This window comes from Lissotriton helveticus, chromosome 5_1 (genome assembly GCF_964261635.1).
Source record: "Lissotriton helveticus chromosome 5_1, aLisHel1.1, whole genome shotgun sequence".
Lineage (NCBI taxonomy): Eukaryota > Metazoa > Chordata > Amphibia > Caudata > Salamandridae > Lissotriton > Lissotriton helveticus.
Genome location: NC_136065.1, coordinates 1,912,828,326 through 1,912,972,504, shown reverse-complemented (window position 1 = coordinate 1,912,972,504; position 144,179 = coordinate 1,912,828,326). Strand labels below are relative to the sequence as shown.

At 45.1% G+C, this 144,179-nt stretch overlaps 1 protein-coding gene across 1 annotated transcript; it reads left to right on the top strand.

Annotated features, from left to right (window-relative positions):
- The first annotated feature begins 64,173 nt into the window (after positions 1-64,173).
- On the top strand, positions 64,174-143,914 carry LOC144756000 (uncharacterized). The gene is made up of 2 exons (XM_078645474.1): positions 64,174-64,674; positions 143,068-143,914. Exons 1-2 carry the CDS (start codon positions 64,252-64,254, stop codon positions 143,443-143,445), a joined length of 801 nt encoding a protein of 266 aa, XP_078501600.1. The 5' UTR covers positions 64,174-64,251; the 3' UTR covers positions 143,446-143,914.
- The last annotated feature ends 265 nt before the right edge of the window (positions 143,915-144,179 follow it).

The following is a 144,179-nucleotide window of genomic DNA, read 5'->3' as shown; positions in this document are numbered from 1 at the left end:
CTCCAACTCAATATTGGTACTGGATAGGCGAGTTTAGCAGGCCACTTCCCTTTGTGCGCGTAAGCACTTAGCTTCCCATGGCAATGCTTTAATGAAGATGGCAACGATCCGCTCTTGTAGATATCGCACACCAAGTTATGTGAGCCCTGGCAGTTCACTTACCACCAGGTATGCTGACTGCAAACCAATTCCATTAAATATTGGTACAGATTAGGCGATTGTACAACTCTGTTTACTGTCCAGCTGTGTAAATACGTAGTTCAGCAGACCACTGTCTTAGGCTTGTCGGGGGCAGATTTACAAGCCCCTTGCACCACTTTTGTGTCAAGCAAAAGTGGCGCAATGGGCTTGTAAATCTGCCCCGTAGTCTTTATTTGTCCATAGGCTGTCAGATGGAAAAGACACTGGTGGGGTAGAGATGCTTCTTTTTCTATTTTTATGTCTACTATCTATTTTTCCTTTTTGTTTCCATCAGTTTCACGTAGGTTCATTTTGTCTTCAATCTACCTTCTCTTCTTAGTTGTCCACAGTGTCTCTCTCACACAGCTTTTACAATTAAAATATTCCCTCTTAGTAAGCAGGATTCAGGTAGCCAGTTCACGTAAGTTAACAGGCTGTAGGTTTATTGAAGAGTTCACAGGTTATGTAGTAAAGTACCAGCAGCAGTATCCGCTTTGCTTAGCCCACTATCTCTAACTGCCAAGCAACCTCCAGTCACTCACCAACATTCCAAGACTTCACACACTGCTGAGCAAAGCAGAGAACAATGGAGGTGTGCGCAGAATGCATCCCAAGCATAGCACATTTTAACAAACAGGAAAGACCAACCTACTGAAGAAATTGAGGCATACCAATGTTAGGCAAACAAGACGTTCAGTCACAGCAACACAATTATTTGATGCTCAGAGAAGAGTCCCAGGTTTTGTTGTCTCTGTGTGGGTAAATCTAAATCACTTAAGTGAAGTCCCAGCTAGAAGGATAGTTCTAAAAATCTAAAGGATCTTAAAAGTCAGGAATTTCCTCAAAGGAAAACAGAACGGGCAGGAAATTAAAAAGGAAGGTGTCAGCATTTCAGAAGCTGGGTCAAGAGTCTTCTTGAGTCAGGGAAATAAGTGTTAGCCTAAGCCACACTCAGCAAAGAATCAAGGAAGCATCAAGGTCTCACTAAGAAAAGTTCTGAAGGGGCATATGAAGGGACTCTGAAAGGAATCTGCTCTCCAACGGTGTGATCACTAACACCTAGATTCATCATCGGCATGTTTTGCAAGTCTGTAATAGCGATTATTAAGGAATCGCTATTACAGACTCGTAAAACGGGATTCAAGTAGAAATCGCAATATTTATTGCGATTCCTACAGCTTCCTTATTTGCGATTAGCTAATTGCTAATCGCAAAAAAGGAATAACTCCCCATTCATTCCTATGGGCCTAAAGGCCCATAGGAATGAATGGGAACACATATCAATGTGCGAATCGCTATTAGCGATTCGCATTTTGAGTTTGCGATTTCAAGGGTGCAGGGGTGTCCAAAGGACACCCTGTTGCACCCCTGAAATGATAGTGGACGCTGGTGTTACGCACACACATGTCCCAAGGACATGTGTGTGTGTGTGACACACAACTTAGAAAAATGCACTTAAGCGCATTTTTCAAAGTTTCCGCTATTTACCACGAGGTTTGACTTCGTGGTAAATAGCGGCCCAAAATTGCGATTTCGCAATTTTTAAATGTTTCATGAATTGCATTTAAGGAATCTCAAATAGAGATTCCTTAAATGCAATTCCTCGCAAAATTGCGAAATCTATATTAGCGGTCCTTGTGTGAGGACGCAGCCCTATGATGAAACATGTCACCTTCGGGTGAGTGAGGGTTCTCGCCCTTAACAGCAAAACGCTCTTTCTGTATCCTACTAAACGTACAATTAGTGTGTTATATTGTTCTTGAGGGAGCAGTAAATTTTTGGGTAGAATAAAATGCTCCTTTTGAGACCCTCTGTGTGATAATAGCAGAACACAGAAACCAACATTTATGCAGCATAGAGTAAATCCTTAGGATAATCATGTTTAAGTATGGCTAAGAACTACATTTAAATGAAGTATATATGTGTAACATTAGTGCACACAATACATAAACTCTTTGTCATTTCTAGAGTAATCGCATCCTACGTATATGAGGATGGTTTCTATTCTGTTATCTAAACAGTAAACGTTATTCAATGTATTAAAGCACACATTATGAAAGTGAATTTCATCTTTATAGTGAATACATATCTACTATGTAAATCTGGTTTATTAATTTCTCGTTTACTTAAACACATTAAGCATCATTTATTAGGCCCTACCGGCACTCTTGCGCTTCCAGAATGTCACTTTTTTAAAGTTCTGGTGGCGCAATGTGCAAAGGCATATTTTCAAGGCCATGTAAAGCCACTTGACATGGCTTTTCATGGCTTGTAAATATGTTTCCCTTTCATGCAGAAAACTGCATTAAAGGGGCATTCAATGGGTTGTGCTGTGGGTGTTCCCAAGTAACACCCATGGAACCTGAAGCATTCCCAGATTTACGAGAAAGGGAAAAACCTGGGAATGCGTCAGAACCTAACACCACTCAAAAGGTGGTGTTAGGGAAACGCAACAAGGAGAAAAGTTTTAATTTCTCCTCATGCTTACCATTTTCTATGTGTGCTGCCCAAAGAGAAAGAAAATCACCTGAATGGATTGATTTTGTGCAGGAATGTGTCCCTTCCTGCACAAAATCAACCAGCCCCGCAGCGCAGGCTTCCGTGCACCGTGGTGCAAGGGTACCAATGTAGGCGGACAGCAGCCCATTGTGCGCCGGCGCTGAGGAAAAGGACAGGAATGCATCATAAATCAATTAGTCAGTTTTGAACTATATTACAGAGCTGATCAAAAACACTATAATATTTTCTTTCTAGCAAAAAAGGCAGTCCACAGAAAACTTGATATACGCACAGCACATCTCTACAGTAGGCAATGATTGTGAGTACAGATAGGCAGGGTGGCATTGTGTAAAAGTCAGTGGTTTGAAAAAAAGTCAAATGTAACGCGCCCTCAATTTACTATAAAATTTACATGGATAGTGCACAGCTGCGGAGCCAATTTATTAGATTTGTGGACCGATCGTTAATTTAAGGGCGGCTAATCAAACAATGGAACATATCCAATCTTAAGCTAGTCATATTAATCTATGCCTAGAATTTAAATACAGCTTTGAGGTAAGGTTGCATTTCATACGTGGTTAATATAATTTGATTTTTATAACAGTAGGCTTTGAAATTTCAGTGATCAATCTAAGGTTCTCAAGGTACACATTTTATTCATTTTTCAATACTTTTCTGCTAATAAATTCTAAGGATTTAGGCTTCTCAATGTAGTTAGGCCACCCAAGGTCACGAAAAAAACATTGGTTGTATGTCAGCTGTGGCATGCACAAAAGCAATTTGACTTGAAGCAATCCACAATGACGGATTGGTTTAGGCCAGTGTGTTCTGATATCCAGACTTTATGCCATAATAATATGGGTTGCATCATTGTTACATCCGTGAGAAATGAAACCCCCAGTTCCCTTGACAGACATATTTTTAGGGAAACTTTTAGGGGTGGCAGGTAGGTACCTCAAAAACCAGTTTCGTAAGGCCATACTTGTTTTTTGAAATAATAAATTCCTAGTGGAAATAGCACAATTCCATGAGCCTTCTTTATCAAATAACATGCCTAGAATTGAAAAACTATTTGTGAAGCCTATATTAGCCTATATTAGTGACCTTGAGTTTTATGTCTCGACAAGTAGTTGTTCTCTTCCAAGATTTCATTATATATGTTTTCGATTGGTTAACTAGCAAGCCAAGGGAGGCGCAGGTAAGATGCCGACTGTGGCGGACATGTGCTAAAGAGCTCCTCAACGGCACGCTAAGTATCCTCCTGTTTTCACTACCCCATGGCATCCTTGTGTGAACCGAGTAACCCCCTTTTCCAGCCCAACCTTTCTTTGCAGGACCAAGTGTGGCAGCGACCGGGAGATTTGATACTGGTGCATCTGGGCTGTCAGGCTAAGGGTCTGCACAGACGCTGCGGCCGGTCCTGACGGGTCCTCCATGACTCATTGCATGTGGGTGGCGGACCTTCATAGCCCACACCCGAGCCACCGAATTCATCGGCTCTGTAGGGCAACCCCTCGGAGCGGCAGGGACTCCCTGGAGAGGTACAGGAGCACCCCTGAAGTGGACTGGCCCTAGCACCCCGGCGAGGTGTGTAGTGAGGCTCTGAGGTAAATACGAGGCAGACACGGGGCTTGATTTAAGATATTTATTATCATCCACAAGAGCGCCGGGAACAACACTGGCTCCTGAGGTGGCTATGCTCTTCTACCTAAAATGGCCGGTCGCACTCCCAGCATTCCCTGCTGTGACGCGGCAGGAACATTAGAGCGCTACTCTACATATCTCCCCCCTTTAACAACACTACAATACAACCAACAACAATAACAATAATGTACTTTAGTCACAGATATTTCTTACTGGTAGGCAGTTATGTTTTCATGTTGAACTCTCGATACCTTTTAGGCAGTACCACGGTCATGCCTGTGCGGGTTTGTTTCAACGGGGTGCGTGACCTTGTGTCTCTGCTGCTACTGGGTGGGGCATCGTTTGTTGTCTCCCTTGTTTGTTCTCCCAAGTCTGAATACGTCGCTCCTTGGCCATCCTGCTGTACATGTCTACCAATGTCTTCTAGATTCTATACTGGTGGTGTTCGTCTCTTCTGTATTGGTGCTCCAGGTGCCGCTACTAGGTGCTTCTGTTTCCGTAGTGTTTTCTTCCTCCTCCAGGTTCCCGTTGTCATTCTTTTCTCATTGCGTTTCTCCTGTCTTGGCCCATTTCAACACTTTGTTGCACTTTGACATTCTGTCTTCGGACCATACTATTCCGTCGCTTAATAGAGCAGATCTTGTGGAGATTTCTGGTACTTGCAGGGGCGTTCTGTACTTGCTGTCGCCCTTCCTCCTCAACTGAGCCAGCTTCACTCTGACCCACTCCCCCTTTTCCAGTGACGATTCTTTGACATTGTGTTGCCTGTTGTAGTGGTCCGTGTAGATCTTTTGTGCTTTTTCCAAGTTGCAACGTTCTACCGGAGGCGACCATTTGTTCTGTACCGTTCGTTGTTTCCATGCCACATTGTCTCTGGTAAATGGGTCACGGCTCCTCAGTATTTTAAAAGGGCTGTATCCCATCTTGGTGGGAGTGATTCGGTAAGCCCATATTGTACACTTGAGTTCGGCCTCCCAATTCTTCCCGGCATTGATGGCTGCCTGTATTGATCCCATGATAACCCTGTTAAATCTTTCAGCTAAGCCGTTCCCGGCAGGATGATATACTGGGGTATGTTTAGTCTGTATCCCGTTCCGTTCCATGAATCCGTTCCATTTGTCGGATGTAAATTGGGGACCATTGTCACAGGTTATGACTCTTGGAATTCCTTCTCTCAGAAACGTGATGGTGAGGAATGCCAGTACGGTGTCCACAGTTTCACATATCTCAATTTCCGGCCACTTAGAATACCGGTCTACTAGCACGATGGCATACTTGGGTACACTGTGCGCATCTAAAATGGGGCCCAGGATATCCACTGACAACTCATCCCATGGATTGACTGGATTTGGTGAACTTCCCTAGTGGAGGTATCAGCGTGGTCTGCGTCTTGTCTGCATTGCGGCACTGTACACATTCTCTGACATGCCTCTCCACTTGGCTGTCTAGCACCAGCCACCAGTATGCTTGTTTGACTCTCTGTTTAGTCTTCACTATGCCTAGATGTTCTTCATGCAGTATCGAGAGCAAACGCTTTACTAGTTGGCCCAGAGGAACTACTTTGTCTCCTTGTAGTGCAAATACATTGTTGACCCCTACTAACAGCTCTTCTCGAACCTCATAGAATTTCCGGTGTTCTGCATCCAAGTGTTTCTTCTCAGGCCACCTGGTGACTATGAACCTTTTAATAGCTGTGAGACTTGCGTCGTTGTCGTATGCCAATCTCCATTCTTGTGCACTTATGACTGCCTCTTGGTCCTCCGTGAATGCAATGGTGTAATCATCTTCCTCCCTTTGCTTAGGCGCTTCCTCCATTGCCGCTGCCCTGCTGAGGTAGTCTGCGACTTTGTTCTTGGCCCCCGGGATATATTCAACATCATACACATAGTCCAGCAGTTGCAGCGTCATTTTTGCTATGCGAGGCGTGGCACTCGCATGTCCACTGGATGTGTGCACCTTCACTAACTGCTTGTGGTGCGTTCTGAGCAGGAATCTGGAGCCCCAGAGGAATTGGCGAAATCTTTCCATTGCCCAGATCGCCGTTAGCATCTTCTTTTCTATTACATTGAATTTTTCTTCATTCGGGGCTAGCGTTCAGGACGCGAAGCTTACTGTTGTCATTTTGCCTCCTGCTGACTTCTGCATAAGGACTGCCCCTAACCCTCTGTCACACACGTCTGTGGTGAGGATGTAAAAAGGCCTGCTGGTCAAATCTATGGAGGGGCACCGCCCTACAGATGCCCTCCTTAATTTGTCGAAATTCTTTCTGGGATGCCTCTGACCAAGTAAAGGCAGTCTTTTCCTTTAGTAGCTGACACAAATTGTACGTTTTGGTGGCAAAGTGAGGTACAAACTTGCTATAAAATTCCGCCATTCCTAAGAAAGAACGGACGTCGTCTTTGTTTCTAGGTGTGGGTGCATCCTTTATGGTCTTCGCATCCGCCTATTTAGGTGCGACTCCCTTGTCACTTATTTCGTGGCCCAGGTATGTGACTGATGTTACTCCGAACTTGCACTTGTCCTATTCCGCGGTGAGGCCGTTCTGCGTCAGAATGCACAGCACTTTGGTTAGCTTGGCGTCATGGTCCGCTTTGGTTCTCCCATGATCAGGATGTCATCCTGGAAATATTGTACCCCTTCTGTGTCTCTGAAAAGTTTATGCATCAACTTCTGGAACACTAGGCTGAATGACATCCGCCAGAACCGGTAGCACCCAAATGGCGTGATGAACGAAGTTACTTTCTTGCACGTAGGGTGTAGTGCGATTTTGTGGTATGCCGAGGTTAGGTCTATAGTGGAGAACCATTTGATGCCTTTCATCTTAGCTAACATTTAATTTATCCTGGACAAAGGGAACTTATCTATTATGATGTTTTTGTTAAGCTTCCGCAAGTCTATGCATAGGCGTACTTTCCCGTTTGGCTTCCTGGCTAAGACGAGAGGCGCCAGCCATTCCGCGCTCTCTATGGGCTCAATTACTCCATTGTCTTACAAGCGCTGCAATTCTTGCTGCACTGCGTCTCTGCAATTAAAAGGTATGCTTCGCACTCTGTCGCTCACTGGTTTGGCTCCGTCCTTCAGGCGTATTTTGTTAGTAAACTTTGTCAGCTTGCCGATGGTACCCTCGAAGACTGTCGGGAATCTTGACTTCCACGTGCTGGCGGCGTTTGTTTGTGCATGATCAGTCATCAGCACTTGCATCGTGCCACCCGGGTTTAATGTAATCCCTAATTCTCCTTGATCCACCCATCCTAGCACTGAGGGTCCCTTCTCTTCCACATAAAGCTTCCCTTCTGCAATGCGCCCTTTGAATTCAAATTGTAGTGGGCGATATCCCACCATGGGAATGAGTTCTCTTGTGAAGGTGACCGGATGGATGACTGGAGGAAGAAGATGTGTGCCTATGGTCTGCGCAAAATCTCTGTCCCAAATGCTGCATTGTTTGATGGTGTATGGGGATCCTGAGTTGGCGACCATGGATACTTGAATCCCCTCTATGGAAAGGTCACACAACCGTTTGCGTGTCCGGGAGCAGTCTATGCCTAAGACTTGGTCATCTATACACAGCATGCTGTCGTCGTCTTCCTCGCCCCCTCCTTCTTCTGTTTCTGAGTCTTGCGCCACATATTTGACTGACGTTTTCCAGGGTTTGCGTCTACAGACTTTTTTGAAGTGTCCCATTATCCCACAGTATATGCATTTGGCTCTGAAGGCTCGGCATTGTTTATCATTGGCTGCGAGTGCCCGGCTGCCGCACCTGTAGTAATTATTCTTGTCCTCCCCTTGGGGCTTCTGATTTGTGGCCGTTTTAGAGGTGTATTTCTTGGGCTGCCTAGAGCCTCCTGTGAAGGGCTGCTTCCGCTCCTGGAGACTAGCGTCTGTCACCTTGCTCACTGTGGCTTTGCTGGCACTGTCCTTTTTGGCGGCTTCCGCGCATCTCTTTGATAGTTCGCTTTTTTGACCATCGCTACTATCTCTTTGAGAGGGGCATCGCTACTGACCCACAGCTTCTCCTGTATGGATGTACTATTCACCGTGTGCATGACGATTTTGTCCCTTGTGAAGTCATTACGGAGTCCTCCAAATTTACAGGTGACCGCCAATCTCTTCAGTGCTGCCACGTAGTCATCCACTGACTCTCCCGTGATCTGTTTCCGTTGAAAGATGTTAAATCGGTCGATCGCAGTGCACACCACAGGCTGATAATGGCAGTCCAGGTATTCTATGGAGTGTTGGAACACATCGTCATCACCTTGAGGCCTAGTCTATTTGACCAGGTTCATGTACACCCTAAATTGTGTAGCAGGATCTTCTTTTTCCTCTTGCAAGGAAAGACTTCACCCCCTTCATCCTCTAGCACCAACAGATAGTTCAGGTAGTACTCTTTCCAATTTCGTGGCCGGTTCCCCTGGTTCCAGCAGGAAGGGGAAGGGTTTGTGAGGGAGAAGGTTTGGGAACACATGGTGGCCTGTCTTTTTGGTGGCTCTCCGTCCGCCCTGGGTGGAGGGCTCCCCGGTGCGCTTTGCTCCTGTGGGCCTGTTGCCCCTGCTTAGGACGTGAGGTCCTCTCCCACCCTCACACATCCTTGGTGCGCCAGGATCAGGTGTCCGGGGCAGCGTGGTGTGCCTTAAGCTGCTGGGTCGTGGGGTGTTTGGTGGGACTGCGTCTTGGGTTTCTGCTTGCCCTTGGCGTGCCTCTCTGGGTGTCTGCTGCTCGTCTGTGCCGCCTTATTAGCTTGTCTGCTTGGAGGTGGGTCGCCAGGTTTTGCCGACTTAGCTTGTGGCAGCCGGGAGTGGTGCAAGTAACTTGGCACTCTCCGCGCTCTCTTTCAACTGAGTGTTGCTCTGTTAGCACTCCTGTCATGGGGCATGGCACTGCTGGTCTCGCTGTACAGCTGCCTCCGGTTGCTGGGGTGGGGCTGGCTGGTTGGTGGTACGCGGGGATCGTGCCTCCTGTACTCCCCTTCTTACTCTTATTGTGTGGGCCGGTGCACCCCCCCAGATCAAACCCAGGCTGATAAATCTCTAATGAATACTTGCCAGTTTATTCTCACCGGTTCGATGACCTGTTCACGGCGAATTTGTATATTAAATCCACCCTGGGCCCCAAACTGGACTCCCTAAGCATAGAAGTGGGGCTCCTCCATGAAGACCACTAAAAGATTAAAGCCGGGTAGAACATTCTGAATCCACACTGGCAGTTCTTCGACCCATGGTTTCAACAACAGACCCTGAAGGAGGAGGCCAAGTATCTCTGAGAACCGGTTGAGGACGAGGAGCTGAGGTTGCAGAGAAACATTAGATTAGTGGGCCTCCCTGAAAAAACAGAGGGGCAAAGTATGAAGCTTTACCTCCAAAATGGGTTCGTTAATATAGTTTTTCAAGGCAAGCAGTCAACGTTTTTCAGCGTGGAACGAGCACACAAAGTTCCCAAAGGGTCCCCCCCCCCACGGACAGCCCACCAAGACTTGTGGTGGCACGTTTATTTAACTACAGCAAAAGGGACCATATCCTACAGGTGACGAGGGCATGGGGTCCAAGGCCTGTCAAGAACGCTCAAGTTTGCATCTACCCGGACTACACCTTAGAGGTCCAGGGACGTAGGTCCTCCTTTCTAGAGGTGAAGAGAATCCTGAGGGAACACAGTGTGAAGTATGTGCTACAATCCTTTGCCTTTAACTCTTGGAGTTCCACAAGGCTCCTCTCTCTCACCGACCCTTTTCCACCTTTTTATGGAACCTCTTACTGACCTTCTCAGCTTCACCAAGATCCACTTCCATATGTATGCACACAACACCCAAATTTATATCAAGATCCACTCACTCGATGACATCAAATCACTCAACTCCACTCTACAAAAACCCAAACTTGGCTGGCCGAAAATCCTCTGAAACTAAACTCATTCAAAATGGAATTCCTCCTAATCGCCTCCCCCTAACACAACTCCCACTATCCTCGATTGGCTGAAGCACCTAACAGCTCTCAAAGGTCAACCACTCATCGTCGATTCAGCTAAATCACTTGGGATAATTCTTGACAGTAATCTAAAGATGTAGAAGCACATCAGCGCCTCTACTAAAGGAGCCAACTTCAACTTGAAGACCCTGCGAAAACTGAAACTCTTTCTGCCAGCCTTTGATTTCAAACAAGCTGTTCAAGCATTAGTAATACTTAGAGTGGAATATGGTGCTGTAACCTTATGCGGCCTCCCAAGGTCATCAACAGCCCCATTAGGAGCCACTATCAACTCTGCAGCGAGTCTCATCACTGGCTCAAAGAGAAACTCACACATATCACCTGATCCCAGAGCCCTCAACTGGCTACCATTTGAAGCTATAATTCATCTTAAAATCGCTCGTATGACTCACAAAGCCCTTCACCACAATTCCCTGCTCTATCTAGCTCAGAAACTGGAGCTCTCTGCTGGCAGCAGAACCTCCAGGAGTGCCAAGACACTTCTACTTAAACCACAACGATTAGCCAAGAAAACCCGCCCCTGCCTCCTTCAAAAAAGAAGTGATAGCGATCCTCATGGCTCAATTCACATGATCTCGACAGTTCTGCTAGCTTTTGTTTTATTGAACCTATCTACGTATTTGTCCTCAATTAGCTGACACTTGTTCCTTCAAGATAACTGACTTTACATGTTTAAGTTTTGTACCATGGTTGCACCTATCTCTTGTTTGGCTACATTTTGGTTTCTTTCTTACATTTGCGCTCTGATACTCGTAAGAGTCTTGTTCACGCGATATAAAACCATCAAAATAAATAAAGTTCCCAGACACCCTAAGAGTGCAGCACAACAGTTGGCTAGACTGCCGACTTTGGTGCTGGAAACCAGGGTTCGAGCCTCGGGGTTGCGTCCACATCCTGTGATTCTGAGCAAATCACTTAATCTCCCCGTGCCTGAATGTGTAATGTAAATACGGTGCTCATGTAAAGCGCTCCAATACCTTCGGGTCGAGTTTGCGCTATATAAATATGCACAAAAAAAAAAGAAACAGCACCACCACTTTTTACGCCACTCCAGAGGAAGCCTGGTCCTAGATGGAACGCAGTGGTATCATGCCCTCTGGATGGAATGCGTCTGGACCTCATACATCATGGTAACCTCAGACGCTGCAGACTATGCACCGTCCACATGGCTCCACCAAAGAACAGGCAGCAAGAGAGAGGGCTCAGGCAGTGAGAAATGCAGAGACACACAATGTGTCATGCTCCCCTTTGGCCTCTGGATCAGAAGGGGAATATTTGTAGTATGATACGCTGTCGCTGACTGACTCATAGCTTGCGTTGGTATCAGGCTGGCGACCCTCCAATACCCTGCAAACATCCAAAGAACTGATATGAAGGCTACAACACACGTTTGGTGGGGAACTGTATGTTTACTCCTAGATGGGACTGGACAAAGGGATCATTAATGTTACTTACACAAGCTCATGGGTAACAGTCCAAACTAGGCGGGCCTTCCGAGGCTAGTACTATTGCTTCGCCCCCACCTACAACTACATTTATGTAGTAACACTGCCATAGACACTGTTTATACTTAGTTGGTTTGACTCGCAAATACGTGCTGATGGCTGACCGCCCATTGGCGCACTGGCCCGGGACTGGGAGTTGGGATGTGTTATTGTTTAGAGTTACTTATCTACTCTAAAAGGGAATATTCCCGAGGCATGTAGGGTGGGATCTTTTGCAAGCTAAGGAGGAGGATCGGTCCCGGTCAGGTAGTGGGATAATGCTGTATTTGGGGCAGGCTTCACTCACAATGTTAATACTATGACGACTGACTTACAAAGTGCATTCGTCTTGTTAATGATGTGGAATGTTCACAGCCTTGCAGGATATTCTAAATAGTCTACCAATACCTGCGGGGCGCAAGGTTACATTCGCACTCCTTCAAGAAACCCACCCGACCACTCAGATGCTTCACTCAATGCGCAAGTGCTGGAGTGGTACGCTGTTGGGGACCACCTACTCAGGGTATGCCAGAGGTGCCCTTATCTGGGTGGTCCCTGGGACTCCATTGGAAGTGTAAAGCACTCACATTGAAACAGAAGGTTGCTGCGTGGCAATGGAGGGATTATTAGATGGACTTCCAATCTCACTGGTCTGACTGAATGCACCTAATTCCAGTCAAGCCTGCTTCGTCCAATCTCTGTCACCGGCACTGCTCTTCAACCCACTGGCACCAGCCTACTGGGGCGGGGACTATAATTGCACCCCTGATTTCAGTATGGATTGTTCATGTACCCCGTTGTCAGGTGCCCACACCAGTTTACTCACACAACACCTACAGACATGAGCTACTAACCTTCACCTTTCAAGAAGCTTGGTGCAGTATGAACCCCACTGAAAGGGAATACTTGTACTACTCAGGACTATATGATCTCCACACTAGGATTGAACTGTTCTATTGCACTCGGGACAACATCGCTAAAGTGTCTCGCCTGGAATATCTTGGACGCACGCTGTCTGATCACTGCCCTCTACAGTTCCAACTAACAAATCCCTACATGGCGCCTACCTCTAGAAGGGCTCCAGGACGCTCCGCTACTATTGTCTCTTGTGAACTCCTTCACCTCGTACTTCCAGGACAACGAGGGCTCCGCATCAGATTATGGAATAGAATGATATGTGTTCATATAGTGCTGCGCAGACATATGATAAAAGAACTATATGGCGCCCGCAAGAACCTCTGTAGGGAATTTGGGGGCATATTAGCAAGGGCCATATCGCCGCTTTAGCTGGACTTTTTCCTGCGAAAGCGGCAATATTTTTATCTCCCTATTCACAAGCTGTCGCTAACAGCAGTCAGCAGTTAGCGACAGCTTATAGGCGATAGCTACAGGTTTGGGGCTTGCTTTGCATGTCAGAGATATTTATCACTAATGACAAGCAAAGTGGGCATACCCAACCTGTTAGTGACTGAAAGCAGTTGCTTACACAGCTATCGGATTATTAGCAAGCCAGGCAAAGCGATTAAAAGATTTGCGCTAAGCGTGAATATCGCCAGAACCTAACGCCTGCTCAGACCATGACTTAACCTGTATATCCAATGGGAGGTGGATATTCAAGTTAAGTCCCCATTAGCGTTAATGCCTGAATATCGCTGGATTTTCAGTGATATTCACGCATTGAGCCTCTATCGCAGGATATTTTATCGCTTTAGAGATAAACGTTGCTAATAGCACGTTATCTCTGCGATACTATCCGGCGATAGGCAGCGATAAAAGAAAATGAGCTAAGCGCATTTAGCGATAATTATCGCTATTTGTTGCTAATATGCCCCATGGTGACCTAGAGACTGAGATCCGATGACATGAACTGGTACACGCCTACATGCCGCAACGCACGCCCATACTGACCTAAGGTAGACTAAAGCATAAAGCAACACTGAACCGTCTAAGCGCCCATGATTATAAGGAAAATCTCACCAAAAAACACAGTGCAGGTGACAAGGCGGGTGGGCTGCTGGCATGGCTCCTTAAATCTGAGTCATGCAAAATACCTATTACTGCTATTTATAATGCAGAGGGACTTCTAGTAAACACACAGGACAAGATTAACTCTGCCTTTCGGTCATTTTATTCCTCTCTATACAAAGCCTCCCCCGGGGTCCAGGAACCAGCAGAGTTGAGGCTTTTTCTAGAACATGCATGCCTCCCCCGCATTCCACAATCACACTTTACAGCACTCAAATCCCCCATTACAGAGGTTGAGATAGCTGATGCATCCAACAACTGGGAAGAGGAAAGTCGCCAGGCACACACTCACACTCACACTGCTGCATGCCTCACAATGCTGCACGCATCACACTGCTGCACGCATCACACACCTGCACACTGCTGCATTACTCTCTCTGCTGCAGGACACACTACTGCACACCACACACTGCTGCACGCCACACACTGCTGCACGCCTCACACTGCTGCACGCCTCACACGGCTGGCTGGTCACAACAAAATTGAGTTGGGGAGCCGGGCAATGAGCCTATGTCAACACTCTGGAGATGGAGTGGCTGATCGGTGCCGAGACTGTGTTCCCGATCAAGGTGGATAATGTTTTAATGTCCACAGCCTATGCCGCTGACCGCGCGACCCGCAGGAGAGCATGGGCGGGGCAGCGCCTTAGTCCCACACGACTGGCGAGAGGAGCTTCCTGTTTGCGCCCCTCCCTGTGCCCACCTCCTTATCGCAAGCCAATGGGGAGGGCTCACCTGGGAGGAGGGGAGCCCTTCCGGTATTTAGCGCGGCAGCGCCATTGCTCGGCCTCTCTATCCCGGCGGGAATCTCCCTCGGCTCCTCCCTGAGTGTTGCAAAATTTGTTACCTTTACTTCGATTGGACCCGCTAGTGAAAGAACGAACGCTACTGGCGCAAGGTTTTGTGGATGGCTTTGGGATACCTTACAAAGGCCCCCTAGGTTCCAGGGACGCTTTGAACCTCAAATCAGCCAGGGACCTACCACAAGTTGACCTGGGGAGGGTGGCGGGCCTATTTTCTTCCCCCCACCCTGGAAATTTTTTTAGTTTCACCACTAGGAGTTGTGCCAAAAAAGCAGCCTGGGACTTACTGTCTGATTCACCACCTATCTTACCCTGAGGGCAACTCGGTCAACCATTGGCTCGAAGAAGGGGCGTGTTCAGTGTCCTATTGCTCACTGGACATGGCCATTGACATGATTAGGAGAACAGGTAAGGGGGCGTGGCTGGCCAAGGCCGACATTGAATCAGCATTCCGCCTCCTGCCTGTACATCTCGATAGTCAACATTTGTTAGGCTTCAAGTGGGAGGGCACATTCTTTTTTGATCGATGCATGCCTATGGGTTGCGCAGTTTCGTGTGCCTATTTTGAAGCATTCAGTTCCTTCCTCCAGTGGGCCCTCACCAGGCCCGGACTGGCCGTTGTGGGCACCGGGCAATCCCCCGGTCGGCTGCAAGGGTGGGGGCCGGTTTTGGGCCCTGGGGGCTGTTTTTGTTGCAGAGCCGGTTTTGCAGCATAGCTGCAAAATCGGCCCTGTAACAAAATCGTCTGAAAAGCGGCCCTGGCAAAGCGCTCGCCCCCCTCCCGCCCGGGGGGCGGGGGGGCCGGCCGAGCACTTTGCCAGGGCCGGTTTTGGTTCCCAGTCCGGCCCTGGCCCTCACCAGCAAGCATGGCATTTCCCAAGTCACACACTACCTGGACGATTTCCTTTTCTTTGGCAGGGAGGGTTCCCAAGAGTGCACAGAAGCCTTGCGAGCATTTGAAGAGCTGGCGGAACATCTGGGTATCCCTCTGGCCCCGGGAAAAACTGAGGGCCCTTCTCAAATACTTATCTTCCTGGGCATCGAACTGGACACCATTAAAGGGGAATCTAGGCTACCAGCTGACAAGGTTAGCGACCTAAGGCAGGACATTACCTAAGGCAGGACAAGCCAGACCAGCGATCAAGGCCCTCCACTGGCTTCCAATACGACAAAGGGTAGAATTCAAGGCCCTGTGCACCGCACACAAACTTCTCAACGGTCTCGGCCCTGCTATCCTGAGAGACCTGGTTACCCCCTACAAGGCCCCCAGGTCCCTACGCTCGGACAATGAGCGTCTGGCCAACGTCCCCAGATACAGGAAGGCACGCACCGGCGGTCGACGCTTTTCTGTAAAAGCATCCTCAGGATGGAACTCACTTCCTCGCCCCCTGAGGCTGGAACCCAGCCATCTCCTTTTCCGGAAAAAATTGAAAACGCTGCTGTTCCCAAAATGAAGTCCCCTCCCCCCTCTAGTCTCCACAAATGCTACAGCGCGGGGATGCCTCCGGGTCACCAGGCGCTCTATAAATCGCTAAATAAATAAATAAATTAGGTCACTGGTTGACAGGAGCAAGGCAACACTTGAGGTGGTTCAGAGTCTTCTGGGCAAATTGAACTTTGCAGCACGAGTGATACCAGCAGGAAAGGTGTTCTCCCGCAGGCTAGCAAAGGCTACGGCTAACGTTAGAAAGAAACATCACCTGGTGCGCCTGGGTCCTGGGTTGAAAGCAGACCTTCTGATCTGGGATGAATTTTTGAGGAATTTTAATGGCACAGTGATATGGAGAGCACCTTGGGAAAGCAGCCAGGAACTTCGCCTGTTTTCAGATGCGTCTGGTAGAGAAGGCTTCGGGGTAATCTTTGGTGATGAGTGGTGCGCCATGCGGTGGCCAAACGTGTGGCGCAAAAAAGTGGTGACCGCAAACATAACAGTGTTGGAGCTATTCCCCATAGTGGTGGCACTACATTTATGGCCAGAGGGACGGGGCAACAGGAAAGTGGTCTTTTGGTCGGATAACATGGCCGTGGTCCAGGCCATCAATGGGTTGTCAGCCAACTGCCCAATGGTACTGAGCCTGCTCAGGGAATTAGTCAGGGCAGGATTACGGAGTAACATTGAGTTTAGGGCAAGGCATATCGAAGGGGTGAGGAATGTGGCAGCTGACGCTCTCTCTCGCTTTCAGTGGCTCCGATTTCGAGAGCGTCAAGAGTAGAAACGTCCCAATTGAGAAATGGATATCAGAAAGTATATCCAAGTTAAGTATTGCTAATGAAGGTATCCAACTATAGACAGCATGCCCATAAGAATAGGCGGGAAAGGCAAAGATATCACAGGACACGGGGGACAAAAATTCGTGGTATATATCAGGCTAAACACAATATCTGGGGCATGTTTCAACACAGCATATTTCAGGCTATAAGCATGTTTAGGGCATATAGTAACATATGTCTGGTAAAATTCTTGTTTCAAAGAAATTTTTATTATCAAAAAATAATTCGCACAAACAATTATAATTCATGTACACACTTTAAAAAACAAATTAAAAAAACATGTTCAATTTGGACAATTATTATTCATGTTTAAAAAATGTTTGACTTTTATACAACATCATTAAAAAACGAAAAGAATCACAAGGTCGACGCGGCGTTTCGGTTTTTTTCTTTGAACACCTTCTTCAGGACTGATTCTAGACAGTTAAGAAACACAGAATTACCATCCATTGTCACATTACTGCATCATAGTACAACACTCGCTCAATTTGCAATATACATATAGTCATAGTTGCTTCTGCTTTTTATTTTCTTTACATCTTGCCCAGACATGTTGGCCCATCATTTTTTACATTCACAGAATGTTATTTAAATGGTATCCTATCCACATTCCCATTTGGGTAATTGCCATCAACTCCCTTCTCTTACATTACGACCCCCTTCAACTTTGTTTGCCTTTCCCTTGGAATGTAATATTCCACTGCTGTTCATTTACTTCTAAAAAAATCTTTTTTACACAAAGTCAGCCTACCTTGTTCCAGAAGAGTAAAAATGGCTCTGCTGGGGGGTACTGACAATCCAAGAAAGAAAGAGTCACCATCTGCCGTAATCAATTAACAGGTGTGATACATCTAGATAAAAGATATTTATTTTTAATTTTATTTTTGCTGTAGTTAAACCTGGTTATTCATGATTCCCAGATAGGTTATGTTATCGTTCCCTACCTCTTTCAGTTGGGTATTGGACCAATGTTCATAAAATAGCCATCTCTATTGATAGGCGGGCTTCAGTATTTGTAATTACATAGATTATTCTCCATCTGTTATTCAAGATGTTAGTGCAATTAGCCATATACCTGTTGGTCTGTTATACTCTTGTTGGATTTTGCTGCCAGGAGGAGCCACCGTAATGATTATCAATGGGGCGGTTCTTTACCTACAAGATTAAATTAGTCACTCACTTGTTCAGTGTTTGATGTGCACTACAATCAATTTTACTTTTATCACATCCTTTACCAGATAAGTAGGGATTCGAACACCGCTGTTATCTTGATCCTCTTCAATCTGACCGAAGACCAGCTTTCAACCTGTCACTTGATTTGAGAATGTTCACGTGACTGTATAGTTCTCTGTGAATATATAGTTCAAATGTTAGTGCTAAGGTCTTTTTATTATATCCCATTTATTGATCTAAGCTGTTGTGATTTTACCTTTGCGTTAATGACTTTGTATATCTCTGGGATGGTCTATTTATCTTACTCAGCCACCCTTAAGGACTTAGTGTATTGTCTATTTAATCACTGTTCTAGCCCCGTATAAATCCATCCTTTTGGTGAAGAGCCTCTTAAGGACATATTCCCTGAACTAGGTTAATTTTGTTGCTCTCCTTCTTACCTTTTAAGTTTCAGTCGGCCTCCCTGCTCCCTTCACCTGGCAGCCCGTCACTTCCGTCACTTGCGGTCGAATTACCGAAAAGCGAAATGAATGATTGCCGCCTACTTGCCTGGCTTAAATATCTGCCGAGTTCTAATTGGGCGCGCTTTTCGCTGTCCCCGATTGGCGGAATATTCAATTATACTAGATACTGTTGCCGGGAGTACCACGTCACTTTTCTTTATGCATTCCTTACCACCCATTGGTTAGAGTCGTTATATTTTATGAGTTCCATTGGTTAAAACGCTAGATGCGTTTCTATGGAGTTTTAAAATCCTCCGTGTGCCTGCGTATTACCTGTCTGCCGAGTACTAATAGGGCGCGCCTATCGCTGTCCCTGATTGACGGAATGGTTCGTTGTACTAGATACTGTTGCCGGGGATGCCGCGTCACTCTTATTTATACATTCTTCGCCCCCCATTGGTTAAAGTCGTTTACTTTGTGAATTACCATTGGTTAAAGTGCTGGATGCATTTCTATGGAGTTTTAACCTATTGCGTGTGCCTGCGTACTAATAATGGGCGGTATTCGTACTGTAAGCCCATTGGTTAAGGGGCTCCGTATGTTTCTGTGGAGATGTTTATATTTTATTTACTCTATGCGCCCGCAACAAGTTCAGGACCTTAGGGTTATCGCTTGTGAGAGTGAGAGCCCACGGGTTAAAAAGCTCCGCACATTTCTTTTGGGATGTTTATATTTTATTTACTTTAGTGTGCCCGCCAAAATTTCAGGACCTTATCATTGGTTGACACTATTGCCGTTCTCGATGTGTTCATAGCACGAAGCTTCCTCATATTTTCTACATTCCGCGCAAGTAGTTCAGATTATACTGGAAACGGGATACTACCACATCGAATTCACGAGTTGGTACATATGTCCTTCTCCTCTATCATGGCATAATGCTCACCAGGGTATAATCGATATGATGTATGTTCACGAGGCTATCTTATTTTAGTTTGATCGCCCTCATTGCATAAAGTATGGTGATCTCTTTATTCACGTGTATTTAGGCCATGCTGAATTTGATACATAGGGGATGTTCAATTATCCATCCATACTGGTATTATTTAGTCTGATTATACACACAATATATGTAGTTAAGTACCATGAGGTATCAGCGTGACATCGTTAAATAAAACAAACTACGATCCTCTCAGTCGGGGAATTCGTATTCCTCGCCTTCTGATTTACCGCGTCATGTGTTATTCGGAATTTATCATTATAACACAGTGGTAGTCTGTCAACACTCTCTATTTGTGTATTTTCTCTATCTCTTCATCTCCTGAATTTAACCTATTTATTTTAATATCATTTTAGATATTGGGCGCTGTACTTTCACAGAATCCCAAATACAGAGGTCTATGACAGAGCTTACCTCACAGTTTTACCTGATAATTTTTTCCCAATCTTCTCTTGAGTTGAGCCCACTTCTCACACTGTTAAGGGTAGACATGTAAAATTGTTCCCTTTTCTTCCTCTTGTCATTGCTGTTGCCTCCTCTTTTGCTCATAGTTACCCTCTCTAATCCACACCATTTCAGATCATCGACCCCATGGCCAGCTATCCTCCAATGTTCAGTGAGGGGCGCTCCAGGTTTCTTAGTTCTAAGAGCAGAACGATGTTCATTAAGGCGAAGCCTGATTTCCCTGGATGTCTCTCCCACATAGGATTTCTGGCAGGGGCATTGGATTAAGTAAATGACATTTTTGGTCCTGCAGTTAATGAAACTTTTTATATTTACAGATCTGTCATTTACTACGATTTTGCTGCCTTTGATGATACTTGCACAGTTTACACAACCACTGCAGGGATGTGTCCCTGTGGGTAAAGGGTTGCCATCAATAGTTGTTTGCAGGGTTTTTGGAATTTCTCTGTACGTGTGGACAAGGGAATTCCGGATGGTTTTGTTCCTCCTAAATGAGAACATAGGTTTAGGAATTGGTGTGACTGTTTTGTCAGCTATCAAGTGGCAATTTCTATTAATAATGTTCTTCACTTGGTGGCTAACTTGGGAGAAATTGGTGACAAACATAATAGGTTGTTGATTTTTTTGGGTGTGATCTTTTGGTTCAAAAAGGTTTTCTCTGTTGAAATATTTTGCCCGTTTGTAGGCATGTCGAACCATCCTTTTTGGATAGCCTCTCTCTATAAACTTCTCTTTCAAGAGTGTTGCATGTCTATCATAGTCTGTCATTGAGGTACAATTTCTTCTCAACCGGAGAAATTGTCCAAAGGGGATGTTGTTCTTTTGTGATGCTGGGTGATTGCTGTTAAAATGTAACATACTGTTCCTGTCGGTGGGCTTCGTGTATAATTCCACAGTTAAATAGCCCCCTGTTTCCTTGATTATGATGTCAAGAAATTCCACACAGTTTTTACTCACGTGTGAGGTAAATTTCAGATTTACATCACCACAGTTGAGCCAGATTAAAAAATCATTCAGAGGCTCCATATCACCGGTCCATATGAAGAATATGTCATCTATATACCGACCCCATTCAGAGATGTTTTCATAGAATGGGGCGGTTGTATTATAGATGTGCTTATCTTCAAATTTGGAGACGTATAGACAGGCCAGGCTCGGCGCACAGGTAGCCCCCATGCTGGTCCCCTTAATTTGTCTGAATAGTTCATCCTTATACATGAAGATATTGTTTTTAAGGATCAAAGTTATGCATTCTAAAATAAACGCTTGATGGTCACTCATATCATTTTGATCCCCACTCAGAATGTCCTCCATGATTTCTATGGTGTCATCCTGGGGAATATTAGTGTATAGCGCTTCGATGTCCAGAGTCACCAACACTTGGGTTTCTGGATTAAAACTCAAACCTTCGACCTTCTTGATCATGGAGGTCGTGTCTTTGATGTAAGCTTTTTGCTTCTGCACCAAAGGTTGTAAAAAGACTTCCACATATTTACTCAACGGTTCAGCAAGTGATCCTATACAGGATACTATGGGTCTCATGGGAGGGTCTCGAGAGTCTTTGTGGATCTTCGGGAGACCGTATAGTGCTGGAATTAGGGGGTCCGTATTCAACATGAAAGAAAATTCCTCCTCGCATAAGATATCCTCATCCTTTGCTAATGTAAGCATTTTTCGTATCTCATCCATCAGAGTATCCCATTCTTCCCTATTTGATTTTTGGTAATGTGCCCTATTGTTTAGAAGTTTGAACATTCTGCTATCGTAGTCTATGCTATCCATAATCACTACACTCCCTCCTTTGTCAGCTGGTTTTATTGTAAAAAGAACATTACGTTCAAGTGATTCTAGTGCTATTTTCTCTTCCCTGGTTAAATTAAAAGGTGTCCGGGTTTTTTGTTTAATCAGATTCTCCACACTTTTGTCAACTGATCTTTCAAAGGCTTCCACATCTTTGTGGACCGTATTAATTGCTGGAGTCCAAGTGGATTTATTTTTTAAACCCGATTTATTTTCTTTAGGGGGTTTATCTTTCCCATCGAAGAAGATTTGTAATCTCACTTTTCTGAAAAAGTTTTGTAAATCCCTTTCAAGGGCATATCTATCTACAGGTGAGCAAACAGCGTATCCTAGGCCTCTTTCAAACAGTTTCGTCTCTATGGGAGTCAACTGATGTTTTGAAAGGTTGACTACTGCTCCTTTCTGGGAATTCATTAGTCCCATTGTTTCTGACTTCTGGTTCGTGGACGTTGAGGGTGTGGGGCTTGTGCATATTGGGATTGATGGTTGTAGTTGTTTCGACCTCTCCCCCTCCCTCGTTGTTGCCCAAATGTCTGGTTCCGTTTTTCTAAAAAAGACAAACCTTCTTTCAGAATCGGTTGTGGTTGTTTACTGGTTTCCCCATTTTTACTTTTTTCATTTGTTAATTCACTTTCTGAGTCTGTACTTGTGTATGATGAATCAAAAAACCTAACCCTTTTTCTAGGTTGATTTCTGGGTTGGTTCTGCCACTGTCTCCGGGATTGGAATTGTTCCCTGGGTCGCTCATAAAAATCTTTCTGCAGATAGGGATATACAAATTCAGGGTTGTAGTTTTCTATATCCTTTTTCAGTTTATTACTCTTCTTCTTAATTAGGTATTCACTATACCCAGCTACATCGTTTTGGATCTCCTCTAGTTTTGCTCTAGCATCCTCTAGTGCTGTACTCTGTTGTAATTGGCTCTCTAAATCTTCTATTTCTTTCCTTTCAATTACTAGGAACTCATTAGCCGTTTCTATTATTAGTAGAATCCAGTTCCTACTACACCGGTTGGCTACCAATGTCCATTTTTCAATGAACTTCCTGTCTGTTATAAAAATACCGGGTTCATTTGTCACCTGCAGGCCCTTGGGTATGATCCCATTTTTACAATACTCTACTAAGAACTCCGCATGGAGTTCCGCCCTTACGGTTTTTTTCTTTAAGTTCCAGAGCTTCTCCCATTGTTCTTCATCAGATTTATCTAACCTAATAGTGGTGGTATTACGAGATTTACTATTTATTAGTTGGTTAAATTGATCTTCGGAAAAGCTGTATGTCTTAATTCCTTCCATTATTCTAACATACACTGAGGATTATGTTGTGGTATTGTAATTTTAATTTTTAAACCACTCTGCTGATTTGCAGTGTAATTGAAAGCCTCCTCAGCTGACAAGCTGAGTAAATCTATAAAAAAAAGAGAGGAGGACCCCACACAGATTTATAAGGGACTGGGGGGAAGAGATAGCGTCAAGAGTAGAAACGTCCCAATTGAGAAATGGATATCAGAAAGTATATCCAAGTTAAGTATTGCTAATGAAGGTATCCAACTATAGACAGCATGCCCATAAGAATAGGCGGGAAAGGCAAAGATATCACAGGACACGGGGGACAACAATTCGTGGTATATATCAGGCTAAACACAATATCTGGGGCATGTTTCAACACAGCATATTTCAGGCTATAAGCATGTTTAGGGCATATAGTAACATATGTCTGGTAAAATTCTTGTTTCAAAGAAATTTTTATTATCAAAAAATAATTCGCACAAACAATTATAATTCATGTACACACTTTAAAAAACAAATTAAAAAAACATGTTCAATTTGGACAATTATTATTCATGTTTAAAAAATGTTTGACTTTTATACAACATCATTAAAAAACGAAAAGAATCACAAGGTCGACGCGGCGTTTCAGTTTTTTTCTTTGAACACCTTCTTCAGGACTGATTCTAGACAGTTAAGAAACACAGAATTACCATCCATTGTCACATTACTGCATCATAGTACAACACTCGCTCAATTTGCAATATACATATAGTCATAGTTGCTTCTGCTTTTTATTTTCTTTACATCTTGCCCAGACATGTTGGCCCATCATTTTTTACATTCACAGAATGTTATTTAAATGGTATCCTATCCACATTCCCATTTGGGTAATTGCCATCAACTCCCTTCTCTTACATTACGACCCCCTTCAACTTTGTTTGCCTTTCCCTTGGAATGTAATATTCCACTGCTGTTCATTTACTTCTAAAAAAATCTTTTTTACACAAAGTCAGCCTACCTTGTTCCAGAAGAGTAAAAATGGCTCTGCTGGGGGGTACTGACTATCCAAGAAAGAAAGAGTCACCATCTGCCGTAATCAATTAACAGGTGTGATACATCTAGATAAAAGATATTTATTTTTAATTTTATTTTTGCTGTAGTTAAACCTGGTTATTCATGATTCCCAGATAGGTTATGTTATCGTTCCCTACCTCTTTCAGTTGGGTATTGGACCAATGTTCATAAAATAGCCATCTCTATTGATAGGCGGGCTTCAGGCCGTGTATCTGGACCTAGGAACAATAAATCTTCCCTCAGTATTTGTAATTACATAGATTATTCTCCATCTGTTATTCAAGATGTTAGTGCAATTAGCCATATACCTGTTGGTCTGTTATACTCTTGTTGGATTTTGCTGCCAGGAGGAGCAACCGTAATGATTATCAATGGGGCGGTTCTTTACCTACAAGATTAAATTAGTCACTCACTTGTTCAGTGTTTGATGTGCACTACAATCAATTTTACTTTTATCACATCCTTTACCAGATAAGTAGGGATTCGAACACCGCTGTTATCTTGATCCTCTTCAATCTGACCGAAGACCAGCTTTCAACCTGTCACTTGATTTGAGAATGTTCACGTGACTGTATAGTTCTCTGTGAATATATAGTTCAAATGTTAGTGCTAAGGTCTTTTTATTATATCCCATTTATTGATCTAAGCTGTTGTGATTTTACCTTTGCGTTAATGACTTTGTATATCTCTGGGATGGTCTATTTATCTTACTCAGCCACCCTTAAGGACTTAGTGTATTGTCTATTTAATCACTGTTCTAGCCCCGTATAAATCCATCCTTTTGGTGAAGAGCCTCTTAAGGACATATTCCCTGAACTAGGTTAATTTTGTTGCTCTCCTTCTTACCTTTTAAGTTTCAGTCGGCCTCCCTGCTCCCTTCACCTGGCAGCCCGTCACTTCCGTCACTTGCGGTCGAATTACCGAAAAGCGAAATGAATGATTGCCGCCTACTTGCCTGGCTTAAATATCTGCCGAGTTCTAATTGGGCGCGCTTTTCGCTGTCCCCGATTGGCGGAATATTCAATTATACTAGATACTGTTGCCGGGAGTACCACGTCACTTTTCTTTATGCATTCCTTACCACCCATTGGTTAGAGTCGTTATATTTTATGAGTTCCATTGGTTAAAACGCTAGATGCGTTTCTATGGAGTTTTAAAATACTCCGTGTGCCTGCGTATTACCTGTCTGCCGAGTACTAATAGGGCGCGCCTATCGCTGTCCCTGATTGACGGAATGGTTCGTTGTACTAGATACTGTTGCCGGGGATGCCGCGTCACTCTTATTTATACATTCTTCGCCCCCCATTGGTTAAAGTCGTTTACTTTGTGAATTACCATTGGTTAAAGTGCTGGATGCATTTCTATGGAGTTTTAACCTATTGCGTGTGCCTGCATACTAATAATGGGCGGTATCCGTACTGTGAGCCCATTGGTTAAGGGGCTCCGTATGTTTCTGTGGAGATGTTTATATTTTATTTACTCTATGCGCCCGCAACAAGTTCAGGACCTTAGGGTTATCGCTTGTGAGAGTGAGAGCCCACGGGTTAAAAAGCTCCGCACATTTCTTTTGGGATGTTTATATTTTATTTACTTTAGTGTACCCGCCAAAATTTCAGGACCTTATCATTGGTTGACACTATTGCCGTTCTCGATGTGTTCATAGCACGAAGCTTCCTCATATTTTCTACATTCCGCGCAAGTAGTTCAGATTATACTGGAAACGGGATACTACCACATCGAATTCACGAGTTGGTACATATGTCCTTCTCCTCTATCATGGCATAATGCTCACCAGGGTATAATCGATATGATGTATGTTCACGAAGCTATCTTATTTTAGTTTGATCGCCCTCATTGCATAAAGTATGGTGATCTCTTTATTCACGTGTATTTAGGCCATGCTGAATTTGATACATAGGGGATGTTCAATTATCCATCCATACTGGTATTATTTAGTCTGATTATACACACAATATATGTAGTTAAGTACCATGAGGTATCAGCGTGACATCGTTAAATAAAACAAACTACGATCCTCTCAGTCGGGGAATTCGTATTCCTCGCCTTCTGATTTACCGCGTCATGTGTTATTCGGAATTTATCATTATAACACAGTGGTAGTCTGTCAACACTCTCTATTTGTGTATTTTCTCTATCTCTTCATCTCCTGAATTTAACCTATTTATTTTAATATCATTTTAGATATTGGGCGCTGTACTTTCACAGAATCCCAAATACAGAGGTCTATGACAGAGCTTACCTCACAGTTTTACCTGATAATTGTTTCCCAATCTTCTCTTGAGTTGAGCCCACTTCTCACACTGTTAAGGGTAGACATGTAAAATTGTTCCCTTTTCTTCCTCTTGTCATTGCTGTTGCCTCCTCTTTTGCTCATAGTTACCCTCTCTAATCCACACCATTTCAGATCATCGACCCCATGGCCAGCTATCCTCCAATGTTCAGTGAGGGGCGCTCCAGGTTTCTTAGTTCTAAGAGCAGAACGATGTTCATTAAGGCGAAGCCTGATTTCCCTGGATGTCTCTCCCACATAGGATTTCTGGCAGGGGCATTGGATTAAGTAAATGACATTTTTGGTCCTGCAGTTAATGAAACTTTTTATATTTACAGATCTGTCATTTACTACGATTTTGCTGCCTTTGATGATACTTGCACAGTTTACACAACCACTGCAGGGATGTGTCCCTGTGGGTAAAGGGTTGCCATCAATAGTTGTTTGCAGGGTTTTTGGAATTTCTCTGTACGTGTGGACAAGGGAATTCCGGATGGTTTTGTTCCTCCTAAATGAGAACATAGGTTTAGGAATTGGTGTGACTGTTTTGTCAGCTATCAAGTGCCAATTTCTATTAATAATGTTCTTCACTTGGTGGCTAACTTGGGAGAAATTGGTGACAAACATAATAGGTTGTTGATTTTTTTGGGTGTGATCTTTTGGTTCAAAAAGGTTTTCTCTGTTGAAATATTTTGCCCGTTTGTAGGCATGTCGAACCATCCTTTTTGGATAGCCTCTCTCTATAAACTTCTCTTTCAAGAGTGTTGCATGTCTATCATAGTCTGTCATTGAGGTACAATTTCTTCTCAACCGGAGAAATTGTCCAAAGGGGATGTTGTTCTTTTGTGATGCTGGGTGATTGCTGTTAAAATGTAACATACTGTTCCTGTCGGTGGGCTTCGTGTATAATTCCACAGTTAAATAGCCCCCTGTTTCCTTGATTATGATGTCAAGAAATTCCACACAGTTTTTACTCACGTGTGAGGTAAATTTCAGATTTACATCACCACAGTTGAGCCAGATTAAAAAATCATTCAGAGGCTCCATATCACCGGTCCATATGAAGAATATGTCATCTATATACCGACCCCATTCAGAGATGTTTTCATAGAATGGGGCGGTTGTATTATAGATGTGCTTATCTTCAAATTTGGAGACGTATAGACAGGCCAGGCACGGCGCACAGGTAGCCCCCATGCTGGTCCCCTTAATTTGTCTGAATAGTTCATCCTTATACATGAAGATATTGTTTTTAAGGATCAAAGTTATGCATTCTAAAATAAACGCTTGATGGTCACTCATATCATTTTGATCCCCACTCAGAATGTCCTCCATGATTTCTATGGTGTCATCCTGGGGAATATTAGTGTATAGCGCTTCGATGTCCAGAGTCACCAACACTTGGGTTTCTGGATTAAAACTCAAACCTCGACCTTCTTGATCATGGAGGTCGTGTCTTTGATGTAAGCTTTTTGCTTCTGCACCAAAGGTTGTAAAAAGACTTCCACATATTTACTCAACGGTTCAGCAAGTGATCCTATACAGGATACTATGGGTCTCATGGGAGGGTCTCGAGAGTCTTTGTGGATCTTCGGGAGACCGTATAGTGCTGGAATTAGGGGGTCCGTATTCAACATGAAAGAAAATTCCTCCTCGCATAAGATATCCTCATCCTTTGCTAATGTAAGCATTTTTCGTATCTCATCCATCAGAGTATCCCATTCTTCCCTATTTGATTTTTGGTAATGTGCCCTATTGTTTAGAAGTTTGAACATTCTGCTATCGTAGTCTATGCTATCCATAATCACTACACTCCCTCCTTTGTCAGCTGGTTTTATTGTAAAAAGAACATTACGTTCAAGTGATTCTAGTGCTATTTTCTCTTCCCTGGTTAAATTAAAAGGTGTCCGGGTTTTTTGTTTAATCAGATTCTCCACACTTTTGTCAACTGATCTTTCAAAGGCTTCCACATCTTTGTGGACCGTATTAATTGCTGGAGTCCAAGTGGATTTATTTTTTAAACCCGATTTATTTTCTTTAGGGGGTTTATCTTTCCCATCGAAGAAGATTTGTAATCTCACTTTTCTGAAAAAGTTTTGTAAATCCCTTTCAAGGGCATATCTATCTACAGGTGAGCAAACAGCGTATCCTAGGCCTCTTTCAAACAGTTTCGTCTCTATGGGAGTCAACTGATGTTTTGAAAGGTTGACTACTGCTCCTTTCTGGGAATTCATTAGTCCCATTGTTTCTGACTTCTGGTTCGTGGACGTTGAGGGTGTGGGGCTTGTGCATATTGGGATTGATGGTTGTAGTTGTTTCGACCTCTCCCCCTCCCTCGTTGTTGCCCAAATGTCTGGTTCCGTTTTTCTAAAAAAGACAAACCTTCTTTCAGAATCGGTTGTGGTTGTTTACTGGTTTCCCCATTTTTACTTTTTTCATTTGTTAATTCACTTTCTGAGTCTGTACTTGTGTATGATGAATCAAAAAACCTAACCCTTTTTCTAGGTTGATTTCTGGGTTGGTTCTGCCACTGTCTCCGGGATTGGAATTGTTCCCTGGGTCGCTCATAAAAATCTTTCTGCAGATAGGGATATACAAATTCAGGGTTGTAGTTTTCTATATCCTTTTTCAGTTTATTACTCTTCTTCTTAATTAGGTATTCACTATACCCAGCTACATCGTTTTGGATCTCCTCTAGTTTTGCTCTAGCATCCTCTAGTGCTGTACTCTGTTGTAATTGGCTCTCTAAATCTTCTATTTCTTTCCTTTCAATTACTAGGAACTCATTAGCCATTTCTATTATTAGTAGAATCCAGTCCCTACTACACCGGTTGGCTACCAATGTCCATTTTTCAATGAACTTCCTGTCTGTTATAAAAATACCGGGTTCATTTGTCACCTGCAGGCCCTTGGGTATGATCCCATTTTTACAATACTCTACTAAGAACTCCGCATGGAGTTCCGCCCTTACGGTTTTTTTCTTTAAGTTCCAGAGCTTCTCCCATTGTTCTTCATCAGATTTATCTAACCTAATAGTGGTGGTATTACGAGATTTACTATTTATTAGTTGGTTAAATTGATCTTCGGAAAAGCTGTATGTCTTAATTCCTTCCATTATTCTAACATACACTGAGGATTATGTTGTGGTATTGTAATTTTAATTTTTAAACCACTCTGCTGATTTGCAGTGTAATTGAAAGCCTCCTCAGCTGACAAGCTGAGTAAATCTATAAAAAAAAGAGAGGAGGACCCCACACAGATTTATAAGGGACTGGGGGGAAGAGATAGCGTCAAGAGTAGAAACGTCCCAATTGAGAAATGGATATCAGAAAGTATATCCAAGTTAAGTATTGCTAATGAAGGTATCCAACTATAGACAGCATGCCCATAAGAATAGGCGGGAAAGGCAAAGATATCACAGGACACGGGGGACAAAAATTCGTGGTATATATCAGGCTAAACACAATATCTGGGGCATGTTTCAACACAGCATATTTCAGGCTATAAGCATGTTTAGGGCATATAGTAACATATGTCTGGTAAAATTCTTGTTTCAAAGAAATTTTTATTATCAAAAAATAATTCGCACAAACAATTATAATTCATGTACACACTTTAAAAAACAAATTAAAAAAACATGTTCAATTTGGACAATTATTATTCATGTTTAAAAAATGTTTGACTTTTATACAACATCATTAAAAAACGAAAAGAATCACAAGGTCGACGCGGCGTTTCGGTTTTTTTCTTTGAACACCTTCTTCAGGACTGATTCTAGACAGTTAAGAAACACAGAATTACCATCCATTGTCACATTACTGCATCATAGTACAACACTCGCTCAATTTGCAATACACATATAGTCATAGTTGCTTCTGCTTTTTATTTTCTTTACATCTTACCCAGACATGTTGGCCCATCATTTTTTACATTCACAGAATGTTATTTAAATGGTATCCTATCCACATTCCCATTTGGGTAATTGCCATCAACTCCCTTCTCTTACATTACGACCCCCTTCAACTTTGTTTGCCTTTCCCTTGGAATGTAATATTCCACTGCTGTTCATTTACTTCTAAAAAAATCTTTTTTACACAAAGTCAGCCTACCTTGTTCCAGAAGAGTAAAAATGGCTCTGCTGGGGGGTACTGACTATCCAAGAAAGAAAGAGTCACCATCTGCCGTAATCAATTAACAGGTGTGATACATCTAGATAAAAGATATTTATTTTTAATTTTATTTTTGCTGTAGTTAAACCTGGTTATTCATGATTCCCAGATAGGTTATGTTATCGTTCCCTACCTCTTTCAGTTGGGTATTGGACCAATGTTCATAAAATAGCCATCTCTATTGATAGGCGGGCTTCAGGCCGTGTATCTGGACCTAGGAACAATAAATCTTCCCTCAGTATTTGTAATTACATAGATTATTCTCCATCTGGTATTCAAGATGTTAGTGCAATTAGCCATATACCTGTTGGTCTGTTATACTCTTGTTGGATTTTGCTGCCAGGAGGAGCCACCGTAATGATTATCAATGGGGCGGTTCTTTACCTATAAGATTAAATTAGTCACTCACTTGTTCAGTGTTTGATGTGCACTACAATCAATTTTACTTTTATCACATCCTTTACCAGATAAGTAGGGATTCGAACACCGCTGTTATCTTGATCCTCTTCAATCTGACCGAAGACCAGCTTTCAACCTGTCACTTGATTTGAGAATGTTCACCTGACTGTATAGTTCTCTGTGAATATATAGTTCAAATGTTAGTGCTAAGGTCTTTTTATTATATCCCATTTATTGATCTAAGCTGTTGTGATTTTACCTTTGCGTTAATGACTTTGTATATCTCTGGGATGGTCTATTTATCTTACTCAGCCACCCTTAAGGACTTAGTGTATTGTCTATTTAATCACTGTTCTAGCCCCGTATAAATCCATCCTTTTGGTGAAGAGCCTCTTAAGGACATATTCCCTGAACTAGGTTAATTTTGTTGCTCTCCTTCTTACCTTTTAAGTTTCAGTCGGCCTCCCTGCTCCCTTCACCTGGCAGCCCGTCACTTCCGTCACTTGCGGTCGAATTACCGAAAAGCGAAATGAATGATTGCCGCCTACTTGCCTGGCTTAAATATCTGCCGAGTTCTAATTGGGCGCGCTTTTCGCTGTCCCCGATTGGCGGAATATTCAATTATACTAGATACTGTTGCCGGGAGTACCACGTCACTTTTCTTTATGCATTCCTTACCACCCATTGGTTAGAGTCGTTATATTTTATGAGTTCCATTGGTTAAAACGCTAGATGCGTTTCTATGGAGTTTTAAAATCCTCCGTGTGCCTGCGTATTACCTGTCTGCCGAGTACTAATAGGGCGCGCCTATCGCTGTCCCTGATTGGCGGAATGGTTCGTTGTACTAGATACTGTTGCCGGGGATGCCGCGTCACTCTTATTTATACATTCTTCGCCCCCCATTGGTTAAAGTCGTTTACTTTGTGAATTACCATTGGTTAAAGTGCTGGATGCATTTCTATGGAGTTTTAACCTATTGCGTGTGCCTGCGTACTAATAATGGGCGGTATCCGTACTGTGAGCCCATTGGTTAAGGGGCTCCGTATGTTTCTGTGGAGATGTTTATATTTTATTTACTCTATGCGCCCGCAACAAGTTCAGGACCTTAGGGTTATCACTTGTGAGAGTGAGAGCCCACGGGTTAAAAAGCTCCGCACATTTCTTTTGGGATGTTTATATTTTATTTACTTTAGTGTGCCCGCCAAAATTTCAGGACCTTATCATTGGTTGACACTATTGCCGTTCTCGATGTGTTCATAGCACGAAGCTTCCTCATATTTTCTACATTCCGCGCAAGTAGTTCAGATTATACTGGAAACGGGATACTACCACATCGAATTCACGAGTTGGTACATATGTCCTTCTCCTCTATCATGGCATAATGCTCACCAGGGTATAATCGATATGATGTATGTTCACGAGGCTATCTTATTTTAGTTTGATCGCCCTCATTGCATAAAGTATGGTGATCTCTTTATTCACGTGTATTTAGGCCATGCTGAATTTGATACATAGGGGATGTTCAATTATCCATCCATACTGGTATTATTTAGTCTGATTATACACACAATATATGTAGTTAAGTACCATGAGGTATCAGCGTGACATCGTTAAATAAAACAAACTACGATCCTCTCAGTCGGGGAATTCGTATTCCTCGCCTTCTGATTTACCGCGTCATGTGTTATTCGGAATTTATCATTATAACACAGTGGTAGTCTGTCAACACTCTCTATTTGTGTATTTTCTCTATCTCTTCATCTCCTGAATTTAACCTATTTATTTTAATATCATTTTAGATATTGGGCGCTGTACTTTCACAGAATCCCAAATACAGAGGTCTATGACAGAGCTTACCTCACAGTTTTACCTGATAATTTTTTCCCAATCTTCTCTTGAGTTGAGCCCACTTCTCACACTGTTAAGGGTAGACATGTAAAATTGTTCCCTTTTCTTCCTCTTGTCATTGCTGTTGCCTCCTCTTTTGCTCATAGTTACCCTCTCTAATCCACACCATTTCAGATCATCGACCCCATGGCCAGCTATCCTCCAATGTTCAGTGAGGGGCGCTCCAGGTTTCTTAGTTCTAAGAGCAGAACGATGTTCATTAAGGCGAAGCCTGATTTCCCTGGATGTCTCTCCCACATAGGATTTCTGGCAGGGGCATTGGATTAAGTAAATGACATTTTTGGTCCTGCAGTTAATGAAACTTTTTATATTTACAGATCTGTCATTTACTACGATTTTGCTGCCTTTGATGATACTTGCACAGTTTACACAACCACTGCAGGGATGTGTCCCTGTGGGTAAAGGGTTGCCATCAATAGTTGTTTGCAGGGTTTTTGGAATTTCTCTGTACGTGTGGACAAGGGAATTCCGGATGGTTTTGTTCCTCCTAAATGAGAACATAGGTTTAGGAATTGGTGTGACTGTTTTGTCAGCTATCAAGTGCCAATTTCTATTAATAATGTTCTTCACTTGGTGGCTAACTTGGGAGAAATTGGTGACAAACATAATAGGTTGTTGATTTTTTTGGGTGTGATCTTTTGGTTCAAAAAGGTTTTCTCTGTTGAAATATTTTGCCCGTTTGTAGGCATGTCGAACCATCCTTTTTGGATAGCCTCTCTCTATAAACTTCTCTTTCAAGAGTGTTGCATGTCTATCATAGTCTGTCATTGAGGTACAATTTCTTCTCAACCGGAGAAATTGTCCAAAGGGGATGTTGTTCTTTTGTGATGCTGGGTGATCGCTGTTAAAATGTAACATACTGTTCCTGTCGGTGGGCTTCGTGTATAATTCCACAGTTAAATAGCCCCCTGTTTCCTTGATTATGATGTCAAGAAATTCCACACAGTTTTTACTCACGTGTGAGGTAAATTTCAGATTTACATCACCACAGTTGAGCCAGATTAAAAAATCATTCAGAGGCTCCATATCACCGGTCCATATGAAGAATATGTCATCTATATACCGACCCCATTCAGAGATGTTTTCATAGAATGGGGCGGTTGTATTATAGATGTGCTTATCTTCAAATTTGGAGACGTATAGACAGGCCAGGCACGGCGCACAGGTAGCCCCCATGCTGGTCCCCTTAATTTGTCTGAATAGTTCATCCTTATACATGAAGATATTGTTTTTAAGGATCAAAGTTATGCATTCTAAAATAAACGCTTGATGGTCACTCATATCATTTTGATCCCCACTCAGAATGTCCTCCATGATTTCTATGGTGTCATCCTGGGGAATATTAGTGTATAGCGCTTCGATGTCCAGAGTCACCAACACTTGGGTTTCTGGATTAAAACTCAAACCTTCGACCTTCTTGATCATGGAGGTCGTGTCTTTGATGTAAGCTTTTTGCTTCTGCACCAAAGGTTGTAAAAAGACTTCCACATATTTACTCAACGGTTCAGCAAGTGATCCTATACAGGATACTATGGGTCTCATGGGAGGGTCTCGAGAGTCTTTGTGGATCTTCGGGAGACCGTATAGTGCTGGAATTAGGGGGTCCGTATTCAACATGAAAGAAAATTCCTCCTCGTGTAAGATATCCTCATCCTTTGCTAATGTAAGCATTTTTCGTATCTCATCCATCAGAGTATCCCATTCTTCCCTATTTGATTTTTGGTAATGTGCCCTATTGTTTAGAAGTTTGAACATTCTGCTATCGTAGTCTATGCTATCCATAATCACTACACTCCCTCCTTTGTCAGCTGGTTTTATTGTAAAAAGAACATTACGTTCAAGTGATTCTAGTGCTATTTTCTCTTCCCTGGTTAAATTAAAAGGTGTCCGGGTTTTTTGTTTAATCAGATTCTCCACACTTTTGTCAACTGATCTTTCAAAGGCTTCCACATCTTTGTGGACCGTATTAATTGCTGGAGTCCAAGTGGATTTATTTTTTAAACCCGATTTATTTTCTTTAGGGGGTTTATCTTTCCCATCGAAGAAGATTTGTAATCTCACTTTTCTGAAAAAGTTTTGTAAATCCCTTTCAAGGGCATATCTATCTACAGGTGAGCAAACAGCGTATCATAGGCCTCTTTCAAACAGTTTCGTCTCTATGGGAGTCAACTGATGTTTTGAAAGGTTGACTACTGCTCCTTTCTGGGAATTCATTAGTCCCATTGTTTCTGACTTCTGGTTCGTGGACGTTGAGGGTGTGGGGCTTGTGCATATTGGGATTGATGGTTGTAGTTGTTTCGACCTCTCCCCCTCCCTCGTTGTTGCCCAAATGTCTGGTTCCGTTTTTCTAAAAAAGACAAACCTTCTTTCAGAATCGGTTGTGGTTGTTTACTGGTTTCCCCATTTTTACTTTTTTCATTTGTTAATTCACTTTCTGAGTCTGTACTTGTGTATGATGAATCAAAAAACCTAACCCTTTTTCTAGGTTGATTTCTGGGTTGGTTCTGCCACTGTCTCCGGGATTGGAATTGTTCCCTGGGTCGCTCATAAAAATCTTTCTGCAGATAGGGATATACAAATTCAGGGTTGTAGTTTTCTATATCCTTTTTCAGTTTATTACTCTTCTTCTTAATTAGGTATTCACTATACCCAGCTACATCGTTTTGGATCTCCTCTAGTTTTGCTCTAGCATCCTCTAGTGCTGTACTCTGTTGTAATTGGCTCTCTAAATCTTCTATTTCTTTCCTTTCAATTACTAGGAACTCATTAGCCGTTTCTATTATTAGTAGAATCCAGTCCCTACTACACCGGTTGGCTACCAATGTCCATTTTTCAATGAACTTCCTGTCTGTTATAAAAATACCGGGTTCATTTGTCACCTGCAGGCCCTTGGGTATGATCCCATTTTTACAATACTCTACTAAGAACTCCGCATGGAGTTCCGCCCTTACGGTTTTTTTCTTTAAGTTCCAGAGCTTCTCCCATTGTTCTTCATCAGATTTATCTAACCTAATAGTGGTGGTATTACGAGATTTACTATTTATTAGTTGGTTAAATTGATCTTCGGAAAAGCTGTATGTCTTAATTCCTTCCATTATTCTAACATACACTGAGGATTATGTTGTGGTATTGTAATTTTAATTTTTAAACCACTCTGCTGATTTGCAGTGTAATTGAAAGCCTCCTCAGCTGACAAGCTGAGTAAATCTATAAAAAAAAGAGAGGAGGACCCCACACAGATTTATAAGGGACTGGGGGGAAGAGATAGCGTCAAGAGTAGAAACGTCCCAATTGAGAAATGGATATCAGAAAGTATATCCAAGTTAAGTATTGCTAATGAAGGTATCCAACTATAGACAGCATGCCCATAAGAATAGGCGGGAAAGGCAAAGATATCACAGGACACGGGGGACAAAAATTCGTGGTATATATCAGGCTAAACACAATATCTGGGGCATGTTTCAACACAGCATATTTCAGGCTATAAGCATGTTTAGGGCATATAGTAACATATGTCTGGTAAAATTCTTGTTTCAAAGAAATTTTTATTATCAAAAAATAATTCGCACAAACAATTATAATTCATGTACACACTTTAAAAAACAAATTAAAAAAACATGTTCAATTTGGACAATTATTATTCATGTTTAAAAAATGTTTGACTTTTATACAACATCATTAAAAAACGAAAAGAATCACAAGGTCGACGCGGCGTTTCGGTTTTTTTCTTTGAACACCTTCTTCAGGACTGATTCTAGACAGTTAAGAAACACAGAATTACCATCCATTGTCACATTACTGCATCATAGTACAACACTCGCTCAATTTGCAATATACATATAGTCATAGTTGCTTCTGCTTTTTATTTTCTTTACATCTTGCCCAGACATGTTGGCCCATCATTTTTTACATTCACAGAATGTTATTTAAATGGTATCCTATCCACATTCCCATTTGGGTAATTGCCATCAACTCCCTTCTCTTACATTACGACCCCCTTCAACTTTGTTTGCCTTTCCCTTGGAATGTAATATTCCACTGCTGTTCATTTACTTCTAAAAAAATCTTTTTTACACAAAGTCAGCCTACCTTGTTCCAGAAGAGTAAAAATGGCTCTGCTGGGGGGTACTGACTATCCAAGAAAGAAAGAGTCACCATCTGCCGTAATCAATTAACAGGTGTGATACATCTAGATAAAAGATATTTATTTTTAATTTTATTTTTGCTGTAGTTAAACCTGGTTATTCATGATTCCCAGATAGGTTATGTTATCGTTCCCTACCTCTTTCAGTTGGGTATTGGACCAATGTTGATAAAATAGCCATCTCTATTGATAGGCGGGCTTCAGGCCGTGTATCTGGACCTAGGAACAATACATTTTCCCTCAGTATTTGTAATTACATAGATTATTCTCCATCTGTTATTCAAGATGTTAGTGCAATTAGCCATATACCTGTTGGTCTGTTATACTCTTGTTGGATTTTGCTGCCAGGAGGAGCCACCGTAATGATTATCAATGGGGCGGTTCTTTACCTACAAGATTAAATTAGTCACTCACTTGTTCAGTGTTTGATGTGCACTACAATCAATTTTACTTTTATCACATCCTTTACCAGATAAGTAGGGATTCGAACACCGCTGTTATCTTGATCCTCTTCAATCTGACCGAAGACCAGCTTTCAACCTGTCACTTGATTTGAGAATGTTCACGTGACTGTATAGTTCTCTGTGAATATATAGTTCAAATGTTAGTGCTAAGGTCTTTTTATTATATCCCATTTATTGATCTAAGCTGTTGTGATTTTACCTTTGCGTTCAGATCGGTCAGATTGAAGAGGATCAAGATAACAGCGGTGTTCGAATCCCTACTTATCTGGTAAAGGATGTGATAAAAGTAAAATTGATTGTAGTGCACATCAAACACTGAACAAGTGAGTGACTAATTTAATCTTGTAGGTAAAGAACCGCCCCACTGATAATCATTACGGTGGCTCCTCCTGGCAGCAAAATCCAACAAGAGTATAACAGACCAACAGGTATATGGCTAATTGCACTAACATCTTGAATAACAGATGGAGAATAATCTATGTAATTACAAATACTGAGGGAAAATTTATTGTTCCTAGGTCCAGATACACGGCCTGAAGCCCGCCTATCAATAGAGATGGCTATTTTATGAACATTGGTCCAATACCCAACTGAAAGAGGTAGGGAACGATAACATAACCTATCTGGGAATCATGAATAACCAGGTTTAACTACAGCAAAAATAAAATTAAAAAGAAATATCTTTTATCTAGATGTATCACACCTGTTAATTGATTACGGCAGATGGTGACTCTTTCTTTCTTGGATAGTCAGTACCCCCCAGCAGAGCCATTTTTACTCTTCTGGAACAAGGTAGGCTGACTTTGTGTAAAAAAGATTTTTTTAGAAGTAAATGAACAGCAGTGGAATATTACATTCCAAGGGAAAGGCAAACAAAGTTGAAGGGGGTCGTAATGTAAGAGAAGGGAGTTGATGGCAATTACCCAAATGGGAATGTGGATAGGATACCATTTAAATAACATTCTGTGAATGTAAAAAATGATGGGCCAACATGTCTGGGTAAGATGTAAAGAAAATAAAAAGCAGAAGCAACTATGACTATATGTGTATTGCAAATTGAGCGAGTGTTGTACTATGATGCAGTAATGTGACAATGGATGGTAATTCTGTGTTTCTTAACTGTCTAGAATCAGTCCTGAAGAAGGTGTTCAAAGAAAAAAAACGAAACGCCGCGTCGACCTTCTGATTCTTTTCGTTTTTTAATGATGTTGTATAAAAGTCAAACATTTTTTAAACATGAATAATAATTGTCCAAATTGAACATGTTTTTTTAATTTGTTTTTTAAAGTGTGTACATGAATTATAATTGTTTGTGCGAATTATTTTTTGATAATAAAAATTTCTTTGAAACAAGAATTTTACCAGACATATGTTACTATATGCCCTAAACATGCTTATAGCCTGAAATATGCTGTGTTGAAACATGCCCCAGATATTGTGTTTAGCCTGATATATACCACGAATTTTTGTCCCCCGTGTCCTGTGATATCTTTGCCTTTCCCGCCTATTCTTATGGGCATGCTGTCTATAGTTGGATACCTTCATTAGCAATACTTAACTTGGATATACTTTCTGATATCCATTTCTCAATTGGGACGTTTCTACTCTTGACGCTATCTCTTCCCCCCAGTCCCTTATAAATCTGTGTGGGGTCCTCCTCTCTTTTTTTTATAGATTTACTCAGCTTGTCAGCTGAGGAGGCTTTCAATTACACTGCAAATCAGCAGAGTGGTTTAAAAATTAAAATTACAATACCACAACATAATCCTCAGTGTATGTTAGAATAATGGAAGGAATTAAGACATACAGCTTTTCCGAAGATCAATTTAACCAACTAATAAATAGTAAATCTCGTAATACCACCACTATTAGGTTAGATAAATCTGATGAAGAACAATGGGAGAAGCTCTGGAACTTAAAGAAAAAAACCGTAAGGGCGGAACTCCATGCGGAGTTCTTAGTAGAGTATTGTAAAAATGGGATCATACCCAAGGGCCTGCAGGTGACAAATGAACCCGGTATTTTTATAACAGACAGGAAGTTCATTGAAAAATGGACATTGGTAGCCAACCGGTGTAGTAGGGACTGGATTCTACTAATAATAGAAACGGCTAATGAGTTCCTAGTAATTGAAAGGAAAGAAATAGAAGATTTAGAGAGCCAATTACAACAGAGTACAGCACTAGAGGATGCTAGAGCAAAACTAGAGGAGATCCAAAACGATGTAGCTGGGTATAGTGAATACCTAATTAAGAAGAAGAGTAATAAACTGAAAAAGGATATAGAAAACTACAACTCTGAATTTGTATATCCCTATCTGCAGAAAGATTTTTATGAGCGACCCAGGGAACAATTCCAATCCCGGAGACAGTGGCAGAACCAACCCAGAAATCAACCTAGAAAAAGGGTTAGGTTTTTTGATTCATCATACACAAGTACAGACTCAGAAAGTGAATTAATAAATGAAAAAAGTAAAAATGGGGAAACCAGTAAACAACCACAACCGATTCTGAAAGAAGGTTTGTCTTTTTTAGAAAAACGGAACCAGACATTTGGGCAACAACGAGGGAGGGGGAGAGGTCGAAACAACTACAACCATCAATCCCAATATGCACAAGCCCCACACCCTCAACGTCCACGAACCAGAAGTCAGAAACAATGGGACTAATGAATTCCCAGAAAGGAGCAGTAGTCAACCTTTCAAAACATCAGTTGACTCCCATAGAGACGAAACTGTTTGAAAGAGGCCTAGGATACGCTGTTTGCTCACCTGTAGATAGATATGCCCTTGAAAGGGATTTACAAAACTTTTTCAGAAAAGTGAGATTACAAATCTTCTTCGATGGGAAAGATAAACCCCCTAAAGAAAATAAATCGGGTTTAAAATATAAATCCACTTGGACTCCAGCAATTAATACGGTCCACAAAGATGTGGAAGCCTTTGAAAGATCAGTTGACAAAAGTGTGGAGAATCTGATTAAACAAAAAACCCGGACACCTTTTAATTTAACCAGGGAAGAGAAAATAGCACTAGAATCACTTGAACGTAATGTTCTTTTTACAATAAAACCAGCTGACAAAGGAGGGAGTGTAGTGATTATGGATAGCATAGACTACGATAGCAGAATGTTCAAACTTCTAAACAATAGGGCACATTACCAAAAATCAAATAGGGAAGAATGGGATACTCTGATGGATGAGATACGAAAAATGCTTACATTAGCAAAGGATGAGGATATCTTATGCGAGGAGGAATTTTCTTTCATGTTGAATACGGACCCCCTAATTCCAGCACTATACGGTCTCCCGAAGATCCACAAAGACTCTCGAGACCCTCACATGAGACCCATAGTATCCTGTATAGGATCACTTACTGAACCGTTGAGTAAATATGTGGAAGTCTTTTTACAACCTTTGGTGCAGAAGCAAAAAGCTTACATCAAAGACACGACCTCCATGATCAAGAAGGTCGAAGGTTTGAGTTTTAATCCAGAAACCCAAGTGTTGGTGACTCTGGACATCGAAGCGCTATACACTAATATTCCCCAGGATGACACCATAGAAATCATGGAGGACATTCTGAGTGGGGATCAAAATGATATGAGTGACCATCAAGCGTTTATTTTAGAATGCATAACTTTGATCCTTAAAAACAATATCTTCATGTATAAGGATGAACTATTCAGACAAATTAAGGGGACCAGCATGGGGGCTACCTGTGCGCCGAGCCTGGCCTGTCTATACGTCTCCAAATTTGAAGATAAGCACATCTATAATACAACCGCCCCATTCTATGAAAACATCTCTGAATGGGGTCGGTATATAGATGACATATTCTTCATATGGACCGGTGATATGGAGCCTCTGAATGATTTTTTAATCTGGCTCAACTGTGGTGATGTAAATCTGAAATTTACCTCACACGTGAGTAAAAACTGTGTGGAATTTCTTGACATCATAATCAAGGAAACAGGGGGCTATTTAACTGTGGAATTATACACGAAGCCCACCGACAGGAACAGTATGTTACATTTTAACAGCAATCACCCAGCATCACAAAAGAACAACATCCCCTTTGGACAATTTCTCCGGTTGAGAAGAAATTGTACCTCAATGACAGACTATGATAGACATGCAACACTCTTGAAAGAGAAGTTTATAGAGAGAGGCTATCCAAAAAGGATGGTTCGACATGCCTACAAACGGGCAAAATATTTCAACAGAGAAAACCTTTTTGAACCAAAAGATCACACCCAAAAAAATCAACAACCTATTATGTTTGTCACCAATTTCTCCCAAGTTAGCCACCAAGTGAAGAACATTATTAATAGAAATTGGCACTTGATAGCTGACAAAACAGTCACACCAATTCCTAAACCCATGTTCTCATTTAGGAGGAACAAAACCATCCGGAATTCCCTTGTCCACACGTACAGAGAAATTCCAAAAACCCTGCAAACAACTATTGATGGCAACCCTTTACCCACAGGGACACATCCCTGCAGTGGTTGTGTAAACTGTGCAAGTATCATCAAAGGCAGCAAAATCGTAGTAAATGACAGATCTGTAAATATAAAAAGTTTCATTAACTGCAGGACCAAAAATGTCATTTACTTAATCCAATGCCCCTGCCAGAAATCCTATGTGGGAGAGACATCCAGGGAAATCAGGCTTCGCCTTAATGAACATCGTTCTGCTCTTAGAACTAAGAAACCTGGAGCGCCCCTCACTGAACATTGGAGGATAGCTGGCCATGGGGTCGATGATCTGAAATGGTGTGGATTAGAGAGGGTAACTATGAGCAAAAGAGGAGGCAACAGCAATGACAAGAGGAAGAAAAGGGAACAATTTTACATGTCTACCCTTAACAGTGTGAGAAGTGGGCTCAACTCAAGAGAAGATTGGGAAAAAATTATCAGGTAAAACTGTGAGGTAAGCTCTGTCATAGACCTCTGTATTTGGGATTCTGTGAAAGTACAGCGCCCAATATCTAAAATGATATTAAAATAAATAGGTTAAATTCAGGAGATGAAGAGATAGAGAAAATACACAAATAGAGAGTGTTGACAGACTACCACTGTGTTATAATGATAAATTCCGAATAACACATGACGCGGTAAATCAGAAGGCGAGGAATACGAATTCCCCGACTGAGAGGATCGTAGTTTGTTTTATTTAACGATGTCACGCTGATACCTCATGGTACTTAACTACATATATTGTGTGTATAATCAGACTAAATAATACCAGTATGGATGGATAATTGAACATCCCCTATGTATCAAATTCAGCATGGCCTAAATACACGTGAATAAAGAGATCACCATACTTTATGCAATGAGGGCGATCAAACTAAAATAAGATAGCCTCGTGAACATACATCATATCGATTATACCCTGGTGAGCATTATGCCATGATAGAGGAGAAGGACATATGTACCAACTCGTGAATTCGATGTGGTAGTATCCCGTTTCCAGTATAATCTGAACTACTTGCACGGAATGTAGAAAATATGAGGAAGCTTCGTGCTATGAACACATCGAGAACGGCAATAGTGTCAACCAATGATAAGGTCCTGAAATTTTGGCGGGCACACTAAAGTAAATAAAATATAAACATCCCAAAAGAAATGTGCGGAGCTTTTTAACCCGTGGGCTCTCACTCTCACAAGCGATAACCCTAAGGTCCTGAACTTGTTGCGGGCGCATAGAGTAAATAAAATATAAACATCTCCACAGAAACATACGGAGCCCCTTAACCAATGGGCTCACAGTACGGATACCGCCCATTATCAGTACGCAGGCACACGCAATAGGTTAAAACTCCATAGAAATGCATCCAGCACTTTAACCAATGGTAATTCACAAAGTAAACGACTTTAACCAATGGGGGGCGAAGAATGTATAAATAAGAGTGACGCGGCATCCCCGGCAACAGTATCTAGTACAACGAACCATTCCGCCAATCAGGGACAGCGATAGGCGCGCCCTATTAGTACTCGGCAGACAGGTAATACGCAGGCACACGGAGGATTTTAAAACTCCATAGAAACGCATCCAGCGTTTTAACCAATGGAACTCATAAAATATAACGACTCTAACCAATGGGTGGTAAGGAATGCATAAAGAAAAGTGACGTGGTACTCCCGGCAACAGTATCTAGTATAATTGAATATTCCGCCAATCGGGGACAGCGAAAAGCGCGCCCAATTAGAACTCGGCAGATATTTAAGCCAGGCAAGTAGGCGGCAATCATTCATTTCGCTTTTCGGTAATTCGACCGCAAGTGACGGAAGTGACGGGCTGCCAGGTGAAGGGAGCAGGGAGGCCGACTGAAACTTAAAAGGTAAGAAGGAGAGCAACAAAATTAACCTAGTTCAGGGAATATGTCCTTAAGAGGCTCTTCACCAAAAGGATGGATTTATACGGGGCTAGAACAGTGATTAAATAGACAATACACTAAGTCCTTAAGGGTGGCTGAGTAAGATAAATAGACCATCCCAGAGATATACAAAGTCATTAACGCAAAGGTAAAATCACATCAGCTTAGATCAATAAATGGGATATAATAAAAAGACCTTAGCACTAACATTTGAACTATATATTCACAGAGAACTATACAGTCACGTGAACATTCTCAAATCAAGTGACAGGTTGAAAGCTGGTCTTCGGTCAGATTGAAGAGGATCAAGATAACAGCGGTGTTCGAATCCCTACTTATCTGGTAAAGGATGTGATAAAAGTAAAATTGATTGTAGTGCACATCAAACACTGAACAAGTGAGTGACTAATTTATTCTTGTAGGTAAAGAACCGCCCCATTGATAATCATTACGGTGGCTCCTCCTGGCAGCAAAATCCAACAAGAGTATAACAGACCAACAGGTATATGGCTAATTGCACTAACATCTTGAATAACAGATGGAGAATAATCTATGTAATTACAAATACTGAGGGAAAATTTATTGTTCCTAGGTCCAGATACACGGCCTGAAGCCCGCCTATCAATAGAGATGGCTATTTTATGAACATTGGTCCAATACCCAACTGAAAGAGGTAGGGAAAGATAACATAACCTATCTGGGAATCATGAATAACCAGGTTTAACTACAGCAAAAATAAAATTAGAAATAAATATCTTTTATCTAGATGTATCACACCTGTTAATTGATTACGGCAGATGGTGACTCTTTCTTTCTTGGATAGTCAGTACCCCCCAGCAGAGCCATTTTTACTCTTCTGGAACAAGGTAGGCTGACTTTGTGTAAAAAAGATTTTTTTAGAAGTAAATGAACAGCAGTGGAATATTACATTCCAAGGGAAAGGCAAACAAAGTTGAAGGGGGTCGTAATGTAAGAGAAGGGAGTTGATGGCAATTACCCAAATGGGAATGTGGATAGGATACCATTTAAATAACATTCTGTGAATGTAAAAAATGATGGGCCAACATGTCTGGGCAAGATGTAAAAAAAATAAAAAGCAGAAGCAACTATGACTATATGTATATTGCAAATTGAGCGAGTGTTGTACTATGATGCAGTAATGTGACAATGGATGGTAATTCTGTGTTTCTTAACTGTCTAGAATCAGTCCTGAAGAAGGTGTTCAAAGAAAAAAAACGAAACGCCGCGTCGACCTTGTGATTCTTTTCGTTTTTTAATGATGTTGTATAAAAGTCAAACATTTTTTAAACATGAATAATAATTGTCCAAATTGAACATGTTTTTTTAATTTGTTTTTTAAAGTGTGTACATGAATTATAATTGTTTGTGCGAATTATTTTTTGATAATAAAAATTTCTTTGAAACAAGAATTTTACCAGACATATGTTACTATATGCCCTAAACATGCTTATAGCCTGAAATATGCTGTGTTGAAACATGCCCCAGATATTGTGTTTAGCCTGATATATACCACGAATTTTTGTCCCCCGTGTCCTGTGATATCTTTGCCTTTCCCGCCTATTCTTATGGGCATGCTGTCTATAGTTGGATACCTTCATTAGCAATACTTAACTTGGATATACTTTCTGATATCCATTTCTCAATTGGGACGATTCTACTCTTGACGCTATCTCTTCCCCCCAGTCCCTTATAAATCTGTGTGGGGTCCTCCTCTCTTTTTTTCCGATTTCGAGAGGCCTGGCCGCAGGCGAGGGAGGCGATGACACCATTCCCGGCAACACTCTGGCGACTCCTTCAGTGGGGGAGCAGTTGAAGATGATGGGACAGCGGTCTTTGGCGCAGGCTACCCGGAGAAGATACGCGGCCCAGCTGACCACTTTCCGGGCAGTAACACTGTCCCTGGGAGCATCTGCGCTAAGTCCAGTAGAACAGGTGGAGACTTTTGTGGTATGGGCAAAAGAGAATGGCAAGGCACATTCCTGGGTGTGCGGCCACCTGGCAGCGCTCAAACATGAGACCAAGCTTAGCGGGGCCGAAGATCCCACGAGTTCATTCAGGATTAGGGCAGCGTTGAAGGGGTGGGCCCGTGAAGAGGTTAGGTCACCCGACAAGAGGGTGGGGATAGAATTCCCCGCATTGCAGCAGATAATGGACATTTTGCCGGCAGTGACCAATTCAGCGTTCGAAGCACAGCTTTTTTCAAAAGCCTTCTGCCTAGTGTTCTTTGGCGCCTTTAGAGCTAGCGAGTTAGTGGCCAAATCCAAGTCAGACAGATCGGGGAGAGCTCTCGACATGATGGACGTTTGTGCTAGGGATTCCCTGGTACTGTGGGTGCGGAAATCCAAGACGGACCAGGCAGGAAAGGGGGTGTCAATAACATTGCAGGCACTTGAGGACCGCAGATATTGCCCTATGGCCACGGTTAGGGAATACTTGAGGATCAGGCCACTGCTGGGAGGCCACTTCCTAATCCATGCTGATGGCACACCCCTCACTAAATTCCAACTGGAGCGCGTAAGGGGCGCAGCCTTAGCCAAGACAGGTCTGTCAGGGACAGGTCAAAAATTCTCTAGCCACTCATTCAGGATTGGGGCAGCGACAGCCGCATTCAGGGCCGGGTTGGGCGAGGAAGGAGTCAAGAGGGTAGGGAGGTGGTCATCCTCTTGTTACCAGCGATACATCCACCCTTAAATATTGCTGGCCGCTACGATTTGCGAAGTGAGTGGTAATATGTGACATATGCTCCATGTGCCACCATGTCTCCGAAGTGGAGTTGCAGGGCTTAGTATTATGGTTTATGTCGCATCACGTATTTCGAGTGGAGTTTGCTGTGCTCACGTAGATATTATGTCGCATCACGTTTTTCGAGTGGAGTTTGCTGTGCTCACGTAGATATTATGTCGCATCACGTCTTTCGAGTGGAATTTGCAGTGTTCACCAATAACCAAAGTGTTAATGTGACAGTGTTTGGAACTTCCCTTCTTTTAGTGGCCTCACCATTGTCTTTTTCTTTGCAGCTGACTGTTACGTGTGGGTGATGGGCCATTCTTACGTTCCCAGGCTGGAACAATGGGCAACATCCAAGAGATGGAACTTGACTTTCGCAAAGACACAGATCCTGTGGTTGGGTTTTCCAGGAATGAAATGGGGTCACCTGAAGTACAAGCTTGAACAATGCCTGGCAGCACGGGGCGGTCCTCCCAATATTCTCATTATCCATTTAGGAGGGAACGACTTGGTCACGGTGGGGAGGAGGGCCCTGGTTCAGGTGATGCAGAGGGATGTGGCAGCAATAACTAACAGGCTAGGAGCTACTGGGCTAATTTGGTCAGAAATTGTCCCTCGCAAAGTTTGGAGGGGCGCGCGATCACTGGTTGCAATCGAGCAGTCCCGCAGGAGGGTCAACAGGTCCATGCAAAAGTTCATGGGAAAGAGGGGCCTGGGTTCATCAGGCATGCACTCATACAAGAAGGAACTGAAAGGTATTACGAGAGCGATGGGGTACACTTGTCTGGGTTTGGTATGGATGTCTTCCTCCTAGATATACAAGAGGCTCTGTCAGCGGCAGGTTGTAAGTAGCGTGTTGGGTGGGGGGCTCTGTCATCGACCGGGGCCTCCTCCAGAGCTGTGGCGGAGTACAGGGCGATCTGGAAGCAGATGGACAGTAAGGGTACCTCTGCGGCAGAAGGGTACAGTAAGGGTACCTCTGCCTGGCACAGTAAGGGTGCCTGAGCCAAGGACCTGGAGCCAAAGGAGGTTCCGGGAAACCGCGACGGCGCCCCGTTAGTCATTCGGACGGTCGGGGGCCTGAACCGACCAGGGGTGTGCCCCACCGCTCCGTCCTGACAGGGGGGGCGGGAGTATAACAAAAGGATAATAAAGGCACCGTTAGAGCATCGTCTCGCCGTGCAAGATGGCTCCTTAGGCATGTGGGACAGCGAGGGGCTGCCTGCTTTGGATCGCCTGTAAGATGACCCACCATAACGTCATACCTGTCTTGTATGAAATAAACCTGCAGCAGTTCTTTCCCACAGATATGTCTCCTGAGTTTCTTTGGGAAGTGTAAGTGTGTAATTGTCAAGCGGGCGAGCACATTGCGGTGTGGGCACTATGCCGCTGACCGCGCGACCCGCAGGAGAGCATGGGCGGGGCAGCACCTTAGTCCCACACGACTGGCGAGAGGAGCTTCCTGTTTGCGCCCCTCCCTGTGCCCACCTCCTTATCGCAAGCCAATGGGGAGGGCTCACCTGGGAGGAGGGGCGCCCTTCCGGTATTTAGCGCGGCAGCGCCATTGCTCGGCCTCTCTATCCCGGCGGGAATCTCCCTCGGCTCTGCGCTGTTCCCACCCTATCCCTGACCCAGCAGCAGAGCGGCGGTGCGAAAAGTGAATTTTATAATGGTCTAGTTTTGTGTTGCAGGCGGAGTCACAGGGCGATCTGAAAGCAGACGGACAGTAAGGGTACCTCTGCGGCAGAAGGGTACAGTAAGGGTACCTCTGCCTGGCACAGTAAGGGTGCCTGAGCCAAGGACCTGGAGCCGAAGGAGGTTCCGGGAAACCGCGACGGCGCCCCGTTAGTCCTTCGGGCAGTCGGGGGGCCTGAACCGACCGGGGGTGTGCCCCACCGCTCCGCCCTGACAGGGGGGGCGGGAGTATAACAAAAGGATAATAAAGGCACCGTTAGAGCATCGTCTCGCCGTGCAAGATGGCTCCTTAGGCATGCGGGACAGCGAGGGGCTGCCTGCTTTGGATCGCCTGTAAGATGACCCACCATAACGTCATACCTGTCTTGTATGAAATAAACCTGCAGCAGTTCTTTCCCACAGATATGTCTCCTGAGTTTCTTTGGGAAGTGTAAGTGTTTAATTGTCAAGCGGGCGAGCACATGGCGGTGTGGGCACTATGCCTGCTGGCATCGGTACCTAGGCAAGGCACTGCATCTGCCACTTCCCCCCCCCCGTATTGCCACTTTGGGTGCTACCAGGCAGCTCATCATCGCCCCCTCCCTCTCCCCCCTCCAGGGGTGATGGAGTAGTCCGGCGCTGGTGTCACTACATGGGTAGACCTGTTTGTTGACTCTACTCTATCCACGTTCGAGGCCATGATGGATGATTACACGATACACCCAGGCTCCTTTCTAGTGTTTGCATCCTTTACACATCGACTACACAAGGTATGGGGCATGACTGTGACACTCAATGAACCTACCACATCCAGAAGACTTCAAACATTACTCGCACACTGTGCAGGTAAACGGGCCAACACCATGCTATACAACTCTCTGCAACTTGACACTTCACCCCCACTGACAGCACTCAGGGAATACTGGGACACGGCACTCTCAATGATGCTGACTGACAAGCAGTGGGAACAGTGCCTGGGGGTTCCGAAGATGCTAGACTTAAGTACACGCAATTCAACTACTTTCACCACACAGCTCTCACCCCCACAGATTGGCACAAATGTACCTGAGTTCTCTTGATATCTACCGACGCTGCCGCAATCCAAACACCACGTTCATACACATGGTGTGGGACTGCCTCGAAGTGTCCTCATACTGGGGCGCAGTAGCTACTACACTTTCCGATGCCACCGGCACTACATTACCAACACACGTTCCGCATTTCTTGCTAGGCATCACAAATCGTAACGCACTGCACAAAACCATAACAAAGTTTTAGATATTGCACTGTGCCTAGACAAGTGGAGGCTGGCCTTGTCCTTGTAGTCGACCGCTGCACCTCACATACCAAAGTGGCTTGCTGACTTCCACAAGTTGTTAATGGCCAAACACGAGCTGATCCGCAATAATATACTAGGCCACCCTGCCCCCACCTACCCCCCCCAGACTGGAAGTAGTACTTAACGTTTATTGAACTAAAATTGCACAACATCCCCCTTGAACTGCCAACTTTCTAGGACCACAACACAGTCGTGTCCATGCACTTGAAGACCTGATTCTTGTAAGACTCCTCTCGAGCGGGTCCAATCCCACTCTCCTCTCCCTTCTATGTCCAAGCATTGGAGCACTGGTGCCCGATCTACCCCCTGCACCCACTTCCAATTAGAACAAACTCTCCCGCCAAAACATAGATATCACATAACCTGTAATAGGCCCTCTTCTTTCACGTGCTGAGTGCCTCCAAGTATTTAATGTAGTCACTGTTAAATTGAATTTGTTATTTAAATATGAATCGAAATCATGGTGAAGAATACAGCAACACTGTACCCCTGTTATTGTTTCGTTGTATAACTACCATAGATCTCCGCACACCGGCTGGCAGAATGTGTGACTCTCACTGTCTTCAGATGTTGTATATGTTTCATTGAAATGCAATAAAGAATATTTTAAAATAAAAACTAGCAGGCCAAGATCCTGCATAACAACATGTGTGAGTAGGGCCATAAGTCAAGTCAATGTATCTGGAGTGGCTAGAATTAGCTTGGCTGTTAAATTATTCAGCAGATCCAACCAAGTAGTGGATTTCGTTTCTACTTGCTTTAAACAAATATTTATAGACTTCAGTGTATTTTTTACAAATTGTTCTAAAGATTTAACTGCCTCACATAGTGAGTCAAGTTTTCGGTTGTTTGTTTCACAAGGATTCTGGTTAATTTCAGCACTTGTTAGTGCTGACCGATTAGACTTATTTGGAGAATGTATCTGCTTATTCTAAGTTCCTTATTTCAATCAGTAATTATGGGGTGTTGTTGGGACTTTCTAATACATTTGGGTGGCGGTGGGGAGGCAGTTTAGGATGAAGAGATAGTTTCAGCTATATGTTGAATGCACCCATTTTCCCCCTTATCACTCATTGGGGCTATAGCTTTGCCGCTGGTTATAAAGCTTTCCTGGTCGTTAGTAGAAAGATGTGTTGGTAACATGGGAGCCGTTATAAGGTCTCCACAAATTAGCAATGTTTCTTCAACAGAGGAGATTTGCTTAACAATAGCTCCTGAAATATGTTTTAATAAGTATCACTGAGTTTTATCTGGTGACTGGGGCTTACCTGCAGCGGCATGGTGTTTCCTTTTGCTCATACTCAAAGATTTAGAGTGGCAAAAAGCTGAGGTCTGAATATCTGGGCCGTGAAATACAAGGTGAATCAACAAATAAGAGTGCTGCACCCCCCTTTAAAGCCACATCTTAAAGTCTCAAACCTCTGATGAACAGGTATTGGTAAATCTTTTTGTCCACTTAATCAATTATGGTTTCTCCACCCTCCTGTTATGTCACAAGAGTTCATACACATTGTAATATTAATGGGTGTGTAGTTAAAGTTCTTACTGTCACACTTCCTTTGTTAATCAGGTTACTGTTAGTGGCTAAAGCCAGCTGGGTCTGCTGCACTTGAGTATCAGTCAACACCAAACAAGATAGTCCCAGAGGCAATGAGGGGAAAATCATATATAGTACAGTGAAAGAAAAGTACCTTTCAATTGTGACAGGGTTGACATTAGGGGGGTGGCCCAGCACAGCCTCGGACTGCCGCGGACGGGCACGTCCTGCTCACGTCCCACACCACGGTACCCCCAGCAGAAATTTTAAGAGTAGCTCCGTATGCAATGATGTGTCATCGACAGCTTGCCCTGTCGCAAGGTATCCTGGGGCTTGTAGTCTGCCCCTAATGCCGTGTACTTGATGTCTCTCCCCGCGCCAGAGGACCTTCAGCAATAATTTTAAGAGCGCCTTCGGGCGCGATTATGTGTCGTCAGCGTCTCCCCCTGCGGCAAGGTATCCTGGGGCTTGTGTTATGCCCCCACTGCTGTGTGCTTGCTGTCTCTCCCCACGCTACGGGTCCCCCAGCAGGAATTTTAAGAGCCCCTATGAGCGCTATGAGGTGTCAGCGGCAACGTCCCCTGCCGCACAGCATCCTAGGGCTTGTGGTCTGCCCCCACTACCATGTGTTTGCTGTCTCGCCCCGTGCCATGGGAACCCCAGCAGCAATTTTAAGAGTGCTTCTGGGATCGGTGAGGTGTTCTCGGCGGCTTCCCCTGCCGTAAGGCATGAGCAAATCAAACACTCACCCCCAGTCAACTGATCTGGGTTTATTCCATCATCATTCTTTAGCTCACTCCACCACCCCAGTTCAGACATGGCCATATGCAAATCAGTCTGACCCTGTGCCTCATGGGAACAGTCCAGCCGAACTGCCAAGCCATGTCTTCCCTGGATGAGAAACAAGGATCCTGAGACCGGTTTCTCTGGCTAATCAACCGTCATCAGAGAGGCTAGCTTGAATCCAGTGGCAAAGTGAGCAAGGGACCCATGTCTGGGCATACCCTGCCAACTTAGGGCGAACAAAACGATACCAAAGGGAATGATGGACGGAGCTTGTGGGGCTTGTGGTCTGTCCCCACTGTTGTGTGCTTGCTATTTCTTAAGCGGTACAAAAGGGGGTGGTAATGGATGGAGCATCTGAACCAATCAAACACTCACACCCAGTCAAAAGATCTGGGTTTAATCCATCACCGTTCTTTAGCCCCCTCTGCCACCCCAGTTCAGACATGGCTATATGCAAATCAGTCTGACCCTGTGCCTCATGGGAACAGTCCAACCCGAACTGCCAAGCCATGCCTTCCCTGGACTGGAAACAAGCTTCCGAGGACCGGTTTCTGGCATTCCAGCCGTCTTCAGCCCGGCTTGCTTGAATCCAGTGGCAAAGTGAGCAAGGGACTCACGTCTGAGCATACCCTGCCACACTTATGGCGGCCAAAAGCGGTACAAAAGTGGGTGGTAATGGACGGAGCATCTGAACCAATCAAACACTCACACCCAGTCAAAAGATCTGGGTTTAATCCATCACCGTTCTTTAGCCCACTCTGCCACCCCAGTTCAGACATGGCTATATGCAAATCAGTCTGACCCTGTGCCTCATGGGAACAGTCCAACCCGAACTGCCAAGCCATGCCTTCCCTGGACTGGAAACAAGCTTCCGAGGACCGGTTTCTGGCATTCCAGCCGTCTTCAGCCCTGCTTTCTTGAATCCAGTGGCAAAGTGAGCAAGGGACTCACGTCTGAGCATACCCTGCCACACTTATGGCGGCCAAAAGCGGTACAAAAGTGGGTGGTAATGGACGGAGCATCTGAACCAATCAAACACTCACACCCAGTCAAAAGATCTGGGTTTAATCCATCACCGTTCTTTAGCCCACTCTGTCACCCCAGTTCAGACATGGCTATATGCAAATCAGTCTGACCCTGTGCTTCATGGGAACAGTCCAGCCCGAACTGCCAAGCCATGCCTTCCCTGGACCGGAAACAAGCTTCCGAGAACCGGTTTCTGGCATTCCAGCCATCTTCAGCCCGGCTTGCTTGAATCCAGTGGTAAAGTGAGCAAGGGACTCACGTCTGAGCATACCCTGCCACACTTATGGCGGCCAAAAGCGGTACAAAAGGGGGTGGTAATGGACGGAGCATCTGAACCAATCAAACACTCACACCCAGTCAAAAGATCTGGGTTTCATCCATCACCGTTCTTTAGCCCACTCTGCCACCCCAGTTCAGACATGGCTATATGCAAATCAGTCTGACCCTGTGCCTCATGGGAACAGTCCAGCCCGAACTGCCAAGCCATGCCTTCCCTGGACCGGAAGCAAGCTTCCGAGGACCAGTTTCTGGCATTCCAGCCGTCTTCAGCCCGGCTTGCTTGAATCCAGTGGCAAAGTGAACAAGTGCTATTTCTTAAGGCACACATTATGAAAGTCAAATTTAATCTTTATAGTGAATACATATTTACTAATTGAGGATGTTTTAATAATTTCTCGTTTAATACAGTTTAACACATAGTTGGAGTAAATTCACTAGCCCGCCCTACAGTACATGCACTCTAGTATGTCAAGTACAGCACTTATTTCAACATCCTTAGACCACAGAAGAATTGAGTGCTAAATACAGATTCATGTCATGTATTGGTTATGAAGTTGTGACGTATTTGTGATGCGCAAAGGGTGGGCAAAATTCCGCTTCACCATCCTTCTTTAGTTTTCAGGAAAATATAAAGTACCCACCCCCTTCCCTGGCGTCCTGCCTGTTATTAAGCAATAGAAAATTGTTGGTGCCACTGACAGGAGGTAGAGTCAGAGTGGGATGTGACTTTGACCAGTGGCGGCTCCCCAATAGGGGCGTGGGGGCGTCGCCTCACTGCTTTCTCGCAGTGGGTGAAGGCAGAAACATAAATGGTAATAACTACCATTTTATGTTTCTGCCTTCTCGCACTGCGAGAAAGCAGAAGTGCATGATTGGGTATGGGCGGTCCTGCTCGAGGGCAGGGGGAGTGGCTTGCCCATTGTTCTACATACGGACTGTTAGGGCAGTCTGAGGCCCTCCAAACAGTCAGAATGCACAACATTGGGCAAGCCACTCCCCCCTGCCCTCGAGCAGGACAGCCCACTCTCCCTTCTTTCTCTATGTAGGCTGTGCATGCAGCAGCCTACAGAGAGAAAATGGCCCAGGTGGGGCGCGCACGCTGCACCTGCAGCAGTATGATTGGCGGAGGGGCGGGAGGGAGGTTGCCTTGATGACGAGAGCTGCAGGCCAGGAATTGAAAATCGCAGGACGGCGCAAGCGGGAGTCGAGAGCCATTGAGAAGTGTGGGACGGTAAGTTTTACATTTTTCTTTAATTAAAGCCCTCCCGCCTCCCCCCCATCCTCCTCCCCCGTAATGTCCCCATTTCCATCCCCCTCCCCCCCAGTCGACTGCAGGCTGTGTGGTTCTTTAAATTAAACCTTGGGCACACTAGTAATGGCCTGGTGTGGAACTGCCTATGCACAGTAGTGCCCGTTTATTGTAACCCCTGGCTACGTGACCGGGGGTGACCTGTGAGCCTGTTAGTGGAATCGTGCTTTACAGCATGAGCTGCTTCATATGGTCTAGGACTACCGTCCACCCCCTCCCTGTCATGTAAAACACCACAACCACCCCCAAGTAATTAGCCATGCGAGGATTTTTCTTTGGAAGGCAGGGGGTCTCACAACCTCCCGGCCGTATTTATTAAAATATGAAAACAAATTAAAAAAATTAAATAAACATTATTTACACAATTATTAACATGCAAAATTCTGACATTAGATTTACAGTAATGTAGACAGGTATGAAGGGCTAACCTTAACAAATGTCTAATACAGCGTGTTCCTAACCGAATCTAACATCCTACGTATGAATTTTGCATCCTAAGATTTTTGGGCCTACGGCAAGGTCGTTAACCGGTGTATGATCCTTATTGTCCAGCTACGCCCTCACGTATGAGTGCGCATGCACAACAGGGCCATGTTACCGGGAGAGTATGTTCCTTTCCTGGTTACCCCGTACGCTCCATGACTCCATTAAACCAAAAAGGAGGGCCCTTTCACTCGCTCCATTTGCTGACGTCATAGTGTATGTGCGGGGTGGCTAACAGCCCAAGGAAAGCGTGACTCCCTCCCCCGCACCCTTCCAACCAAGTGGATATCCTGCCCCTGAAGTTCTAGGAGAGACCATTGGCCCCTCCCCCTGGGCGACCCCATTCAAGAATGGTGCCGCCCCCTAAGGACCTTAAATTGCTACTCACCGATCATGACCTTAACGCCTGCCATCGATTACAATAAATACGACAAATAGATACCTGTGAAAGGGAAAAAAGAGCCTAAGGACAAAAACAACTATACTACTTAACGCACACAAGATCTTTCACCTTTCGATCCTACTGCCTGTGAAAGAAGGGAAAAAAGGCCTAAGGAAGAAAACCATACCAACATATTTACAGTGTCATAGACAAACAACAGTACGACCAACTAACGTTCAACAAACTCCTGCTCCAAGGGATGGTGGGTGGGAAAATTATTTAGCCCCTCGCAGAGGGGGCACAGAGCGAGCCTGGGGAGCGCGGGTGCAAGAGGGCGCCTCCCGCGCTCCCCAGGCCTTTTAAACCCTTCAGGCCACCCCCTTTGACCCGGAAGCAATCTTACTGCTTCCAGGCCGACGGAAGGGGCCTGCACCAATCGGTGGTGGGGCGCCCCAGCCATGTCATGTTGACGCGACAAACAAGGGGGGGACGTGCCCGCCACCGAGGGTACGGGGGGAGCTGGGCCCCGCCATATGTGCGTGGGGGCCGAGCGCCCCCCCCTTTCCTTATAGTCTGGGACTACCGTCCACCCCCTCCCTGTCATGTAAAACACCACAACCACCCCCAAGTAATTAGCCATGCGAGGATTTTTCTTTGGAAGGCAGGGGGTCTCACGACCCCCTGGCCGTGTTTATTAAAATATGAAAACAAATTAAAATTTTTAAAATAAACATTATTTACACAATTATTAACATGCAAAATTCTGACATTAGATTTACAGTAATGTAGACAGGTATGAAGGGCTAACCTTAACAAATTTCTAATACAGCGTGTTCCTATCTGAATCTAACATCCTACGTATGAATTTTGCATCCTAACATTTTTGGGCCTACGGCAAGGTCGTTAACCGGTGTCAGATCCTTATTGTCCAGCTACACCCTCACGTATGAGTGCGCATGCGCAACAGGGCCCGGTTACCGGGAGAGTACGTCCCTCTCCTGGTTACCCCATATGCTCCTTGAACTCCATTAAACCGTTTCACTCGCGCCATTTGCTGACATCATAGTGTATGTGCGGCGTGGCTAACAGCCCAAGGAAAGCTTGACTCCCTCCCCCGCACCATTCCAACCAAGTGGATATCCTGCCCCTGAAGTTCTAGGAGAGACCATTGGCCCCTCCCCCTGGGCGACCCCATTCGAGAATGGTGCTGCCCCCTAAGGACCTTAAATTGCTGCTCATCGATCATGACCTTACCGCCACAGGCCAGTATAGTTGACCGACTATCTGGCCCCCCCCAAATTCCTACACTGAAAGGTCATACCTACCTCGCAAAACCCTCTAACCATGTTAGTAAGTCATTGCCTGCATCAGTCAAGTGGACCCCATCCCGTAAGTAGAAATGATCCCCCCAGATGCACCCATGTGGAATACTCTACAAGTGAGATGTTCGGAACAGTTTCTCTACTTTGTTGTTGATCCTCTTTACCGAGTGATTCAACGCCCTAACTGAGTCTCCCCCCCTCCACTGCAGTCTAGGTATCAACTGAGACCATACTACGGTGCAACCCGGGAGCAACTTCGCTAGCCAACCCGCTGCCGAGATTATCTCTTCCAACAGGACCCTTCTGCCCAGCGTTACTAAATCATTTCCCCCCAGGTGTAAGATAACACCTGAGGGCGGTGGGGCGTGCTTGTTGAGTAATTCAGAAAAGAAACCCCTAAGCTGATTAAGGAATAGCCCCCCTTTACCATGAAAGGAAACCCTGAAACCTCCATGCTCCGCCTTCCGTCTACATTCGCCTGAAAGGAAAACTGGTTTAGCACGTTTAACATAGGAATGACCAACAACCCATACTACATGCGTCCTTGTCCTGTCTTCATGCGTTCGCCGTGTTGATGATGGATGTTGTTGATGACCCGGTACCAGTTTTCGACCTGTGTCACAGGCTCGAGAAACTGAAAGATAAACAGACAACAAGGCAGGTGTCAGGGTGATTGAACTGCACCTCACAACATGTGCAGCCGCACATAACGCTTATAGGCATCGGAAGACCATCTCCCGATCCTCTTTACACTGTTGGGATGCAACCCTCTTGCTGTTGCTTCCGTGGCAGCCCGATACGGAATGAATGTGTCCCAAAATCCTTGGGGTTAAGACCCGCCTTGCTGATCGCCATTGCCAACACTCGTTTGAACTGAAACTTGGTCAATGGGATACCATCTGCGTGTATGAATAATGTTCCCATTGCCACACCCACTCTCTGCCTGATAAATGCCTCTACATGTGCCACTGGGCAACACGGATTGGTCGGCGCCCGGTATAATACCAAGCTATCCCCCCGGGCCTCCTGGTCAGTTTTTGATTTCCGTATGTTTACCCACATTGACTCACCCTTTATCTTAGTGTCAGCCAGCTGGAGACCCCCTGACTTGTCCAATTTGTTGTTAACCACTAGTTCACTTACCCGCAATGCCCCATAAAATGCAGGGAAAATGCGGCTTTAAATAGGAGTACCTTACCAGGGGAGCTACACGTGTCGGATAAGCCATCCAATACCCCTGCCAACCGTTCCAAACCTACTGGTTGTCTGGAATCGGCGCTGCTTGCTTGTAGGCGCCGCCATCCCCTCAATGGCTTCCGTACTATAAAACTGCTTGTGGGATCCTTGATACCTTTTAGCTGTGCAAAGAAAGAGACGGCCGCTTTGTGCCTGCTAGCTGTGGCCGCTGAGCGCCCCTCTCTGTGCAGTGTGTCAATATATGAAGTGAAACTCCCCTCCAGCTCCCACGTAGCCTCCCAGTTTTGTCCCAAAAAACAACAGTAAGACATAAACACCCCTTCGTATGCCGTCCTGGTCCTGGGTGCTAAGCTGGCTGCCACAAGGTTCTGTAGTTGGGGGTACCAATTTGCCATAGTGTTGTTGGGAAGTGTGCTGGTGTGGCCTCTGCAGATGGAAGGTGTTCTCTGAAGATCTGCATCTTAAAGCGAGAAAGTACGTCAGCTGCGTTGTTCAAGACCCCTGGGACATGTTTAGCCCTAAACTGTATATTCAACTTCAAGCATTTTAGCACAATCTCTTTCATGAGGCGAAGTATAAACTTACACCGCGCCGCCTGTTGGTTGATACATTCCACTACAGTCATGTTGTCTGACCAGAAGATCACAGCTTGGTTAGACAATTGTTCAGGCCAGTCCGATAGTGCAACCCATATTGGAAAGAGCTCCAAGAAACCGATGTTTGCTGTCAAACCACCTTCTTCCCACCACTCGGCCCATCGTTGTGCCACCTACTTGTTGCCAAGTATGGCACCAAACCCCACACTGCCAGCCGCGTCAGTCCAAAGACCTAACTCAGCCGACGTAGTGGGGGGCCACACCACACTACTCTGCCGTTGAAATCCTCCAGGAATGCCATCCATATCCGCATGTCCTGGCGAACCTCAACTGACAGTCTAGTGCGATGGTGTTTGTCCCACAAGCCCTTCATGGCCTGCGCGATTGAGCGGGAAAAGGGGCATGCCATCGGTATAACTCTTAGTGCAAAATTCAGCTGCCCCACAGTCTGTTGCAGCTGCTGTAGCGTAACTTTCTGTGTGCACAAACATTGCTGTACGGCTGCCCTGAACTTCATGATCTTTTCTTTGGGTAACCTGAAACAACCTTCTACTGAGTCCAATTCAATGACTAGGAATTCCAAACAGGTTGACGGACCCACCGTTTTTCCTGGTGTGAGCGGGACCCCAAAAGCCCGCATGAGCACGCAAAATTCCTGCAGTGCCCACACACACTCCTGTGAGCCCGCTGCCCCCAGCAAAAGAAAGTCATCTAGGTAGTGCATTACATGTTGGTGCCCTGTTGCTTGCCTCATAACCCATTCTAAGAAAGAACTGAAAGTTTCAAAGTAGGCACATGACATAGAGCAGCCCATGGGCATACACATATCCATGTAGTATTTGCCCTCAAATGAGAAACCCAGCAGGTGCTGATCCGAGGGATGTGCAGGGAGCAGGCGGAAAGCTGATTCAATGTCTGATTTTGCCATCAATGCCCCGGGACCCAGAACTCTCAACATCTCCACTGCCTGGTCAAAAGACGCATACTTGACGCTGCAAATGCCTTCCTCAATTGCGTCATTCAAAGATGCGCCCCTAGGTGCCGAAAGGTTATGTATGAGCCTGAATTTGCCCTTTTCTTTCTTTGGTACCACCCCGACGGGTGAGCAGACAAAATTAGGTACAGGGATGTCGGTAAAGGGGCCCGCTATCCTACCCAGGCACAATTCTTTCTCAATCTTTGACGCTACTACAGCTGGATTGTGTTTGACTGACAGCTGATTCCTACATTCTGCCGTCCCTGTATACCCACCTGCTGGGATTCGAAAACCAAGTGAGAAACCTTCCTGCAGCATCCTTGCGGAAGCACGATCTGGGTATCTATTCAGCCAAGGGATCCTAGCCAGTACGTCAATGGGTGAGTGAGCGACCCCAATCCTTCCCACCTATTCCTGTTTCCTTCTCCCCCTGTTTCCCGAGGTATTACCTCTCGAACGGCATGTTGTTTCAGGATGGGATGCGTGGCCGCATATGGAACATGCATGTCTGAATTTGCAAGTGCCCGCTGCCCTGGCGCATGTTCGTCTATTGAAGTCCCAACACACGCCCTTACGATTCCCACTGCCTCTGGTCTTACTGGTGGCCTCACCCCCCTGCGCTGACCGAAAGGTCTGCTGGGATTTGATGGGATAGCTTTTGCTCCCACTTGTGCCCAAACCTGCTGCCTGACCACCTGAGAACTGGCCATACCATGATACGGAATCTACCTTATCCCAGGGTAATGATTGATCAAATTCTCTAGCTTTCCTGCAAGCTATGGCATACTCTTTCCATCCATCACCCCCATATTTGTCGCTGAACATTGTAATCCTACTCTGATAACAGGCCATCTCAGCCGGTAGGTTGGGTGAACGTTCTGCGGTGATTGCCACAAATACAGAAAAAGCTCTAATCCAGTTAATCAGGGTCTCCTTTACCCTGAACTTAGCCAATTGAGACCGCCATTCGCTAGGATACATCCAATCTTTCTGTGACTTAGCATACTCCATTTCTCTGTTATCAATTAGTAATGAAAATATGTTCACATATTTGCCCGCCCAAATCAGCTCCTTCGTCGCTTGTGACACATGTTGTGCTAAGCTCTCCCTTCTGGAGGGTATTATACCTTCACCTAACAGTGGCAAAGCAACCTCCTTACCATTGTCAGAGACTCGCATTGGCTCTACGCTCTTGTCTTTCCCCACATTGCTTGCTGAACCTGTTGTTTGGGGAGAAATAGGAGCGCTTGGCACTCCAACACCACCCCTAGCGACCATGATCTTTGCTACCATTCTTTGGGCCTCCGCCGAGGGATCGGCCGCGGAGGGTAACATCCCTCCAAGTCCCAACCAGGGGAGTACTGCCACTATCTGTGCCGCTAGTTCAGGGGGAACCTGACCAACCCCAGGGGGCTCACTGACCTGGGAGGGTGATGTTATGTCGTGCCCCGTGGATGGTGCAGGGTGTACCCCTGGTGCTAATGGAGTTACTGCTGGTATCACAGGTGTCACTAAGTCTGGGAGCGCCGGCGGTATGGCTGGAGCCGGTGCCGTCGGTACACTTATCGGGGTTGGCAGAGTTGGTGTGGGCCATTGCGGTACTGCGGGCACTCTGTCGGGGACCATCACGGGTGACCCCCCCCTCTTACCCGTGACTTGGGGGCCCGAACATAGCTCCTCTTGGCTCTACCCCGCTTAGGCAACACATCTAATTTCCCCTTGGGTTGTGGGGGCACTATCACCCGCTTGGGTCTCCCCGATGGCCCTGATTGCGCCTCCAGCTTCTGACTCCTCTCAGCCACGGTCCTCCCCAACTTGTCCACTTTCCTTAATCTCTTGTCCATTGCTGACATTCTGCGCATCATGGTCTGAAACATGAGTTACAAGCGTGAACTTTTTGCGCCCCGCCTAGACATTCTTTCTCCGTGCTTCGCAAGGCTACACTGCACAAAATGACACACTTGTGGGCACGATGTGCCTTGTACCTGTACAAAGTTGGAGGCTCACAGGCTGGCCGTAAGCACCACGCAACTGTGACTGCAACGTCCACCGTACACTCTCTGGCAGCTCTGTCCGCAGCGCCCTCTGAATATATGCCTACGATGAGAGAGAAGTTAGAACAATCCTGCTCGAAGAGACAGTGACCTTGCAGTTATAAATCATATGAACATTCAAATCACTGTGATCTTAATCACCCCTCATTGCTCATTCAATAGGCTCCCCCTTCCCGCGTTAACAAAAGCAGCTTTTAAAGTGATAAAACCCCTTGCTATACACCTTGGTGATTAAAAATTCAATACAGGACACCTGGAGGCGTTCAGATATGTTCTCCACTCCAAGCACTAGCCACGTGCCACCCTTCTGTTCTGCAGTGACCCACAAGCAAACCCCAGTTCAATCAGCAGTCCAAAAACAGTTTTGTATTATTAAATTTCCCTGCTGTAGCTGTACATATGGAGCTAGCAGGGAGCGTTCAAGACTGGTCTCCCATCCAAGCACTAATCAGGGCCGACCCTGCTTCGCCTGGTGTTTGCCTTGTTACAAAATGCTCAACAAAGCCTTGTCCATGGGAATCGCAACCACCCGACAAGGGACATGCACCCTGGAGCCTCGATCGTTTCCCGCCCCCCCCCCTTTATGCACAATGGAGGAAATAAATGCCCTCTCTGAAGATCGAACTCGGCGACCTTCAGATTATGAGACTGATGCGCTGCTTACAGCGCTAGTATATTCAACTTCCAGCATAGGGGGCTGCCTTAACAACTGCGCTATCTCGCGCATGCTCCCAGTCTCCCAGCCCGCCTCTTTGTCAGGGGCTCCCGATCGAGCTCGGCAGCAGCCAGTGGAGCGACCTGAGTCTGGCGCGCTTAGACCACTCGGTTATCGACGATGCGCCCGCAATACCTTACTTTCTCTTTCTATATCCTGGTACGCTTGCTACGCCTCGAAATAGCCCTGGGCTGTTCCCACAACGCCGAGAAATGCCCCGCGCAAACTCGCTCGGTCCTCCTCCTCCTCTCGTTGCAGTAATCTGAGAAACGAAAGAAAAATTATTTAGCCCCTCGCAGAGGGGGCACGGAGTGAGCCTGGGGAGCGCGGGTGCAAGAAGGCGCCTCCTGCGCTCCCCAGGCCTTTTAAACCCTTCAGGCCACCCCCCCCCTCCTCGACCCGGAAGCAATCTTACTGCTTCCGGGTCGACGGAAGGGGCCTGCACCAATCGGTGGTGGGGCGCCTCCAGCCACGTCACGTTGACGCGACAAACAAGGGGGGAAGCGCCCACCACCGAGGGTATGGGTGGAGGGGGGAACAGGGCCCCGCCATATGTGCGTCGGGCCGAGCGGCCCCCCCTTTCCTTTCATAGCCTTACGTTTTTAATCATATTTCTCTGAGCCTCTAAACATCAAAAGGTCAATGAGTTCTGCTAGACTTACCAATTTCAAAAGTACCCTTTGCCCGAAGGTAGGCAGAGGTGGCAGAGGTGAAAGAGGGAAATTAATGAATAACGAGGCAAAACAGCGGTGCTTCCTCCAAAGGATAAATTAAAGATTCATTTATTTATTTATTTCCTTTGTTCGTCCAATGCTTGATCTGTGCCGATTCATCGTCACTTTTGTAGATTTTTCAATGAAGCCTGTGAATCGCTTGAACTATCAGTGGCAGTAAGTAAACGCACGGACTTTCTGTATGTTGTACAATGTTGCAGCTGGGCTGCAACCCAAATACTGGAAGCGTGAAATGCAATATATAACAAAACGTTCAGTGAATGCTGCTTTCATGCCAAGGGCCTTGTGTGTCACAACATTCAAGTACGCCTTGCGCAATATTCAGAGCTCTGTGTTTACTGTCCTCTTACATAGTTGTGATTTAAGCAAACAGCGGCGGTGCAGGCGTGGGTGACCCCTGGCTGCGGAGACAGACACAGAATGAATGCTTCTGCCGTTGTAGTTACCATGTTGTGTCTGTCTGCTACAGCCGAAAGCACCTTTCCGTTCATGGGGCATCTGAAAGGAGGTTTCGTTGCGAAAGCCTGCTAGGTGTTAGGGTGTGGGTACAACACCACCTTCTTCCTACACACTGCATGTGCCTCTTGGTAGACAACTGTACCCAGTCCTGCAGTGGCGTCAAAATGCACTTTATTGTGGAGAGATAGCTGCCGAATCTTCAGATTGCTTATGTGCATATTAATAGTTTCATTTCCACAGTACTTGCGTCAAATCATACAAGTGGCTCACTACAGTTACTGTTTAACATATTTAAGGCAGTAAGATCTGGGGTAGGTTTTGATGTGTTTCAATATTTCATCACTGCACTTTCACAATTGCTTTATAAACCTTCCTTACTCAAATGTGGCTTTAAAATGCACCATTTTCAAGTTTTCGCCCAAAACATGAAATAACACTTATACCCAACCTTTACGATCACCACTTTCAAAGGTCACCAGCCGCCACTGCTTATTGGTAAGTAATTAATTCCGTGTTCTGATAATCTTACAGTGTTTCCTTTGTTGAACATGTTATGTTATCATTTCATGTCTGTTATTTTACAGCCCTGGAAAGTTGTTGATTGGAAATCGTGCTGGCGAGAGCAATCTTCAAAGTCAGCTAATTCAACCACGTTTTGCACTTTCACTTTCGATTGAATAAATATCAACGGTCACGTTTCCCTGGCGAGATAAAACACCAGAAGGTCTTGCCTGCGGCACCAGCATCATCTCACCGTCTTGCTAGGAAAACGAGGAATGTCTCGCAATAAGAAATTCTTTGAGGCATGGAAGTCAGTGTTTCCAGTTTTAAAAGTGTCGGTGATGACGTTGATCCTGTTTGTGTTCGAGGAGTTGATGGAAGTGGAATTCACGTGCCCGGCGGACCGGCGATGGAAGCGTTTCTACAGCCTGGCGTTCTTCTGTTTTCCCGCCTGTTTCTGGTTCCTCCTGAGCTTGCTTCTGCAGCAGAGCTCCTTCACCGTGTGTCGTTTCAAAGGCTGTCAGTGTTCGCTCTGCTGCTCGGTGCTTGGAAAGGCGGTTCTCCCATCATTCACCTGGGCCATAATTCTACTTTTCGACGGGAGATACCTAGACTGTTTGGCAAATTCGTACATGAATAATACTTCTACCATGGTGAAGGGTGGACAGCCTCCGACAGAGACATATTTGCTGTCACAGGTACGCAAGATGTTCGTGGTACTGCTGGAAATGTTAATAAATTGTTTTAAAAAGACTAAGTCAAAAAGATTCTATGAGATCATTTGAAGGAGCAAACCTTTCACGTTTTTCAATTTTTTTTGTGTGCATTCTGGGCCTTCTAATCTTGTTTGTTCCATTTTAACATAAGAACTTTGGGGCAGACTTACAAGCCCCTTGCGACACATTTACGCCGCCATTGCATCACTTCTGTGACGCAGCGGTGGCGTAAATCATGCGCCATGTTGTGCCGTATTTACAACGTGACGCGTCACATTGTAAACCCCTGCGCGTGTCAGGTTTCATGTGGGCGTTCCAGTGCAGGGTAGGCGTTCCCTCGCAGGCACGCCTCGTAAAAGTGACGCATTGAAATTAACAAGATTTCACGGAGTCACTTTTACGGCCATGCTGCGTCAAAACCCTGCGCCTGCTTGAAGCAGGCGTAAGGATTGACACAGCATGATAGGCATAGGGCGCCCCCGAGCCTTTCTGGAGCTGCATCACGCTTGCGACGCGACCCCAGCAATGCGCCGCATTTACGCCGGGGGATGCGGCACGTATCTGCCCATCCATGCGCCACGGTGGCGGCGCATCAGTGGTGGAGCATGGATGGGCAGATGCATCGCAACTCTTCTGGCGCATCCCTGCGGATTAGCAGAGATGCGCCAGAAGTTGTAAATCTACTCCTATAAGTCTTACAATGTAAAGTAGAAACATGTACTGGATGAGCCACGCATGGCCTGGCAAACCTGACAGCTTTAAAATAAATGTTTTTCTCAGCATGACTACTATCTGGTTATGTCCCAGTATAGCGCTGTGTTTTTCCAGTGTCTAATCTGCAACATGGCTAGGGCTTCACACTGCGACCAAGGGACTTGTAGTCTGGTTTTATAACTGATGAAAAGACTACAAAACTCCAAATACAAAGGAAAAAGTGGACAGCCAGCACAGATTGGAGGATGGCTGGAGGGGGGGGAAATAAAATATTTGCAATAAACTTACCTTATTGCCGCTGCTGGGCATGTTCTCCATGCAGGCTGGAATGTAACTGATCAAAGGACTACAAAACTCCTATGCAAAGGAAATAATGGACGGCCAGCAAGGATGGGTGTGGCAGGATATAAAATAGTTTCTTAAAACTTACCTTATCGGCGCTGCGTCTCTCCAGTCTCTCCTCCTCGTCCCTCTGTACAGCCGGAGCAAGTACTAGGAAGCTCCTGTGCTCCCCTGACCAATCACAGTGCTGCAAAGCAGTGTTGTGTTTGGTCTGAGCGCTGTGGTTCGGCATTCCGACGTGGACTGGGGGCCTGGGAATGTTCTCCACGCAGGCTGTAATGCAACCTATTTGGAAATCATGCAAAGTGTGCATGACTGTTTGGACGGCCCGAGAGGGCAAAGCACTCCTCCCCCGCCCTGCTCTGGGAGCAGAGCAGCCCCGCCCACCCCGGCTGCCTCGCAAAGCAGCTGGAACAAATAAAATGATCATAACATTCAGTTATTATCATTTTATTTTTCCTTTGCTTACAATGCCTAAAAGCAGTGGGGCAATGCTCCTCCGCCTAAGCGTAGAAGCCGACACTGCTAGAATAGCTAGAATTGGGTAAATTGAGAGTTTGGTAAGTATTTCCTGATTCAAATAGTATTTAGTAGGGCCCAGCCCCTTTATGATCTAGTTGATACTTTGGTACCTTTACATGATGTACTATCATAGCTCTCAAATTGCCCATGAGCAAGGCACAAGCAACCCTGCCAAGTTTCCCAAGTCCATGCGCGATGTGCTACTCCAGTTCAGGTTTTTTCTTTGAATTCTAGGACTTGTAGTGTAGTTTGTTCCATTAAGAAATAGGACGACTAGAAGTCCCAGCATTCAAAAGAAAAAATGCACACTGAAGTAGCATATCACACATGGACTTGGGAAACTTGAGTGCTATACACAAGTTGGTTTTGGTGGTGGGTGAGGTGTCACCTTATGCCCCAGACCTGCAGCTGCTTGCATTTACAAAAAGCTCTTCCTACTAGCAGAATCTCATTTATTTGTGAGAGAAGTCAGTTTTTGTTATCTTTGAATCTCTTAATTGACAAGGAATAATGAACTTCACAACAATAACCATTCTGTGACTTACTGATCTTCAAATGTGAATTCACCTTTGTGCTTTGAAGCTGAATAAAGAACATCAGTAGGAAACAAAATGCATTAGCAGCAGGTTTGGCTATTTAAAAAAAAACGACAGAAGTATATGTTATTTACTCTTTGAAAGCATTTAAAAAATGTGTTACCAAATTACACAGGTTTTCTTTTGAAGCAGTGCCACTTTCAGTCACCTCTGACCTCAAATACATTCTGTTATGTAAAACAAGCTTTGGCAAACCCAATAGGACTCTCCTGTGAGAACTATTGACTTTGCCACATCCATGCTGTACAGTTGTGGCGATGCTTTGCAGTATGGCTAAAACTAATTTAAAGAAGTACTATGACAATGCCAGTGCTAATGCGCTTTAAAAAACAAAGTCCATTAGCGCTGGATACATCATGCTACTTTTTAGGTCGAGGACCTAAAGGCTGCGCTTGCGCAGTCTGGGGTCGGACAATTAATGTCCGTTAGTAGCGCTTAGGAACCTGCCTCCCTGCCCTGTCTCTCCTCCATTGGCTGGCTTCCTCAACGGAGGCCAGCCATTGGAGGAGAGATGCGTCACTCCGATTTAGCCCCGTCTTTTTCAGATTTGGGGGCGTAAGTTTTGCTGTTCTTTAGACAGTGACGTTGTCTGTCACTCAAAACAGCAAAACCACGTCCCCGAATACGAAAATTCGGAAGCTGGCGGGTGCCATTTTTTCTCGTCTGCGGTGAGGTGAGGATCGATCGTCTTTCTGCTCTCTGGGGCCGCGGCCTTGTGCCCTTCCCGATACAGTAAGTGCAGCCTGAGCCAATCATTAATCACGACTTGCAGGGGGCCGGGATTAAATCCGGAAATGCGGGTACTTTTTTCCCGTTACTTGTTATGTACTGCTCTTGAAGTCTTACTCTAGTAAAGATCACTGCGATCACTCTTTCCCTCTCTGGATGTCCGCTCCCGCTCCCCCTTCTTCCCTCTCCTTACCGGGGTCATTGAGGGGGACTTTGCATGATCCAGCTCTTCTCTGCCGTTGCCTCTGCCCAATCTCAGAACCAAAGGCTGCAGGGGCTAGCAATGAGCTTCTGCCCCCTTGGAAGCCGACTCTTGCTGCTACAAGCCGGCTTCTGGTGATCTGTAGCGCAGCCTCTGCCCAGTTTCCGCCCTGCGGTGCCCCATCACTGCCGCTGCCACCGCGTCCCGAAACTCTAGACTCTGCGCTGGTGAAAAGGAGGAAGAAGAACGTAGAATCCTCCCGCACCGCACCTCCCCCGAGGCCGTCCACTCCAAATGCTCCAAATACCGGTAAAGTCACACCCGTAGGCCGGGAAAGTCTTGGATTTCCGCTTAGAGTTAGGAGAGAGTCCGCGACCGCTCTAGCTAGCGGCCGCCATGTTCTCCAGTGACTGCAACAGGCATCCTTTCCTGTGCAAGAGTCCAATCCTGTTTTCATGGCTTGATGTTGCCTCTTTTTTGAGATTTAATGCACTTCTGTCTCAGGGTATCTCGTTGTCCTCTGTGCCACCAATTGTTGTGCTTGCTATTTACTCTCAATGGTCATTTGTTCCGCATTAACGACCCCATTTCTTTTCAATGCATTCCCCCGCCTGCCCAGCATTGCCCGGCCGTTTCTCAGTATTGTTCACCCTCAGAAATGCCTGCGCGCGACGAGGCCGGAGTTGGGCTGTGTCGCAGCTCGCATTGATTTTATGTTTGTGATAGAGCACCTCGCCATTCTATTAACTCGCTGCCGAGGATGTGAGCATGTCGCCTGTACTCGGGAAATCAGTTGTAATTCAGTGTATTTGCAGCAAGAGTGGACCGGGCAGCTATAAATCTGGGTTTACTCAATTGCTGGGTTTCATACCCAGCTGTTGTTTTGGCAGTGAGCCAGCCGTGTGACTTGGACTGTGATGCAGAGAAATACGTATAAAGTGATGGATGGAATGCTTGAATTAATCTGAGCCTCTGGTAATTATTCGGATGCTAGTCCGTCCTCTGTTTTGGGGCCACTGTGCTCCTCTGTACAGAGATCAGCCATATGCAAATCAGATACTGCCATGCTCCAATAGAAACTGTCTAGCCTGAACTGTCATGCCAGGTCATCTTTGGATAGGAACACTGGCTTCCCCAGATCGGTTTATGCTTTTTTAAAAGATGGGCCTTTCAATCCCAAAATTGGTAGAAAGAGAGTCATGATTGGGGTGCGGTGTGCCCTTACGCCCCCAGGCTCTGGTGCAGTTGCATATGCTGCACGGACAGCTGCTATGCTCCCCTGTTTTCATTTGCCATCACAGTGCATGGACAACAAATGGATCTTTACCATGAATTCTGAAACGTTAATGTTGAAAACAATATTGTGAGGTTGAATAAAATTGCCACATCAGTTTTTGAATAATGAAACTATTGGTGGAAATACTGCTGCATACAAATACTTTAAAATAATGCAAAGGCAATGATGTAGTAAGTGTGGCATGGACCCTACTGCAAGGAAAGTAGCTATGCATTGTACACAGTTTGGATAGAAATAAGACAGACATAATGGGGGTTCAGTGCGCATCCCTGATATCACTGGGGAACCTCAGAGCGCTGTTGCATCTGTGGCACTAATGATCGTATGCCCCTGTGCCCACTACAGCCTCACTCTTCCTGTCACATGTTATTTGCATTTGGGGCCTTGGACGTTGTTGATGTATCTAGCCTATTCCTGTGTAGACAACTAGAAGAATGTCAAAACAATGGGATTGACGGACAGTGCTTTCTAGACAACTGTTTTTGGATAATAAAAGCACATAAGCAAGTGAACAAATATTAAAAATATCCTCCATATCCGTTATTATGCACAGGCTCATGTTAGGTTTCATCCTAGCTGCTGGTTCTGTGGTGTCCTCTAGCTCCCGCATGGATTATTGTCCTTTCCATGCTTGGCCAGAAGCATCCTGGGAAGAGTGCTCCAGAGCAACATCACCTTTCAGTGGCAAGCCCTCCACATTTACGAGCTTAAAGAGCTGGGTTTCTCAGAGACCCATTTGTTCTGGCCAGTTGCTGTTTCCCAAGAGCGGTGCTAATTGGCACCCCTTGCTAATACAGATCACAATGACTGGTCCTTTATGTTCAACCATTAATTAATGGCGTTTGTACCCGACCATAAAACAAAATTGAGCCTATAAAAAAAGATTCAATCCAGCTTCACAGTGTGTTCTCTCTCTCTCTCTAATAAGGGCTTGGCCATTAAAGAAGTGGCCACATCACCTGTTAATTACTTATGTCTCATTGCTTCTCCGCCACTGGGCGGAATGCCTTCCCATGATGGGCTTTATCAACTTTGGCGACTCCTCTCTATGAATCTGTCCAGGAGCAGAGGGCTAAATTCTGATCCCTACACAAACAGGCGGAAGCATAATTATGAAGATTTATTTCACCCTTGATAAAGTTCATCTGTACAGTTAGGCAGGTGTATCCTGATGAAATTCACTGGGATAAAACATGGGTAAAAACTCTGATACATGTGGAAATTGGTGTGGTAAGCACTTACATAAGCGTTAATTCCCCCTATTGTGAGTGCTAACTTGGAACAGGAGGTATTTACAGTGCCCGTTAAATATCACACCACAGGGTATTAGTATTTACCAGATGCAGTAACACCTACTTTGTTGAATTTTCTGAATAAGTATAACACCCACCAGATACCTCAGAGATGCGTAAAGGGAGAGAGTAAAGGATAAACTAGAACCCAAATAAGCAGATGACACCCCGGCCCAATGTCTTTCCCTGGAAAATACCTAAAGAAATTGACGGAAAAGTGCACTCCACATCAAGGAAGTGATTTGCCACTTTCTGAGAAAGTAATACGGGGCCTGATGTTCTCCCATTATGTGTCTTTGAGAAAATATGTTAGTACATATAGACCTCGGACCTACAGTAATATAGTAGCCTCTGTGTATTTTTCAACGGTGCAATTTCTGTAAGAGCCAGGAGTTATCAAAAGATCATCTTGAAGAGAACACTGAAGGAGGGACATGAGAGCTGTTAGGGTGCCAAATAAGTTTTGGTTGTTAAATTACTGACCAAGCATTGTTTGTTAAGCATTTTTCTTTTGATTTGATATTTTGAAAGTTACTTTGTATTCAATTGTGCTCTCGTTTTGCATGTTTGGACAACAGTAGTACAGCCCAGTGCAACCTTCCCCATGGAAACTGATATTGCTGCAGATAGAAACCTGGGGCTGCTTATAGGACCTACCCCTACTTTTTTACTATTGATAAAGAAATCACAGGTGAACAATAATACGGGGAATATTTAATAGGAAGAGACCTATTGACATTTACCATTTTCCCGTGCCACTTGCTCACCTATTGCCATTGTAAATGACAATACCATTTATTTTATTTTTTTTGTTTGTTTATTAAAATGTCATGAGCAATGCCAATAGCTCTACCTTTAATAATGCTGAGACCATTGCATTGTAAATGCTTGTTATTATTATTTTTAGTCATGCTGCACAGCAACCATGCTGCTATAAAGCGTGGCCATAAATCATTGCCAAAGTCGGCCACAGTAAAACATACCTACAGATGACAAGAGGTACAACAAGGCAGCAGGGAAGAAGAAAAAAGTAAAACTAGTGCCTCAATTGTAGCGCTATCAGCAGAAGAAAAGCAATCAAACTAAAGTAATCAGCAATTGGTCCATGTTTCAGTCAAAAGAAGAGGAAATGAAGCCAGCAAGCTCTGTTCAATCAGAAGGCAACAAACAATTGTGACAATGAAGCTAAATATTAAGCAATAGGGCCGGGGGGCTGCAAGCCCCCTGTATACAATATCTTTTGCATGCGAGTGCACATGCCACGTATACGCTGTAGAATGCGAGACCTAACAACAAAAAATGTTCCTTTTGGTTTATTTGTGATTGTGACCTGGTTTTTCTATAACATATGCAGTTGGATTTCAAGTGGCCAATATTATAAGGGCCTGGTGTCACTTCTTGTAACATAATTGGGAATTGCATGTGCTTATTAGTTTCTCCACTATTTTGCTAAGAACTTTTACCCTGCCCATGAGTGAGTCGCTCATCCAGTCCAGTCTTTGCTTGCACTTTTGGGCTTATAGTCACTTTTAAAGTTAGTCTGCATGGATATGAAAAACTTGACAGACGTACTATTATACCACAAGACAGAGGGATTGTGCACAAAGATTCAGAGAAATCCTGCCTTATTAATAATCTAATGCATTCTGGGTATTGTAGTCATTGATCTCTGTTGTGCTAGAAGCAAGACTTCTATCCATTGAACTGGTTAGAGTAACACAGCTGAGAATACAGATTTTTGGATCGAAAGCCGAGGACTGCGAACAGTATGTGTGTGTTGGTATGGAATGAGGTGGCCACACAGGCTGTGGTAGAAGTGGCTGCACACTCCTGTCTACGCCTGCTGTCTTGACACATGGTGCGGCTTACTGCGACTCTCTTATGTTTCTCCTCTCTCCCTATTAAAATCTTCTGAAGCACCAGCATCTACCACCATGCACCATATGGCCTGAGTCTGGCCTAACTCTAGGTTCTCTCCGCCTTTTGCAGCTGTTGCATGGTGATCTGGGGTGCCTGGCCTTGTAGTCTGTATTTACTCTTTAACCCCTTGGGTATGATGAGTGATTTGTTCTTTGGGGCATTAAGCTTGGTCATTCAGTGTCCGAAGGGGAGCAGCCATGGGGGCGCTGAAGCCATCCATGAAAACAGATGCATGCTGAGTGTTTCAAAGACAAACCATTGCTACCCTGAGCCATTGGGCGATAGGAGGACAAAAGCAAACTTATAACACTATGCATGCAACATAATGACACTCACACATCTTTCGTTGGTATATTATGTTGCAAGTTTATTGATTACACAGGTTGGTTAGTGTATGGGAGATCCAGGTATCAGCTGTGAATTCGGAGAACAACTTACAGCCCGGAGCTGTCCTGCACAGCCATGCCAGCAAACCTGTTTATAAAACACATGTGGTCTCACCATACCCCTTCATGACACCACGAGTCGCTGTACTTAAGGAGACATTTTTTTGGGACAAAAGGCTTGTCCTTTCTGGCAGGGGAGCAACACTAAGTAGCTGTCCGCTCTGTGTCACCATGCAGGCTATGTGGCCAGCTTCATTTCTTATACATCTTTTATTATTAGTCTATTGCAGCTTCATAACTTTGAATGTTAAGTATATTGTATGTTTCTGGCAAGCAATATTTCTTATGCAGTAGGCCGTGCACTGCAGTGAGGTGCATGACTTGGTGAGTGCAGAAAACTATTCAGATTCTTATTAAAGTGAATGATAGTTGTTTAATTTAGACTAAATCTCAGGGTCAGTTAGTGTTGCACAGCATATAAAATGTAAATCTGTATTTGTAAAGTGCGAACTACTCACCCTTACGGGTCTCAAGGCGCTGGGGGAAATTAAGTGAGCTATTACCCAGAGTCACATGGGGCTGAGCTGAGCTGCCGCCGGAGATCGAACCGTGAACCCTTTGCTCCGAAGTCAGCTGCCTTGGCCGCTGCACCACACCTCTCCACTCTACAGCATGTGTATCTCTCAATCAATCTGTCTTGCATAACACGACTTGTCACCCCGGGGGGTCTCCGGGCGCTGGGGTTCTTTGAGCCTTGGTCAAAAAGCCATGTCTTGAGCTTCTTCCTAAAGTCTTCCACCAAAGGGGTGGTTCGGTTCGCAGGTGGAGAAGGAAGTCATTCGAGGAATTGGCGGCAAGGACAGAGAAGGAACGACCTCTGCAGCATCTCCGACGGATGAGGGGTATGCGTACCAAGGCAAGAGAGGTGGGGCGGAGTTCCCTGGTAGGTCGGTAGAGCTTCAGGCGGTGGTTGATTTAGGTGGGTTCAAAGTTGTGGAGAGCTTTGAAGGCATGTGTCGAGTTTGAAGAGGCAGCTATTCTGGACAGGGAGCCAGTGCCGGCTTTTGAGGTGGAGGGTGGCACTTGTTCTGGGGAGGTTGAGGATGAGTCTTGATGCGGTGTACTGGACAGTCTGGAGGTGGTTGAGGAATTGTTTGGTGGCTCCAGCGTAGAGTGTGTTGCCGTAGAGAAGGCAGTTGGATACAAGGTCTTGGGTGACTGTTTCCCTGGTGGAGGTGGGGATCAATCTGACGATCTTTCGGAGCATGCGAAGGGTATGACAGCAGGAAGAGGATATGGTATTAAGATGCTGCTTTTTGGTCTGCTGGCTGTCCAGGATGATTCTGAGGTTATGTGCATGGTCGGTGGAGGGTGGTGTGGGCAGAGTTCGATGGGCCACCAGGTGTCGTCTGAGGGAGAGGGTTTGTTCCTGAAGGTGAGCACTTCCGTTTTGTCCGAGTTGAGCTTTAAGAAATTGGGCTTCTTCCAGGTGGCCGCAGAGAGTTTGAGGAGGATGAGTGCTGCTGTCTCACCTTGATCGAGGAGGTGTCTGATTTTGTCTGTTGCTGCGATCTGGGCGGTCTCTGTGCTGTGGTTGGAATCAACCAGATTGTTTTCTTCAAGGTACTCCGGGAGCTGGTGGTTCATGGCTTTCTCCAGGACCTTGGCAGGGAAAGGGAATAGCAAGATAGGGATGGTAATTCTTGAGCTCGGTAGGTTCATGCAGGGTTTCTTTAGAAATGACTGGACCTCTGCATGCTTTCATGCATCGGGGACAGTGGCCATGATGATGGAAGAGTTGAGGATCTCAGTGAGGCTGCTGCTGAATTCTTTCCTTCCCAGGTTGTTTTTGGTAAATATTTTTATACCATTTTGTACTTTATTGATACAATCGATAAAGAGATTCTTTCCTTCCTAAGTAGTAGATGTGGTGTGGGCATAGTAGATTGAATTCATGATGGTGTTGGTGTCTTGTATCGAGAGCTGTTTCCAATCAGTGAGCCCGTGACTGAAGGTGGCATTGGTTGGTGTGGGGAGGTGGTTGAGGTCAGTAGGTTGTGGGTTGAAGTTGATGTCTGCAATCTTATGGGGGAAGTATCCATCCTGTTATGGATACTTACAGTACTTCTTTGTTTTATGTCACATGAGAATAAGGCAACACATCAGCATTTTGACACTAGACTGAATGGCCTGAGTTCTGGCAGTGCCCGCCAGAAGACGACTAAATTGCGGCACACTGAAAGTGTATACAGTATTTTAGTTATGCCCATGCTTACGAAGCAGCATGTATGTTCTATCTGCATCTTGTGAAAGTGAAACAGAAGTTGCACCTGATCAGTTGTGAGTCTGGTACTTGTAGTTTGGAGGACCGATGCACATTGAATAGTTGTCTATTTAAACCCATAGACATGCTTCTACTCACAGGTGATCATATTTTGGGAATTATTGAAGATTCACTGTAGTAAATATGGAAAGATATTCCAGCCATAACATGTCAGGCATACTATGGGGTATGTCATGTGACATCTACTGTTACCCCAATGTGAAGAACATGCAGGGTAAAATAATGCATTGGGACAATGCTGCCCACTGTGCAAATGTGCCTCTATTACTTTTCTTTCTTCCTATAGGAAATACTTTTGCACCATAGAGACACCTCTTTTCCTATTCCCTCAATCATCAGGGCAGACAGGAAGGGGATTATTATAAAACCTCCCTGGCTATCGACAAAAAATGTATATTAGCGGAAAAAAGCAAATATTTCACTCGCAAATTAGAGGACGCGAAAAATTCTAGCAAAGAACTCTTCTCTACAGTTAAAAAACTAATGAAAATTGATAGCTCCTTACAAACAGAAATTAGCTCGGTCTTTTGTAACAATCTGGGCCAGTTTTTTGTAGATAAAGTCTCCGTAGTATATGAGTCCTTCAAGAGGTCAGTAAATCCTATTCACATACTGCCCAACACAGAACCTAAGGATGAAACTTCACCATTTATACGGAACCACTCATTTCACTTTCATCCACCTTCAGCAGAGCAGATTCTCCAGGTGGTTAGGTCAACTAAATCCGGGGGCATTACTGACCCTTGCACGCCTAAGGTGATGCACTCTTTTCCTGATCAACTGAGTGAGAAATTAGGTCTGCTATTCACAGAAATAATTAAATCCGGCCACTTTCCAGAGGCATGGAAAACAGCGTTCAGTGTTGCCGTTATTAAAAAAACCTAGCCTAGACTCACAAGAACCGGGTAATTACAGACCCATTGCAAAAATTCCGTTTCCCGCTAAAGCGTCTCAATTTCTTGTGGAGACAAATGCCTTAGATCACTCGCAATTTGGCTTCCGAGAAGGACATGGAACGGAAACAGCACTGTTGCTGGCAACCGAGGAACTCAGGATTGTACTGGATGCCGGAGGAAAGGCCGCCTTGATCTTATTGGATCTCTCAGCGGCCTTTAATATGGTAAACCATGACACTCTCCTAATCCGTCTAACAGATGCTGGAGTGCACAAGTCGGCTCGAACTCTGTTGGCCTCTTACTTGTCCAACAGGACGTTCACAGTAGAGCGGGAGAGCCTAAATCTAAATCTTTTAACTCTCCATGTGGTGTACCCCAGGGGTCCTCGCTAAGTCCCACTCTATTTAATCTGTACATGGCACCCCTGGTGACAATAATAAGGAACTGCGGCTTCCTGCCGGTCTCCTACGCTGACGACACCCAAATTGTGGTGTCAATCGCAAACAATGCCAAAGAGACGGCAGACAAGTTTATAAACTGCATGGAACAGATTAACCAATGGATGCAGGGCAATTGCCTAAAATTAAATGGAGATAAAAGCGAAGTCATGCTATTGGGGACAGACATGCAAATCTGGTCCCAGGACTGGTGTCCAGATAGCCTAGGCAATCACCCATCCCCAGTTCCCCAGTTAATACGGTAAAAAAACTGGGAGTACTCCTGGACAATAAACTGTCATATGAGGCACAGTCTAACAAAGTAGCATCATCCATCTGGTACATCCTGAAAATGATCAGGAAACTCCTGCCGTTCATTTCCCTTGAATCCAGTAAAACTGTGGTAACAATGCTGGCCTTATCGAGTCGCTGCCTTGCCTTACTCTTTGTGAAAAAGGAGTTCCATGTGTGTTGCTGTGGGCGTTCCCACTCAATACCCATGATCTTTGACACTGCTCCAGATGTACAACAACTCATGAACCAAAACAACCTTGCATCTCTCTCCCTAGAGCAGCCGTAACGAGGAGACATGTTTACATTTCTCCTCGTTTTTTCCCCTTTCCATGTGCGCTGCATTCAGCAGCACACATAGAACAAGGGAAATGCCTCTTGTGATTGTTTTTGTGTAGGAATGTACCCCTTCCTGCACAAAAACAATTGTGCCAACAATACAGACACCATAGCACCATGGTGCAAGGGTGCCTCCTTTGGTGCATAGCTGCTACTTGTGTGCTGGCGCTGGATGAAAGCATAGGAATGCACTGTATCTTGTAAATACGGTGCATTCCTGTCCTTTCGAATTGGCATAGTACTGTGCAGCAAAATGACTTGCAGCACTACCCTATGCCTATTCTTTATAAATATGCCCCTGGTCTAGTTTCTGCCTGTTTTTCTAGAACCGCTTCACATTCCCTGTGGTCCCTGCTAGGCGTGTCTGTTGGTGCTGCAGCAACCAGCCCTTTGGCTCACAGGAGACATGGAGATCAAACTCTGTCATCCTGACCCAAAGGCCTTTGCTTGCTACTCGCGTGATGTGGCAGGTTCATAAAAACAAACATTGGCAAAGCCAATATGTTTTGCATATGGGAACTATTGACAATAAGTTTTAGCCATGAGGAGCAGTGGAAGGATGCAAGTAATGTGCCCATGCTCCTTAGGGAGGGGCCATACCCCCGAAGAGGTAGGAAAGCCCACAGAAGCTGACAAATAAGAAGCAATCAGATGAGAGTGCCAATGAAGCTAACCAATGGTAAGCAATTTGCGGGCACTAAGCCCACGGTAAGCTAACAATGTGTGTCTTAGGTGAAATCTAATCAACTTAACCTGTCATTATTCATTGACTCTCTGTGTCCAAACCTGCTGGGACCTGGAAAAGGAAAGCATCAATGTGAGGACATGAATGAAGACATTAAATAGTTTAACGATTGTAGAGTGTAGAGGCATAAAGTACAGCTTTAGTATGAAACGAGAAACAAAATGTAAGTTAGTTTGTTTTCTGGAAATTATGCCATGATTATACTGCAACAAAAGATGCGTCTTCCATCACCCTATAGAAGCTTGAAAAAGAAACAACAACGTGACAAATTACAGAACTTCAAAATTGCCGAAAATCTTAGCAAAATATATTTTGGATTGTCATAGAGACCCTTGCTGGGCAGCAGTGGTGTGTGCTTGTTTACGTTTAGCCTTGACATCATGAAACCTTTGCAGCTCTTAAGTGCATATCCATTTAAGTGACATGACTGGTGCAACCTGCTTTCTTATGTTTAACAAAAACATTTGTATTTTTTTGGTTTCAAATCTGTTTATTGAATATATGACAGAGAACGAAAATCAAACAGGTTGAAGACATGCATCCCTGTCAAAAAACATAAGGTTAATACCACGATCCATTTTAAATAGCACAGTGCTATAGTAAAAACTTGTAAAACAGAGCCAGTACCTTTCAACACACCACCTAAACATCAACTGAAAAACAAACCGAAATAAGAAAAGGAGCAATGGGTTACAACCCTTTCACAGGTTATCCAGGTACACTTCTCACCTCAGGAAAAGCCAAAGTGAAATACCCAGTAATCTAAGAGTTATATGGGACTCTGTCATTGTCAAAGAGATTGAATGGCAAGTATCCGGCTATGTTTTATTGAACCAACATTTGTATTCTATAGTATTGTCCATTTATTTAGGGATTACTATCCCTATGTGGGGGCGATAAAGCGCTTACCTACATGGGAGCATGATGTACTTTGTAGGGCATCATTTTAGGGTGTTGTCTTTGTTTTGAGCCTGTCTGTTTTTTTTTATCTTATGCACTTTTATGGATCGATAAAAAGATTCAGAATAAAGTTATTATGACCCTGTCTGGGAAGTGTTTCCATTTTCTGCGTGATGACCACAGAGGTATGGTTAATTGTGGTATGGAACGCAACATTCAGCAGTTTGATGGATGTTGAAGTGCGAGAGACATATGCAAAGTTTATGTTTTTCAGTAAGCTGGCAGATTTGATCAGCTCTGCAAGTCCCTTTATGATATTTCTTATGATCACAGACCACTAAGCTGGGTACTGCATAAGGTTTTCCATACTGAGATTTAGGTTATGTTTATGGTCCTTAGCAGGCATTGGTTGCATGCAAAGTGGTATCAGCCACCGTGACTCCTTAGGTCATTTTAGGCAGAAGTGGCGTGCATTTTGGTGTACGTGAGCCAACATGTGCAATGCCATATTTGAATCTACATGCCCCAGAATGCTGCAGCCTGAAAGGGGTGGGCAATGGGTGTTGCGGTGGGCGTTCTGCCGTAACACCCATTGCTTTTGACCCTGCCCCCTATTTACCAGGGTGGCATAAATATGGGGCAGTGCCAAAAATAAGACCAGGGAAAACCTGACAGGCCTGGTCTTAACCTGGCAAAATGGGGAGAACTGATTAATTTCTCCTCGTTTTTGCTTTTTTTATGTGTGCTGCATTATGCAGCAAAAATAAAAAGACCAATTCACCACTAGTGATTATTCATGTGCAGGAAGGTGTCCCTTCCTGACATAAACAATCATTAAAAATGACTAGTTGCACAAAGCAGCTTACATAGAAGTCACAAATCGCCATTAGTGATTGTTTATCTGCAGAAAGGGACACCTTCTTGCACATGAACAATCATTCCCTGCAATGCAGACAACCTTGCACTATGGTGCACAAGTGCCTGCGTTGGCACTAGGCAGCTAGAGTTAGCATCAGCGCTAGGAGAAATGCAGGGGTGAGCCGCATTCTTGTGAATACAGCGCATCCCTGCATTTTTAAACTGAAGGAGCATTGCATTAGTAATTTTGGAGCTACACCGTGCTCCCCCAGTTTATCTTAAATATGCCCCTAGGCTGTGGGATTGGCAATAGAGGGGTGGACTGTGAGAGGAAACCCAGGAGGTGATGTTGAGATTGGTGGTAAATCGGTGACCGAGAAGGGGACACCAACACAACAAGTAGCCCAGGGCAAAAAGGGATTTAAATAGAAGATCATAATTGCTGCAAAAGGTAGTCTGGGGAGTTGCAGAAGGAAGTAGGATGGCTGTGAGATAGAGAGACAACAAAATCTTTGAGAGGGAGAACAAAGTGGTTCTAAGAGAGAGTAGGGCAAGATAACCTATGGCACATGCGTAATAAAGACCATGCATCAACATAAAGGGAAACTTTTTTTGTGTATGCATCAGTACTCGGAAAGAAATTGTGCATTCCGCAGGATAGCCACATTTTCACTTTTCCCTGCAATGTATCCCATTTTCCACTTACTGTCTGAAGCCTTGGGTAACTCAGTAGCAGACATAAATTCTCTAATCTGGCAGTTTGACAAGTGAAAACTAGTAGTGCTAGATAGAATATTTAGTTCATGCAGGACTTATACCTCTTGGCTGTGGCAACTGTGTTTGCTGCGCTATCCTCAAGTCTTCGCAATGGAAATTACTGAGCACCACTTCTTGTAAATGATTTCACACTTGTGACTCCACACACCCTTCGCAAAGGCTGAATACACTCCATTGGTAGCCAAAGGAGGTCAAATGTACATCCATAGAACAAGTTATGAGAGTTGCTGCAGCCCCGCTTAAACCCTTAAATTGCATAATACCTTCCATGCTACTGTCCGACTTCTTTTAGTAGTAGAAACTTGTGCTTAATTTACAAAAGCAGGCATTTTAAAGACTAAACTGAATTCCTTTGGTGATAAAATGAGTTTACTTCCACCATGTATTTGTCAGATATTTGAATGGTTAGTTGGTATTGAGTTGGTGATAACTTCAGCTATTATTGAAGTTATGGTGACATTTCGTTTGTGCCAGAGGACACTTGCTGCTTCTGCTGTTCTCTTATGACTAGTAGAGACATATCTCCAGCAATATTAATATCTTTTGGGATTCGTCATCACTAAATATAATTACACTGCATAACCATGACATTGGTCTATGATGGCTCAACCGGAAAGGTATCTACTGCCACTTGAGTTGTAGACTTGTCTCTGAGCCTTAAAGATTTGTCTTACCCGAGTGATAGCTGTGCGGAACCCTGAGATTCTGAAATCTGTGTAACTTTGCGTTTTCCCATCCTGTATTCTTAGAGTAGATCTTCAGTGATGGTGCATGGTTGACAATCTACGTGGAAAATGCACGATGGGGAAAATAAAAGGAAGAGGAATGCTGGTACTTACAACTTAACAAATATATAAGATGCTGACAGTGTGTTCCCAGATTATTTACTCAAAAAACAATGGCTCCCTCGGAGGAAGTATTAGACTGAACTCCCTTGGTTTACAAGATTTAAACAACATCCAAACATGTACATATACAGTTATATTTATTCACTTTAAGATCCTTAACTAATATTAAAGAAAAGCAATGTGAGAGTCTTTAGTGACATAGGTAAATGAAAGTGAGCTGGTGATATAAACAGTGCAACACTATGGACGGATTAATGATGGTAATTCCTTAACGTGACTCCAGATTAGAGTATAATGTGTTCAACATTTCAAAGAATGTCAGTCCACTAGTGAAACTGTCAAAGTTTCAACCCCCAAAATTGATTTAAACACGGCCTTTATCAGGACAATGCTGGTAACAACCTAAAAATAATTGAGTCAAATATATTAGCATACTTTATTAGGAATGTTATGTAATGTGAGTCCTTTTCCCACCAGGCGAATGCAATTACCTTGGCTGCCTGCTATTCTCTGAAGGTCCTGAGAAAAATGTTCCATTTAATACTACTGGACCTGCAGAAAACAGTGGTTTTGGACTTAGTCCTATCAAGACTGGACTAATGCAACGGCCTTTTGATTGGAATTAACAAAGCCCTCCTGGTTAAACTGCAGGTTATACAGAATTCGGCCACCCATCTACGTTTTAGATTACCAAAATACTCTTCTGCAAAGGCGGCCCTCAATACCCTATACTGGCTTCCAGTGGAAAAACGGATCAACTTTAAGGCACTTTGCATTGCCTTTAGGGCACTACACAACCAGGGTCCTGCATATCTGATTGACCACTTTCGCTGGTATACACCAACCAGAACGCTGTGGTCCTCTTCTCATTTGCTGGTGCAGGTCCCAAAGCAAGACTTTCTAACTGGGTGGCAAAAGTTTTTTAAATATCACTATTAGATTGTGGAATCAGCTGCCATTCACACTTAAAAACTCCCCTGACCTGATCTCCTTTAGAAAGGGTCTAAAGACCTGGCTCTTTAAGGCGTAATATTGGAACATTTCTATTTTTATTTTTATTTTAATTATTCAGCACTTTTCACCTGATGGCTGCAGGATGTTGGTTGGCAAGTGCCTAGACGCCTTAAGGTATTCGCTGCACTATATAAATAAATAAATCAAGTTACAGAGTTAGCAATGATTGTCTAGTCTGAATCTAGCAGTCTCGGAGATAACCCATCTCTTGCCATCCTCATTAATAATAATAAAATGTATATAGCGCATAGTGACTTAAACCGAAGTATCCCGGGGCTGAAGGTCTAACTACAGGGATCAAAAAACACAAAACTGCCCAGGAGAGTCGAAGACAGAGTATCTTAATCTTAATATTAAAATTACATTTAATTAAGAACAGGTAAGGTTTTCAGAGTTAATTGAAATACCGCACCTGACTTGAAAATGACATATCTGCATATATTTTACACCCAGGCTTTTCATGACGTTCTCTGGTGTAGGGTTTTTATATCACATCCCCACCATTGCGGTGTCACTGTGCTTTTTTATCTTGCATGAACTGGTTTCAGAAGGGAACATGCATAAATGTCAGGAGTGAGCGGTTGTAGGGTGATATTGGTGGCAAGTGTTTGATGTCATAAAGAGGAATTACCTTGGGTTGGTACCACAAGCATATATCACTACAAAAATTATATGTTGTGTCTTTCCTCACAAACCTCTGAGGTGCCACAAAATAATCCATAGAAGAATAGATGTTTATAGAATCAAGTGATATTTACCTGCACTCCCTGCAGTCACCAGAACCAGAAATTTATCCCAGATCTGAAGTCAGCATTTAAGCCCTATATTTTAACCTTTGTCTTCTGAGATACCATTAAATTACTGTCAACAACCACATCTCTTTCTCAGAGATGTCTTATTTTCAGAGCAGGGATCCGAGGAAATGTAATTATTCATGCACTTTTACGGTGTTTTGTATTTTTGAGGACAGCTTTGTAAATTACTAACCAGATATCACTAGATCTTAAATCCAATTGCCATCTCATAAGCAAATGATAAACTGAGGGATGCAGGAAGATAAAGCAAAATGTGCAGGGAAATGAATATAGGCAGCAATTGAAGTACTTGAATTTGGTTTTCGTATTCATTTTGAATTTATCTCTGACAATTAACTTTTACTGCTTTTCTCTTCTGACACACAGTTGTGGCACTTGGTGCAGTTCCATGACTGTAGGCCAGGACGATATTCATGAGTATATTGCTCTGGGTGATAATCAGCTGCTGCCCGTGCAGGTAAGAGCAGTGGGGCAGTGGGACCGGGTTTTGGGGGGGGGGGGGGGGTGATTTGACAGGTGACCATGAGGGAAAATTAAATAAATAATTAATTTTCCCGTGTTGTTGTCTGTCAAAATCCCCCACCACCCGGCCGCACCGCCCCACCGCTCTTACCTGCATGGGCCGGCTGGGATAATTCACGCTGGTGCCCATTAGAACATTTAGGGCTAGATGTAGGTAGATAAATACCTGTCTTTAACGGCCAAAAATCGGTAATTATCCCGTTACCGACCAGTATTTAGCCTTTTCTGATGTAGGAAGCACGTTTTAAGGATTCAGTAATTTAACGATTCCTTATTTTAAGGAATCGGTAAAATACAGAATCCTTACAGAATAATTGGGTGCATTTTTTCTTACAGGATTTGTTATTTACCACCAACTATAAGTTGGTGATAAATACTGAATACCTTTCAAAAAGCAATTATTTGCTTTTTTAAAAGTGCCATGTGGCAGACATACATGCCCTTAGGGCATGTATGTGCGTCACATGTGCACACATGCACGATTCAGGGGTGCAACAGGGTGTCAATGTGACACCCTGCCACCCTTGAATAATGCTCCCGCTATTACCGATTCGGTATTTATCGCATCGGTAATAGTGAATGGCTTCCCATTCATTCCTATGGGCCTCCAGGCCCATAGGAATGAATGGGAAGGTATTCCTCATCACCGAATCGGTGATACCGATTCGGTAATAAGGAATGTTACCGGATAAGTAAATTTTACCGATTTATTACCTACATCACATTTACCGATTCTTACTTTCAAACCCTTCACCTTTCAAACTCCCTCACCTTCAAACTCCTCATCCACACAGGCAAAACCCTTCACAATGCCGGACCAGCATACCTCAACGACCGACTCAGCTTCTACACCCCAACCCGCTGGCTCCGCTCTGCCAACCTCGCCCTCGCCACAGTTCCCCGTATCCGGAAAACCACCGCCGGCGGCAGATCCTTCTCCTACCTCGCCGCCAAGACATGGAACACCCTCCCTATCAACCTACGACTGACCCAGGACCTGCTGACCTTCAGAAGACTCCTCAAGACCTGGCTCTTCGACCAGTAGCAGCTCCTCCCCGCCTTAAGACCCTCACGGGTATGTAGTGCGCTCTATAAATGCATTGATTGATTGATTGATTGAAATACCGAATCGGTAAAATTCGGTATTTAAGAATCGGTAAATTATGATTACCTACATCTAGCCCTTAATTGTTACTTCTTCATTGAAGATCCAGTAAAGAGGCAGAGCATGGCACTTACTTCATGGATGTTGAGACTCAGGGAAGTCAAGGAAGGGCAGCAGCAGGAGTAAGGCATGGCAAGCAAGGGGTAGTAGCTGCCACCAATGCTATCCCACAACTAAGTTACAAAATTGGTCTTAAAATACACTGTTTGATGCTATATTATTCAAAATTTTATCTAGGGGAATAACCGCCCAAACTCAGTAGCGGCCGCCACAAAATGAAAGGGGGGTGGAGAGAGGCGAGGAGGTGAGGGATGGGAAATTAAGGGGAAAATAATAGTTTAAAAAACTTACCTTTCACTGCTGCTGCCTCCGATGGTCGCCTAGGTGCTTCTCTCCCAGCAGTCTATGGGAAAGTACAGGCTCTCCAGCCAATCCAGACGCTACTCTCATTCTATGAGAGCAGCAGCAGGATTGTTCTGAGCTGCCTGGTCTGCTACTCAGATACTGCCTGGGAGCCTTTGGCTTTTCTCCAACCCAGCTGTAGCAGGCAACAGCATAAGAAAAAATGTGGGCACTATCACTTATTTATTTATTTTACAAATTAAGCACTGAGTGGCCACCCTCAGCCCCTACAGCTCTGTGAAAAGATCCAGGCCAACATGATCTGTCTGGAGTTCGCAAGCCCAGTAATTTAGGTCCTAAACAAACTCTGAAATTCATAGTTGCCTATGCTATAGCCCTCCGCGCAACTCATATTGATGCCCTGTGACTGAAATCCAGATGTAGAAACTCTGGAACAACACACAATAATTGGAAAGACTGGGCAGTGCAATATCTTTTAGTAAAAGCACCTATTTGATATTAAGGATACAAATGATTTCTGTACAGGTGCTGCTGTGGGCTCAAAGAGAATGAGCCTGTAGTGGCCGGAGGGCTTGTGAAGGCTGGAGGGGTTTCCAGCTTTGAGGTGCTGTCACTCCCTCCTCGTATTCCACTTTCTGTCAGTTTGTTTGGTACTAGCTGTGGGTTTTTTTAAAGTCCTGTGGGTGAAATCACAGGGATCTCGTTCTACAACACTGAGCATGGTCTGTTCCCTAATGAATAACTAGGTATGTTTCTGAGTGCACCCTGATCTAGAAACCAGGTCCAGAAGGCACTGTTTCTGCACTCTGTATTATTGCTGGTAAGGGTGCGCTGACCCCTCTCTCCTTGTTTCATCCCTTTTGCTGTAGCCTGGGTTTGAGTTTGTGGTACAGATTGGGGTGGAGGTTGGTCCTTGATTTTGAAGTCTGAAGCTTATACAACTTAGAGCCTAAACTATTATGGGTCTTTCTTCATTTCTGCTTTCATCATGAGACATTTGGAGTAGTACTTGGATGTGTTGAACTGTTAGTCTCCTGTTGGTTCATTTCCTCTGTGATGGTGTTTGTAGGTTGTTGGCTTGCTGGGTCTTCTCTCATCATCTGGAGAAGGGTTGTGAGTCTTTGGACTACACCTGCTATTTTAGACATCTTGCTTCCCTACATCACTGTTATGCATAACATGCCATATATCTTATGTTTTCCTTCTTTCCACCTTGATTGTTGAGTTATACAGATGGTAGCGCACACTATCACCTGAGAGAGTATCCTGGCACCGAGCATTTGCCAAACTTATGGCCTAGTAGAACTACTTGAAAAACTAGGGGGCATATTAGCAAGGTCCTGCGCTAATTATCGCTCAGCTCTTTTAGCGAGAGGATAATTATCGCAGGCTAACGCTAGATTCCATTGCGGAGATAGCGTGCTATCTGCAACGCTTATCTCCCTAGCGATAGGAATCCATGCGTTAGCTGGAAAACAGTATGAATATCGCTGGAAATCCTGCGATAATCACACTACAACCAGCGAAACCTTGCTGCTAGGGCAGGGTGATCTTAGCCATGTAATCCCCCTCCCATTGGTTTACATGGCTAAGTCAGGTTACAAGCAGGCGTTAGGAAAGTAGCGTTAACTGTGGTTAGCGCTACTTCTCTTAACGCTCTGCTTGTCTGCGTGCAGCTTGAAAATTGGAGAAATGTCGGTTAGCGACATTTCTCCAGTTATTTTGGCGCGGAATGCCCATTTTGCATCTCATTAGAGATGCACAGCTGGATGGCGCTGTAAGGGGCGCTAAATCAGCAGAACACGGGATAGCGTGTCTTTGTTGATAAGGCGATAAAATTATCACCGCTTTTCGGACGAAAACGGCAGCAAAAGCGGCAATAATTTAATTACGCTGCCTAGGTAATATGCCCCTGCGTCTTCAGTGTGTTACAGAATTCAAGAAGTTAGGAGGAGGCTTTTATGTGTAGCAGGAGGTAGTTCCATGCTTTAGGAGCAATGTAGGAGAAAGCACAGCCACCATACCTCATTTTCCATATGTGTGGGTTGTGCACAAGTAGAACTCCACACAAGCGGAGGTGTCTGGACGGTTTGTGAAAGCAGATGATTTTTGAGGCTTGCTGTGCCAGTGTTATGTAGTGCAATGAAAGCATGGGTGTGAGAGAGCACTAGTCTGAGAAAAAAATGTATAAGTGCACCATATTTACAAGCACGTAGTTAGTTAACATATACCTTGCACCAGAGTGTCTTATATTTAGTAGTGAAACGTATAGAGTGTTCAAGTAGGGTAACAATAATCATAACAGTGTGAGACAATGTAGAAATGTTGGAATGAATATGAAAACCTCACGTTCTCATGTTAAAGGAAGCATGTAAGATTTAAGTGGAACTTTACAAAATCAGTTATATTGTGTAGGCCTCATGGCAATTCACAGAAAATCTAAACGTGCTGCTAAAATAATGTGAGGTGGGGTTAACATGGTTCTTCCAAAATGTATTATCGAATTTAGTTTGAAATATATGCTTTATAGATGTGTGCTTTAAGAAACGTATGTTAGTTAAGAATGCTGTTTAAATCAAGTTTAATGTTTTCAGAGTGCAGGGACCCGCTTCATGTAAATCAAGTAGGCTCGAACTGATAGGGATGTTCCTTTGAACTGAAATGTGCTCGTTAGAGGAGAAGTCGAGAGGTGCCAAGTACTGTGCTTTCCATATGCTTTATGACCTATAGATATGGGGGAGCCTGGAATTTGAGGCCCACTGTAGGATGGCCTGTATGCAGGTGCGAGGGGTCCTAATCAGTCGAAATGAATGGAGCTTTGTTCAGTGGCGCTTGGCGCAGGCCTGTAGGAGTCTTCAGGAATTTCAGGGGGTATCGGCGCACTGGAGAAGAAGTCTGGGAACCAAGGTCAACTTTAACGAGGGTCTTGAAGAGTACCATCATGGAGTTTACCGCGCAAAGATGTACCACGTGAGGGGCGTCCCAAGGGGCGTTCCTATCGGAAATGTGATTTGGTATTAGGGAAAGCGACCCGGGAGGAGAGCAGAGCAGATGATTTTGGGAGCCTAAGGAAGCGGATGGGTAGGCAGATAGGCTGATCAGGAGAGACCCATTATCAGAGAAGAAACAAAGAGAAGTGCGTGATCTTCTTAGGAAGTCACCACGGCTGACACCTTTTGGGGTAAAGATCTTGTTAAGTAGGGATGTCACTTAGTCTAGAGTAGGGACAGACTAACTTGAATTTTCTTTTCTGTAATGACTCTTAAGTTGCAACTCATATCAATACTTGCAACCCTGATGATCTTCGAACTTGTACTCATTATTTTGTTTTGTAGACTCAGACTATTCAAAGAATTTATGTTCATAGTGATACCAGTTTATCTTTTGAATCTCATCTTAAGAAGTTTGTATCTTCAGTTATCTTTGGTTTTATATTAAATCTTCAAAACTTAATCCTGGTCAGTGGTCATTTAGAGTGGTGTAAGTTCTTAATTGATTGACCTATTGTTAGATTGCCTTTTACTCAATGACAGGTACCAAGGATCCAGTCGACTTGGTTTGGGATCTGTTAAGGTAACTAGTAACCAGTAATCCCGCGTTAACAGTTGGTAGCAGAGTAGGATGGTTATCTTCTTGAGGAAGGTAATCTAGAGAGGTTAGTTTACCCCAAGGCCCCTAGACATCGAGAGACGAACAGCGGAAGAATCGTGCGCCGAAGGTGCAGACGGTGCGAGAAAAGCAGCAGTATCGGAGGAGAGTGAGTATAACAAGGGTCATGCGTGAACAGATTGCGGTGTTTTGTGTTGTATTTGTATTGTAATGTCTTGCGGAGTTGAATGCCTGTAGTGTGAATGAGAGAAGGTTGTGAGCGCGCGCAACCTGGTGAACCGGTTACCTGGTAAACGGGTGAACTGGCAAATCTTAAGTTCAGGCCAGAGCTTAAGTGGTTTTGGGTGTATCGAACATCCAGAGTAGTTGTTGACCATAGTACGGAGGTCACGAGGTACCATTGACCGCCGTGGGACCGAGATAGGGGGAGTGTAAGAGTGAGCGTATGAGTAACGGACGCTGGTCGAAAGTTACTGTGTGTGAGCAACCTATCAGAGAAGGCGATTGTCTGGACGTAAACGGAAAGACATTTCGTCAAGTTAAGGTGACAACTACGGAAAAGACTGTGGGCGTACAGTCAAGAAAGGTGATCGCTTGGACGGAAGTAATCATTTTTCAGAGTATGAATGAGATGCATGCGTGACCGAGGAGACGAGCTGAAAAAGGAGGGGAGCTGCTGCAAAGGGGGACGAGTGACGTCAGAAAGGAGCCGCGCTGAGATAGGGCGGGGAGTGAAGAGCCGCGACACGATAGGACGGTTGGTGTGACGTCGGCAAGAGCCGCGACGCGATTGGGCGGCTGGTGCGACGTCAGTGAAAATTCGCGATCGGATAGGCCAGTTAGCGGAAACAGCACGGCGATTGGTAGATTGTCATTAGGAAGTAAACAAACGCGGAGAAAAGAGAAATCATGAAGTGTTTTAAGTGTTTGAAAGGGATGTTTAAAAGAAAAGAAGTGAACATTATTACGGGGAAGAGGCACCGCCGGAGGGTACACCAGCTCATTATATGGCAACGAATGTGGGGCTGCATACGATATTATGGATTGGGGCTTGGAATAAGCTTACGGAAGGAAATGAGGAAATGCAGTTCCCAAAGTACGGAACGTTTAAGCTAGAGGTGTTACATCGGCTAAAAGCAACCATGTCCTCATTGAAACCTTCACCTAGACCAACACAGTTTGAGGCCCTTAATGCATGGATTAGGGCGGCACACGATAGAAATTTGGACAGGCGTCAACAAAGATTGACGCGATCGGTAAGAGCAGTGCGAGATTCCAAATGGGACGAGGAGGCAAAGAGATGGAGGGTACAGGCTATTGAGGTGGAGAAGATGTATCCAATGAGGGAGGTGGTAGGTGGGAGGAACCTCATGGAAGAGGATGAGGAGAGCGAGTCGGAGGACAATGTGATAAATAGATTATTGATGGACAGACCACCTCCGAGAGTTGAGGAAATTGAAGATAGAGGGCTCGCAAGGGAAGATGGGAATGCCATAGAGGGGTATACACCACTCCCTATATCGGAATGGACACCTATCAAAGGTGGGGAGACACCTCAACCTAGTACAGTACAGAGTGTAGTGGGAAGGTTTGTGGTGCAGAAAACGCCAGCCACCGAAAGGGTTGAGTCTTTTGGATTGCCAGACGCTCTTCAAGTGCCTGTTACCATAGGACCTATAGTATCGATCTATAACCCTGAGAGAGATAGAGAGGAAGAACAGAGGCAATTGGATAGAGAAAGGATCGAGATGGAAAGGAGGAATAACGTGACAAATGCATGGAAGCAATTGCCAGGTTCGGTAACGTGGAACACCCCATTAGATACAACTGTAGGTCCCAACACAGGACAGGGAGGTCAGAGAGGACCGATGGACCTAAGGGGACCGCGGCCAAAGCCCTATACAGAATTAAGAGCTGATTTGAGGGAATGGGATGGGTCCGCAGTAACCCCGAGTAACAGGTCAAGAACAGAACCAGAATGGGAAAGCAGAGATAACGGGACTGTATCTCATTGTGGGGCCAGCGAAAGCAGTCAGGGGCGGGAAGGCCAAAGTCAGGAGAATATTTATTTTATTTATTTTAGGTTTTTATAGAGCGCGTAGTCACCCTCGAGTATCCCAGCGCTGAAACCTCAGACTCCTAGAGGAGGGGCACAGGGAAGCTTCGAAGAAAAATCAAGGAAAAAGGAGGGTTTTGAGGGACTTCCTAAATCGTAGGAGGTTTGGTTCAGCTCTGAGGTTCGAGGGGAGAGCGTTCCATTTACTGGCCGTGTTTACCGAAAATCTGCGGCCGCCAATGCGGGTTTTCTTCACCCTAGGGACAACGATAAGGTTTCCCTGTTCAGACCGGAGCGCTCTCGGCGGTCTGTATGGAGTGATCCAAGTGCTCAGAATGGGGGGACCCGCATTGTGCAGGGCCTTGTGTGCCAGGCAGAGGGCCTTGAAGGCGACTCTTTCCCTCACGGGGAGCCAGTGAAGTTTTCTCAGGGCAGGTTTGGCCGATGTTCTTGCTGGGGTGTTTGTGAGTAGGCGGGCTGCGGCATTTTGGGTTTTTTGTAGTATTTGCAAGGTGGCTTCCGGCGCCCCGAGGTAAATAGCGTTGCTATAATCCAACCTTGCTAGCACTAAGCCTTGAATTAGCAGAAGGCGGGACTGGAATGGTAGAAGGGGGAGCACCTTTCTGCATGATCTAAGGAGCCCATAGCAGATGCCGGCTGTTTTCCTAGCCTGTGTCCTGAAAGTGAGATCTGTCTCTAGCCACACTCCCAAACTCTTAACCTCTGTCTTAGGGGAGGGGGGGTCACCCATACAGGCGGGCCAGATGTTAGGGGGAAGACTCGAAGTTTTGTGACCGAGGAGCAGGATCTCTGTTTTTGACCCGTTAAGCTTTAGGTCAGAGTCGCCCATCCATTGATGGACGGTGGAGAGGCAGTCTCGCAGGTTGGAGGGCTTTAGCTTGGGGTGAGAGAGGGTCACCACCAGCTGAGTGTCGTCAGCGTAGCTGACGATCGTGACTCCGAATGGGGCGACCAGCTCCTCCAGTGGGGCCATATACACGTTGAAAAGCGTGGGGCTCAGTGAGGAGCCCTGGGGCACTCCACACCGGAGGGGGATTGAGGGAGAGCGGCTTTCTCCTTCCCAGACTTGGAAGGAGCGTCGGGAGAGAAAGGATGTGAGCCATCTCAGCGCACTGTCTTGTACGCCAGTGTTCTTTAGGCGCTGGGCTAGGACCTGATGGCTGACAGTGTCGAATGCCGCGCTAAGGTCCAGGAGGACCACTGCCACTGATCCTCCTGTGTCCATGATTTCCCTCGCTTTTTCTACGGCCGCCAAAAGGGCGGTGTCTGTGCCCTGACCTGGTCTGAAACCTGTTTGGGAGTTTTTTAGAAGATGGTTTGTCTCTAAGAAGTGGGACAGCTTTTTATTTGCGAGCTTCTCCGCGACCTTACCTATCCAGGGGAGGAGCGAGATGGGTCGATAGTTGGATAAGTCTGCGGGGTCTAGCGACGGCTTCTTCAGAAGACCTTTAACAACGGCCTCCTTCCAGCTTTGTGGGACTTCTCCTTGGGCAAACGAGGTGTTAATGAGGGCCGTGAGTCTAGCTGTAATGGTCCGAGCGATGTTTTTAGTGAACCGTACGGGAACTGAGTCGCTGGGGGCCCCACTTTTCGTGGCTGCTAAAGTAGTTGCCACTTCTTCTTCTGTGACTGGTCCGAATGAGGCTAAACGAGGGGATTCGGATTTGTCCGTGGGGTTTCCTGACATGAGGGCACAATCCTTGGCTATTCCAGGGGTGGCCTGATTGGTGGCAGGTAGGGAGGAAAGGATTTTCTTAATTTTATTGTCGAAGAAGTTAGCCAGGTTGACGCATTTCTCCTCGGCTGCTTTGGGGTCCAAGGGTATCTGCGGGGGGGCTGGGACATGGAGAAGCTCTTTAAGAATGGAAAAAGTCTCTTTGGCAGAGCACGAGGAATTCTGTATTCTTTCCTCAAAGAAGGAGCTTTTTGCGCTGTGGAGGGCTTGTTTGTAAGCCTTCATGGCTGTTTGATAAACGTTTTTGTCCTTCGCTGATTTGTTTTTTCTCCATGTTCGCTCCGTCTTTTTGCACTCCTTCCTAAGAATGTTCAGGGGCGGAGTGGAGTTACACGTCCTACGGATGAGAGGGAACAACAGGAGCAAAATGGTAGGAGTGTAGAGTGTGAGGAGATGTCCCGTCTCTGGGAGAAAGGTGGAGACCAAATGGTACATGCTTTTCAGAATAGGTTTAGGTGCCTTCATCATGTACTCGGAGAAGACGTCCAACATTGGAGAAAGGAGAACAGTGATAGGTCCCGCCATGCCTCGAGTAATCAGGAATCACAGGGAAATAGTGAGGAGAGAGGGAGTAACGGAATATCTTACCATGCATCCCGTGAAACTAGACAGGATGGGGAACGTGGGGCTATGAGGCGTGAAGGAGTGTTTCACCATCCACCCCGAGAAGATGGAAAGGCATGGGACCTAGAGAGATGGGAACAGGGGAGGACTCCCTATTCCTCACCAGTGCCTAAACGTAGATCTCGGAGCTGGGAGGGGAGAGATGCGGATGGAATAACCAAATTTAGTGTGTTGATGCTGAAATTAAGGCAAAGAGACTTGATGTCACCAGTTTAAAATCAGATGTCGATGAAATAATTGATGGTACATTGCCTTTAGAAAGGATAGAATTGTATGAACTGGATGAGCTGTTGTTCATGGCAAAGGATATTACTAGGAAAGCTAGAGCGTTTCATGAGAAACTGACCAATTTGGCAGACAGATATGCCGTAGATTTATCTAGGACAAGGGCATTGCAGAGTAACCACAGATTGCAGTACGCAGACCAAGACCTAGATGAGAAGAGAACTACTGGATTAAAGACACACATAAGAGAGTTGGTATCAGGAATAAGAGTGTGGAGAGAACTGGACAAATGGGAAGAGAGGTGGTCGAAAAAGGGCACTGTTAGACGGAGTACAAGTGTGATGACCCCGGAGGGAAGGGTAATGCAGATGGAGGCATTCCCTTTGCGAGAAATATCGAACGGAAATTATGTACATGTGCCCTGGAGTAGAGGAGACTTAGCTGCGTTTACCAACTCATTTCCGAAGTTAAGGGACAATCCAGTAGAGTGGTATAAGCAGGTAGAAAGGTTTGTAAAGATCTCGAAGGTATTGTGGATAGATTTGAACACGTTGTTTGACATCGTGGTTCCATCTGACTTATGGACACCATGCAAGACTAGTGTTGAATGGCCGAATACTGAACCAGTGAGGGATGCTCGGACTAATGGACCGTCCGAGATTGTCATGCAAAAGTATGAAAGGGTAATAGCTTGGCTGAAAGATAAGGTACCACCACAGGACATAGATTGGGTAAAAATAGACCGAACGAGACAAGAACCAAAGGAGACCGTTCATGAGTTTTATGAGAGGTTGTTGAAAACATTCAAGCAATACAGTGGACTCGATGTAATGGATCCCAAAGATATAGGGCAGTTTGTGTCAAAGTTTGTCTTGGGGTTGAGACCTGATATTTGTTTGATGATTCAGCAACATTTAATATGTTGGCAAAACAAACCACTAGATGAGATCCTGCGGTATGCGAGATACTGTAGTGACGAAATAGATTCTAAAGCTAAATTGATGGTGGTGCAAATGCAGTCAGCCGGGAAGGGTGGACAGCAGAAACAGGGAACGGGGAGAATGGGACGGAAGTCAAGTGGTCAGAACAAGGATAATGAAGAAGGTCAGAGACCTAGGGTAGACTTTGCCACTCTTAAAAAGACGACAAAGTGCCACCAGTGTCACCAGGTGGGACATTGGCGACGCGAGTGTCCCTTTAACCCTGAAAATGGAGAGCTAGAAGTAGAAGAGCAGGTTCAGGAAGTTCCAGCTCAAAAGGTGACAGTTCCAGGAAGCAAGGTGGCCAAAGGGGGGACTTCGGCTCCACGGGCCCAGTTCCCACAGCCACCGAAAATAGCGACAGGGGGAAAGGTCTTTAAACAAATGCCTCTCTTTATCGAGGAAGAAAAGAGTTATTATATTGATCCATTGACAGGACAACGTGTGAGTAGTGAAGAGGACTGTACCCTCGGGGCAGTCCTAGAGGTGGATCAGAGAGGACCGTTTGTTGAGGCAGAAGTGGCAGGGTGTCCTACAACGTTCTTAGTGGATACTGGAGCTACTCGATCAACTCTGAGGTCAGCAGTGGTTCCAGATTTGCCGATGTCAGGGGAAACAATTCAGGTGGTAGGAGTCGCAAACAAAAGGTTGACTAGTCCATTGACAGAACCAGTGTCTGTGAAGATAGGAAACCATATGAACGAACATCAGTTTGTGGTTTGTGATTCGAGTCCTGTATGTCTGTTAGGAAGGGATTTGTTGTGCAAATTGAACTGCACAATATACTGCACCCCGCAAGGAGTGGAGGTACAGACTACAGACGATGACGCTACTTTCAAGGTAGCCAATTCAAAATCCTGTGTAGAGCTATATCCTACTCTGACAGTAGAGGATCTTCCCCAAGACTTAAGAGATGCAGTAGCGTCAGAGGTATGGGATTTCACAGGAGAAGAAATAGGATTGATAAAAGGGGTAGAGCCAGTAAAAATAATGGTAAAGCCAAATGCTGAGTTTCCAAGAACGCCTCAATACAAATTGTCCCAAGAAACGATTGCAGGAATAAAACCTGTGATCGAGTCAATGATTCAACAGGGAATACTGAAAGAAATCGTGGGTAGTCCCTGTAACTCCCCGATTATGGGTTTGCAGAAACCTAGCGGGAAGTTCAGGATAGTTCAGGATTTACGAAAAATTAACAGTATAGTCGTTTCATGTTGTCCCGTGGTACAGAATCCATCAGTGATATTGTTTCAAATACCATGTCAAGCAGAATGGTTCACAGTGATAGATCTTTGCCAGGCTTTCTTTTCAATCCCATTGGATGAAGAGAGCAGGTATCTTTTCGCTTTTAAAATGGAAGATCGCGTTTTAACATGGTGTCGAATCCCACAAGGATTCACAGACAGCCCATCCATCTTCAACCAGTTGTTGAAGAAGAATCTCGAAAATCTAGTACTGCCGCAGAATTCGGTTCTGGTCCAGTACATAGATGACCTACTTGTTGCGTCAGAGACTGAGGAAGCTTGTAAAGTAGATTCCATTGCCTTATTGAACCATTTAGCTGAAAATGGACATAAGGTATCTCCGAGCAAGTTGCAGTACTGTTTGACAGAGGTACAGTATTTGGGGCACCGGTTAGAAAAGGGAAAACGCAAGGTGTCCCCAGAGAGGATTGAGGCAATAATGAAGATGAATGCGCCTACGACACAGAGAGAGGTTCGGATGTTTCTAGGAATGGTTGGTTATTGTCGACAGTGGATAGTTAACTTTTCACTGAAAGCAAAACCCTTACAGAAACTGACGCACAAGGAGGTGAGTGATCCGGTACCATGGGATGACGAATGCCTAGTGGCGTTCTTGCAGCTGAGAGACGACTTGTGTCGTGCTCCGGCTCTGGGGATGCCAGATTACGAGAAATCATTTTCACTTTATTGTTGTGAGAGGGAGGGTTGTGCTTTGTCAGTCTTGGCACAGACCCACGGAAATGCCCGTAGACCAGTTGCCTACTTTTCGGCTACATTAGATCCGGTAGCCGCAGCGTTGCCCGGATGTCTCAAATCCGTTGCTGCAACAGATGTCAGCATTGAGAGGAGCGAGAGTATTGTGATGGGACATTCGTTAGTGGTGTATGTACCGCATTCTGTAGAATTGTTAATGACCAGGACGAAGACGCAGCATCGGAATAATAGCAGGCTCACGCGCTACGAGCAAGTTATTCTTGCCGCGGAGAACGTGACCCTCAGGAGATGCTCTGTCTTGAATCCTGCTACTTTGATGCCATTACCTACTGTAATAGAAGGCGAAGGATGTGAAGACCACGATTGCCTTGATGTGACTGAACTATGCACGAAACCCAGACCAGATATTGTGGATGAGCCATTGTCTGACCCTGATGAGATTTACTTTGTCGATGGCTCATGTTTAAGAGACGATACTGGTCGGTTGAGAGCAGCTTATGCTGTTTGTACCATTACTGGAGTTGTGGAAGCCGCTTGCCTGGAAGGAGTACATTCCGCACAGGTAGCAGAAATCATTGCCCTAACCCGTGCCTGCATAGCAATAAAAACGGAAAGAGAGTCACCATATACACTGACAGCCAATATGGTTTCGGTGTGGTTCACGATTTCGGGCAGTTGTTGTCTCAGAGAGGTTACATGACCTCCTCTGGTTCGCCCATTCGAAATGGAGAATTTGTGCGATTGTTGTTAGAAGCACTACAAGGTCCAGTTGCCATAGCAATTGTGAAGTGTGTAGCTCATGCTAAGAATACAGATTTTGTATCACAAGGCAACAGGTACGCTGATGAGGTCGCACGCTATTGTGCGGAACAAGATTATTCTTTTTCAAAAGTGGAAATAGATGGTGCTGAAGAAAAGACAGAATTAAGCATGATGTTAGAGACTGTAGACACTTGGGAGGATTTAAGAGTGATGCAGGAGAACGCACCTGAAGCAGAGAAAAAGGCATGGGAAATAGCAGGTTGTGTGCGAAGTGAAATGGATTTTTGGATTTCAGCAGATGGGAGGGCTGTGTTACCTGAGGAACTAGCGAATCCCATGGCAAGGCAAATACATGGTCCAGTACACCTAGGAAGAGACGCTATGATGAGAGTGTTTAGGCAGACTTGGTATTGCCCAAAATTTAGAATAGCAGCAGAATCAGTATGCAAGCGATGTGTTACCTGCCAACAACTGAACATAGGCAAAAGAACACCAGTCATACTGAGTCACATTGGGAGGTCAGGGGGGCCTTTCAATAGAATGCAATTAGACTTTATTGAAATGCCAAGAGTTAACCGCCTTAGGTATGTGCTGGTGGTTGTATGTATATTTTCCAGATGGGTTGAAGCGTACCCTACACGTAGGTGCGATACACTCACAGTAGCTAAATTGTTGCTCAGGGAGCTGATACCGCGCTTCGGGGTGCCTGCCTCTCTGGAATCGGACAGAGGAAAACATTTTAACAGCGAAATAGTGAAGATGTTGTGCTCCACATTAAAGATCGATCAGAAACTGCATTGTAGTTATCGACCAGAAGCTTCAGGAATTGTGGAACAAGTGAACGGCACTCTCAAGAATAGATTGGCTAAAGTAGTGGCATCCACATCTTTGAGTTGGCCAGATGCTCTTCCTTTAGTGCTCATGAGCATGCGCAGCACACCTGACAGGAGGACAGGTCTCTCTCCACACGAGATTCTGATGGGGAGGGCCATGAGACTTCCCACAGTTCCAACTGCTGCCCTATTGAATATTACAGATGATCTGATCTTGGATTATTGTAAGGGACTGTCTGACGCCATCCATTCTGTGTCCCTTCAGGTGCAGGCAGCTGAAGTTCCAGCATCAAGGAATCTGTGTCATGACCTGAACCCAGGAGATTGGGTGTTGGTCAAGAAGCACGTCCGGAAGAACTGCCTAGATGTACGCTGGCGTGGGCCCTTTCAGGTAATCCTGATCACGAACACCGCGGTGAAGTGCGGAGGGCTGCCAAATTTGATCCATGCATCCCATACTCGAAGAGTTCCAGCACCTCTAGAAGAAACAGCTCCTATCCCAGACGAAAGTTCAGTCGCAGAAGAAGAGTCACAGGAGGGGATTGGATCAGCTGAGGGGGTGTCGGAAGAAGTTGGGAACGCATCGGATCCAGAAGAGGAGAGAAGACAGGACGGCAGTGAGACTGAAGACGCAACCGAAGGAGAGAGCTGCAGTGAATACGACTCAGACACAGATCAGTACCAGAGCGACCAAGAACCGAGTGTGAGGACGAGAAATAGGAGAACAAGGCTTGGAGCTGCCACTTGGCCGGAAAGAAGAAGGAGGCTAAGTTTAAGGTCGGCTCAGGAAGAAACGCTTGCTCCTATATCCGAAGACTCGGATCCAGAAGAAGATACCCAGGATCAAGCCGAGGAGGGTCTTAGAAGATCAAGGAGGGTGCGAGTGCCTAGCAGAAGGTACTCTACTCCCGATTGGACCTACCTTGTTGCAGATGTCTGTGGGACACCGAACCGGGAGGATCAGGGAAGTGAGCCTGATCAGAACTGATCCGATCATCACAGTGCAAATAAGATTCCTGCTGCCAGGAGCGGAGACCGAAAGGTTGCTGACACTCAACATCGTCTATCCTCCTCTCCTGAGCGGAATAGGAAAATTGATTTTAGAGACAGTTGATTTTCCGGTTTGCTGTTCACGATATCCAGTGTTGGAGGGAACTCTTCTTCGACTGGAAATGCTTGAGCGAGTAGTGGAAGTTCTTGGAACACTCATTGTCTTGGATTAATACCTTGTTGTAAATGTCTTCAAAGGGGCGCAGAACTGGGAAAGTGAAGAAGGTGATCCTGGTTAGAACGGACCCCTTTGTAACTGTGGATGTAGAACTGATAGTACCAGGAGTGGAGATTGAAAAGACATTAACTCTTCATTTTGTTCGTCCCCTGGTCCAGAGTGAAATAAGGAGAATAATCCTAGAGACAGTTGAATTCCCATGTTGCTGCAAGGAATGCCCAATACTTGAGGGAATGTTTCTTCGAATGGACATTTATGAAGACGTAGTGTCACTCCTTGCAACATACATAGATTCTGCTTGATAAAAGACTTTTTGAAAAGGACTTTGAAAAAAAATTGCTGCAAGATAACCTAGCGCCGAGTGGAAGAAGAAAATGATAGGGTCTCCCTTTTAGAGGATGGAGAAGGGCTAGGGTTGTCTATTTCTTACAGGACTTTAAACTGTTTTGCGGAGCAAATTGTCAGCTTCTAAGTGTCCAAAAGAGAGACATTGTTTGAAAGAAAGTTTTGTTCGGAGAGAAGAAGAAGTTGATGCTGAAAGAACATCCATAAATACACTGTTTGAGATCATGGAGGCTGGCAACCCGAACCGCAGGGCGAAATGTATAGTTGGCACACTTTTAGGGGTGGTGATTTCACTTATAGTTTTAGTGGTTACTGTTTCATATATAGTGGGACACGAGAGAGATGCAACTGTAGTTAAGGAAATCAAGGGAGTGTCAACACAGAGGACAATCACTGTAAATAGTAGGGGAAACATCAATGATAAAGACAAAGCGTTGTTAGAAGCGGAAATAAAAAGATTACACACTGACGAGTCACAGGGAAACTTCAGGTCAAATGCTTATGCCAAATTGCTTTACGAATACATTGATGTCATGGAGGCGAAGAATTGCTACGTTTGTATGCAATTACCAGCTTCGGTAGAGGAGGGTATCAGATACCAACATCTTCCATTGACATATGGAATTACATGTAGTTTATTGTTGAGCATATTCTATGGACGAGAGGGGTTCGAGTATTATTTCTCGAACTTCGATTCGACATTGCCAGAGGTCCCAAATTACAAGCATCTGAATAAGTGGGACTATTACAAGAGCGAAGACAGATTACACAAATGGTTCATTCCATTGAAAACGTTAGATACTTCACATGCCCGACGAAATAATCTGACTTGTCAAGTGTCAGAAATCGAGAAAAAGTTTATAGGGCAGGTAGATACTAGATACAGGAGGCAGAAGATTCTAAAGGCCTCAGGACAATGGGAAACAGATTGGACCAAGGAGGAAAGGATACATCAAAGAAAGGGTAGCTTTGGCCCAATTGCTTTAGACAAGGAGAAATGGGGGAAACTGTGCATTCACAGGAGTTACTCCTATTATGAGAATCTGTATGTAGGTCAAGTCAGTTGTGAGCATGCTTTTCAATTGGAGTACTACTCCAAGGATTTCCTGAAAGAGATGCAAGCAATTCCAAATGTATATTTTGTATGTGGAAGAAATGCCTATGTGAAGCTACCAGATAATTGGTACGGATCATGCTATCTGGCAATTGTCTTCCCTAAAATATATCATGTTGAGAATTTAGAAACGACAAAGAAAGGAATACCAACTAGAGGGAAAAGAGGGCTAGGCGCAGCAGAAGTAATTGGGGATGTATTCGGTGCTGCATTTCCTATCCTAGGAGTGATACTGAATGACATCAAAATTAGGAGATTGGCTACAGTCGTAGATAGGTTATCTGCCAGTACTGCTAGATCGTTAATGCTGGTAGAGGGAGAGATGCAATCGATAAGGGCAATGGTTCTTCAGAACCGACTTGCTCTAGACGTTCTGTTAGCCAAAGAGGGCGGAGTCTGTAAGGCTTTGAAGGTCCAGGAATGTTGCACTTACATTCCAGACAATTCAAAACCTCTAGAGAAGTACATACGAAACATCACTGCCATACACCACGAAATTGAGGATCTGACAAAGATAAACGTGTGGGAAAAAGTAGGTCATGGAATGGGTAAAGTTGGAGGTTGGCTTGCCAACCTAGGAAAGGGTATCGTTTGGTACATATTGAAACCCATCATCATAATTGTGATTTGTGTAATCACTTTGTGGGGATTGGTGCGTTTGTATCAGTGGTATAGAGCAAACAGATTGCAGAGATCTATGAGAGAACAGGAGAAAAGGTTGACAGCGATGCAAGATACACAATATAAGAGTCTGAAGGCATTGGAGACAATGAAAAGAAGTGGTACTGCCACGACCTCACTTTGAAGAATCCTACATTTTTGTGATGATGTTTTGATGGTGATGACCCCTGAAGGTCATCAAAGGGGGGACTGAGAGAGCACTAGTCTGAGAAAAAAATGTATAAGTGCACCATATTTACAAGCACGTAGTTAGTTAACATATACCTTGCACCAGAGTGTCTTATATTTAGTAGTGAAACGTATAGAGTGTTCAAGTAGGGTAACAATAATCATAACAGTGTGAGACAATGTAGAAATGTTGGAATGAATATGAAAACCTCACGTTCTCATGTTAAAGGAAGCATGTAAGAGTTAAGTGGAACTTTACAAAATCAGTTATATTGTGTAGGCCTCATGGCAATTCACAGAAAATCTAAACGTGCTGCTAAAATAATGTGAGGTGGGGTTAACATGGTTCTTCCAAAATGTATTATCGAATTTAGTTTGAAATATATGCTTTATAGATGTGTGCTTTAAGAAACGTATGTTAGTTAAGAATGCTGTTTAAATCAAGTTTAATGTTTTCAGAGTGCAGGGACCCGCTTCATGTAAATCAAGTAGGCTCGAACTGATAGGGATGTTCCTTTGAACTGAAATGTGCTCGTTAGAGGAGAAGTCGAGAGGTGCCAAGTACTGTGCTTTCCATATGCTTTATGACCTGTAGATATGGGGGAGCCTGGAATTTGAGGCCCACTGTAGGATGGCCTGTATGCAGGTGCGAGGGGTCCTAATCAGTCGAAATGAATGAAGCTTTGTTCAGTGGCGCTTGGCGCAGGCCTGTAGGAGTCTTCAGGAATTTCAGGGGGTATCGGCGCACTGGAGAAGAAGTCTGGGAACCAAGGTCAACTTTAACGAGGGTCTTGAAGAGTACCATCATGGAGTTTACCGCGCAAAGATGTACCACGTGAGGGGCGTCCCAAGGGGCGTTCCTATCGGAAATGTGATTTGGTATTAGGGAAAGCGACCCGGGAGGAGAGCAGAGCAGATGATTTTGGGAGCCTAAGGAAGCGGATGGGTAGGCAGATAGGCTGATCAGGAGAGACCCATTTTCAGAGAAGAAACAAAGAGAAGTGCGTGATCTACTTAGGAAGTCACCACGGCTGACACCTTTTGGGGTAAAGATCTTGTTAAGTAGGGATGTCACTTAGTCTAGAGTAGGGACAGACTAACTTGAATTTTCTTTTCTGTAATGACTCTTAAGTTGCAACTCATATCAATACTTGCAACCCTGATGATCTTCGAACTTGTACTCATTATTTTGTTTTGTAGACTCAGACTATTCAAAGAATTTATGTTCATAGTGATACCAGTTTATCTTTTGAATCTCATCTTAAGAAGTTTGTATCTTCAGTTATCTTTGGTTTTATATTAAATCTTCAAAACTTAATCCTGGTCAGTGGTCATTTAGAGTGGTGTAAGTTCTTAATTGATTGACCTATTGTTAGATTGCCTTTTACTCAATGACAGGTACCAACGATCCAGTCGACTTGGTTTGGGATCTGTTAAGGTAACTAGTAACCAGTAATCCCGCGTTAACAGGTGAGAGGTTCAAATTGTGCTTATTTGTGTATGGGCATCCAGTGGTGCTCCTTCAGGTGTGGTGTGATATGAGTGCTGCATGGGAGGTTAAAAGTGATTCTGGCGACCGAGTTCTGAATGGTCAGCAGTAGCCTTCAAGTGAGTTTTTTCTTGATCCTGCCATAGAGGGTATTTTCGTACTCCTTGTGCTTGTGATGAGGGTGTACATGATGGTTTTTCTATTGTTGATTGGGAGCCATCTGAAAATAAGGATCTTTAGTGTATGGAAGCATGAGGCAGTGACGGTGTTGACTTGGGTAGTTCTGTTGAGTTGCTGCTGATGATGATCACAAGGTTCTTGGCGTGGCTGGCAGTGACGGCTGGTGACATTTGAAAGTTGTGGGGCGTAAACTTGTGAATGTGTGTCACGAGTGAGCCCGATTGACAAACGGGGAAATGGAGGGATTCTTGTCCCATGAATTTTGTTTTTAAAAAAGGACCAAATGGTGCAAGTTAAAGCAAATTTCAGAAAGCAAGAACAGTTATAAAGTAATTAGGAATGTGTAGTCTTGAAATATTTAAACACATTTAAAACTGTCCCATATCTTACTGCATTCCTGCTCCCACCCATGCCATCTATTTAGCCTGCCTGCAATATTTTAAAACAGTAGGGTTGAAAATAATAGTTTGATGGACGTCACCCTTCATTTAGCAACACATAGGCTTTTCTTGAAAATGTAGGTTAAAGATAAGTGGCTCACAAATGCCATTGGTGCTCGCTGCTAACAAACGAATTGCCAACATTTTAAAGTGGCCTACCTTGTACTAGAATAAACCCCCAGTGGGCACTTCACAGTGCAGCAGCTCTGCTGAAATCAAATGCCTGTTTTCCTTGCAGGGAAGCATACACAACTACAAACAAATGCGGGCCAGGTCAGAGATTGAATTTCCTGTTACATGATGATGCCATTATTCTTTTTATTTTTTTTACCTTTGCTGGCGCCGTGCATTTGGTGCTTTAAGCATTTTCTGCAGTGCTGCTGCCCTCATGTTTACAGGGAGCAGCGTAACACAGGGCAAAAGGAGGGCTGGTTTGGACCTATGGACGACTCACCTGCCCGATACAGGTAAAGTCAGAGATATTAGCACCTAGAGGATTGTTTTAGAGCGCGGCTGGTGCTATGGACGACCCATCCCTCCATACCTGATGAATGAGTGCCAGGAGTCAGTCTATGCGGCGCTGGAGGAGGGAGAGGGAAAGAAGAGAGAAGGGAGAGAGATGAGGGAGAAGAGGAGGGAGAGAGCAGAGAAAGTAAGGCCGAGAGCAGGGATAAGAAGAGGAGGGAGAGAGAAGAGGAAGGAGAGGAAAGAGAGGATTGCCAGGACACAAGAGTAAGCATCTGCAGCTTTACAAATCATCTGCGTTCGCAATACAAGGCATGAGTAACACCTCAACATAATACTTTCATTGTTAAACCAGTACAACGTGGAGTGACTGGTGGAGACAGGAGTTCAGTTCCCTCATATCATTTGTGAAGTGTTTTTTTCGGGCGCGGTTTTGTCGCGGCCTTAGTAGTGATTTCTTCTTGTGTAATGGGGAGAGTAGATTAAGTTACTCTCTCTCAGTCAGGCCGCCACCTCACCCTCGTCTTCTTACGGCCAATGTTTCACTAGGGTCATAAAAAATAAAATAACCAGCTCGGGGAGGGAGGCACGTGCTCATGTGCGTTGGACAGCCCCCGGCCATCTGACCACAATGTGGAACACTCTACCTCTAAAACTGAGGAGCAGTCCAAATTTGATTTTATTTAAAAAGGACCTTAAAACTTTTCTTTTCCCTAGAGCAGATTAATTTGTAGAATTGATGGTGGAACTGATCTCAGCGCCAGGATACCCGCTGGGTGACAGCTGCGCTTAACAAGCATTAAAATACATACATACATACATACATACATACATACATACATGGCACAAGGAATCCCTCTGGTGAGGGCACCACAAGGATTCCCTTTTACCCCCAACAGCCTCGGCAGCTGGGGAAGAGCTTTCCAAGCTCCCAAGGCTGTTCCCCTGGTTTCTGTGCAATGATAATCAGCGTGCACGTAGCTGCCCTCAACCCTCCTCAGCAAAATCCCAGTCTTTCTGCCCTCCCTGGGGTGTAGATGGGGGCAGTAGCCCTCAATCTGCCACCCGTGGGGGGGCGGGCAGAAAGCCCACTAGATCCAGGGATTTATTTTTGTATTGCTATAGGGGTTGGGGCTGCCCAATATAGGCATGACAATCCCCTCTACCCCAGTAAAATTCCAGTGTTTCAGCCCCCCTGGGTGGCAGATGGGAGCAGTAGCTCCCAATCTGACACCCTGGCAGGCAGAAAGCCCCCTAGAAGCATGGGATTTAAAATAAATTGGATTTAGGGCTTGGGGGCTGCCCAAGATGGGCGTGCCAATGCCTCCCCCCAAAAAATACCACAGTCTTTCTGCCCCCCCAGGGGGGAGATGGGGGGAGTAGCCCCTGATCTGCTCCCCCGGCATAGAGCCCACTAGGCAATGGCCATTACGCTGGCTTTTTATACATGGGGGTTGCGCTAAATGAGCATACCAGTGCAGGGAATTCTGGGTGGGAAAATGTTGGAGGGGTCCACGCAAACCACACCTCCCTGGTTTCCCCGGGGTGTCTAGTTTTCAGAAATGAGTGAGGTACCAATTTTATCGGGAGACCTGCAGGAACGCTGGGTGTTAGGAAATTTGTGTCAGCCCGGTAATCCCACAACTTTACCACACAGAAATTTGAGGAAAAAGTGACTTTTCAGCTAAATTTGAGGTTTGCAGGGGATTCTGCATAGGAAAACATTGGGGGATCCATGTAAGCCATACTTCCCTGGACTCCCCCAGGTATCTGGTTTTCAGAACTGTGTGGGTTTGTGAGGTTTCCCTAGATGGCCGCCGAGCCAGGGGGCGAAAACCCGGGTGAAGCCCCACGCAAAATCAGGTTGTTTTGTGATAGGTAATTGTGATGTCTCCATAATACCTTTGGGCCCTTCCCTGCTGTGGGCACTTGGCCCACCCACACCAGTGAGGTACCATTTGTATCAGGAGACTTTGGAGAATGCTGGGTGTGTGGAATTTTGTGGATCCACACAGATTCCAGAACTTTCCATCACAGAAATGTTGGGAAAATGGGTTTTTTGGGACAAAGTTTGAGGTTTGCCAGGGACTCTGGGTAACATAACCTGGTTAGAGCCACACAAATCAGCCCCTCCTGGATTCCTCTGGTTGTCTAGTTTTCAAAAATGTATAGGTTTTGTAGGTGTCCTTCGGTGCCAGCAGAGCTAGGGTTTAAAATCTGCAGCTAGGCACTCTGCAAAAAAGGGTCAGTTTTCACTGTAAAAATGTGGTGTGTCCATGTTACGTTTTGGGCCGTTTCCTGTTGCGGCACTAGTCCTACCCATACAAGTGAGGTACCATTTTTCTCGTAAGACTTTGGGGAATGCGAGGCGGGTGGAATTTTGTGGATCCACGCAGATTCCAGAACTTTCCATCAGAGAAATCTGAGGAAAATTTGCGTTTTTTTACACAGTTTGAGGTTTGCAAGGGATTCTGGGTAACAGACCCTGTTGAGAGACCGACAAGTCACCCCAACATGGATTCCACTGGGTGTCTTGTTTTAAAATATGTATAGATTTTCTAGATTTCCCACGGTACCGGGAGAGCTAGCATTAAAAATTTCAGCTAGGCACTGCAAAAAAGGGTGCGTTTTCACTTAAAAATGTGGTGTGTCTACGTTGGCTTTTGGGCCATTTCCTGTCACGGGCACTAGGCCTACCCACATAAGTGAGGTACCATTTCTATGTGAAGACTTTGGGGAAGGCGGGGTGGGTGGAATTTTGTGGATCCGCACAGATTCTGGAAATTTCCATCACAGGAATCTGAGGAAAATTAGTTTTTTTACAAAGTTTGCAAGGGATTCTGGGTAACAGAGCAAACACAAGGAGATGATGGACGGAGCGCTGAAACTTTTCAGACACTCACCCCCCAGTCACAGATCTGAGTTCAACCCTTCATCGGTCTTTAGCTCACTTTGCCACCTCAGTTCAAACCCAGCTTTATGCAATTCGGTCTTGACATTGTGCCTCATGGGAACAGTCCAGCTCGAAATGCCAAGCCAGGTCTTCCCTGACCCGGAAACAAGCATCCTGGGAACGGTTTCGGGATAACACCCCTCATCAGCCAGGCTAGCTTCGTTCCAGTGGCAAAGTGAGCAAGTGACCCACGTCTAGGCATACCCTGCCAACTTAGGGCAAACAAAGCAAACACAAGGAGATGATGGACGGAGCACTGAAACTTTTCAGACACTCAACCCAGTCACAGATCTAGGTTAAACCCATCATCGTTCTTTAGCTTACTTCATCACCTCAATTCAAACCCAGCTATATGCAAATCAGTCTTGACCCTGTGCCTCATGAGAACAGTCCAGCCCGAACTGCCAAGTCAGGTGTTCCCGGAACCAGAAACAAGCATCCTGGGATCGGTCTTGGGGAACACCCCTCATCAGCCAAGCTAGCTTGAATCCAGTGGCAAAGAGAGGTATCATTTTTATAGGGAGACTTTGGAGAATACCGGTTGGGTGGAATTTTGTGGATCCACACAGATTCCAGAACTTTCCATCACAGAAATGTTGGGTAAATGTGTATTTTTTTTTACAAAGTTGGAGGTTTGCAAGGGATTCTGGGTAACAGAACCTGGTTGGAGCCACACATTCACCCACCTCCTGGATTTCTCTGGGAGTGTAGTTTTCAAAAATGTATAGGTTTTGTAAGTTTCCGTAGGTGCCAGCAGAGGTAGGGTTCAAAATCCACAGCTAGGCACTTTCCAAAAAACGGGTCAGCTTTCACTGTAAAAATGTGGTGTGTCCATGTTGTGTTTTGGGCCGATCGCGGTCACTAGGCCTACCCACACAAATGAGGTACCATTTTTCTCTGAAGACTTTGGGGAATGCGTGTTGGGTGGAAATTTGTGGATCCACGCAGATTCCATAACTTTCCATCAGAAAAATTGGAGGAAAATTTGTTTTTTTTACACAGTTTGACATTTGCAAGGGGTTCTGGGTAACAGACCCTGGTGAGAGCTGGACAAGTCACCCCATCCTGTATTCCACTAGGTGTCTAGTTTTCAAAAATGTATATGTTTGCTAGGTTTTCCTAGGTGCCGGCAGAGCTAGCGTTCAAAATCAACAACTAGGCATTTCGCAAAAAAAGGGTTAGTTTTCACTGTAAAAATGTGGTGTGTCCACAGTGGGTTTTGGGCATTTCCTGTCACGGGCACTAGGTCTATCAACACAAGTGAGGTACCATTTTTATTGGAAGACTTTGGGAAATGTGGGGTGGGTGGAATTTTATGGATCCACGCAGATTCCAGAACTTTCCATCACAGAAATGTGAGGAAACTGTTTTTTTGACAAAGTTTGAGGTTTGCAAGGGATTCTGGGTAACTGAACCTGGTGAGAGCCAGACAAGTCAACCCCCATCCTGGATCCCACTGGGTGTCTAGTTTACAAAAATGTATAGGTGTGCTAGATTTCCCTAGGTGCCGGCAGAGTTAGGCTTATAAATCTACAGCTAGGCACTTTGCAAAAAAAGGGTCAGTTTTCACAGTAAAAATGTGGTTTGTACATGTTGCGTTGTGGGCCGTTTCCTGCCGCGGGCAGCAGACCTACCCACACAATTGTGTTATCAATTTTTTCAGGAGACTTAGAGGAACACAGAATTGTGGAGCAACTGTTATTATCTATTGACTTTCGATGCATTTCTGCCTTCCAAATGTAAGACAATGTGTAAAAAAGAAGTCACTTAAAAAAATGTCCTATAATTTACATGCTAGTTTTGGTACCCACAATTTTGGAGATGTGCAAATAGCTACTGTTTCTAAACTTTATATTTTGTTCCCATTTTAGAAATACATGGGTGTCTTTCATACCGATTTTTCACTGTTCATATTTTTCCAAACTAATTGCCATATACCTGGTTCACAATGAAAACGATTGCAAGACGCTGCTCAGTTATTGGCTCTGGGTTCCCCGGGTACTTGGTGAACCTACAAGTCCTATATATCCCCACAACCAGAACAGTCCAGCGGATGTAACGGTATATTGCTTTAAAAATCTGTCATACTTAGAAGAAGTTACAGGTGAAAACATTGGCACAATTTTTTCCAACTCATTTTCAATTTTTCCTATATCCAACTGTTAGTTTCTATAAAAAAAACCTTGAAGGATCTACACAAAGGACCCCTTGCTGAATTCAGAATTCTGTCTACTTTTCTGAAATGTATAGCTTTTCAGGATCCATTATTGCTTTCATACCCATTTCTACCACTAACTGGAAGGAGGTTGAAAGCACATAAAATGCCAAAACTGTGTAAAAATTGTGTTTTTTCTGACAAACGTCTGTCAGTCCCTGAAAGCTGGAAAGATGGTCATTTCAGCACCACAAACTATTTGTTGATATGTGGAAAAGTAAATTTTGCCATGTTCTGTGTCCCTACGCCTCATCCATCATATGTTATGTGTGCATGATCAATATGCATATGTTATTCCCCATGTCCGATTAATGACGCAATTATGGTTGTGTCCACCTCTAGTATGTTAGTTTCCAGTCCTCGTGAATACTACGAATATCAGGCCTATGTAAAGTTATGTTGCCACGTTTCTCAGTGTGCACGTTATTCAATTATAAAGTCTCCGTTTCCAGGCCTCAAAAGGGCCCGGACCACAGATTCAGCTCCTGTCTCCTGAAAGCCTCGCTGAGGAGCGATACAGCCCCCACCTGTATCCTCGACCCTTCACTCACTTCCTGCCTTGCAGTGCCCGGTGCACCCCGGCTCTGCCTCTGAGTCTGCCAAAAGTATGTTATAGTTCCTGCTATCAGTTCAGTTCTCCTCCTCTGCATTCCTAAGCTACTGAACTGCATCAATAGTTTTCGTCATTGTCTAGCCTTCTCGTCTCCACGTTAGAGAAATACTGTATTTAATGGTCATTTAGTATTCTTCTTCACGCACTACATGTAGAATAATGCATGGTCCAGTCTTAGAAATCAGGTTAGCCTCTCCCCTCATGACTTCTAGTTTATATCAACATGTTCCCTAAACATTAGATATCAGATAGGGTTTAGGTACATGTCGCTCCGACCCTCCAGACTCTAGTCTCTGCTCCTAGCACAGAGTTCGTAGCCCCCAGCTTCTCCTAGTAACACGTCATTGCCAGTTTTCGCGCACCATCAGGTTAGAGGTCCCGGCTCCTTAGGTAGCCCCCTCCAATGTTTCCGCCCATTCATGACATATTCTGTTACGTTTTGCATCACATGTCTAAGTAAACTCCCAGTTACATCTCTTATTTCTGTTATCTCTCGCGACTGCTACGCGTCACGCCTTCTACTCCACCTACTGTTACGCCTACTGCAATGTAATGCTATGTGTTTGCGCTATGTATATAAGTCAATGTTTTGTTATTAAATGTTAGCGCGCTCATCCCAGACCCAGCCCCGGCAGCTGCCAGGCCTTATTGTCCTGTTCCCATGCAGGTTGTCCTGATCCTGTCCTTATGCTGTAATAAACCTGCAGAAACTCCTACTACCTCGAATCTTGACTCTTATTTATTGAGCTATCTGTTATGCTATAAGTCTAGTCAAAAATAGGGTATTATTTATTTATTTACCACATAATGGCGCCCGAATAGGGACTTGCCCTTTCCCCACGCGTCGGTGAAGCCACGCCGACCCCCTGACCCTCTGCAGTCGTGACGGAACCATACCGTGCACTGGCAGATATTTCTGCTCCAAGTATCCCTCAGGCCCACGGAGGAGACGGAGGAGGCGGTCCAGCATCCGAACGAGACGGTGGAGGAACGCGGCGAGTCCCGACCAGAGCCCAAGCCGAGAGTTCAAGGTCCGAGGTATCCGGAGGCCCACCCGTAACTGAAGTCCGAAGTCCGAAGTTCGTCGTCGTAGTCCAGTCCCGTCCGAGGCCTTCCGTTCCGTGCTGCCCGGTGAGTACCATTGCTGGGGTAGTGTCTAGACAGGGTCAGTCTAAATTGACTCTGGTCCGTGGGTTGGTGGTACCCAAGCCCACAAACGAAGTGTTCACCTAGGTGGATACGGGTCTTGATGCGTTCCTTTATGGGACCGGTATGTTCCGTACTGTTACAGCAGTGCATCCAGTAACTCTAGTCTGTTCCGTTCTCGAGAATTCTGTTCTGTTTCTGTTTTCAGTATTTTCAGGTAGTATTCTGTTCGAACTGTTATTTATAATGTTGTTTAATGTATTTTCAACGTCGTGGTATGCCTGAATTGTTTCCCCAATTGTTATTGTTTTTCGTGTATTGTATTGTGTTCCGATTCAAGTTTAGAATGCCGCTCTTTTCCAAGTTACGTCAGTTAAAAACTAGAAAGGGTCTGCTGGAAGCAGCAGTTCCTGTTCCGCCTAGGGACAGTCCAGGTCATTTTATGTATCAGAAACATGGCATAAGCGCCATATTGTATCTAGATTTATGGGTAGAGTATACCAAACAGTTAGAAGAAAAGTATAGATGGCCCGTATCGGGTACATGGGATGCCGAATGTATCATGCGCGTAGAAGAAGCATTATGGAAAAAGAAAGCCAGACAGTCACAGAAAGATGCCATCGAGTTATGGCGTAAGGAAGCGCATAGAAGAACGGAAAAGGAAGTCAGAAAGTCAGAGTTAAGTAGAGAATCCCAAGAACGAGCTCAAGAAAGAGAATTAATCGAGATAGGTGAACAAGTCAAAGCCGAACAGTCAGACAGACAGAGGCATGCCCTCATTAAGGGTATGTATCCTCTTCTTGCCGAAGGAGTGCCAAAAGCGACCCCAGAGGCACCCAGTAATTTCCCGCCACCATTAGTTCCGACCAAGCTACGCCATAAACCGACCGCAGCTGATATTTTTATTTCGTCCTATTTGGACGACACAGTTCCAGAATATGCAAATCCAGTTCGCGCTCCACCTGTCCCTGTAAATCAGGCACTTCCCGTTCCGCCAGACACCGGAGTACCTGTTACGGTACCCCCGGGTCAGCCTGCCATACAAGTTCAGCCCACGTTACAATTATCGACCTTGCAAGCACGAAGAATGTCAGTCGACGATTCTAGTATAGGGGCCGCAGGAGGAGGTCCTCCTCAAACCCCGCCGCCACACAAGCGTTTATCAGCACTCGAATTACATGCTCAAGCATCACAGCGTACTCCTAAAAGTAATAAGTCTGTTACAGAAATCAGACAAGCCCTTGCCGAATGTGTCTATGACACAGTCCCAGGCGAGTATAATATGGTTTTATATTCCGTACGCGTAAGAAGGGTGACCGAGTATCTAGTCACCTTACCAAATATGAAAGAAGATCTAGACAGAATATATCGTTTCATCCGTACAGGGGATGATCCAGAAAGTATTGGCGAGATTATGTCCCAAAGGAAAGCCGAGATTCAGCTCATGATATTAAAGTTCCTGATCAATTGTCTAATAAGAGAACAAGATTACCCGTCTAAAGATCCCGCCGAAATGAGAATCCTAACAAGGTGGAGTGATAATATAGCCGAGGGTAAGCACAAGACCATTAGTGCCATGGAAAGTATGTACAAGAAAATTCGTAAAGAAATAATAAGGTTACACGAACAGCGTAAAGCAGCACAAGTAAGCGAGAAAGAAAGTATCTCTGATCCTGAAGAGGAAGAGAACGAGAATCCCGCCAGAATAGCGTATGTAGGAAAATCTAGATTTCCAGATCGCCATCTACGTCCAGAACCTAAGTCTATTTTTCATCATCCAGCACCAGAACGAGGCTCTCTAGAACAAATATTTCAAGCTACCGATCACATCCTGAAATCACGAGTCGGTTATAGCGAATTAAGTACTATGCATGAACAAGAACTAGCCCGATCAGCAGTCCGATGGATTACTGATTCTACCACTTTTCCAGACGAAATAGTGGCACAAATGTTTCTGAAACTGCCCCCAGCCGAGCAACGACTGGTGGGTATGTATATGATCCAGCACCTCATTACCCTGTATGAGGGTCAACATTCTGATCCAGGCCCGTTACATGATATCCTGAACGAGTTACTCCAGTACAGATGGAGAGGTCTAGGTACCGATTTAATTAGTGTCATTCTAGAACAGCGTCACAAGTATAGAACGTTCCTGAACCCGCATTTTGTTCATGTCTCACCCCCAGAAAGTAAACCATTCTACATAGACAGACAGAATCCGCTACGAGAAGTCCACCCAGTCCAAGGGGCGGGTGGCGTAATGCAACGAGTGTTTGTATACACTCCGATATCAAAGATGGAACTTCTTGAAATGAAGAAATTAATTCCCTGTCATGACAAAGATCCAGCGGGGTTCCATAGAGAATTAAAAGACATGCTCCGTATGGGAGAATACACTTACCCAGATATCATTAAAATGTTAAAGGTCCTGTTACCCGCAGGGGTGTATGAAAAATTAAAGGAAAAAGAATGGGAGGTGGGAGAGAAAAAGATCGATTGGACAGCTCTAGAAGCTGAAGACAAGGCACGAGTACCAGGTACCGGTCTTGGAGATAAATGTAAAGAATTACCAGAATTATTGATTCAAGTTTTACCCAGATTATTGACAACTAGGAAAGAAGACTGGGATGCAATCTCAGCCTGTAAACAGAAACAAGATGAGGATATTAGTGATTTTTATTCTAGATTTGAGAAATGTTTCAGTATTAACAGTGGTCTCAAGACAAGTAGTGAGTCATACCCTCATCTTTTCGTTACCAAATTAGTCGAGAATTCAAGTCCACAAATTAAAAACCGAGTTCTGAAAGTCGAAAGCACCTGGCAAGCAAATAGTCCGTCCCAGATGCTCCAGATGCTCCAGTATCACCAGAATAGAATCAGAGAAGAGCAAGAACACGAAAGAAAACGTATGAAAGACACGAAAATGAAAGTGCTAGTTGCACAATCTATTCCTCAAGACAGTCAGAAGAGGGGTCCGAATCAAGCCAGTCATCCTGCGGCTCCCGTTAAAGGGAACTGCAATTATTGTAAACAGCCAGGTCATTTTATAAACGAGTGTGCAGTTCTGAAACATAACATAGCTACTGGTAAGACTAAAGAAAGACCACGTCCGCCAAGACAAGAACAAGTTTCACAGACTCCTCAGTCACAGAATGCACCACAGACAGTTACAGTACCGCAGCCTATTGCTGCAACACAGCACGTTACATCGCAGATGTACCAGTATGCACAGTCCGAGTATCCAGAGTACCAGTCATATTCATGAAACAGCCTAGAGAGGGAGGTAGGCTTGCCTCTCATCGAGATACCTGTCGACCAAGAAGGTCCCTATGTTCATAGTCAAGTATTAGGGAAAGACAGAAAGTTTTTGATCGATACAGGGGCAAGTAGGACCACAATTAGTCACGCCGAAGTTCCAGGGGCTCCGCTCTCAGGCTCGAGAAATGTTTCCCTTGGATTTTCAGGAAAACCCATCGTTAATGAGATATCTAAGCCAGTCACTCTAGAAGTAGGTCCATTGTCCCGTACTACTGATCTGTTACTTACTAAGTCATGTCCAGAAAATCTATTAGGTATTAAGACACTGAAAGAGTTAGGTGCAGTTATTTGCTGTTCCCCAGAGGGAATACGATTGTTCCTACGTGACTTTAAGGGTCACTATGTATTACGAGATTTTGATTCAAGATTGTCTAATGTTCCACAGCATTTATGGGCGCAAGGTCCAACTGATGTAGGTTACATGCAAATCACACCCTATCGTGTGACTCTCAAACCAGGTGTAGTGTTACCACGAATCAGGCAGTACAGATTGCCACCTGAGGCTGTAGCAGCCTTATCCAAAATTATTGACGAGCTCATGGCTCAAGGAGTAGTTGTAGAAACTGACTCCAATGTATGTAATTCTCCGATCATTCCAGTCATGAAACGTACTGATCCAAATGCACCCCCAGTATATCGATTAGTGATTGATTTACGAGAGCTTAATAAATGTATTATTCCTCAGTACCCAGTTGTCCCAGACATTTCTTCCCTGTTAACAGCCATTGATTCCGAAGCCATGTTTTTCACTGTTATTGACCTCAAGAATGCATTTTTTAGTGTTCCAATTCATCCAGACAGCCAGTTTCTTTTCGGATTTTGTTTAAATGGAAGGAGCTATATGTTTACACGCGCTCCTCAAGGTTTCACAGAAAGCCCTAGTATTTACAGTCAAGCACTCAAGAGACAACTAGACAACATTCACATGCCAACTGACACTGCCCTGCTCCAGTATGTCGATGATCTACTGATCACAGCCCGTTCTGAACGTGACTGCGAGCGTGCATCACTTACAGTTTTGTATTTCCTTGCCGAGATGGGGCACAAGGTGTCACCTTCGAAGCTTCAATTCTGTGTCCAGCAAGTGGTATACTTAGGACACTTGCTGTCCAAGAGGGGTAGGCAGTTGACACCCGACCGTATCCAGTTAATAGCGAGTCTTCCCCAGCCCAGAACCCAGAAGGAGGTACGTGCCTTTATCGGCCTTACTTCTTATTGTAGACAATGGATTCCCCAGTATGCATTTATAGCCAAGCCACTGATACAGTTAACGACACAGGAGGCAGCCGTATCGACTGTCCTCCCTTGGACATCTGACCATACACTTAGTTTCAACGAGTTAAAGAAAGCCCTATGTCAAGCTCCAGTTCTAGCTACACCGAACTACAGTAAGCCTTTTACACTTTTCGTTACAGAACGCAAAGGTACAGCATTATCTGTTCTCACACAAGATCAAGCAGGTCAATACAAGCCCTGTGCTTATTTTTCGAGCACATTAGATCCAGTCGCCCAGGCGTTGCCTGTGTGCCTCAAGTCAGTTGCAGCCACAGCACTAGCTATCAGACAAAGTGATTCCATAGTTTTAGGACATTCCCTGACAGTACAAGTCCCACATTCAGTAGAAGTTCTTTTAAACCGAACACAAACTCAGCACTTGACAATTGCACGTTTAACAGGTTATGAATTGACACTGTTCCAGCCACACATAGAAATTAGACGCTGCAACGTCCTGAATCCTGCTACACTGTTACCATCAGTTAGTTCAAATCCAGACACACATGACTGTGTGGAAGTAGTTAACATTACGACAAAGCCAAGACAAGACCTGACAGATATTCCGTTACCAGATCCTGACCTGACACTTTATGTGGATGGTTCATGTATGAGAACTAGTACAGGAGAACTAGTCGCCGCGTATGCAGTGACTACTGACACTGAAGTTATTGAAACACACCGTATTGATACCCTGTCCGCTCAAGCAGCAGAGCTAGTCGCTCTGACACAAGCCTGTATACATGCCAAGAACCTGAAAGTTAATGTTTACACAGATTCACGTTACGCATTCGGAGTTGTACACGACTTCGGAGTGCTCTGGCAGGAGAGAGGTTTTATGACTTCTCATGGAACCAAGATTCAGCATGGTCTCCTTATTCAAGCCCTGTTAGATGCCATACATTTACCGACATCTATTGCTATCATGAAGTGCAAAGCACATACGAAAGTTACAGACATTATTTCCCAAGGTAATGATTTAGCAGACCGCACAGCCAAGCTTACAGCACAGACTCCAGACATTCCAGTTAACAAGACACATATTCCAGATCTGACTACATGCATGACAGTTAAGGACCCTACTCAAGATGTCATAGATATCCAGTCACATGCTACTCCCGATGAAATCAAGAAATGGTCTGTACAAGGAGGGGTCCAGACAGATCAAGGATGGTTAACGAAGGGTAGAGCCACATGGTTTCTCCCCGATTCTATGGTCCAAGTCTTTATCAATACCGCACATAGTCCAGCACATTTAGGAGAAAAGGCTATGTTAGACAGTATCCAGAACATTTGGTTCAACAAGCATTTACGAGCTGCAGCCAAGCAGAAAGTCCGTACCTGTATGATATGTTGTCAGTTTAATCCAGGTAAAAGTGTCCCGGTGGAACAAGGTGGTTTCCAGCCCCCTGACCACCCTTTTGAGGTCCTCCAGATGGATTATATTCAAATGGAGCGATGTCGAGGTTTCAAGTATGTCCTTGTAGTTGTATGCGCTTTGTCCAGATGGACAGAAGCATATCCAGTCCAAGATTACACAGCCGCGACCACTGCCAAGCAGTTGGTTCGTGAATTCTTCCCTAGATATGGACTCCCTAGAGTCGTATATTCTGATAACGGCCAGCCATTCTCATCTGAACTCATGAAACATGTTTCCCTTTTGTTAGGGTACCAGTGGAAGTTCCATTGTGTACGCCATCCAGAAGCAGCTGGACTAGTCGAAAGGCATAATCAGACTCTGAAAATCCGCATTGCAAAAGTCTGTAAAGACAAGGGTGTGGACTGGTTAGTAGCTTTGCCAGTCGCTCTGTTTTACATGCGTATGGTCGCACATTCCAGATCAGGTCTGTCCCCGTATGAGGTCGTTTTCGGCCGCCCCCCTAATATGTGGGGTACTCCTAGACCCCGAAGTATTACCGATGTTTCATGTAATATGCTGACAGATTACCTAGCTTCCTTGATGTCTGCCCTCAACTCATGTCGTTCACAGGTTGCCGCCGCATTTCCAGACAATACCGAGGTGGCACCGCACGAGATCGTTCCAGGCTCCCTTGTGATGATCAGAAATTTCGACAGATCAAGTCCGCTGGAACCACGTTGGAAGGAGCCACGTCAGGTCCTCTTGACCACCCGAACTGCCGTCAAGTTGGAAGGCAGGAAGGGGTGGGTCCACCTTTCTCATGTAAAACTTTTCAAAGGATCGAAACCAGTCTTCAAAAACATTTCCAAGAACATTTCCCAGGATTCGAAGGATTGTCAGAACATTGTTTTAAAGGACTGTCCCGCACAAGACATTATTACAACCCCTCCCTTGTTAGAGAAAACTCCGCAACAGGAGTATAAGTTAAAGCTCAGGTCTAATAAGTCAGCCAGTTTGATTGTATAAGTCCTCCCCTAGGTGAAACGGTTAGACTGTTTCTGACATGTATAAAATAAACCCCCATAGTGAGAGAGTCAGTCAAAGCTCAATCAAATGTATCGTTTTTCTGAGTTTCATATTATTCATCAGCATAATGACTTCCTGCACCAGCTATGCTTTCTATCTGTGTTTTCCAGTTCCTCATGTAAATATGTCTGCTCATGCTACAGTAGAGCACACGTTTAGTGATCTGCCTCCTCACGAATATTCATACCGCCTCGCTATGCGTAATAACACATTTATCCGTATGTTACATTACTCACACCAGACCAGCAATGCCACTAATTGTTGGGTGTGTGGTCGACTCCCCCCTTTCCAGACACCGAAGGGAGTTCTGCCACTCTTTCCTTATCCATTCTCACACAATGGTTCGTGTGGAGCATGGTCCACGTTAACGTCATCCTCAACAGATATGTCTTTTCTTAACAGTACATGTTTCCCAGACAAGCAAGGTCTCCCCCACAGAACAGGTTCAGATTTAGAAAATGAAGTATATAATTTAGGTAATTATTCGTCGAATTTCATGGTTCTGAATGTTCAGTCTGATACTACTCCAGACTCACCCGCTATTTCAGTACTACCAGTCAAAGGCGAATTATGTGTCCGTAGTTATGGTTCTGTACATATAGGTCATAGTGAATGTACTACTGTTATCCAGTATAGTGACGGTGGGAAATCTATTTTCAAAGCTTCACGTCATTCTTATTTTATTTGTGGTCGAACTGCATATGTCCGTCTGCCCCTCGATTGGGAGGGAACCTGTTACATTGCTTTCCTACTGCCACCTGTTTTTCTAGCCCCACCTGACTATCATAGGAATTCTTTCTTAGTACACACTAGACACAAGAGAAATCTCCCGATTGTCGATTTTACTGAAACCGCCGCAGAGCAATTCATTGATATAGATAAAGGTGTTTTCCCTTATTTAGGTACAGTTGTAAATAGTAAACTCATTCGTAGGTTAACAAGAACCCTTGAAGCAGTAGTAGATGAGACTGCCTCCGCTCTAGGTAACTTAACTGAAGAGCAATCCTTTATGAGAATTGTCGTTTTACAGAATCGTCTCGTCCTTGACGTCATACTGGCCGATAGGGGCGGGGCCTGTAGAGTTCTCGGATCCAGTTGTTGTATTTTCATTCCAAATAACGCGCCGTCTGTTTATTCAGCTATAACCAGACTCCATAAAATTGCCCATCTGTTACACCAAGATCCAGGCACCTGGACATGGTCCGGTTGGTTCTGGAATATAATCTCCGCATGGGGTTGGAAAGTCCTGTCCTTTTTAGGTATTGCAGTAGCGATCATATTTAGCTGCTGCCTCTGTATACAATGTGGCCCTGCGATTTGCAGCATGTGTGCTACCTCTTGTATTCCCAGTCCCAAGCCCTGTTCTAAATCTCGTTCCAAGACAATTCGAGACGAGCAAATGGTACTGTATGAAATGATAGACGGTATCATGAATATCGATGTTTCCTGATGGAAACGTAGTGACAAGGAGGGAATGTGGAAAAGTAAATTTTGCCATGTTCTGTGTCCCTACGCCTCATCCATCATATGTTATGTGTGCATGATCAATATGCATATGTTATTCCCCATGTCCGATTAATGACGCAATTATGGTTGTGTCCACCTCTAGTATGTTAGTTTCCAGTCCTCGTGAATACTACGAATATCAGGCCTATGTAAAGTTATGTTGCCACGTTTCTCAGTGTGCACGTTATTCAATTATAAAGTCTCCGTTTCCAGGCCTCAAAAGGGCCCGGACCACAGATTCAGCTCCTGTCTCCTGAAAGCCTCGCTGAGGAGCGATACAGCCCCCACCTGTATCCTCGACCCTTCACTCACTTCCTGCCTTGCAGTGCCCGGTGCACCCCGGCTCTGCCTCTGAGTCTGCCAAAAGTATGTTATAGTTCCTGCTATCAGTTCAGTTCTCCTCCTCTGCATTCCTAAGCTACTGAACTGCATCAATAGTTTTCGTCATTGTCTAGCCTTCTCGTCTCCACGTTAGAGAAATACTGTATTTAATGGTCATTTAGTATTCTTCTTCACGCACTACATGTAGAATAATGCATGGTCCAGTCTTAGAAATCAGGTTAGCCTCTCCCCTCATGACTTCTAGTTTATATCAACATGTTCCCTAAACATTAGATATCAGATAGGGTTTAGGTACATGTCGCTCCGACCCTCCAGACTCTAGTCTCTGCTCCTAGCACAGAGTTCGTAGCCCCCAGCTTCTCCTAGTAACACGTCATTGCCAGTTTTCGCGCACCATCAGGTTAGAGGTCCCGGCTCCTTAGGTAGCCCCCTCCAATGTTTCCGCCCATTCATGACATATTCTGTTACGTTTTGCATCACATGTCTAAGTAAACTCCCAGTTACATCTCTTATTTCTGTTATCTCTCGCGACTGCTACGCGTCACGCCTTCTACTCCACCTACTGTTACGCCTACTGCAATGTAATGCTATGTGTTTGCGCTATGTATATAAGTCAATGTTTTGTTATTAAATGTTAGCGCGCTCATCCCAGACCCAGCCCCGGCAGCTGCCAGGCCTTATTGTCCTGTTCCCATGCAGGTTGTCCTGATCCTGTCCTTATGCTGTAATAAACCTGCAGAAACTCCTACTACCTCGAATCTTGACTCTTATTTATTGAGCTATCTGTTATGCTATAAGTCTAGTCAAAAATAGGGTATTATTTATTTATTTACCACAGATACCATTTGCAAGGAAAAATACCCATGATGTTGGAAGACAAGGATGCAAATTTGGCGTGGATACCTTATGTGGCTAAACATTTACAGGGACCCAAGCGCCAAATACCCCAAATAGCCCAAAAAAGGCGTAGCGGCAAAAGGGTTAACCATATGCCCCCTACTGCGTTTGCAGTGCTGGCAGACTATTTACATTGCAAACAACATTTAAGCAGTTGCGGCCGCAATGACTTGCAGGTAGGGGTCGCGTGTGTGTGTGTGTGGGGGGGTAATTTTAAACAAATAAAAACGTACCTTCTACGGTCCAGTCCAGTGTCATGGTCCTCCTCGCAGGAAGCAGCCACAGGCAGCCTCCCTTTCCTAAGCCAATCACAACACTGCAATGGCAGCATTGTGATTGGCTAGGACACCGTCCATAAAAGCATCTATGGGAAGGCAGTTTTCTCCATGCAGGCTGCATGCAGCCTACATGGAAAAACCAAGAGTGTGATTGAATGGTTTGGTTGGCCCTGGGGCCGACCAAAGAGTCAGCACCCTCAGCATTGGGCAAGGCACTCCTCTCAGAAGCCCCCATCCAACCCTTTCTGCTTTCTTGCAGTGCGAGTATCAGAAACATAAAATGGTATAAATACCATTATATGTTTCTGCTTCTCGCACTGCAAGAAAGCAGTGGGGTGACACTCTGATGCCGATGTGGAGGTGCTGCCCCTGGTGGTTGGTAGGGATGGGTGTCGGTCTTAGCTCTGTTTGCCATAATGTGGCGCCCGACAGGAAAATGCTCTTCCCGTAGATCACAATTTTGGTCTTGTTGGTGTTTAGCTTCAGACAGTTCGTCTTCACCCATTGGGTTATTTCAGTCATACAGGCATTGAACTTGATCAGAGTCCTGAACATCTTGTCCATAAGTGAAAGAATGAGGAGTGTGTTGTCAGCATAGGAGAGGACATTTATGTCATGAGAGTGGATGATTTTGGCTAGGGGGATCATGTATGCATTGAAGAGTGTAGGCTATGGGAAGATCCTAGCAGAACTCCACTGATGAGGTCATTGTCATCCAGTGTGTATGGTGCCAAGCTAACTGTTTGGGTCCTACCAGTCAGGAAGGAGCAGATTCATCGGATTCCTTTAATTCCAATGCTGGGTTGGTGGTAGATGACAATGAGGTGGGAAACTGCGTCAAAAGCTGCAGAGAGGTACAGTAGGATGATGGCTGCCATGGCTTCTCTATCCAGAGTCATACAGATGTGGTGGTGATGAGGGCAGTTTCCATGCTGTGGTTGGGTCTGAAACCAGACTGAGTGGTGTCAAGAAGTTGGTGGTCTTTGATGATTTTGTCAGAGACCTTTGCTAGGAATTGTAGTATGGAGATCAGTCTACTATTTGTGAGCATTGAAGGGTCCACGGAGGCTTTCTTCAGCAAGAGGACAATGGTGGATTTCCAAGCATCTGGGAAGGTTGTGGATTTGGAGTAGAAGTTGATCAGAATGAGTGTGAGCCTGGCGCTGATGGGTTGCAGTCCTCTGGAGTAGGCGTGGTGGGGCAGGGGTCAAGGGGGCCCTTAGTAGATGGAGTTCAGGGTGACAGATGTTTCTTCTGGAGGGATGATGGGCAATGTGGTGAGCACTGGTTCTTCGGATAGAATTGAGAGTTATTTGGCTGGTCTGTTGGGTTGAAGTTGCTGTAAATGGCGGTGTTTTTGTTGCTAAAGAATTGAGATAGATTGTTGCATGGGTCTTGTGAGGGAGTTATTTAGTTGGTAGCGGCCGCTGGTGAGGGGAAATTCTTCACAATGATATAGATTTCTTTGCTTCTATTTGTGCTGGTGTCGATGCTGTCCACTAGAGTGGCATGTTTGGTGGGCCACATCATTTGGTGATAGCATCTCAAGGTGAATTTGAAAGCGGTCCTGTCTGCATTGTCCTGGTACATTTTTCATTTACGCTCCAGTTGTTTGTACTGTTGTTTCATCAGTCTGAGTTCCTGCCTGTACTGACTGGCATGGGATCTAGATCTTGTTGTATTGCTGTGTTTGAGATGGGCAATGGAGTTGATGTAAGGGGTGGTCCAATCGTTAAAATTCTTAATGACTTTGGGGAGGCTGTTTCATGTGTTTGGGTCCTTGACTGACTGACTGACTGAATTATTTATTAAGCCCACTCATGCCGAGGCGTCTTGGCGCTGTAGGAGGAATAAAGACGGAACTACCAATTAAGCCATGGAGAAGAGCCAGGTTTTTAATGCTTTTCTGAAATGGATCTTATTTGTGACCAGGCGTAGCTCGATGGGCAAGGAGTTCCATAGTTTAGCTGCCTGGTAGGAAAAAGACTTGCCACCCCAACGGACTCTCTTTGTCTTAGGCAGGCAGATCAAGCCCAGACTACCAGTACTTAGTGTGCGAGACGGCACATAGCGAGGAAAGAGATTTACCATGTCCTCAGCCCCTCTTCCATTTACAGTTTCGTGGACTAGACAGAGGGCCTTGAACTGCACTCTTCGTCTAACAGGAAGTCAGTGGAGTAGGTGAATGCTGTTAGATGTCCAGCAAAGACGTCAGCTTCAGCCACGCCACTGAGCTTCAATGGACAGACCACAGCTGCGTCCACTTCACCTTCAAGAGAACGACGACCCACCACCACCAGCAACAGACCGCCCGTAGAAGCTGGAACAAGATCACAGCAGACCAGCTCGCCACGTCCCTGAGCCAGCACCCTCCTGCCAGCTCAGCAGACCCCAGCCAGGCCGCCGACAACCTCACGAAGTGGATCAGCAACTGCGCGGACGAGCTCGCCCCTCTGAGGACCCCGCCTAGCAGACCCGGCAGCAAGAAGGCCCCATGGTTCACCGACGAACTCAAGAGCTCCAAGAAGAACTGCCGAGCCCTCGAGAAAGTCTGGAAAAGGGAACCGACACCGGACAACAGGACCTCCTTCAAACTCGCCACCCGGAAACACCACCAGCTGATCCGCGCCGCCAAGAAAACAGCTTTCAAGGACCGGCTGGACAACAACGCACACAACTGCAAGGAACTCTTCAACATCGTGAAAGAGCTTTCCAACCCCAGCGCAGGAAACAACGACATCACCCCATCGCAAGACCTCTGCAACTCCCTCGCCTCATACTTCCACAACAAGATCACGGACATACACAACAGCTTCAACAACCAACCAACGCACACCATGACCGAACAACCACCCCCCACCACCGCCCTCCACGCCTGGACCCCGATCAGCACCGAAGACACCATCCGCTCGATGAACTCCATCCACTCCGGATCACCAACCGACCCCTGCCCTCACCACGTCTTCAACCAGGCCGACGCAGTCATCGCACCCCACCTGCGAGACATCATCAACACATCCTTCGACACCGCCACCTTCCCGGAGAGCTGGAAGCACGCCGAACTCAGCGCTCTACTAAAGAAACCAACAGCGGACCCCACCGACCTCAAGAACTACCGCCCCATCTCGCTCCTCCCGTTTCCAGCCAAAGTCATTGAGAAGAACGTCAACAAGCAGATGGCCGCCTTCCTCGAGACGAACGGATCCCTCGACCCCTCACAGTCTGGCTTCCGAGCCAATCACAGCACCGAGACCGCCCTCATCGCCGCCACCGATGACATCCGAGCCCTGATGGACAATGGAGAAACAGCGGCCCTCATCCTCCTTGACCTCTCCGCGGCCTTCGACACGGTCTGCCACCGCACCCTAGTGCAGCGCCTCGACAACGCCGGAGTCCAGGGGAAGGCACTGGAATGGATCATCTCCTTCCTCGACGGAAGAACACAGAGAGTCCGCCTACCACCGTACAAGTCAGAGGCCACCGAAGTCATCTGCGGCGTCCCCCAAGGATCCTCTCTGAGCCCAACCCTCTTCAACGTCTACATGAGCCCCCTCGCGGCCATCGTACGCAAACACAACCTCAGCATTATCTCCTATGCCGACGACACCCAGCTGATCCTCTCCCTGACCAACAACCCCGCCGCCGCCAGAGCCAACCTGCACGAAGGGATGAAAGAGGTAGCCGAGTGGATGACGACCAGCCGCCTGAAACTAAACTCGGACAAGACGGAGGTCCTCATCCTGGGCTCCTCGCCCTCCGCCTGGGACGACTCCTGGTGGCCCCCCGCCCTGGGTACCGCACCCAAACCGACGGACCACGCACGCAACCTGGGCTTCATCCTGGACTCCTCCCTCTCCATGACCAGGCAAGTCAACAACGTCTCCTCGGCGTGCTTCAACATCCTGCGCATGCTACGGAAGATCTTCTGGTGGATCCCCACCGAGACCAGGAAGACCGTCACCCAGGCCCTCGTCACCAGCCGGCTGGACTACGGCAACGCCCTCTACGCCGGGACCACCGCCAAACTCCAGAAGAGACTCCAGCGGATCCAGAACGCCTCAGCCAGACTCATCCTCGACATCCCACGAACCAGCCACATCTCCGGACATCTGAGAGACCTGCACTGGCTCCCCGTCAACAAAAGAATCACGTTCCGCTTCCTCACCCACGCACACAAAGCCCTACACAACCAAGGCCCGAGCTACCTCAACAGCCGAATCAACTTCCACGCTCCCAAACGCCACCTCCGATCAGCCAGCCTCGCCCTCGCCGCTGTCCCCCGCATCCGAAGAGCGACATCAGGAGGAAGGTCCTTCTCCTACCTGGCCGCCAAGACCTGGAACTCCCTCCCGACCGACCTGCGCCTGACCCAAGACCACCTCTCCTTCAGGAAGAAGCTGAAGACCTGGCTATTCGAGCAGTAGCGGCACCCCCCCCCCCCCAGCACCTTGAGACCCTTCGGGTAGGTAGCGCGCTCTATAAGTGTCATTGATTGATTGATTGATGTCGGGTGACGTTTGGGAAGATCCAGCAATACTCTCGCAGCAGCATTTTGCAATGACTGGAGTTTTGTGAGCTGCCTTTCACCAATTCCTAAGTACATTGCGTTACAGTAGTCAATGCGGCATAGAGCCAGGGCTCCAACTACTGTTTTCCTTAGTGTAAGGGGTATAAATGGTAGTATTTTCCTAAGAACCTTGATTGTAAAGAAACAGGCAGATGTTACTTGATTGATTTGTGAGGTACATGCTAGGTCTTTATCAATCACAAACCTTAGATTCTTGACTTTTTGTGCCGGGACAGGCCATATGCCCGCTTCTGGAGGCCACCATAGATGATTCCAGAGGGAGGGTTTGTGTCCAAATTCAATCACCTCTGTTTTTTCGGTGTTGAGCTTTAAATGTTTTTAATTCATCCAGCTCTTTACACTTAGGAGACAGTTTCGAAAGCGCTCTGCTGTGACTTCTACCATCTGGGTAAGTGACACCACTAACTGAGTGTCGTCAGCGTAAGACACCAGTTGCAGGCCATGAGCTTTTATAAGTTTAGCCAGTGGTGTCACGTACAGGTTAAACAGGGTGGGGGAGAGCGCCGATCCTTGGGGAACTCCGCACGGGAGAAAAAACTCTCCAGATTGAATTCCATCCCAGTGGATTTGTTGTACTCTGGCTTCTAAAAAGGATCTCAGTAAGGTTAAGGCAGTATCTGTAATGCCTACAGCTTTAAGCCTTTCTAGTAGGATCCCATGGTTAATGGTATCAAAAGTTGCCGTCAAATCCAGCAGTATTAGGACAGCTCTGCCACCTTTGTCCATGGTCTTGCGGATTTCCTCGGTAGCCATTATTAGGGCTGATTCCATAGAATGACATGACCTAAAGCCATGCTGGGTAGGGTCTAGGATGTTATTAAGATCAACAAATTCCATTAGCTCCTGATTCATGGCTTTTTCAAGGATCTTGGAAGGTAGAGGGAGACAGGATATTGGACGATAATGCTTTGTGTCCAGTGGGTCCAAGGAATCCTTTTTCAAGATAGGTCTTATCCAGGCCTTTTTCCATCTTTGAGGGAAGACTCCAGACCTTGTTATCTCATTGAGAAGGGGAGTCAGGTGTTGAAAATGACAATGTATATGTACATAAGCGGCGTTCATTTGTGTTCACAGTACCCCTTGTTGTAAGCAGAACGGATATTGCGAAACACTGACTGTGTTATCCCGCCCGCATAGACCCATGCACACACGTACACGACAGCCATTTTAGGCACCATGGCCTCTCTGACCGTTTGCTAAACCCCCGGCACCCCTCCCTGCGCGCACTGCTCGTGCATCGGCCACAAGACCCTCTCCCTCTGCGTGACCCTGCTCTAGAAGTAATACTCCTGCTTGACCCACACCCCCCCATTTCCTTCCAAGAACACCCTTCCCCTCTGCTGACGAGCCCCCAGCTACACTTGGCCTTTCGACCCGGTCCCAAGTCCTAAGACCAAGCCTCGCGGATGTACACCCCCCCCTTTTTCCTGCCCAGCATAACAAAACCATGATACACCAACCGAAGTGTCCGACCTTATCACCTGACCAACCTTTGACCTGATCATCCCCTCCTGCCCTCGTGTCCTGTAGGAATGTCCAGCTGAGAGATCACAATCTCTTGTTACATTCAGGAGGGGAGGATGACATCTGAGCGATTGGTATGGGAATAGGCCTGAAGCGGGGATTCCAAGCATGTTTTTCCTACTTCAAAGCGTCTTTATTATAATAAGGAATGTTTGTGAATCGTAAACATGTGTATAAAAGACGAAGCCTCAGAGACACTTGTTAGAGCACCTCCTGAAGACACTATGCGAGTGTCCGAAATGACAGGCTCTCCTCATGAGAAATAAAACTCTATTCTTGTCTTCCTGCTTCCAGCGCCCGTCTCTTTATTTGGTAATTGTTCAAGATGGAAACTAAGAGGCGTCCTGCGCCAGCAGCCTGGGCATCAGGTGCGTTATGGGCTGACTTTTCCACAATTGGCGCCCCAACGCGGGGTCCATCAGCGACATAAAGGTCCGGTAAGAGAGGTCCAGACGATGGGGTGAACATCTAAACGATTGGAGTATACCTGCCTTGAGAGGGCCCTCGTCCGGCTGCCGATTGAATGAACTTCACTGATTCCGAACGGACCTCTCTCTCAAGTGACCTACTGTCCTGACTGGAATCCCACAGGAATGCTGCGGTAAAAACATGGAGAAAAGAGAACGATCGGGCGCTGGAAAAAGGGAAGGCGAAGAACTGTCCACACGGTCCGGTCCGGGTAAGGTTAAGTAGGACGTCTTTACGTCCGATTGGTAGGATGGCTTTATCCATCTGATTGATTGATTGATTGATTGTTTTGGAATCAGTATTTAAAATACTGGTATTGTTCATTGATTGGTTCATTTAGCCTTGGTTGCTACTTGAAGTATTGGTTCTCTTTGAGACATTCTCTGTTTGCAAACAGCGACGAATAGGAACGTTCCTCTCTCTTTGCAAATAGTGAAGGATAGGTAATGCGGACTTTTGTCCCCCGTTGTAATCCGTCATGCCTATTTTTTTCCCCACTGATTGATTGGTTGCTCTGTTGCTCTTTGAGACATTCGCTGTCTACAAACGGGGAAGAATAGGAATATTCTGTCTCCCTTTGCAGATAGTGAAGGGTAGGTAATGCAGACTTTTGTCCCCGTTGTAATCCGTCATGCCTATCTTTCTCCCCATTGATTGTTTGTTATCGATTTTTATCGATTATTGCTCTTTGAGATATTCCCTGTCTACAAACAGGGAGGAATAGAAATATTCTGCCCCCCTTTGCAGATAGTGAAGGATAGGTAATGCAGACTTTTGTCCCCGTTGTAATCCGTCATGCCTGTTTTTCTCCCCACTGATTGATTGATTGTCTGGACATTTATTGTTCAAGGAATAGTTCTTTTGAGGCATTCTCTGTTTGCAAATAACGTGGAATAGAAATGTTCTGTCTAGTCTTTGCAAGTAATGAAGGGTAGGTAATGCGGACCTTTGTCCCCCGTTGTAATCTGTCATGCCTATCTACTCCCCACTGATTGGTAAACTAGTTCCACCCGGACCATTTATTAGAGGTAGGTCATCTGGCTCGGCCAGGAGGGCACCCCTAATACAAAAGGACAAATATAAAGAAAAAAATGCGGATTAGCCGCTGTATCGTGCTAGCAAATAAAAAAAATAAAATAAAAAAAAGAGAAAAAATATATATATAAAAATCGTTAGGGAAAAGAAAAGGAATCGAGTGAAATCAGTAGGCCGCTGATGAGATCTCTTTTCAACCTCGCTGAAATGGAAACATAGGGAACAACCCCTCAGGAAATATGAAACTGGTGAGGAAAGCCGAACTCAACGCTATGACTTCGAGACAGCTTGGCCCCACCACCCACCCCGCCCAATTAACGACAAACCTTAGGCGAATAATAACAAATATACAACACTATCGCGAAGTAACAGGTGAACACGTTTTATTTTTTTTAACAAACAAAAAAACATTTAAGCAACTATTTACATGACAAACGGCTGCAACGACAAACGAAACCCACAATGCATTTCGCCGTCTGCCTGATGCCGTTCCAGTCCTTCCTTCCCCAAAGTAGCAATGTTGGGCTACTTTGGGCTACTTTCTAGTAGTTTTTGGGCGTTTTAAAGTCTACAAAAACCGTCAGGGGCGGCCTGGGGTGGAAGGACCACTACGCGAATAGCCCGAAGGCGGCACCACGCGCCAAGGCCTGTCCCCCGGATGAACCAAGGGACCCGTTCCTGGGGCCGGGGCGAAGAAGCGTCCGGCCGCCATCGGCTGTAGGCCCGGCCCGAAACGTGCCAGGCGTCCCTTCTTCTTTCTTCAATAATGGCTGCGACAACACGGGGGGGATGTCTTGCACATGCCTCCGACCCCCCCCCCCTCGTCCTCATCGCCTGGTCCGGCCATAACAAATGTCAAGCGAGACGCCGTGGGGTGCACCGGGAGGGAGAGGCGGCGCGAACGAGCCTCTCTCACCTCCCCAGGTGAAGGCTCCCCAGCTGCACCCCCAACGCTCCTCGCACCCGGCAAAGGGTTCGTCCACTCTTACGGTGCAGCGACGCTCCACTCACCCAGCAGGGTCTCGTCCACTGTGGCGGTGCTGCGACGCCTCGCCCGACAGGTTGGAGCCCGTCTGTTCATTTGACCCCGCGATTGCCGGTAGCTGCCGAACTCTCAAAATGGCGGTCGACCCTGCAAGAACGGGCCCAGCATGAAGGAATGGCCCGGTTGCTTGTTGATTAAGAAACGAGTCCCACCATCATAAAAGTTCTCCTCGACCTTGAAGATTCTATAGGAGCCGCGGGGGGTCCCCGACCCCCGCAGATACCCCCGATGGGGAATGACTGCCATGAATGCCCGCGGAACGATGAAAATGTAGCCGCGGGACGTCGGCGCTCCCATGCTGACGCCAGTGTCAATTTGAATGACTAAAATCCTGCAGACTACAGTTCGGATCAGTTCCGGTGAAAAACCCAGTATGACCCGGTAGGGAAAAATGTTGCCTCCCTCCCCCCTTTTTGACTGATGGTCCATACTGCCGATCCCTTTCTGTTGCCCTTTAACGGAACTTTTTGGACTGCTGAAAGAGGCTCTGGGCCAACCACGAGTTGGTGGAGATTTTGACTATGCCTGGATCTGCCTGGCTGCACCCAAAATGGCGCTGGTACAAATGAAACTTTCAACTCCTTGTTGTACCCCGATTGCTCAACCTTGGTGTCATGAAATATGTATACTGTTTTTTTTTAAAAAAACAATTAAAAAAAAACAATGAATTGATATGGGATGGGTGCTGATTATGTGTTCGGACAATGAATTAAAGTGAGATGGGTGCTGATTGAACATTCGGACAATGAATTGTTGTTAAGTTTGGCGCATCATGATTATTGAAAGTTCGAATTTCAACACTTATGATACTTGCTCACACTGAAGTTTCGATATGATTTTATTGCACTTGTCACACTTTTATTATGAAATCAACGACCACCGACTCCATTAGGTTTTCCACTAATAAGTATCCCCACCTGTACAGTTCTGGCCGGCCCACGGGGTTGTAGGCCCGTATTTATGCACCGACATTTTTATTAAAGATTTTTGGAGAAAAACGTACGTAATTGTCACGTATAAATTGGTAAGTTTCGAATAAATGACCACTGTTTCCGATATAACTGAATTACAGGTGAAATGGCTCAGCTCGATTAGTTAAGGGTTAAAAAGTATAGTACGCAGAAATATTGCAAATATGAATGGTCCAGGTTTTTGTTGTATGTATTTTGCACATTCTTGTACAACCTAAAGCAACCGCTAAAAGATCCTGGTATTTAGCCTATACTTTATATGCCACCTGTATCAGGAAAATTGTGCTAAAAATACCCCTAAGTCGCCCCGAAGGAGTGCCACCTGGCCTCCCTACATACGATCCGTAATACCACACTTGGGTGACCTATGCTATCCACCGGCTTCCGATAATCATCTCTCCCACACTAAAAGGTCCATCTGGGCTTAAATGCCGAGTTGGCAAGGACTGCGTTCCGTGGAGATAGGCCGAGTATGTAGTAAGTAAAAGCCTTTTCGGGTTTATGCGCGCTGATGTGTTTTTAAATGCTGCCCCCGCCCCCCTTCTTTTCCCCCTTTCTGCAGGTCACATTGGAAAAAAGAAAATGGTGATCTAGCGGACGAAGAGATGGGAAAAAGGGGTTCGATTATGGTGCCTACACACGATGAGCGAACAATGCCCTGAACTTAGCGCTTGAGAGGACAGCCTGAAGCGAAAAATACAAAATGTGACCTCGCTTGGCACCCCGAATAATACAACCAAAAATGACGTGCACTTATGATTAAGCATTCTGCACTTAACTAAATAGAGAAAGTTTAAAAGAATATTCTGAGGTGAGGTTTACTCTAGTACCCTCCGCTTGGAGGACTAGGAATGTTGTCAGTGTTTAAAAATTACTACATCCTTTCCGCACCCTCATGGACCGGAAACTCAAAGCTGCCCTATTGTTCCCCCAACTGACACCCACTGTTGCCTCAGCCTGGAAACACATTAGCCCAACCAGGTTAGTTCTTGACTGGTTGCCAAAGGCGTAAGTGTGTACAACCACAAAGACCAGTAAAGGCAGCCGACAATAAAAGGAAAGAAAAGGGTAAAAAGAGCTTAGGATGCTAAGGATGCGCAGCATACAGGAAGAGATCATTATGGCCAATAACGGTTATATGTCTTGTCTTGGATTTTTGTATATAATACATGTACTGTCTCCCTCACCTGAGTATGTGTGTACGTAATGTATGGATCTACGTCATCCCTCTGCCTGTGTTTCCGTATTACTTAACCCCTGTTGTTCTGTGTTGTGCGCGCACTGAATGACCCATTATTGTACACGTCTCTCTCTCTCTCTCTCTCTCTTTCTCTCTCCATGTCATACGTGTACCGAATGGACCATTTAGAGTGCGGTCTCTCTCTCTCTCTCTCTCTCTCTCTCTCTCTCTCTCTCTCTCTCTCTCTCTCTCTCACTCTCTCTCTCTCTCTCTAAAGCCCCCCTGGTCCCTCCTCCCTTGTATAGTAGCGTTGTGCCCCCCCCCCGGCACAAAACTAATTGGGTCTCCTCGAACACAAAGGTGTTCGGCAAAATTGACAGGAACTAAAACGATTGTGACTTGCCATATTACTACCTCTCCTTTCTGCAAAACGATAGAACCCGAGTTGGTAATGAAGGAAAGGACAGGTAAGACGACTGATGTCCCCTAATCTGGCCTTTTCATAGGGGGACTATAACGTCAATGGTCTTCTGTTTTCCAGCTCGTTAGAAATACAATTCCCACTGCCCAGATTACCTCACCCCTCTGCACTTAAGTGCGGATGTCCAAAGCGTCCCCGCTTCTCCCGATTGACCCCAGCTCCCTGTCCAAAGCGTCCCCGCTTCCCCCGATTAACCCCAGCTTCATGTCAGCTACCCTCGAAGCATAATTGATGACCTTGATTAACGGTCATTCCCCAAGAAAGGCATGTTTAACATCTGCCCCCCCCCCCTCCCCCTTCTTCATGACGATAACGCCCCTGCTTGCAAGAGTTAGCCGACCCCGAAGGGAAATGTAAGATTGTCGGTACTTGGGTTAAAAAGAAAAAGGGCGAGTCTCTACATAAGGACTCGATTTTGAGTTTGATATAATACACTGTGTATAAAAGTCCAATTTCTCTCCACATACGTCACGAGTGAACGCCAAATAGGTTTATGAATTCAATGATAATGCCCTCCTACATACTCCATAAGTGATGACTTCTGACTGTGACCAATGAACTTATCCCCCACCTACTTAGGATTGGGGACGGAATTGAGATGTATAAATGTCTTCTCCTGCCAGTTTTTCTAAAAACTTGTTTTGTACCCATTCAAAGATACAATCACCGGAGGAGAGGAGCTGGACGTGACGCACAGCCTGGCCACAGATCATGAAGCACGTGTGACCGCGACCAAAGGTGGAGTCACAGAGCAACGAGACGCGGGACGAGGCACCACTCTCAAACTCGGCAGATTAAGGAATGAAGGGCTACCTTGAAGCCCTCGGTTTGCTGACCCACTCGTGCCTGAAGTCCCCGTCCTTTTTTGAGCCCGACTGATGGGCCTGCCTGCTCGTCGTCCTTTGCACCTTTGGTCCCTTGGTGTGCTCAGAGATCTGATCCCACTCCTCCCTCTCTTCCCTTGATTATTCAACAACATCACCCTTTTCGCATAAACCTTTGACTATAGAGTAAGGTTTTGCCACGGAAAAAGAAAGACACGCAGGTGCCCAGCATGAGGCACCCCTAAGAAAAACAGTTAGGAAACAGGACTGTGATCTAACAGCAGAGGACTGATCGCACCCTGCAACGCGTAAGGATGAATCCGAGCTGGACCTATAGCTCCACCGCCGGTGCTCAACAGCGCCAACAAAAGAAGACGGACTCTGTTAAAAAGACATTGTGACGAAAACCCCCTTCCTGAACTTTCTACCCACCCCTTGACTAAATGCTTGTATCGAATTGAATCCCTCCCTCAACCATTTTGTATTGCTTTCTAAAATGTTTCATCGGTCACTCATATATTTAGTTTTCCAAAAGTCTCTTATAGCACTGACAAGACCCGAAGGTATCAGAGCACTTTCTACTATATGTTGATGTCACCGGAGAGAAAGTCAGAACCTGATTCTATAATGTGTCTGAACCTTTTTCTTGATTAACCCCGACTAAGTATTACATCGATCTCTAGACTTGTATGAAGAACCCAACAAATGTAAATTCACATGTACCGCATTCTGCCTATCGTACCGACTATATAGAACTGAACTAGCTTATGTAAAAAAGCGGCGACTGTTGAAAATGACAATGTATATGTACATAAGCGGCGTTCATTTGTGTTCACAGTACCCCTTGTTGTAAGCAGAACGGATATTGCGAAACACTGACTGTGTTATCCCGCCCGCATAGACCCATGCACACACGTACACGACAGCCATTTTAGGCACCATGGCCTCTCTGACCGTTTGCTAAACCCCTGGCACCCCTCCCTGCGCGCACTGCTCGTGCATCGGCCACAAGACCCTCTCCCTCTGCGTGACCCTGCTCTAGAAGTAATACTCCTGCCTGACCCACACCCCCCCATTTACTCCCAAGAACACCCTTCCCCTCTGCTGACGAGCCCCCAGCTACACTTGGCCTTTCGACCCGGTCCCAAGTCCTAAGACCAAGCCTCGTGGATGTACACCCCCCCCTTTTTCCTGCCCAGCATAACAAAACCGTGATACACCAACCGAAGTGTCCGACCTTATCACCTGACCAACCTTTGACCTGATCATCCCCTCCTGCCCTCGTGTCCTGTAGGAATGTCCAGCTGAGAGATCACAATCTCTTGTTACATTCAGGAGGGGAGGATGACATCTGAGCGATTGGTATGGGAATAGGCCTGAAGCGGGGATTCCAAGCATGTTTTTCCTACTTCAAAGCGTCTTTATTATAATAAGGAATGTTTGTGAATCGTAAACATGTGTATAAAAGACGAAGCCTCAGAGACACTTGTTAGAGCACCTCCTGTAGACACTATGCGAGTGTCCGAAATGACAGGCTCTCCTCATGAGAAATAAAACTCTATTCTTGTCTTCCTGCTTCCAGCGCCCGTCTCTTTATTTGGTAATTGTTCAAGATGGAAACTAAGAGGCGTCCTGCGCCAGCAGCCTGGGCATCAGGTGCGTTATGGGCTGACTTTTCCACACAGGGTGGAACTAATTACTTCAGGGGCCAGATGAAGTATATATGGGGGACAAGGATCCAGAGATGAGCCTGATTTAGTTCGGATTAACAGGTTTGTGACCAGGTTCTCATTTAGGGAGGAAAATTAAGATAGATAGTTCATGGGGGATTCTGGGGCATATTACCAACAACTAGCGATATTTATCGCTATGTTGGCTTAGCGGCTATAATTTTATCGCCGTGTAGCGACGATTTTTATCGCTTAGGAACCTTGATATTATCAAGATTTATCTCCGAAGCGATAAAAATCGGCCGAAATGCATGAATATCGCTGAAAAGTCCGCGATATTCATGCATTACCAAGCAAATGCTCTTAGCCATGTTATCCACCTCCCATTGGATAACATGGCTAAGAACTGCTCAGGGCAGGTGTTAGCTTTTGGAGATATTTGCGCTTAGCGCGAATATCTCCAAAAGTTGGTAATAGGAGATAGCGATGTTAGCGACTGTTTCCAGTCGCTAACATCTTGGCACGCCCACTTTGCATGTCATTAGCGATAAATTTCTCTGACATGCAAAGCGGGGCCCAAGATGGTCGCTATCTCCTACTAGCTGTCGCTAACTGGTGTTAGCGACAGCTAGGTAATAGGGAGATAATTTTATCTCCGCTTTCTTGGCTTTTAAAGCCAAAAAAGCGGAGATAAATCCCTTGATAATATGCCCCTCTGTTTGTTCCCTGTAGTCAATTCCCACAGCTGCTGATAAGTCATGGAGTTCGTCATAAACAGCTTGAACTTTTTGTTGAAAAAACAGGGCCAGTCTATCCACAAAATTTTGATCTGGGACAAACATTATGTCTCGAGGGCACTTCGCTAGTTAAGATACAGTTTTGAATAGTTCCTTCGAGGAGTTCATGGCCTCGTAAATTTTGTTGGTAAAGAAGGACGATTTGGCCTGTTTTATCTTTCATTTATAGCCTTGGCGAGCATTGGTGTATTCCTTCCTGTGCTGAGCGCTATAATCGGATCTCCAGATCCGCTCCTGGCGTCGGCATTTAATTTTAATAAGTTTAACATCAGCTGTGTACCAAGGTGAAGTGACTAATCGTCTCCTAGGTTTCTTTATTTCCTCAGGGGCCAACTCATTTATAGCCTGATTGATCCATAGGTCGAATTTGTTAGCCCCACCATTGCTATCCTCTATCAAGGGGGCATTGTTGGACAGGATTTTAATTAACTCGTCTCCCTGAATGTGCTTCCAGGTCCGCGTTTTAGCTAAGAGGAGACGATCCCTTTGACGGGTAATGGGTGAGTTAGGGGCATATTACCAAGCAATAGCGATAATTATCGCTATTGCTTGGTTAGAGACAAAATTTTACCGCTGAACTGCGGCGATTTTTATCGCAGATAAACCTTGGTATTACCAAGGTTTATCGCAAATGCGATAAAAAACGGCCGCAATGCATGAATATCGCTGAAAAGTCAGCGATATTCATGCATTACCGAGCTAATGCTCTTAGCCATGTTATCCACCTCCCGTTGGATAACATGGCTAAGAACTGCTCAGGGCAGGTGTTAGCTTTTGGAGATATTCGCGCTCAGCGCAAATATCTCCAAAAGTTGGTAATAGTTGGTAACTGGTGTTAGCGACACCTAGGTAATAGGGAGATAATGTTATCTCCGCTTTCTTGGCTTTTAAAGCCAAAAAAGCGGAGATAAACCCCCTTGATAATATGCCCCTTAGTTTTTACTTTGAAATGGATGGCCGCATGATCCGACCACGGAACAGGCTGGACAAATGCTATTTCAATGTGGTCATTATTAGTGAAAAGGCCATCAAGCGTGTGGCCAGCTTGATGCGTAGGTTTTGATACTATCTGTTCCATCCCAAATCCCTGCAAGTTATCAATTAAGACGGAGATGTCCGAATCATTATTTTCCTCTGAATGGAAGTTAAAATCACCTAGCACTGTAAAAGTGGCTGTGTCTAGGCAGGATTCCAAGAAGGTTTGAAGTGCTCTAATAAAAGGGTCTCTTGTTCCAGGTGGCCTGTATATCAATAAACCTGATAGGAGTTCTTGATTATTACCTTTAATGCTGAAGGACATAGCCTCAGCCTCCAGACCAGTTTCTGATTTATAGTTCACTTTAAAACGTGAGCGATATATTAACGCGATTCCTCCCCCAACTACTCCTATCCTGTCTACCTGTGCCACTGAGTATCCAGTAGGAACAGCAATGTTCCAATCTGGTCCTGAAATAGGAGACGCCCACGTTTCTGTGAGGAAAACCAGATCAGCTGAGTTATCAGATATTAGGGTTTCTATCTCGTATTTATGCTTGGGCAAGGATCTGGTGTTTAGTAGGATACCTTTTATTATTTTATGATTATTACATATGGGCCCATTAGTTGGTTTCCTATGAGCGGGGCTGATCGCTGGGTTAGGGTTTATAGAGTTAGTCCCGAAACCAGTGATGTTTGTATCCTGGTGGTAATCAGTTGCATGTGCTGGCAGGTTCGCAAACTCAAAACCATAGGATAGGCAACCATTGGGTTCGGTGACATAGTGGTCATGCAGTATGGTAGGAGTTAAACATTTAACGGTGTTTAACTCCAGCAATTCCTCACGAGAGAAGCACATTTTTGAAAAATGAGCAGGGATTATGGCGCTAGGCGCGGTACCGGTTGGGTGTTGAGAGTGGTGTTTAAGTTCTTGTCAGTGATGCTGCTACTGTTCCGGCAGGCTGGTCTGGCGGTGCTGCAAGTACATTGGGCCGGGACAGGGATTCTGAGCTTTATGAGGGCGTGGCCTGTCTAGGAGACTAGTGTGGGCTCTTCGACTCTGATGTTACTGAATATGTTGAAAATAGGTTCCAGGAGGTGTCTGGTGATGTAGATAGGTCCCTTACTCATTGGGTGAGGTCCAGGACTTCAAGATCTTCAATGAGTGCTTTTGAGTTGTGGTTGATGTGGTCTTCCAGGTGGAAGTTCAGGTCTCCAAGTAGATTGTAATTACTAGCATTGAGGGCTACAATGTCCGTGTTGGTACCGGTCAAGTTGGTGCATGATCCAGGTGGAGGATAACATGTCCTTGGAGGCAGTGCAGCTGATGGTGTTCTTATGGATGATAGCTATTCCACCTCTGGGCATGTCAAGTCTGTCCTGCCCGACGATCTTGAAGCCAGGGGAATAGCTGTGATGATGTCAGGTGCTGATGCAGGGTTAGCTAGATTCTGTGACCAAAAGTAGGTCAGGAGCATTCTCGTGCTGCAGGTCTCAGTTCTCTATGGTGTGTTTGGTGAGTGAGTGGGTATTAAGGAGCTTGCATGTGAGTGTTGAATTTTGTGTGGTTGGTTGCAGGACTGTGTGAGTGTGAGAAAGTGTGGCGTTGGGTGCTGTTGATGTGGGTGCATTGAGTGTTGGTGGGATTCCAAGAGCAGGGGGGACTACAACCCCTCCTTAAAAGGCTATGTACAGCAAGGTATTTAGTCTCAACAAATGATTATAGTCAAGAGGAATAGGCTACTTCCTGCACCCTTAGAAGAGACACTCTTTGCCAAACACGCCTGAGTAAATGCACAGCCCTTCAAACCTGAGAACATGCATTATGCGTATATTATTACATAGTTGTGTAGAGAGAAGGAGGGAGCATCCCATGTCTGAAGTTCCCAGATTTGTGGCCCCAAAACGTGGGTTGTCATCAAGAACAGTTCATGGGAGCTGTTTTCTGCTTTCACTGCCTGCATATCAAAGACATTACCCTTTCACCCCTTCTCCCTACGAAGACCTGTAGCTGATGGTTCTGGACATCTGGGTTGGATCCACAAAGCTAGAATGGAGCAGAAAAGAGGGCCTTTTTTTTACTTCATGGCAGGAGTGCATCCTGTGGTCTGTGAGAAAGTCATGCTTGGAAGCAAGAGACTAAAACTGGTCCCTTTCATACTTCTAATGTGAACAGAAAAAGTCAAAGCATGGCAACCTGCTCACCCCACTGTAATGAGATGCGCCTGTGGACATCCTTTGTATCCTGCATCCAGCTCAGCTAGAAGTTGGAGAAGCAAAGAACTGATGAAACCTCTGAGGCAAACCAAGGTGCTCTTCCTCCGTTGCAGGCACCAAAAAGACTGTGGGGCATATTAGCAAGAACCTTGTTAAAATTATCGCTGTTTTGGCAGCTTGAAACTGCCGCTAAAACAGCGATAATGAGCTTGCTAATATGCCTTATAGAATTCCAATAGAAGCCCAGGTTAGATGTCCTGCACATCTAACCTGGGCTTCTATCGGAATTCTATAATGCATATTAGCAAGCCCAATTTTGCCGCTTTAGCCATTCTTCTTGAAGTTAAATCTTTGCTGAGTTTTTGTAGGCTGGGATTCATGGTTGTCTGGATAATTGTTTTCTGGGGATGATGTGGTTTCCCCTTTGCCGCCAGTGATTGCCCTCTCATATTAGGCCTCTCTGGCAGCATCTGCACCGTGAAGCAATAAGGCTACTCTGGGGCACAACAATCAATGTATGGCTTCAACGACCTCAAATAACTGATATTTACTTATTAATTTATTTTTTTATATTGGGTTTTATCAAAAGTGCTTCAAAAAGTTCATTATATGTATTTAATATGATGCAATAATTACAAAACTAAGACAGGAAAGTGTTTACAACTGCTGAGATCCTCCAAGCCCTGAACCCCAGCCGCGTCTCTTACGTTGCTGCCTCGCCGCACCAAACCACATCGAGGGAGCGCTTCATGGAAATTTTTATTCACTTACCCATACCGATTCTCCAGCACTGGAATCCTTGAGCTCACATGTGGTAGTTTTGCCAAAGAGTACCCTGCTGTTATCAGTTTGAGTGGTCATTCATAGCAGCACCCACCATAGACTCAGTGCCCTGTGGAATCTCTTCGAGAGCACTATTCAGGTCTCCTCTCAGCTGCTGCTTCATGGTCCCCGTCTCCCTCGCATTTTTTTAAACAATCTCTATCTTTTCTTTAGGCACACCATCTGAATGTCATTTGAAGTGGTCTTTCCTCGGTCAGTACACATGCTTCCTTTACAGGCAGAGTAACCTGTAATATATGATTAGCATTTTGTCTGTGGTTAACATCTATTCAGGGCCCAAGGTGCTCGGAATAGCCCCAAAATGAGAGCACACGTCCGTATTCTCATAGTGGCTTTTCTCATGTGGGGGGGTGCATCACAACCTCAGATATAATATAACTAAATTTTTTGGAGAATCTGCTTTAATTTCTATGGCAGAACTCAAGGTCATACTTTATTTGCCCACACCTAGTGGGCTGCGGCTGCATCTGCTTCCATCAGCTCCCCTGTTGGTATGTACCATGAAAGGCAGCCAAGCTTAAAATACCGCACACAGTAGCAGCACCAATAGCGCTGTCTTATAATTGAAAATGCAAGTTAGACCTATTGGCTTTGCCAGTGCTTGATTTTATTGGTGGGAATGCCCATTTTTGTGGACTGTGTTAAAAGGTATTTGTCACAATCAATCAGAGAGGCTTTACAATCAGTAAATCTGCAATTATTCAGTGCAAGAGACCTCCCTGGGTGAATGTGCGCTTTACAAATACATACATCATGTCCTAGGTACTTGGATATATTGTTCTCCAAATTAAGTTATTGCCTGAAAGCTTTGGAATAAGGTTTTGTTTCTGCTATAATTAGGTTACAGAGAACACCATCAAGCCCTGTTGTTTTCTCTTTGCTTTCTGATGCTTATAGTTTTGAAAGTTGGACAAGTACCAAAATATAAAGGGAAAAACATCTGGGGCCTCATTTATGAGAAGTGACGCATCGCTGCGTGAAAACAGCGATGCGTCACTTTTCACTGCGCCCTCCTTGCGACACCAATGATGCGTCACATTTACAGTATGATGCACCATGGCGCAAGGAGTTACAGATACGTCAGTATTTCTGACGTATCTGTATGGCGCAAAAGTGACGCATTGCTGGAGTGTGTCACAAAAAATATGCAACTCCAGCAATGTGTCCTTGCACATGGGGCAAGCCCCATGTGAAAGGACCTACGTCAGTCTTACGCCTGCTGTGAGGCAGGCGTAAGAAATTGACGCATTTGTGTCCTAGAAGTGGCGCAGTGAAATCTTATAGATTTCACTGTGTCACTTCTATGACTCTTTCTTGCGTCAGAACGCCCCCCTGCATACATTATATCTGGCATAGGTATAATGTAGCGCAGTGGTTTACAAAGTGACGCATCTACCTAGATGCGTCACTTTGTAAATATGGTGCAACAAGGCACATTTTTTACGCTGCTGGTGCGGCGTAAAAGTGATGCACGGCCTCATAAATGAGGCCCCTGGGAGGTAAGTATGTGAAAACTTTCTAACATGCTCAGAGTAAATGAATGTGGGTGTTGTGTAAAATAAATCACTTGCCTGCCCACTCACTCACTCTCCTATTCCTCCCACTCTATTTTAAGAGAGAGATTGACTCTCAATACAGGTACTTATTACATTTCTAGCAGTTTTTAGGTCTCGCCTGGGCGTTGGAACACACATGTGCTCCTCGCAGTGCGAGATCTATTGTGGACAAGGAGATTTCAGAAGGGGGCTCTAAGCCCTGCCCCTCATTTCCATTGGGTCGCGTCAGCGTTTATGGTAAATGCAGGCTTCCCATAGGATAGGAGGGTTTTTGGTTGCCGCCCTTTTCCCTTTTAGATCTGCCCCTCCCGATACGATCGCCTGCTTCGCGGCTATCGTGAAGACTTTTCTTATCTGCTTGTTTATTTAACAAGCAGATAAGAAAAGTCTTGACAACGGCCATGAAGCAGATGAGACCGCCCGCATGCTGTGCGCATGCATCCCCCGTGCCCTCTGTTTACGTTTACAAGTGAGCCGGGGTGAGGAGGCGCGCGCTCAAGCTAATCGCGCGCGCCACCCCTGTGGCTGACTGCCCTGCTTAGTGCACATCCCCCAGCCCCGGAGCTCCGAGGGAAGCGTCATTGGTACGCAGTGGGTCAGGCAGACAGTGTCAGCTCCCTCAGGCAGTGGCAGAGGATTTGTCGGGGGCTTGTACGGGCTTACAAGAGCAACAGAGCGAGCATCCTTCAAGGGGCCGGGACCTGATGCCGAGCTTGAGCAGGGAAGGGAGCCCTCTGATGGGAAAGCCTGGGCCTCGATTGGCAGTTTCAGTGCGCCGGATCAGCTTCACAGCTTTGTGCAAAAGGCTCGTGGGAAATGCTTAATCCGCGTGCACCTTGCTGGCAGACGCTGATCCCAGAGCCTGGCTCTTGCTTTAGAGTCACAGGGACGGGTACAGTGCCTGCCCTGGGGGCCTCCGTCAATCTGGGCGCAGAGTCTCAGATTTGTTAAATGAAACCTTGAGACTGGAAATACTGTGTCGTTCTGAAATAGTCATTAGCAACCATACGTGTCTACGTGCGCTCTAATCATTGTACCGTTTCTACTCCTTACTTGCTGCAACACATATTACGCTTGTTTTCTGAGTGTTTGAGCTGTGGATATAGCTTGCCTGCGTATAGGAGGAATATGCTTCAATAGAGTTTTTCAGTTTGGTTCTTCGTACCGAGTTTGTTTGGTTTGGAGACTTACGGAAGCAGCTACGGTGGAGAGTGTTGTTCTTCCTCAAAGGCACGTTGATTTTTGCTTCTACCAACGAGACATTATGCACACCTGTGAACAATTATAGATATACAAGATTTCAATGGCCTCATGATGACTTTCAGGCAGTCCATTTATACATGGACTCCTTTCAGTCTGTCTTGGGTATGGACCCAACAAAACACGGCTGGCTTTTTAGACCTCTGCTGGTAGGGAGCATTACAACTTCAAAGCTGAGCGCGAAAATAAATGCAACCTAAAACAAGCACTTGCAGTGCAATAAGTCTCACTTTGCTAGTTTGATCTATTGGCATTGTACATGATAATGCCTTTTATTTATGTATACAAAACCTGCAAGCGGTGCGTAAACGCCGCTTGCATGTTTTATAGATGCATAAATAAAAGGAAGTATCATTTACAATGCCAATAGATCAAAGTCTTGCAAATGCGAGACCTATTGCACTGTAAGTGCTTGTTGATATTGCCATTCTTTCATGGAGGTGGTGTGCATAAATGTTGTACACCTATTATATTATGGATGCACTTCAACAGGAGAACAAACTGACCGAGACAGGGAAACTGTCAAACTAGCGCAGTAGAGCCACAGATTAACGCCATGTAAAAGACAATAAAAACAATGCAGGACAGTGTCACAGAACATACATATCAAATGTTTAATAGAAATGTAACTATTAGAGTTCTGTTAAGGTCTTCAGAATTTTGACAGGAGCTCTCTTTGGCCTAAAAGGGCAGCAAGTTATTTCTTTCTTCTTGTTTCTGCATTTCAGATGATTGGCATGCTGCTGTTCCTTGTTGTTCTCCTGGGGTTTCTACTGGTTAGTTATTTCCCAGTGTGGTACTGCAAGTGTGGGGAACGGGTCTGTAAAGAAGGTCGATCGTATGATGAGATTCAATACGAGAAGCTGATGGTGGAAGAAGCCGAATCACAGATTATGGAAAAGACACAGGAGAAGAGGAGCCAGGCAATCAAAACACTACTGGAGCAGGAAATGCAGGCTTCCAACTCAGTGGAAAAGAATGACGTTTGGGATATGAGCGCCATTAAAGAACAACTCAAGCCTTTGCTGCAGGAATCAGTACAGTGGGTGAAAAACAAACTCTCACAACCAGCAAATAATGACAATATCAGTATGAAACTTATGTAGGACAGAGCAGCGATGTTGAAAAAAAACCTCATTTAAATCTCTTTCCTCTCCCGCCATCATCTCGTTACTATTGCGTCACCAGTTTTTCTCATCTGGCATTACCTCCATGCTAAATTGATAATTATACCATTCCTACTCTAGCTAAAAAAACTCATTATTACACTTTATTAAAATCAAGTTAGTTCAAATTTATTTTTTATATCGTATGATCCCCTTTCACAATAATTCTATGCCTAATCATAACCCATACACATTCTCTAATGCTACTAGTAATTTTTTTTGTTAATTCCTAACTTATTTTACCTTAATTTAGTTTTTGTTACATTGTTTGTTAAATATTTTATACATACCCAAAGCCATAAAATAATCTTAAATCTAAAAGTAATGAAACATGTTAGTTTTCATAAAACGTTTAATTTAATATAACTTAGCGTATATGTCTGCATCGCATTAAAATGATTTTATGTAGTATTTCCATTTTTACGTCGTATTTTTTTAAATAAATTTTTGTAAGCTTAAAATCTAACATGGTGCATTTGCCTTTTTATTATCTACAATAACTTAATTTCTTGAAGGCAGAAAGGCATGCAGGTACATTTACAATACCAACTCAAGACAATAAATGCACACAAATACAGACGAAATACAGAAACACAGATTCAAATGTGGAAGGGTATGCAGTCTACAATGGTAGTAGGATTTTAAAGAGTAGCTAGGTCTGAGGTGGAAAAGGG

What these genes read in the sequence shown, in the direction of transcription:
- LOC144756000 (XM_078645474.1), top strand. Translation starts at nt 64,252, where the DNA reads ATGTCTCGCAATAAGAAATTCTTTGAGGCATGGAAGTCAGTGTTTCCA. An exon ending in AGACATATTTGCTGTCACAG is followed by an intron (nt 64,675 to 143,067) that starts GTACGCAAGATG and finishes TCTGCATTTCAG; the next exon opens with ATGATTGGCATGCTGCTGTT.